This window comes from Sminthopsis crassicaudata, chromosome 2 (assembly GCF_048593235.1).
Source record: "Sminthopsis crassicaudata isolate SCR6 chromosome 2, ASM4859323v1, whole genome shotgun sequence".
Classification (NCBI taxonomy): Eukaryota; Metazoa; Chordata; class Mammalia; order Dasyuromorphia; family Dasyuridae; genus Sminthopsis; species Sminthopsis crassicaudata.
The window spans coordinates 305508717-305631056 of record NC_133618.1 but is presented as its reverse complement, the minus strand read 5'-3'; the positions used below and the strand labels follow the sequence as shown (position 1 = coordinate 305631056).

Genomic DNA, 122340 nt, shown 5'->3' with positions numbered 1-122340 from the left:
TTCTTTATCATCCATTAATAGCCTGATATTCTTAATGGGAAATTAAGCATTTATTATGTGCTAGGAATTGTGCCAAATGCTTTACAAATCTGATAGATAAGATTATCACCCCCATTTTACAGTAGAGGAAAACTGAAGGAAGCAAATTAAGTGATAGCCATTGGGAGTCAGGAAGTACTTTCTGCATATGGGGAACATCCAATACATAAGCATGGGACAAGAGTCACATTTGAGGAATTTAAAAGTCTCATCTGACTCGACTATAGTGTATTAGTAATGTATAATAAAACGTAGAAAATTTAAATTGGAGTCAGTTTGTGAAAAGCTTGAAATGATAAACCGAAGAATTTGGTTTAATTTAAAGAGAATAAATATAGGGGAGTTCATATAGGGATGCAGCAGTCAGACTAGCACTCAGAACAATAGATCACTTTCTAAGGTTTGCAGAATGGGAATGACTTGAGGCAGGGAAACTAATTATGCAACTGTATCACTACTCCAGATAAGAAATGATTAGAGGGCTGGATTTAGACTCAGAAGACTTGACTTCAAATTCTGCTTCTATTTTTGTGACACTGGGTGACTTGGGGCTAGTTTCTTTTTAATTTTTCTGGGGAATCAGTTTATCAATAAACGAAGGCATTGGACTAGGTGATCTTGGAGTTTCTTTCCAATTCTATAACCCTATAGTACTTTGTTGGGTCACAACTAATTATCATATTTGAAATGGATCTTACTTTCATAAAATCAAAATCCAAGTAATGGTGATTTTAATAAATGAATTGAATTGCATGAGAATTTAGGGTCACCCAGCAAGCAATGCCCACAAGAACTGGGGCTCCTGTTCTGGGTCCTGTTCGCAGTTAGGAAGGGTGTCATGATGGTTTATTATCACACTTGGATTGTAGGAGTTGCCCCTGTGAGAACCATGCTGCCTCTCCCCCACAGCTGTACCTTCCCCTGTAAGCAACAAATATAGTGGAGTGATGAGTAAAGAAGATAACCTTTCTCTTTCTCTTCTACCTTTGCTATTTTATCCTATTAGTGAGTGCATTTAGTTTAGATATAGTGAAGGATTTCTTTTTTATGATCCAGGTTGAGCAATGAACCAGAATGTAATCTAGGGATATGAATATACATGTTTATGTTTGTATGTATGCATGTATGCAGCATGTATACTGATCTAGGCCCTTAAGATAACTTATAAGATTTAGGAAGCTGAAGTCTGGTTGAGGTTAGTGAGGTCAGGAGCTAGAAGTGAATAAGAGTCAGATTGCCTGGAATTTGAATATGCTTTTTTCCCTAGGATCTTCTGAGATTCTAATGTTTCTTCATAAGATGTAAACAAAAAAACCAAAAAATTAAAAAAAAAAAAGTTACAGGCCTAAGGTACATTAGAGCATATAGGCTAACCAGAGGTGGAATCTTTATTTCACAAGATTCAAGATATAGTACAAAACGAATCTGTACATCTTTCTATTAACAGGATTTTTTTGTTTACACAATTATATTACACTTCACCAACCTTTATACTGCATTTTAAAAAATACAAAATAAATTTACAAAAAAGCTTACCATGTTGTTTGTTCACAATGCCAATTGATAATATTTTATGGTCTTTTATAACTTCTGCCTTCCCTATATATAGTTATATATATAGTGGTTATCTTGATCATACCAAACCTTGTAATTATTTTTGTATGAAATAGAACACAGAGTCAGTTCGTTTGTCTAAATAGGAAAATAATGGTACAAATAAGATTACTTATATACACCTTATCTCTCCTTTAAATATACTAAATCTGAATTGTAGCAGTGGAAACACTTTAGAATATGTTCAAAATTTTTTCTTTACCTTGTTTTTAATTTTCTTGAAGATAAAAGGAGAAATTTGTTGAACTTCATTAAATATTACATATTTAAAGACCAGAGAGGGCCTTGAACAATATTGCATTCAGAAAGCTTATACTTCCATTTTAATTGGAAAGTCAAGTGTGATGAAAAATTCACATGAAAAGAGAATCTTTTAAGTTCCATTTCTTTTGCTACTGTTATTTGCTCTATCCTTAAAGTCATAATAATGTGCAATATACATTAAACTTATTTTAAAAAATGAACAATACCAGCTGGTGTGTGTGTATGTTTGTGTGCGTGCGTGTTTGTGTATGTTGGAGGGGGAAAACATAATTCACAACGCTCTTTTTGGCAGCTAAAAGGCTGTTTTTTTTTAAGTACTTTGTTTTGAAATGTAAATCCAAACCTATATACAGGTGAGATTTTTTTTTTTTCTGAGAATGTAATTATACATGCTACACACACAAACTGCTGTGGTATTCATTTTAAGACTATATGCATGCATGTTTCTGAAGTGTTGGTTGGCAGAACAAAGATAGAAAGCAAGAAGGAAGAGGGATAAAGAAAAAATGGGGAGGAGAAAACCTATAATGAATTATTTTTAGCTTCCTAGAGGCATTAATAGTTTTTTAATATAGCATCAGAGTATCACTAGGTCTCTGGTGGAAGTTTCCAAAATTTCCCAGTGGTATGAAATCAAACAAAAAAGCCACATACTAACCTTTACATGTAGAAAGGTTACAGATCCTCAAAAATGTTAATGATTCACAATTTGATTTATATGCTAAATAATGAATTTTTAACAAAAGTCATTTGACCTCTCTTCTCTCTACCATTCTATGTTAACCAAAAATAAGACCTATTACAAAAATTGGGAGCAAAAAGAAAAACCCAATACCATCACAGTAAAATAAAACTGATGATATGGATATATTCAAGAATCTGAAACACAGTTGGCAAACTAAAAGCACAATAGTATAAATATGCTTAAAATACTACTGTTGTTCTCTTTTTCAGAAGAAGATACAATACAAAATGGACCAGGAGAGCATGGGATTATTATGGAAAAAAATGAAGCCATACTATATCAGTTACCTATAAATTCTATTATTAAAACTCCTGAATCCCTGAGTTAGTTTAATGTCACTGACATTAACTAGCTTCTGCTACTGTCATTTTATTCAAATGGATGCCATTTGATTAGGTTAGTGTTGACTATTGTTTTAGGGAAAAAACTAAAACCAAACTTCTTTATCCCAGAGAAAAAAATGGGGCAAAGTCCATTCTCTTCCATAGATTCTTTAAATACAGCAAATGAACTGAATTATCATAATAGATCTGCAGGTACTGACACCAGAGGAAATTTGGAAATGAAGAGACACAGAGAAAGGGACATGGGATATTTTTTATTTTAATCAAGGATATTGGGATATGGCAATTGGGGAACTGATATAAAATAATTTATTAAATGGTAAATAAGGCTGTGATTTGTCCATCTGGCCTTTATATAATTAATATTCTGCATAACAGAACTGATTCTTACAGAACTACTAGAGAGGAAATGAAGTAAATTCTAAGGGAAACAAATTTGAAATGTAAGAGAGATTTTTTTAAAAAGGCAAGTTACTAGAACTTATGTTAATTTTAAAGTTTGGGTTTTTAAATAAATTCAATACTGTTCCACTTAAATGAAGTATGGTCTTGACCTGGTCTCACCTTACCTTATACTGCAGCTACCTTTAGGGGGAACACAGAGAAGAAAGGTGTAGGGAGAACGAAGATGCACACAGTACCTACCACCAACCTCAAATTGATAAATTTAAGGGTGTGCATAAATTTTGCTAGCATTTAAAATCTGAATTTCACAGAGCAACCATTTTAACTTTTGAGGGAAAGAAATTCCTTGAATTTTCCATGTTAAATTTAGAAGCAAGTTACCTGGAAACTCGCTGATCAAGTTGGTAACAGAGAAGAAGTATAAAACTTCACCTGAAAGTCTTTATGTTCACTAGAGACTGATAAAAACTATTTCTAAAAAAAAATCTCAGCCCAAGAAACTAAAGCCATGCCACAATGGAAGCAATGAACTCTTTATATATTACCACAGATAATGGATTATGGGAAAAGTGTGTCAAGGTTAGTTTTAAGTAGGGCTGAGGTCTGCTGAGGAAGGAAAAAGGCTGCTCAGTAAGCTGAACTACTGAAATGCTCACACTTCCTAATAACAAAAATCTGGTGAAGTTTTAATTCATGTGTATTCTCTCATCCTAAGAAAACCAAGTTCTCAGTTTGACTTGAGATCTCTGCCACATTTGAGCTGGGGATAATAACAAGTGTCCCAATGTTCTCTATGGAAAAATAGTAAAAATGAGATAGCTAAGCAAGTGATTCATCTTTCAACACAACTGACAAACCAGCAGAGGAGAGAATATATACCTTTAAAAGTTTATAAGGCTTTGGCTTTCTTCAACTGCAAAGGTTAATTCTCTTGTCCATTTGAATTTAATATTGTAATGGTATTCACCATACACTGTTTCCTGGCAAAGATCTTTCACATTTAATGATTCAGAATGTTGATCCAACTACTTTTCTGTGTTTGTGCAAAATGAAATGCAAGTGAAAATAAATTCTGGAAGCAAATGTTTCAACTTTTGTATATCTTGCAGAGTGTCTGACATGGTATTCTGATTTCTCACATTTAATCCATCCTTTGGCTTCTGTATCACAGCTCTGTGTACCCAAAATAAACAAAATATATTTGGGTGGACAATGGATAACGTCATATAGTAGAGGAAGGAGATGGTTACTATGTTTTCAGATTTCCTTTTCTTAAGAAAGGAAATCCACATAAAACTTTTGAACATTAATTTTTCATTGATCTTTGGAGGAGAGAAATTATGCAGGACTCAAAGTAATTAATGAGATGCTTGTAAAGTATGACTAACACCAGGAATAAGGAAGCTCTTACCCTTCCTTTTAAAATAATGCAAATATGTAGATATGTACATTTGCAATATGGATCAGTAAAATAATTTATTTATCACAGTTCTAGAACACTTTGACGACGTAATTTTTTTTTACTTAAAAGGCAAGTTCTGTTTTCAGACTTTCAAACATGTTAAAAGTTGAACTTGCAATTGGGTTTTCCTTTTGTACGTTGATCAGTTTCTAGTGTTGATGCATAAGACCTTAATATAGTTACTAAAAGGACTTTTGCATACTAAGAGAATGACCAACAGAACTTAAAAAAGACAGCTGGATACAGTAGACATTACTTTGAGTATCTCACATATGTTTCCAGGAAAAACTAAATGAAAGCCAATGAAAAGTATTATTCCATATGGCACTGAAACAAACATTCAACTCAGTGTAGGTAAGAGTTACTTATCCCTGAAAATAAAGGCATCAGATTCTAAGCAGCTTTAAGAATTAAATGTTTCTTTGTGCCTCTTTTGGGAGGTGGCCACTGATCCAAAGTCCTAATCACGATGCAAGTGTTTTCAACAAATAGATCCCATTCCTTCATGGTTGACGATGGTCAAGGCTCCACCAGGAAGCTGTTATTGAGGGGGCTGCTGTTCTCGTCGAGGCTCCTGTTGAGGAGGTGGAGCTGGCCGTGGCCCTGGAGGCCTCCGGATTGCTTGATGTTGTCTCTGCCTATAAGCTATGACTGTTCCCAACAGTAACGCGATGATGATCATAAGATAAATGTCCCACTCTGGTCCCAAAAGCTGGTCCATATCAAAGTAGGAGAAGATTTCCCGTATCTTAATGAAAATACAAAATCATGTTATATTCATAGAATGATAGAAGGGAAAGTATTAAAAATGGTAAGATGTCAATAATCTGGAAGTCAATATTTTATTAAAATGTTTTGTTTTAGGGAATACTTTGCATTATCTTGGTAATAATGTTTTATTCCCCTTTAGTATGATGTCAGTTTTTGGTAATCCAAAATTGGTCAGCTATACTGTTTCTTTGGGGTAACAGAAGTTTTCAAGATTTTGAAAGCTATCATTGGTGATGTCTTTCTTAAGGGTTTAGCAAACAATACACTTTTAAAAATAACACTTCCACTTATACTCAAATTAACAAAGTGACAGCATAGTATCATGAATGGAGAATCAGATTTAAATTCAGGAATTCCTAGACTCAAGTCCTGTCTCTGACAAACATTGACACACAATTGCTTTAAACAATTCACTAAGATAGTTGCAGAGAAGATGCCATCTGGAATTGGTAGAGGGAATTTCCTCTTTGGAAGTTCCCTAAATCAATGAAATCATAGGTCTAGTCTCTATCCCTATAGATATTTATTAGACAGAGAGAACCTTTGAAGTCTGTGACACATAAGTATGAGTCACAAACTTATCCACTATTTATTCTTACATGTGATCAGAGAACTGAAAAGGAACTACGTTTGGAATTGGGATTGACAATTTTTTGAAGAAGAGTATTTAGAAGTAAAACTTGAAAGACTATACAAAGCCATGGTATTGGAAGACCTCTAGCTTAAACAGACAGGAGAAAAATCACTCACACTAGCATCACGTATATACTGCAAAGAGTAAACAACAGCAAGCTTGCAGAGGGCCAGGAATACTGGAACTTGAGCATCTGGGCTTGCTTCAGCAGCCATGTCATAAAAGCGCTTGGCAAGGTGAATATCCTACAATGTAGCACACAATATATTTAATACTAATTTTAGGAGACAAAGATAAATCAAAGCTGTTTAACTTGCAGTTACTGCATAGCCAAAATAGATGCTTCTATTAAAAACTTAAAAGAATTTATTAAATTTCCATTTGTTTGACACATTTACTTATGTGCTTTGTTTAATAAACATACACAAATATTCTCACAATCTTAACATCTTAACTAACCTAAAAATTCTTTTTTTAAATTTTTTTTTTTTTATTCATTTTTCCAAATTATCCCCTCCCTCCTTCCACTCCCTCCCCCTGATGGCAGGTAATCCCATACATTTTATATGTGTTACAATATAACCTAGATACAATATATGTGTGTAAATACCATTTTATTGTTGCACATTAATTATTAGCTTCCGAAGGTATAAGTAACCTGGGTAGATAAGACAGTAGTGCTAACAATTTACATTCGCTTCCCAGTGTTCCTTCTCTGGGTATAGTTATTTCTGTCCATCATTGATCAACTGGAAGTGAGTTTAACCTAAAAATTCTTAATCAAACCATTTAATGTTTCATTTCTATTAATCTTTCTATTGAAAGTTAGGATAAACTTTTGATTTTTTTTTCAAAACACACATATACACAGACACAAATGTACATATTTCCTTCAGATTAAATATAAAAATATAAATACCCTGTATATATTAATACTTACTCTAGATATCTGATTAATTACTTAACTATTTGCACACGATCCTGATAAAACCTTTTAGATACTTTTTGAATAAAAATCAAAGGATCATAGGATCACAGATTTAGAATTGGATAGATCATCTAGCTAAACTGAGGCCCAGAGAGGCAAAATGCCTTGCCACAAGTGAACCAAGTAACATGGATTTGAACCACAGTGAAGTAATGGAGATAACAACTGATTTAAAGTGAGGAAGATCTGGGTTCATATTCAGCCTCAAATACCTATTAGTGAGGTGATCTTGGGCAAGTCTCTTAACTTCTCTGTTACTCAGTTTCACTGGATTTTAGGTCCCTTCCAGTTCTAAACTGATAATCCTATGAATTCAGATCCTATGCTTCTACATCCTGCCCTCTTTCCATTAAAGTATTATACTATAGCATTACATCTACCATATTTCTTTCCATTGCTTTTTAAGTCAAAATCAGTGAAGCACTGATTTCCATTAAATATTTAAATACATATGTAAATGTACACGTACATTTGTATTATAATGTCTGACTCTTCGTGACCCTGTAGACCACAGTACACCAATACTGTTCATGGGGTTTTCTTGGCAAAGATACATACTGGAGAGATTTGCCATTTCTTCCTCCAGCGGATTAAGGCAGAGAAAGTTAAGAGCCTTACCCAGAATCACACAGCTAGTACTATTTGAAGTCACATTTGAACTCAGATCTCCCTGTTTCCTGGACCAGCATCCTATCTATTGAGCCTCTACCTAGTTGTTTGTCTCTCTTTTTCCCCCAATATCTAGCCATGAAAATATTTTTTAAAAAACAGAGGGACTCTAGCATATAGGGAAGATATTTGCTATTAGTTTAATTTTCATCAAGTTATCAGAATCAGGAAAATTCTTACTTGTTATCTTGAAGTATGTAGGTTTTAAGAAGTAAGGATCTTGGGTAAAAAGGCTGGTAAAAATGTGCATGAAACAGTGTTTGGAAGATAATATTATAGATAAAAATAAATTCAAGATATCACCAAAAGTTACTGATACATTTAACAGACAAAAATTGGGCTTTTATTTGTGCTCACCTGTTTAATGCCAAGCCCTTTTTCATGCATGTACCCCAGGTTAAACATAGCTTGTGCACTGTGTTGCTGTTCAGATGCTAGTCGGTAATGAATAAATGCTGTCTCATAATCAACATCAGTACCAAAGCCATAGAAATGGTAATCTCCAAGCTTAATTCTAGCAACAGTATAGCCTAAGAGAAAACCATACAAAAACATTCATGTAAAACTTTCAATTAAAAAGGTTTATACTAGTTATTTCTCCCTGTTAATATTAAGCATATTTCCCTTAAAATTGATTATAACTTTAATCCACTCCAATGTAAACTCTTTAAAGGTAGAAACTGTCTTATTTCCTTTTTCTATACTCAGCACCTAACATATAGTTGGTAAACATTAATAAATGTTTACAGACTTAATTTTCTATTTTCATCATGCTAATTTTATAAGCAAATGTTGTAGGATTGGGAGTGCATGAAGCATGTCTGATTGGGCTATGTCTGAAGTACTGAGACAAGTGGGATGGTTACCAATCAGACAGCAAGGTCTCAAGCATAAAAGTTCTAGAGATGAAAAGATTTTAAGGTGGGGTAGGAAGAGAGTGGGAATTAGATTGGAAAAAAATAGTATAAGGCTTCGTGGAAGAAGTGGCATTTGAGCTGGACTTCAAAAGATCAATCCATTAATAAGCATTTATTAAGGGCCTACAATGTGCCAGATATGGTGTGAGCCACTGGGAATGCCCTCTTCTCTCAAAGAATTTGGCAGATAAAGACTATATATTGTAGCTGTGGGGACCAGGAACTGCATTAATGAAGAAAGTGTGGGACTCTGTGAAGCAGAAGTGAGAAGTGAGTGCATTAGGAATGACTGATGGACAACTATGGAGACAGGAAGAGTGTCATGTAAAAGGAACATCGAGAAGGACAATTTGACAAGACTGTGAAGTTTAGGAGTCAGCCTGTCAAAAGACCAATTAGTAGGCCACTGCAATAATGGTGAAAGGTGAATAGGGCTGTATTAAGGCGATATGTTAGAGAGGTATAGAAGTGGCAAAATTTAGCCATTAAATGGATGTGTGCAGTGAGAGAGAGTGAGGAGTCAAGAAGAAGTCTGTGCAAACGTTTTAAATATAGAAGAGTGGGAAAATGATGATGCTTTTTCTAGAAAGAGGAACATTTGGAAAGAAAAGTGTTAAGTTCTGTTTTAAATATTTTGAATTTGAGATGTTTGAAATTTTAGTTTAAATGTTTGAATGTCTAGTTTGAAATGTCCAATAGATGACTACTGACATGGAAGTGAAACTCAGGAGAGATGGATATAAGTTCAACAACAGTGCAATATCATTCCTACTTTAGGTTCAAGATGAAAAATGGTATGACTTAAAACTTTATATGGGATACAGCAAATACAGCAGGTTATTCTGATGAAATTCTCTACAGAAATGACAACTTACCTTGGGAGGCTGCTCTATTCCAATGCAGCAAAGCTCTGGGATAGGTTTCATTCTCGCCTACAATACTGGCTTCTTCTAGAGGAAATAAAGTGAGATAGCAGTATGACAACTACATACCATATGGCATGGTATTTAACTGACGACGCTGGATTGAGATATTTTCAGCAGCAATTTCTTTTAAAATGTTTCTGCTACACTGTACTAAGACATTTCACTGCAGAGTACTAATATTGAACTGCACTATCCCCATACTAATATAACATCTTGCATAAAGATAGAACTTAATGAATGTATGTTGAATTGACATGAATGCTAGGTTCAGGAATAGCTACTTAAGCAGAGTCACTATATATAAAGTCTAGGTTTTTGTGTGTGTGTGTGTGTGTATGATTTCTGTATGAGCTTCTGTTTTATTTTAATAAATTTATGTAGTGTTAAAGACATCCAAAAGATTTTCTACCAATATTTATATTACTTGAGCAATTAAAGTGCTTAATTACTTTATGTCTAATTTCAAGTCTGTCTGATTTGTCAAGCACAATTACAAGAAATCATTACATCTTTAAAAAAGACTCTGGTCAAAGTGACATCATAATCAAAATTCCATTTTTAGATTGACTATTTAATCTAATTCAATGAGCATCTACTAAGCATCTACAATGTAGTAGAGATTGAGGGAATAAAGAAAAAAAAAAAAAAAGGAAACAAAAAGGCTCTTGACCTTAAGGAACTTATTCTGCTAGGAGAAAGAATTTAAAATATAGGCTTCTAAGTCTTAATTATAAGCTTAGCAACATCATCCTTCTGTGCATGATATCACTTGGTTACAGATATTCTAAATTTAACTAGTATGGTCAAAGTAATGCTTTGACCACTGAGATAACTCCCAATAATGTTTCAGGGAAAAAAATCTTCAGTGTGATGAAAATGATCAGAAATATATTTAGTCAGTTAAAAAGTACATGTGGAATTAGGATGCAAGACAGATCAGCATTTCAAACCTTCTCCAGATCCAGTGATGAAAGGATTCTGCTTCTTATCAAAACATTTTAACTTGTATGTCTGGTAAGTACATGGCTTGTACAATTACTATGGTTATTAAATTTGCTGGAGTCAATAAAATCACAATTTGTATAAATTTTATCTCCTATATGTAATGCCATAATGATGCTCTGGATTCATTCAGGAGTTTCTCATCTTTAAAAGAAGAGCTACTTTTTTGATTTCCCCAAAGATCTGAGCTTTCCCAGGACAAAGATATGGACCTATGATAAAAAGTTCAGTGACTATGGGGGTTAGAAGGAGGACTATGGGAGTAATGAAGGCTAAAGAGTGTCAAGAACAACTGGCCTGGAAAAACAATGAAGATTTCCTCAAAGAAAAAGTTCTTTCTGACTTCTAACTTTTTAACTATGTGTGAACTGCTATGTTCTAAACTCTTACTTTGATCCAGAATGAAAGCTGCATTGCTTTGGGCCACTTCATAGCCTTGTTCTGCCAATAGGAGATACTGGACCACGGCAGCATTGGAGTCACCATCTTTATAACTGTTGTAGGCAGACATGAGCCTCTCAGACCAACGGCCTCTTTCACAAACATTTTTAAATAACTGATGAAAGGGAAAATAAACAAATGGAAGGGGAGATAGCTTCTTTAGAAAAAAGTCTAGCAGTATTTTCTGGCACAATACAATATACATTTAAAGAAACTATTGAAATTAAACCTGAGGATATTCTTTGGATATTTTGTCAAATTCATTTAGTGTACACAAAGTTTCATATATAACATTTGATAGATGGGCAAATTACTTAAGCTTGTAATGGGCTAAGAAACCCTAAGTTATAGAGAAGATGCTGACTTACACTGGTTTCCTTACCTAGAAATTCTTGATATCAATGAAACCACAGGTATTATATCTCTCTTTATCAATTTACTTTGTAATTCCAGGCATTCTGGAAAACACTTTTAAATTACTTTGAAACCTGAATCTAAACATATACTACTTGCTTTGATGCCCAGTTTTATGTGTTATCTTTCCTTCAGGAAAGAATGTCATGAAATATTCTATAATTATGTAACTCTATTATAGAAAGTCTTCCTATAAAAATGCCAATAAAGCCTTTAAAAAAATCTATTGATTTGCTCAGAATTTATCAATTTCAGATACATCGCTATTATATCATAAAGGAAGTCATCTACATGAGCTAAAGATTAAGATGCCAACAAAGAGAGGTATATAACATATATGGATTGGAAATCAGGAGGAATTTATGTCAAGTTCTATTTGGATACACCACTGTATATGCAATGCTGAGGAAATCACTTTATTTCTCAATACTGTAGGCAACTCTTTTAGACTCTAAGTAGCAGAATAGGTACTGACCTACACTGGCAGAGGGAACTTTAGCAATTGGAGTTCCCTATAGTAATGAAATCACAGTTCTGATCCTAAAGAAAATTGGGAGAAGTGAGGACACATGAATTGAACTCATATAAAGACAGATTCTAGTCATGTAGAAATTTGAAGAATTTTCAACAATCAGAGTTGTCTAAATAATGAAAAAGTACTTTTCTGGAGCAGTAAGTTCCTTGTTATTACAAGTAACCAAAAAGTTGAAAAACTATTTGTCAGAAATGAGTGGAAGAAGTCTATTTGTCAGATAGAAGAAAGGACTAAGAGATCTTTAAGGTTCCTTATAAGGTTAAAAAAGAAAGTATGTATAATTCATAGCACTGTGCTTATAGTCCCTTCTTTGTACTAGTCTCATTCTTTTCTATATTATAATTATGTGTGTATATCTTTTCCCTCAAGGAATTATAAGCAGGATGCTTTTTTTAGCTTTATATCCTCAGTACCTAGCCCAATGTTTGGCACATTGTTGCTGATAAGAAATGGTTAGCATTTTTGGCAAATGTGTCACTCATATCTTAGCACAGGCATTTTAAAGTTACTAAGCCTTTAGAGATCCACATGCTTATCAAAGTTATATATGTTCATCCATGGTCCATCTGCACTCTAGTTATCACACCTGCAAAAAGAGGAGGTAAATTCCCTGCTTTACAAATCATCTTTACATATATAAAATGGTAGGAAAGAAAACTTACCTCTACTGCAGTATGGCATGATCTCATAACTCCAGTGCCTGTGGCATGCATCTGGGCCAGATTATAAAAAGCCAAGATATGCCCTCCTTGAGATGCTAAATTGAAATATTTCAAAGCTTGTTTATAATCTCTCTTGACTCCAATACCATCTGCAAGAAAATGGCATCCAATGTCATCAATATTGGACTAAAATTAGATCTATTTTAAGAGTGCAGAGAGCTTATATGAATTATTAATATAGGATAAAAATCTTATTGGAGAAGAGTACTTGTTTAGGTAAGAAGTCAGATTAACACTCATAGCTTATAAAGGCAAACACACATTCCAAAGATTGCATTATGTTACAGTAAATCACTAGAACTGATTTGATAGTATAATTCCTAGTGCATAATCATAGTGCCATCTAGTGGAAAAACCAACAAATTTATTACTATAGTATTACACTACTTACTGTAATACATAGAGCCCAGCTGAAGTTGTCCATCTACCCATCCTTGTTCAGCAGCTTTCTGAAAGTACTTCAATGCCAGATCATAATTCTGTAGAAAGATGAATTAAGTAATTTGACATTTTAAAGGCATAACAAATAATCAGGTCAGTTATTCATGAAGAAAGGAAAAAACAACAATAGCTATCTCACGTTCTATGAAAACAATAAGGACTATATATTTGTTACTTTTAATAAAAGGCAGAAAGATTAACATTATATCTTTTTTTCCCCTGTATTAGATAAGTATTAAAAAAATACCTACCCTTCAAGGGCTAAAAAGTTTTAGCCTAAAATCATATCTCTACATTAATGGAAACTTAAGTTTTAGATACTGTTCACAACAATTGTGTGAGATAAAAAAAGTTTTGCTAAATTTTACGGATGAAAAACAGAGCCACTGAGAGATTACATGATTTTTCCAGGATCACATTGATCAAAAAGAGGAATAAAATCCAGAAATCTTACTGCTAAACCCAAGCCCAGTTCTCTGTCCTCTACACTACTTTGTTTCTCTCTACATTAGATCTTTGAATAGAGGCATATAGATAGGCTACTGGGACTTATTTTAAGAAATACTTTAAACTTTTTTTTTTTTTTTTTATACACAATACTGGAACATATGGGTAACTCTGCTCTTTTATTTGTCCAATAAGTAAAAAAGGGACTAGTCCTTCCTACTATTTTCCCAAACCATGAAGCTGATAAAATGTTATAGAGAGTTACTGGAAGAATTAACTGTACATAAACACAATGCAACATTCAAATGAATACTACTAAATATTAATTTTGGTTTTCAGAAATAGTCAAGAAGGAATAAGAAATTATCTTAAGCTATTTTTTCAGTTTTAGTTTATGGAATATTTGAAAGATAATATGAAAAACCTAGATCTAGAGGCTTAAAATTCAAACAAAAATTAAGAATTTTTGCCATGGGTTTTCAGACTTCAAAAAATACTTCTAGTATTTTTATTAGTAGTACCACAAAAACCCATTTTAAAATCAAACTTAATAGGATATCTCATTTTTTTTTTTTGTTAGAGAACTGAATTTAAAATGTATAAAACTGCTAATTTTCATGGATTTTTGAAATGAAATGAAATTTTTGAGATGTGGTTAGTTTTATGAAAATCAGTGTTTTTAGTTTAGTAAGAGAAGCTAGAAGACATTCTGCAAATACCTTCCCATATTCTACTTTCTGTCAACTAGTAGCAAGAAGCAACATGTTATTGAACTGGAAAAAACAAGGTTTTGTTTTTTTTTTTAATTCTCTTGTGAAAGAGCTTGATACAGAATGAGCAAAATAAATGAGAATATATAAAGCTGAGCTACTTGAAGGTATAAAAAGTTGAGTCAATGTGGCTTAGTAACTAAGTAGTGAAGTTTAGAATTTTCAAAAGAAAAAGATAAAGTGGTAACAGAGAATTGATATAGCAAGTTACCCATGCTGTAGAAAGCAAGGTTTCCCATGGAAAAGCAAAGTCTTTCAGGGTACCAAAATCTCATATACTCACAAAGCAATGTAGGAAGATTCAAAGAAGGAAAGAATTAACAATTGAGGAAGATTAGGGAAAGCTTCATGGAGGAAGTGGTTTCTGAGCTATGTACTGAAAGGAGAACAAGATTAAGGCAGAGATAAAGAAATGACTTTATACAAACTGAAGTAGGAGATAGCATTTGGGGAATAGTAGTAGGTCATGTTAGCTGGAATGTGTGAAGTAATGAAACAAGTCTTAAAATGGAGCCACTTTGTTTAGGGTCTTAAAAGCTAATTTAAATTGATAGTATTTCATCTTAGACACAAGGGGAACCACTGAAAGTTTTTGTGCCAGATATGTGCCTAAGGAAGATTGTTTTCACAGCTATATGAAATATCAATGAGAAGGTATAGACTGAAAAAAAAAAAGAGATCAATTAAAGAGTTATTACAATATTCTGGTGAAGGTAATGAGGGGCCAAGTCAAGGAGGTAGTTGTCAGTACAGAGAAAAGAATGGATACAAGAGATGTGGAGAAGTAATAAAGCTTAACAACTGAAAGGATATGTGGAGTGAAGGAGGAGGAAAAGTCTAAGATGACTCTAAAGTTAGGAATATTCATATTATAACTATGCCAATTTCTTCAACATTTTGTAGATCTAACTACCAGTTATTAAAGATGAAGAATTCAGTTTTGGATATTCTAAGTTTAAGGTTCAGGCAGGACATCTAGGTGAAAAGGGCTAGCAGAAAGTTATGAATTGAAATTCAGGACTGAGATTAAAACTGGATGTGCATTTGGAATTCATATGAATAGGATCAGGTGAAATCACCAAGAGAGATGAGAGCATGTTGAAAAAGGTAGAAGAATCAGCAAAGAACAGTATCACAAAGACCAAGAAAAGAGAGATGATCAAGAAGAATAGGGGTTTTGATGTGGAAAGCTACAGAACATCAATGAGGAAAAGAACTAAAAAAAAAAAAGGTTATTAAATTTAGCAAGTATAGGCTTAAAGTTTTAAGTGAATATAGGATAATGAAGAATGCAAAGAGTTAAGAAATGAATGGCAAATATAGATATAAATCTTTCCTGGATTTTGACACTGAAAAAGCTTGAGAGAACAGTAGGGTGAAATTTAAGTTTTTTTTTTTTTTTTTTTAAAGATAGAAGAGACTTGGGAATATTTGAAGGTAACAAGGAATAAGTCAGTATACATGAGAAACTATTGGAAATGAGGGAGAGAGGAAATGATCAGAGGGTCAGCTTCAAGGAAGATGGAAAGGAAAATTTTAAAAATCACTGAGGCTAACCTTTTATTTTTACAGATAAAGAATGAAGGTCTGGAGAGGTTAAATGACTTGACCATGGTAACACAAATAAGAAAGTGATAGAATTGGAAGAAATTCTGGGTCAAAAATCACAATAAGAGAAATGTGACTTCCTGTCAAGGTGGCTGCATAAGTGCAGGTAAATAGTTGAACTCATACTGTCTTTCTCTAGGGGAAAAAAAAAAAATCTAAAAAAAAAAAAGAGAAAATTAACCACACCGAATAATGACGGAGGCCAATAAAAAACTATAAGTTATTCCTTCCCCCAAACTGACAAAAGTCACCCAGAAACTCATAGGCAAAAAGAAAGAGGACTGCCAACAAATATTCTACGAAGACTTTACTAGATTGCCAAAATGTTGCATGATACATAATAAAGGTTGCGAACTCCTGTTCTTGAATTAAGATTCAAGATTCAAGCATCTTAATATTTTTAAAGAATATGTTTTTACTAATAAAACAGGATTGGGGAAAGGATATGAATTTTTTTTTCCTGAGGGTGTTCAAGGGGAAAAGAAAAGAGGATAAAAAGGGAAATTAATAGATAAAGGAAGAGGAACTTGTTATTTCTCATAATTGGGGCATGTGAAAAGAGTACACAACTGTGGGGGTAGGAGTGAGGTAAATAAGATGACTCTTATTCTCATTTGAACACAAGCATGTGTTGAACACACAGAGAAATATATCAAACCTGGCAGGGAAACAAGTAAAGACAGAAAAGGAGGTGATTAAGAAGGAGAATAGCAGAAAGTCAATAGGTACTAGCAAAACAGAGAGTTAGTATAGGCAAATGAGATGGCACCCTCTCATGAGGACAAGAAATTCGGCAGAGAAACTTGTAAAATGTGAAACTTTGTATCTAAATACAGCAAAAGCAGAGGGATCTCCAAGAAATCCCCAAGGGATAAACAGAAGCCCACAGTGTGTGCTGGAAACAACTGAGAGTGATAGGAACTAAAGTAATTGTTGCAATGTTCACAGGAAGTCACTGAGGTTTTTTGCATTCTTTCTTGAAGATCCAATATTCTGAAAATCAAAGACCTAGAAGGGTCTAAATCTGAGAGGTAGAGGTAAGCACCAAAACTCAGCTTACCCAGATCAAAGAACCACCTCATCCAAAAGTGAAGTAAGGAGTACAAACTGGCACTATAATGAGTTGTAATTCAAGAACTAAGGCTGGAAGGAAGACGATATCAACAACTACCACAAATAATTGTGAATCCAGAAATACTTTAAATCAGAAGGAGACAGTAATCCCATAACAACTTTAAGTAGTGATTCAAAGAAAAAAAACAAAACAAAAAAGGACTACATGAATATCTTACAAAATGAAGCAAGAGGAAAAAAAATCAAACAAGAGCTCTGAAGTAAAGAGACAGAAGGTAATAAAATAGCTTTCAACAAAATATTGTAAACTTGACCTAAGAAATGAACTCTGTGAAAATCAGAATGGATTAAATAGACACCACCAACTGATTCCATCAGATGTAACATAATCAAACAACAGAAAACAAAAAATAAAATGTAAGGTATTTTGTATGAAAAATAATTAATTTGGAAAAAAAGATCAGAGAGAATTTTAAAAATCACTGTAGTTCCTGAAAACAAAGATTAAAAAAGCCTTTTAATTCAAGGAATCAAAACCAAATTAAAACAAACAACACACACCTACTACAGCAAAACTGCCCAGTTGATTAGAACCAGAAGGCAACGTGCAGATAAAAAGAATTCACTGTTGAACCCTTGAAAGCCAGTCCAAAAATGTCATCTGCATTCAGAGAGAGAACTATCAAGACTGAATGAGGATTGCAGTATACTACTTTGACTTTTTTTTTTTTTTTGGTTTGCTTTTTCTTTCTCTTGGTTTTTTTCCTTTTGTTTTGATTTTTCTATCACAATATGACAAATATGGAAATATGTTTAAAATGACTGTACATGTATAACCTATGCCAGAATCTTGGAGAGGGGAAAAGTAATTTTCTATTATGATTTAAGAGTATTCTGAAGAAGAGTTCACTAGACTATCAAAAGGATTCATGATACCAAAGAGATTAAGAATCCTTGAACAATAATGAAAAATCAAGGCCTTAATATCTTCAAAGAAAGAAGAGGATTGGAGCAGAGGAATGAAAGAATTGATTCTTTTTTGAGGGTGTGCAAGGGGAAAAGAAGAGAGGTAAAGGGAATACCTTAATGCAGAAAGGAGGAAAAAGGGGTAGAACTTGCTATTTCTCATAACTGGAGTATGTTAAGAGAATATACAAAAGTGGGGAAAGGACAAGGTACTAAGATGAATCTCACTCTTATCTAAGATGAGAGTTGAAAATACACAAACACACCCACCCACCCACCCACCCACACAGTTCAGGACAGAAACATAGAAAACAGCAAAGAAATAAGTAGAGCTACATGTTTGGACATTGCCACTGTGGATTTTATTTTTTTAACTGTTTCTTTCTGTTTCTAAATGAATGGATACCCCTAAAAAGAAGAGAACCATTTAAAAATGAATAGAAGAGAACAGAAGGAAATTCAGAAGGAAGCAAAAAGGACAGTTTTGAAAGTAACATATGGAATTTATTATATAATTTTAAAAATTAATTTTTTAAATTAGAGATTTAGTTTCATATAAAATCCTCTATTGGGGGGGGGTGATCTGTTGCGTACATGGAAATGCTTTTTTTTGGGCTTTAAGTTCTGGAAAAACATAAAAAAAGAGAAATGGAAATTAAAAGAACCCTAATGTTTTACCTCACATAATATAAATTAGCAAAAGATAATATAAGGCAGGGCTTTGATGTCAGGTACTCTCATGTAATGTCTGTGGATCTGTAAAGTGTTCCAATTGTTCAGGATTACAATTTGAGTTACGCAAGGAAAATAGCTAAATTGTCTACAATCTCTGACCCAGCAATTCTATTTCTGTGGACATACCATAAGGGAGTTAAAGACAGATTCAAGGACTCATTATATACAAAATTATTCATAGCAGCACTCTTTATAATAGCAAAAAACTGAAGACAAAGTGGTTACTAAGAGTTTGGGGAATGACTGAAAAAATTAGGGTATGTGAAATATATTATGCAGTAGGAAAAGACAAATATTAGGTATTTAGGGAACCATGGGAAGATTTACATAAACTAATGTAGAATGAAATAAGCAGAGCCAAACAACTAAAAAAAAGTAATGAAAGATCAATAAAAGGAAGTCAAACTCCCTCATAGTAGAAGAGTGCTAGGGCAGAATATTATATATAAATATACATTCAGATATGGTTGCTATATTGAATGCTTTAAATTATTTTATTTAAATTCATTTCTTTTTATTAGGTTAATGTTATTTGTAAAGATGAGTTTCAATTTGGGATATACGTATATGAAATGACTATGATATTAAAACAAAAACAACAAAATTTTAAAGAAAGTTTAAAAGGAAATAAATTCACAATCATTTTTAATTTTTTCTTTTTGAGAATCTTAGTCCAATAATGACATTTTCTTTCTTTCTTTTTTGACCTAGAATTGTGAAATAGTACTGCTGAAATGAGCCAACAATTTACTTTTGACCTTTTCAATTAACTTGGTTGGCCTGCTTTAGGATAACTGACCAGGCCTCCATTAACATGCCCTTTGGTTTGTCTGTACAGTATTTTAGAAAGGGCCTTACTATTTGGGGCCTTGAATACAGCGATTCTGGAGAGCCTCTTACCAGGGATGACTTGACACTAAGGAAAGAAAAAGACAATAAAGAAGAGGGGGAATATTGAAGTTATGAAGGAAGAGATGAAGACTTTCAATCTGTGTTCACAAAATTAATAATGAAGCTATTGATAGGGAATGCCACACTCCCATTTTACTTCTTTTTCATTTGAGCTGTCTATTGAAGTTATTCTTTTCAATACTATGTTCTAATACCCTCATTCACAAGCTTCTTTCATGACTGGGTGATTATATAAAACTAATATCTGCAGCCAGACACTATTCCCTCTAATATATCTTGCACTTATTATTTTAATACTACTCTTATTATGTCATTCTCCTGACTAAAAACTTTCAATGGCTCCTCACTGCCTACCAAATTAAGTAAAAAATCCATTGCATGGTTCTATCATGTTTTGCCACTGTGGATAAAAATGACTACTTGCCTTCTGTAACCTCACTATTGTTACACTCATAAGAAAGCCCAAATCTAGTTTCCCTTTCATGCCTCAAACTGGTATTACTTTTTGTCTCCTAAATTACAAAAGTTAAAAGAGCAAAGCCAGAACACCTAGTTCAATCTCTTAATTTTAGTGATGAGGAAATTGAAGTCTTTGGAGGTGATATCCTAGTTAAAAGCCCCACTTCTATTAATTACAACTCAATATTTTCTACCTTAAAATCTAGTGCTCCTTCCACTACACCACACTGTCCAGGATTAATTTAGGGAACATAGCAACTATTCATGGGCTAAGAAAGCCTATTCTATTTCTTTAAATTCATAGTGAGAAACAAATCTTCCTAATTTGTGAGTTATCACTATCTCTCCATTCCATCTATTTTCAGGCCATGATAACATTCTCACCTTTACCATGGCCATACAGAAGTTGCTTATTAATTAAGATGTTTCTTTTTGGATATCTTGTTCACTTTTTGAATTTAGGCTCTTTTTAGATCATTGCTGGAGCGTATGTGGGAAAAGGAGATCTCTCCACTCTTATAAAATATCATTAATTATATCTATTCCAGTCTTCTGCATTCTATAGTCATGGAGCAGTTTTAAAAATTGAAATGGAAGTGTTTCCTAATTTGTATATTCTAAAACATTTAGCATAGTGCTTTCATACACAGTAAGTGTCTGAAAGATTTGTTTGATATAACTACTCAGGGAACAACAAACAGAGAAGTTTGACTGGAACATAGTTCCCTGAGAGATATATGTTGGAAAAAAAATAGGATCTAGATTTTGGAGGGTTATAAATCATCCCAGACTAAGGAGTTAGTCTCTATATAAGGGAAAAGGGAGCCAGTGAAATTCTTGAGGCAGGATGTACTATATCAATTTGATTACTATTAAAACAAGAGGGGGAAAACAACTAAACAATTAATCCCTGAGTGATAATAAAAGGCTCAGCTCTGACTGATAATAATAAATACTTCCTTTCCTCAGGAAAACTAAGCAAGATCTAAGGAATAACTAATCAACTTTATAAGTTGATTTTTAAATTGACAGAAATGTTAGAATGATTACTTACCACTGGAACTCCCCTCCCATACAAATAAGCCATTCCAAGTCCACTCTGTCCAACTGGGTTGCCCTGAAAGACATCAAGATAAAGGATAGTTAAAAAATACAAAATAAAATCCATTTCAAACAGAATGCAAACCATAAATTAGATGTTAAGGGACCAAAAATGAGATGATATATGTATACAGATATATTTAATTAGAATAATTAATTAAATGAATTAAAAAATTAGACTACAAAATATATTTTCTTTGCAAGGATTAACACAATGTTTTTAATGTCTTTTTTTATTAAAGCTTTTTATTTACAATACATATGCATGGGTAATTTTCCAACATTGACCTTTGCAAAACTTTGTTCCAAATTTTTCCCTCTTTCTCCTAACCCCTCCCCTTGATGGCATGTAGGTCCAATACATGTTAAAAATATATATTAAATCCAATATATGTACATATATTTATAGTTATCTTGCTGCATAAGAAAAATTTAATCTAGAAAGAAAAAAAACCTGAGAAGGAAAACAAAATGCAAGCAAACATCAACAGAAAGCGTGACAATGCTATATTATAGTCCACCCTCAGTTTCCACAAACTCTCTCTGGGTGTTTATAGCTGTCTTCATCACTTCATCCAACAATTAGAACTCGTATGAATCATCTCATTGATTGTTGAAGAGAGTCATAAAGAACTAATATAATATTGAAAAGGAAACTTACAACAACTTTTCTGTAAAGAAACAGAATGGTAATTGTTTTTAGTTACTTTTTTTGTTCCATGTTCCCTCTATGACTAAACTGAAATTGTTACTGTTCTTTGGGTCTATTATATCCTATATAAATCCTGTAATTCTCAATTTTTTTCTGTTTGAGAGGATGCGAATGCTTTTTCCCTAGCACCCTTGAGTCATGGGTAAATTAGTAACAAGGTTTCAGTGATCTTTACAAGAGTAATGTTACTAACAGAAGTCAGGGGATAAACTAGAAAAAAAATAAGAAGAAAAGTTTATCATTATTTTGTGCCCCAAAGGACAATAAACAGCTATCAATCAACCAAAAAGCATTTATTAAATATTTGCTAGGTGCCAGGCACTCTGCTTAATGCTAGGAATATTAAGACAAAAATGAAACTATTCTTAAAGATTAAGTGATGTGTCTTTCTGTGTATATATATGTACATACATACATATATTTGGATATGACATACATATATAATATCCAGCACAAATGTGTATATATAAATGAATGCAAAATAAATATAAATTAATTGAGTTTGGAATAGAGTAAGGTAATAACAGTTGGATGGACTTCATGCAGAAGACTATACTTAAATTTAGGGATTATAATCAATCATTCAACAAATATTTATTAAACACATACTATATGATATAGTGTCTGTTAGATACTATAATTACAAATACAAAGAATAAAGTAATTCCTTTTCACAAGGAATCTATGTTATAGCAGGAAAAATAACATGTACATCTATACTACATACTAAATATAAGAAGAGGAAAAAGTACTAGTAATTAGGAAAGGATCAGGAAAGACTGAGTTCATAACATTTTTGGTGTCATGGAGCTCTTTGACAATCTGATGAAACCTATGGATTCTTTTCTCAGGACAATGTTTTTTGATGCATAAAATAAGATATAAAGGGTTACAAAGGAAGTCAACAGCAAATAAAAAGAATTTTTTTTTCATGAAGCTCCTTAAGTTTATCTATAGATCTTCCTATGAAGAGCTTTAAAGGTTAAATGCTGGTATTAAAGGTTATAAGATGTCAAAGTGATAGGAACTACATTCTAGATATAGAAATGAGTTTTGTGTTTGAGTAGGATGGCCAGTTTGGCAAGATCAAAGAATGCATGACAAGGGCTAACAAGACTAGAAAGGTAGGTTGGGAACAGATTATGAAGAGATTTAAATCCCAAACAAATGAGTTTATATTTATTCTCGAGGATAACAGGAAACCTGTAAAGTTTATTGACTGTGGAGGATATGTGACTTTTTATGTTGTTTTTTTTTTTTTGTTTTTTTTTTTAATTCTAGTAAAAAGAATGCTTAAGGTCAATTCCAATAGACTTGAGATGGAAAATACCATCCACATCCAGAGAGAGAACTTTGGAGACTTAATATGGATTGAAGTACAGTATTTTCATCTGTTTGTTTTGTTTCTTTCCTATTTTTTTTTCCCCTTTTGGTCCGAGTTTTCTTGCACAACATGACAAATATGGGAATAAAAAGATACACGTATTTAATCTATATCAGACTGCTTACTGTCTTGGGGAAAGGGAAAGTAAGGGATGGAGGGAAAAATTTTTGAGACACAGAAGTTTTACAAAAATGAATGAGAAAAATTATCTTTACATGGATTTGGAAAAGTAAACTACTACTGGGAAAAAAAGTCTAAGATAATATTAAAGTCAACATAATTTATAAATTTCAAACTCATGGGTTAAATATTTCAGTATTACATTAAATCTTACAAATAGAGTATATGATTATAACAAAGTCTCTTAAGGAAATAAAAAGAGGAACTCATTATACAAGTTCATGGTGTTAACCTGTTTTCTCAAAATATTTTCTTTTTAATTTTTTTTGGGGGAATGATTTTCCTTTGCCAATTCAAATAATTCACATAAAAGAAACTGGAAATAAATCCATGTAGTTAATAAATTTTGTTCACATACTTGGTGCTGGTTGTCTTACCATATCAGCAGCTTTCTTGAAGTAATGTAGAGCTGTCTCATTACTCTGTGGTACAATATCGCTTCCCTCTGAATACATCTAGGAAAGAAACACCAGTTCCAGATAAGAATAGTACATTCTACCAAAACACCTCTATATTTTCTTCTCATTTCTAATTCAATATTTCCATTTTCCTTATAAGAATTTTTTTTAAAAAGTTCCATATCAAAGATTTTCTCCATGTAAAGCAGAATTAAATGAATAAATTTTTTAAAAGTCAGAATATCCTAAAATTCAAATATATTTTATCTCCTTTAAATGAACCAGTCTAACAAAGTATATATAATTTTGTTCCTAGAAGTGTCCCAGACTAAGTCATTTTTCATCCATAAAACACAAGAAATCTTTTTCTTCTGATAACTTTAATCAACAGCAACTTAAATGTATATGTTAATTCAAAAAATCCTAAATGTTAGATTGTTAGGAGTGTCTATATAACATAAGCAATAAAGAAAAAGAATAGCTAGAATATCCAAATATTATTTTTATTTGGGTCAAGTGATACTATATAAACTAAGGAAAATGAAATTAATCTTTCAGAATAAAGAAATAACTAACAACCTAACAATGGAAAGATTCAAAGGGATAACAAAAAAATTTTCATTTATCTTACAAGACAGCAAAGAAATTTTACTGTAATAGTTGGAAATATACTTTATAATCACGAAGACCAAATTGCTTCTGGTCATCTTGTACATATTTTATTTTCCTAACTAAACCAAACAGGCTTTGAAATATCTCATGTAAACATTTTTTTTTTTTTTTTGGAGGCAATTGGGGTTAAGTAACTTACCTAGAGTCACATAGCTAGTAAGTGTTAAATGGCTGAGGCTGGATTTGAACTCAGGTCCTCCTGATTTCAGAACCAGTACTCTTATCTCCATCTACTTTCCCCTGTAAGCTTGTTTTAATTAGTTATACTAATAATCCATGGTTAGCACATTTTTGACACTGTATCAACAGTTAAAAGGCTCAAATATGATTACAAGATCATGCCAACATAAAGGGAAGTCATTAAAACCTACATTTTCCTGCTATAGTGTAAAACAACTGTGGATTAATAACTGAGTAATAGCTATCATACCAGAAAAATTGTGGCAAATACTAATTACTGGTTGTCACCATGGAAGAGTGGCTCCAATAAACACAAAAGTTTTAGCTTATTGATAAGAAATACAAAAAGCAAAAAGTTAAACTTCTCAAAACCAATGTAGCAAATTAGTTATACAACACACAGAAGTAAAGGTATCTAATAATCTACTATTTGATAAATACAAACACTCCAGCTGTTATAGGTACTCACTATCTAACAACAACTTCTGGGAAAACTGGACAGCATTATGGAAGAAATTAGATTTTTATTTAATCTGTCTCACATCTTATTAAAAAATAAGCTTCAAATTAGCATATGGGCTAGATATAGAAAGTCGTATCGTAAGCAAATTAGAAAAATCTGGAAACAATTATCTATTAAATCTATGGATAGGAAAAAAGTTTATGACCAAACAAGGCAGAGAGGATCATAAAAGATAAAATTTGACTATATAAAATTAAAAAGGTTTTGCACATCTGTTAAAACTAAGACTAAAAGAGAAATAACTGGGAAAAAATTCTTTACAACTGAATAAAAGGGGAAATAAAACTTCTGAAAAAAATTCTGTACATTTTAGTTTAAATACTTTAAGAAAAACGTCTGCATGGTTCTTTCTACTTAGAACACAACATGATGATCTTTACAGGAAGATTTAATTTTAATTTTATTTTTTGCAAAGCATGAAACAGCATAACATAGCTAATAAACACACAATCATATTTTATGCTTAAAATATTTTAAAGCTGTACAGTACCTTTCCCAAGAAGGCCATGGCATGTGAATTGCCAGCATTGGCTGCTAAATTGAAGTAGTCAAAAGCTCTCTACGAGGAAATAATTTAAGAAATGGTTAGTCCTTTTTATTCTAGATAGCTTTCCATCAAAATAATTTTCTTAGAAGCACTGAAATATGTTGAAGTGGTTTGAAAGAAGGATAAATTAATTTATCCAACAAGATTATAAAATGATAATCCATTTAATCTTGAAGCAGTTTGTTTTGTTAAAAAGTCAACAGGGTCACAATATCAATACAAGTTACTTGTGTTTACAAATGCAAAGAAATTTGAAATATGATTTAAGCTTAACAGATTTGAATACTTCTTTGGAAATATTATAGAATAAAAGCCCCCACAGATTAAGAAAGAAGACATCTAAAACTTGTTCAATTTACTTTGGCTGTAAATGAGATTAAGCAAACGTGTGTGTACATATGTACAGGCAGATACAAATTTCAGATTTGCTTAAAAATCTAAAGAAGAAAAAAATTCTTCTTCTTGAAAGATTCTTAAAATTACATTGAATTAATATGCTTTAAGAATTCCTTCTCTTCCTTCTTTCCTTAAGGACATCTTAAGAGATTTTTGCAAATATACCAAAACTGTTGTTGCAGCATGCAGAATCAGAAGTGCAAAATTACAAAATTGTACACCAAACTCTCTTAAGTGAAATTCTATCCTATGATTCCAAGGCATGTACTGTGGATTCTCTGAATCACAGAAAAACAAAATTATATATTATCATTCTTTATAAATCTTTGGATAGGACATTGAGCAATTGTGTATGACAAAAATATTTAATCAAAGCACATATTGCTTAATTAGATCAGATAAAAAGTATGGGTGACATGTACTTTTCTAATTAAAAGGTCTTCTTCCCATCTGACTTATTTCCTATTTACTCTTTCCTTATTCTAGAAACTATTTTCTTTTTTTTTTTCCCCCTGAAGCTGGGGTTAAAGTGACTTGCCCAGGGTCACACAGCTAGGAAGTGTGAAGTGTCTGAGACCAGATTTGAACCAGGTCCTCCTGAATTCAGGGCTGGTGCTCTATCCACTGCACCACCTAGCTGCCCCCTAGAAACTATTTTCTTTCTTTCTTTTTTATTTTTTTTAATTTTTTTTACACTCTGATCTTTTAATTTCTTCTATCACCAAATACCTATTTTAGCTATTATTATTATTATTAATTTTTTTTTTGAGGCTGGGGTTAAGTGACTTGCCCAGGGTCACACAGCAGGAAGTGTTAAGTGTCTGAGACCAAATTTGAACTCAGGTCCTCCTGAATTCAAGGCTAGTGTTCTATCTACTGTGCCACCTAGCTGCCCCTAAAACTATTTTCTAATAGGAATCCCAAATTATACATATTTCTTGCCACTTAACTAAAATGTCCATGCCTACAATATTTTGAACAACATTGGACTAAATACTAAGCATAAAGAATTGAATTTATTTTCTTATGTAGTGAATTTCTGACCAAAGGGATGCAGTAACTTTGTATTTTTATTCTCTGGCTTCCTCAGTGTCTGATTAGATCTTGACATTAATTTTAAATTATTGTTTTAAGTACTACAAGGTAATATTAATTTGAAAGAAAAGGTGAGTTGGTCATCATGAGGCATAAGAGATGGAAAGCTTGAGTGCTTCATTGGTTTTCTAAAGATATTTTTAAAAAGTCACATAAAGAAAGTCTGAATAAATAAAACTTTTATGGAGGATTTATGAGAAGACATGGACAAGAACCACACAGAATGAGAAATAGGGGAAGTGTGATATGTATTAGAAGAAGCAAAAAAAGCAGAAAAGAGAACCAAATGGTCAAGGAATAACTAGGAACTAACTGAAAATGAGCAGCAAGGAGATGCATGATCATATTTTATTCTTATGGATCAGTTTCTGGTTGCAGCTTTCATCTGCATTAGGACATAGCAACAATATTCTAATTGCTAATGGAAGGCATCTGAGAAGACTAAGTCAATACTACTTTAAAAGAAGGCAGAAGCCCACTTAAAAAAAATGTAATCTCTACTAGAAGCTCTCTTCAGCGAAGTCCTTGAAACAGTAAATAGTTAACAAGAAGAATTAGCCAAGAGAACTATTGAAAAGAGGACAAAAAAATCGATAAGGACCTTGCCTCAAGGAAACAAAGGATTTCTGAAGAATACACTCAAGTGTATTTCTACCATTACCAAAGAACATGGAAATGTACACAAAAAGTATAAGATGGTCTTATTCTTAGACCAGAGAAGGATAAAGGGCTGGAGAAACACATCTCTAGTATCCAAGTTGTCAGGGAGACTAAAATGTTCTTTGAAATAATATAAAAATTTCAGAGAAGAAATAACGAAGGCCAGAAAGATAGAAGGAAATGCTATCTTTATCAGAAATTTCAGTATGGAAGAAGGTGAAGTGCTAAGAAGAAAGAAGAATCACTGACATTTGCAAACAAGTAATGTTCTGTATATGAATCTTTTTCCTCTAGTGAGGGAAAATTTTATTCTTTTTGAAGGAAGTCTTTTTGGACCTCCAGGTAATGCTGACTAGAGAAGTTAGATTGATCACTGGCCTGATATGTTCTCCAATATTTCTTTTGTATGTAGACTGAACTAGCTGAGATCCCTTCCAAATCTCAAATTCTATGAGTCTGTGAATATATGGATCCAAAAAGTACCAAGAAGTGATGATTTATTCAGAAAAAACATGAAGTAAAAATGGGTAGCATTGGTTGCTGAGAGATTTTGAAATTACTCTCTGTTGCCCTTATGTAAACAAGAGAGCAATGTTGCAGAAACAGTAAACTTGATTTCAGCAAAGCATGTGACAGACTCTCAGGCTATATCATTGTGGACAATATAAAGAAATATAGGCTGGGTCTGGAAGATACTGCAATTGGATTGAAAAATCAGACTCCACAGGGGTAATAACATGGATCAATGTCAGCTTGAATGGTATCTAGCAGAAAGCTCCAGAGATTTTATCTGTCTCCTGTGCAATTTGACATTTTAAATGACATTTTTATGAATACCTTGGATGAATGCATGAAGGATGAAAATGTCTGTCAAATTTAAAAATGACATTAAAATAAAAGTGATAACTTTCACAACAGGCAATACAGTCAAAATAAAAAAAAATTACTTGGGTGGGCTAAAATGTTGAACCAATTTTTACTAAGTTTGATGTAAATTCTATGAAAAGTGTTAGCCAAAAAAAGTTAATGCTATTCTTAGCTGTATAATGAATGGTATAGTCTAGAACAAGGAAGATGATAGATAGTAGTCTTATTAAATTCAACTCTGGTCAGACCATTTCTAGAGTACTATTTTTAGTTGAGAAATGACTGATAACTTTGGGCATGTCCAGAGGAATTGGAAGTGTATAGCAAAGAGAAGATATAAAACCATATATTTTGAAACTACAAGGGACCTTAGAAGCCATTTAGTCTAGCTTTCATCTTATGGATGTGGAGTAGAGTCCTGGAGTGGAGAAATAACTTGTCCATGGTCAAATAGGTAATATCTGGCAGGACTAGATCCTCTGACTTCAGGTCTGGAATTCTTTCCACTGAGAGAAGCACAATAGCAATAATTAATGAGCTGTTACGTGAGAAAGTCTAAAAACTGGTATATGGGCTCAAGGAGACAGATCTAAGAGCAATGGGTAGAAGCTGCAAAGAGGCAGCTTTTTGTTCAATGTAATTTAAAAAAGCTCAAAATAAAAAAAAAGAAAAACTTCCTGTCCAAAAATAGAAGGAACTTTTGCAGAAAATGATGTCTTTCCCCTTATAAGAGGTCTTTAAGCTGATATTAGATGATTATTTGACAGCAATGCTATGAAGGGAATTTTAAGTTAGATAACAGCCTGGAAAGCTTTTAGGTAGTGAAGTGGATAGAACACTGGGCCTAAAGTCAGGAGGACCTGAGTTCAAATCTAATTTCAGATACTTACTAGCTATAAGCCACTTAACTCTGTTTATTTATTCTCCTCATCTGTAAAATGAGCTGGAGGAGGACATGGCAAATCACTCTAGTATTTTTGCCAAGAAAACCCAAAATGGAGACTTAGAGAATTTGACATGACAAACAACTCAGCAATTTCTTTTTTTTTTTACATTTTGTGATATCACAATTGCATCTAAATCTTTTTTTTATAAAATATTTTATTTTTATTTTCAGTTCCACAATCACTCCCTTCCTGAACTCCTTTCCTTTATCTATTGAAAGGGAAAGAAATATGATATATGCATACACACACACACACACACACACACACACACACACACACACACACACACACACACACAAACAATATTTTAAAATGCATTTCTAAAATAATTCTTTGGACTCTTATTTTTTACAGATTTACAGATTTTTATTCCATACTTTATTCTTTCCCAGATCTGGGAAAATATAAAGCACAAAAAAGGCCAAGTTACCTGGTGGTTTTGCTCTACTCCTCGTCCTCCATGCAAATGTAGCTGTCCTAGACCAACCTGAAATATAAGAAAAATCGATGTAAATTTGACTAATTGAGAAACTATGGGCATTAGTTCTGAAGTAAGGGGAGACCTGGATTCAAATCTATCTTCTGATACTTACTAGTTTTGTGACCACTGGACTCTCTAAAAATTCAGTTTCATTATTTGCAAAATGGGCACAATAATACTATAGTTTGTACAACTCAGTATAGTAGCAAAGATTTTTTAAAAAAGCCACATACATAAAATGTCATGCAAATCTCAAAATTTTTTTTTGACATTTAAAAATGTTGAATTCCAAATTATCTTCCTTCCTGACACCTCCCCTATCTATTGAGAAAATAGGCAATATGATGCCCACTATACATGTAAAATAAAGTCATGCAAAAAATATTTTCATATCAGTCATATTGCAAAAAAAGAAAAAAAAGGAGAAAAAGAAAGTGAAAAAATGTCAATTTACACTCAGTTCATTAGTTCTCTTTCTGGAGATGGACAATATTTTTCATCATGAGTTCTTTGGAATTGTCTTGGATCATTGATCATAGTAGCTAAGTCTTTCACAGTTGATTATCATTATAATAATGCTGTTACTGAATACAATGTTCTCCAGGGAAACCTTAAATTGGATGCTATAAAAACATTTTAACATTATTGTTATGGTGTTATTGGAACACACAATTAGACCAATAAAGAAATCATTCAAAAAAAGGTTCTTTTATACACAAATAAACAAAAACTTAGACTTTTATAATTCTTACAAGAAATGTTACTATTTTGTCTTAGCCTAGAATGTGATGAAATAATCAGATAAAATGAATGATGGATTATAGTTCTGTGTTCTGTGAACTAGAATTTAAATTTATAATTACTGACATTTTATAGGTAAAATTAACTTTTGTCAGTTTCAAAATTAGACAAATTTCTTCTAATTGATAGATAATAGTCATTTAACATTTGTAAAACAGAATAAACTAAAGAATTATTGGAAATTATGGTGGATAGAACACTAGCCCTGAAATTAGGAGGACCTGAGTTCAACTCTGGCCTCAGACACTTACTTAACATTTCCTGGCTGTGTGACCCTGGGCAAGTCACTTAATCCCAATTGCCAAAAAAAAAAAAAAAAAAGAAAAAAAGAAAAAGAAAACTTATGACTGCCACTGAAGCTTCCTTTTTTGTTTACTTCTGTTATAAATACATCAAAATAAGAATCTAAATAGGTCTGGTTTATATTCTATATAATCTAAATTAAAAACGAAGTTCATCACTTCAGGAGCTTAAAATCTAAGATCAATAATGGTTATAGACTGTCCCCTACTCATAAAAAATTATGTAATCATAAATGACATATTCTTCTAGTCAATGCTGGATACTATTTTTTCTATCATTACTAAATCCTGGTCTTTGACGCATTCTATTACCTATCATCTTTATGATCTCCCTTTTCAGAAGATAGCCAATGACAAATAAGTACTTTTTTCCAGAAGTTAATTTTCATACGACAAGTCAAATCAAACTGGTTAAAATATAATATCCCCATATTATACCCACGAGGGATAAATTTACCTGTGCTTGTACATCACCCTTTTCAGCTAGGAACTGGTAATACTGAATCAAATCTTCTTCTAGCATTCCACTGGCCATTCCTGGATTCTCTACTTCATCAGGCAAACGAATTCTTTGTACTACTGTGCCTCCTGTCAGTGAGATATCACTAGCAACTGAAAACAAGAGGGAACAACATTAACATACCACATAGAAACACAATGTCCCATGTAGAAATACTGGCAATGCAAATTACCAAATGTTTGTATGAGCTTATTCACAATTAAAGGACTTTTTCAAAATCATGGTTAATAAGCAAACAACGACTTATATTAAAAGATCAAGGCCTACATATTTAACCTATATCATATTGCTTGCTGTCTTGAGAAGGAGGAAGCAGAAAAACCTGAAACACAAAAGATCAAGGATTTCTTCTTTTTTTCCCCAAACTAAAGAATCTAGAAAGCAGAAGCCAAGAGAGGAAAAACTAAGTAATCTATAATATACTAGTTTCCCATGAAAAGATACAGTAAAAGTATGCCTTGATGACCTCAAGTTGGTTGGCATATATGAATTATTTAATGAAAGAAGTGATAAATGAAATTTCTGAACCACTGTCAGTGACCTATGAAGAAGGATGGAAAACAGAAGAAGTGCTATAAGACTTGAAGAGAACAGATACCTTAATTTTTTAAAATGGGGTGAGGAAAAGAGTGGTACCCTGACAAAATTCCAGAATACACAAAGAGGTTGTAAGCAATTGGAAGGGAAAGCAGTGGGCCAGGCATAGTGGTGCATGCCTATAGTGTCAATGTCTGGGATGGTTGAGGCTAGTGGATCCAAAGAGTTTGGGAATTGAGTTGTAGCAGGGCTAAAAGTTTACAAATTCTGACACCCCTATGATGAAAGCCCCTGAGCCTTAGAAAGCCACAATCTGCCTGAGGAGTGGACTGGCCTAAGTTGGAAAAATACAGCAAATTAAAGCTTCTATACCTTTCCTTATTGGGAACTTGGCACTGTATTTCCACCCTGGGGTAGTATAAGATGGGAGAAGTTTGACTAGAGTCTGTGCCATATCTTATTGTTTCAGTGGATTGTAGACGCAATGAATAAACACCATAAGACAATTTAAAAAGTACTGAATTCTAACTAGTAACTAGGAGGTAAATGGTACAATTGTAATATGTCCTGGTCAGACTACATCGGGAAAACTGTGTCCAATACTGATATCATGTTTTAGAAAGGACATGAATAAACTAGAGATATCTAGGTGACTAAAGAGAAAACTTGGGACTATGGGGAGGGAATATGAAAACAATTTTTAAATATGTGAAGGGGCTATCTTGTACATGAAGAACTGAATTACATTTTCTTTTTAGCACAAGGAACATTGGTTGAAAGTTGCAGAGCAGAAGATTCTGGCTTAATATGGGAGAACTTCCTGACAATGATTAGTGTTTTCCTCCAGTGGAATAGGCTGCTCTGGCAATTAGCTAGTCCTTGCTCATTAGAATTTTTGAAGAGGCCAGATGATCACTTGTCAAGGACTTTGTAGCAAGGATTCTTATTCAGAAAAGAGTTGGACTAGATTCAGTTCAATTCTAAGATTTTGTGATTGTCTAGAGATTATTCTAGTGAAGGTTACAATACAATCAAGTATAAAGATTTCAAAAAACAGAGATAAAATGCTTTGGGAATCTTAAAGCTCAATAGATATGTTTTAATGTATATAATAATTAATGTATTAATTATATATTAATATACTATATATGTTAGCTATTCTTAATTAATCATCCTTATACAAATCTTATTGATAAATTCTGAAATTAACAAAGGAAGAGAGAAAAACTATATACCATGATTGGCTACAAGACGATAGTGAGTGAGTGCAGATTCACAGCTCTGTAGGACTCCAATCCCAGCCCAATACCGGTAACCCTAAAATAGAAACAGAAAAGTACTGGTAGTCAATTACCATGTAAAACAAAGGCAGTATTTACAATTTACAGAATCAATAATTAAATCATCATGAAAAACTTTTTTGCTGTTATTTCACCCATGTGAAATACCTCACTAATTTTAAAACATTTTATCAAACAATTTCAATTATTTGAATGCTAAAATAGAACAGGGGTATGTTGGTAAATATTTTAACAGCCTTCTGGAAATATAAAAAATGTGCAGGACAAATAAGAATAATCTGCATGTATAATACTTGCTAATTTCTGAAGAGTAAATGTTCACCTAAAAACTTAACTGGCTTCAGAAACACCAATAGAAATGAAAGTCCATGTATTAATGATCATACATTTTGCTCCAGAAAAAAGTCACACTATGAATTTATTTGTTCATATTTTAGACACTTCTTAAAAAGAAAAAAAAAAGATTAACTGTCTTCTCGAACCACAGCAGATTTAAAATAATAAATAAAATGGCTGGAATATGCATATATCAGAGAGTATGATGACTACCAGAGGAAAACACACAAGTAGAAACATTAAAGACAATTAAATACAAAAAAATCATCAAGAAAAAATTATTAAAAGGACATAACTCAAAAATAAAGCAATTTGGGGACACTGAGTGTAGAGTCAAATTGCCTTATATTTGAAGAATTACTCATATTACAGTGTATTATATATCAGCACATTAATTTCTAAATAATTATAATGATCTTGAAACGTCACCAAAAAGTTGAACCATGTTTCATGTCCTCTGCTTGAACAGGTATGTTTACAATACATTAAAAAAAATTATAAAATGTGGTTTAAAAATAGCTGTTTAAAAGAATAAACTCTAAATATATGTAAAACATTTACAATGCTTTATTCTGTGAAAAAATTTCGGATAAATGAAGTATTATTGTAAATTAAATAGGGCTAGAAGAATGAACTAATTTTAGAATTATTCACTTTGGAGGGGAAAAATCAGAATTGTTTCAGCTCAGTTCAGTAAGCATTTATTAAGTACCTATTATGTGCTAGGCACTGTGCTAAACACTGACAATATAGAAACAAAAACCAAAACTACCTTTGTTCTCCATAAGTTTAGGTTTTTATAAGGGTATTCAATGTGTACATAGAAAGTTGAATACTAAATAACTATTTTATTTATTGGAGGAGGGCACAAGCAGTTAACTTGGTGGTAGGGCTATCCCCCTTACCTTCTAAGAAGTGGTACTTGACTCAAGTTTTAAAGGAAACTAGGAATTCTAAGAGAGAAACACTTGAATGGGGTCAGCCTATGCAAATGCATGGAGATGAGGGATGGAATTTCAGTTTAGAGATCAGTAAGTAAATCAGCTAGGCTGAAATATAAAGTACATGAAAGAATAATATACAGTAAGCTTGAAAAGACAGGTAGAAGACAGTTTGTTAATTGTTCAAATGCTAAATAGAGCTTTTAATTTATCCTAGAATCAAGAGGGAATCACTAGTTTCTTGTACTATAGAATGACAAGGTCAGCAGTGTATTAGTAATATCAATCTGGCTGCTATGTGGAAGATAGCTTGGATTGGGGTGGGGAAAGAAGAGGATGGACTTGGAGGAGGGCTAAGGAAGAGAAAAATTAGGAAACTATTGCAAAAGAACAGAAGAGAGGAGATGCAGTCCTTACATAGGGTAGTGGCCATGTGAATGGAGAGAAGGATGAACATGAGAGAACTAAAAATGGGAAAATGTATTGAATATGATGGGTCATTGAAATGGAAAAATTGAGAATGATGCCTAGGTGATGGATGAGAATAGTTGGAAAAATGGTGGTGCTCCCAACAACAAAGTCAGGAAGAGGAACGGGGTTTTATGAAAAGACTAAGTTCTGTTTTGGACACAATCAGTTTGAGATTCCTGGGACATCCAGTTATGATTTTGGTGATTCATGTTAGAAGTCCTGGAGAAAGACTTGGGCTAGATATGATGGGAATACTCACATTTAGGGCTAGGATACTGATCCTGAACACAAGACTGAGAAGGAGCAGGGAATTGGAAAAAGTAGTGTCATGAAAACCCAAGGAGAGGGGATCTAGGAGGAGAGATCATGGATCATAAATTTTGAGCTGGAAGAGACTTTAGAGATTGAGCTAGTTCAAATCCTTCATTTTATAAATCAAGATATACTAACCATAATGTCAAAAGCTGTACGGAGGTGAAGGACAATGACTAAGAAAAGGCCATCAGGTGAAATAGCTTGTCACATACTGCTTACTGCTTATGTGATTTTGGGTAAATTACTTTATTCCATCTGAATCTCAGTTTTTCTCATTTGTAAAGTCAGATTAAACGCAGATAATCTCTAAGTTTCCTTCCAGCTCTAAAGTATGTGCTATATGACTTGCTATTCTTAGTAAGAAGATTGATATTTAAATCCATTTTATGCTCATTTTGCAAAAGGAAACAAAAAGCAGAGGTAATATGATACCTGAAATGTACGCAAATACAATACAAGTCATCCTGACACCAAATAGAAGCAACTTTGGTAAAAAGAATCTATGCTATGTAGATCTTTCAGACAAGCCACAACAAAGACACAATCTTATAAACCAAAATGTAAAGTTTGTGATAACTTCACAAGATAATGATCTGTTTAGTACTCTGCTCAATTTTTGCCCAATTATAGATTTTCAGGGGGCATTAAAAATGTTACCCCTCCCCCCCATATTTAATGGATCCATATGACACAATGGAGAGATGCTGATCCTGAGAGTCAGGAAGATTGGAATTTGATATATACTTATATGACACTAAGCATAAGCAAATCATTTAACCTCTACCAGTTTCATCTTCTTCACTTGTAAAATAAGGATAATAAAGTGCCTATCTTCTAGGGTAGTTCTGAGAATCAAATGAGATAACATTTAAAGCACTATATAGATGTTAGCTCTTACCATTACAGCTATTAAGATTTGTGAACTATGTCAATCATCATCTACTTAAGGGAACAGTATGCCACAAAAACATAAAATAGTTTGATGGATTTTGATCTAAAATACGTAATGCAAGCAAATATAACACAGAATGTTACATATAACAGCCTTCCTCCACGGCTATGTAATCTTATTAAGTTCCATTTGAGTAACATGAATATTTTCCTCTAAAATATTACTTACCAAAATCATGTGAGCGATTAGATTACCCCCAAGAGCTCCAAAAGTATAATAAACCAGAGCCTACAAGAAAGCAGAAAATGCTTATATGAACACTGACACAACTTTTTATCAAATTCAAATGAAAGCAAAATGAAACTCTATGAATATTACCTTTGCCTGACTGGAGTTGACACTAAGTCCAGAAGCATAGAGAAAGCCAAGAGCCTGGAACCAAATACATGATACAAATAAGATTTGTTTCTTTGCAAAAGATGTTCAAAATTAAACTTAAATTAAGAAAAAATATCTTTACTCATTTTGGATTATATAAAAGACTTCTCTAGTTTTCAGTCCAAGATATGATAAGGCAAAAAAAAAAAAAAAAAAAAAAAAAAAAGAAGAAGAAGGAAAAAAGAAGGAAAAGAAAGGTTTCATTCCCTAGTGCCCTATCTAAGGATGGATATGCTGATATATAAATTGTATTTTATTTTTCATTTATGAGATCACATTGTAAAAACAAAGAAAGATCAAAATAAATTACCAATATCCAACCCCTGAAACTGGGTAAAGCATAAATCATTGCGCACACCCTATGATTAGAATTTATAAATGCACAAAAAATTGTTCATATTTAAAATGAGTACATATTAAAATCCAAAATACATAGGCTAGGCTATAGTTTGATTAAGTAAATTCTCAAAAGTACTAATACTGTTTTCATCTTCTTGATAAGACTTATTGAAAGATTGTTAGTATTTTACTTTTCAGTAAATTCAATAGTTTAATAACAACAAAGATTTTAATGTATAATCATAATTCTAGGTCCTTTGAAACTGAAGATGAGATGATGGACTTCCTGTTAAAAGATACCTTTGTTTCCTTCCTTTCTGCAGACTTAAATTCGGGCCTCAACAACATTAACAGAGTAAGTTGTGGCATAAAACTGTTTTAAATGACTAACACTACTGTCAACAAACAAAAACTTAACAATCAAACTTACATGATGGAAACTTTCTCTGAAGTTTCAAAAGAGCTATTTTACTTTTTGACCTTACTTTACAACATGCAGAGATGTAAGAAAGGATGAGAAAAGAGACTATTAAATAATTGGGGAATCCAGCAGAAAGTATTCTTACTGTTTGTCCCTTGGGAGAACCTTCTTCTGTTAGTTTCTCAAACAGATCCTTTGCTGCAAGGACATCCTGTTTTAAGTAATCTCCAAACAAAAAAGCATAAGATACTTTTTCCATGGCTTTAGTATGGTTCATATCTGCTGCCTTTTGAAGATAACGATATGCCCTTAAAAAAATCAATAAAAAGAGTTAGTATCTTTTATAAGCAGAAAATAAAAATTAAGATACACAGTATGGACTTTGTGGACATCACAAAATACCACTGTTCTCAATTCTGTTAAGGTCATATTGTTCAGAAAATTGAGGATGAATAAAATATTCTGTGGTAATGCCTCTTCGAAAAGAATTTAATTTTTCTTATTCTCTAGATATGTGTTGAATTTGGTTGTGGTTCGAAAACACTGTTTCAAAGTTCATAGTTAAATATAAGACTTTTACTACAGCCATAGATCTTAATGATGTTTTAATTCTTCTACTTAAAGCCAGTCATAAACTGTGTCAGAGTTAGATGGAATTAATATCACAAGACACATTGTGAACAAATCTTTGATTGTTTCAAGTAGAAATTATAGGTGCTAGCTCTAAGTCCTAGGTTTTAGTCCTTACTGGTAGGAAAACTGACTATTCTGTACTATCTGGGTAAAATAGCAGACACAACTAGGTGTATTTATATCATTAAAGAAACACTATAGCTGATTTTAAATAAAGTCACATGGTACAGCTCCTAAAATAAGAGCAGGTAGTAGAAATAGCAACAATATAAATATTGTTTGCTATAAACCTACCTATATTTTTAACTATAACCATTAATCAGAGAACTCATTGTGCAAAGAATGCACTACTTTTCTTCTTTAATCAAATTTATAGATAAGAAACACTGTGGGAAAGTCAACTCTGAACACAAAGATTAAGGGTAAACACTGTAAAGGAACTATATATGGATTTAGGGAGTGAAAGAATTTAGTGAAAATCTGGTCTACAAAGCTATTGTTAATTCTTTCTAATGATGACTTAAGTTGACGTTATATAGAAAATATTCATGGAAAACAGGATTGGATAGAGCTTCCTGTTCTACCTTCCTCTAACATTCTGCCAGAAAGTCCATACTACAGGTAATCTGTTTTGTTTTATTTTAACTGTGAATTGATATTATTTCTACTCATTAGAATCAGCAGAAGTTACTCAAATGTTATGAAATCAGCTTTCTTAATACTCCAAAGGACTTTTTGTTTTATAGAAAGGACAGTTTATCTCTGTAAGAAAATTAACAGATTTGGTTTACATTTCAATGCTTAGAGCCAAGACCTAGGACATAGAGTTGGCATTACAAGCATTCCTCCCCCGCCACTGAAAATACATAACAGCCTTTAAAAGCCAAGGGGTTCCAGGATTATTTAAGCTTATCTAACATATTAAACTTCTTTTGTGATATAATTAAGAAAAAGAATGATTCTTTGGCAGCTTAGGGCTTCTTGGATTAAATAAAAATCTGACCATTTATCTCAGAATTGATCTTTTTTATTATTAGAAATGTATTAGACAGCTCTGAATATAATGAGTAGTATTTATATTGGCTTTTTTAAAGGGAAAATTTATTGTTTTGTACTTTGATTCCTTTCTTATATTCTGCTATGCACATGGCAATGTTTTTTTTCCTTCTTTTTTTATTTAAGTTTCAAATTAATTAATAAAAAGGAAATGTATTAGAACAAGAGATGAGGGCAAAGCCACTTACTCCTTCTTTTGAGTCTTTTTACTGCTTTCATTGAGAATTTTCATCCCAGCCTGGTAAACAGCTTCTGCTTCCTGCATTTGTCGTCTCTTATGAGCCTGTTCTTCAGCTAAAATTAAGAGAGTAAGCCACATATGTTAAAAGTCATTTGTTTTAATCTGCAATATTTCATATCTTTTATAGCTAGAAATTCCAAGACATCCCTTTTATTATACCAAAAGGATCTTTATTAATGCCTGGATTAACAGAGAGAGAGTGAGAGAGAGAGACAGATTGAGAGAGAGAGATCGAGAGCGCCAGCCCTTAAATCTTGGTTAAGACAAGGAATTTCTTAGACATGTCAGAATATATACTTACTTTCACAAAAGCCCCACTTTTCATCTGTTTTGTAGTCATAGGTTGTGGCACACCACAGCCTACCATCTTCCCTCCCATCTGATGTACATTCAGCATATTCTTTCTCAAGGAAGAGAAAGGGAAAGTGACAGGGTTCCCCATCTGCTGTGCCTTCAATGGCCATCAAAACTGGAAAGAAAACATTACAAAATATACATAACAAGTATTAGCATTCTCACTGAAAAAATAAAACAAAACACTACACTCATTAAAAAAGTAATCCTTTCCCCCCTAATTAGAAATAAATCTTTAATACCTAGACAAAACCATTTAATATCAATAATATTGAGAAGGACTGGTTAGGGGATGGAGATAAAGCCTTGGATCTGGAGTTAGGAAGTCTCATCTTCATGAGTTCAAATTAGGTCTCAAAAGCTTACTAGCTGTGTTATGCTGGGCAACTTACTTAATCCCTATTTGACTCAATATCTTTATTTGCAAAATAACTAGGAGACAGCTGAGGTAGAAATGATAGAATCTTTGGGAGAGAGGATTCTTAAGCATTTGTAAGGGAGGAAAGCAAAAACAGGCATGACATAATTCCTGTATTTTGGGAAAAATGATTTCAGAGTGCAGAAGAAGGACAAGATTCTATGGACTAAAATTTTATAGGAGGAAATTAGTCCAGGAGGATGGAAAACTCTCAAGAATGAAATTCTGTAAAGAATGAGATTATAAATAAATTAGAGGAACATAGGATAGTTTACCTCTCAGATCTGTGGAAGAGTAATGAATTTATGTCCAAAGAAGAACTAGAGATCATTATTGATTACAAAGTAGAAAACTTTGATTATATCAAATTGAAAAGTTTTTGTACAAACAAAACTAATGCAGATAAGACCAGAAGGGAAACAATAAACTGGGAAAACATTTTTATAATCAAAGATTCAGATAAAGGCCTCATTTCCAAAATCTATAGAGAACTGCCTCTAATTTATAAGAAATCAAGCCAATCTCCAATCGATAAATGGTCAAAGGATATGAACAGACAATTCTTGGATGAAGAAATTGAAATTATTTCTAGTCATATGAAAAGATGCTTCAAGTCATTAATCAGAGAAATGCAAATTAAGACAACTCTGAGATACCACTACACACCTGTCAGATTGGCTAGAATGACAAGGAAAGATAATGCAGAATGTTGGAGGGAATGTGGGAAAATAGAAACACTGATACATTGTTGGTGGTATTGTGAATACATCCAGCCATTCTGGAGAGCAGTTTGGAACTATGCTCAAAAAGTTATCAAACTATGCATACCCTTTGACCTAGCTCTGTTGCTACTGGGTTTGTATCCCAAAGAGATCTTAAAGAAGAGAAAGGGACCTGTATGTGCAAGAATGTTTGTGACAACCCTCTTTGTGGTGGCCAGAAACTGGAAACTACGTGGATGCCCATCAATTGGAGATTGGCTGAATAAATTGTGGTATATGAATATTATGGAATATTATTGTTCTGTAAGAAATGACCAACAGGATGATTTCAGAAAGGCCTGGAGAGACTTACGTGAACTGATGCTGAGTGAAATGAGCAGGACCAGGAAATCGTTGTATACTTCAACAATACTATATGCTGATCAATTCTGATGGATGTGGCCATTTTCAACAATGAGATGAACCAAATCAGTTCCAATAGAGCAGTAATGAACTGAACCAGCTACACCCAGTGAAAGAACTCTATGAAATGAATATGAACCACTACATAGAATTCCCAATCCCTCTAATTTTGTCCGCCTGCATTTTAGATTTCCTTCACAGGCTAATTGTACACTATTTCAAAGTCCGATTCTTTTTGTACAGCAAAACAACTGTTTGGACATGTATACATATATTGTATTTAATTTATATTCTAACATATTTAACATGTATTGGTCAACCTGCCATCTGGGGGAGGGGAAAAATTAGAATAAAAGGTTTGACAATTGTCAGTGTTGTAAAATTACCCATGCGCATATATATATATATATATATAGATATATATATATATATATATATATATATCTATATATATATATATATATCTATATATATATCTGGTAAAATAAAAATTATTAAAAAAAATGAAATTCTGAAGACATAACAGTAAACAATTCAGATGAAAAGAAAAAAAAAGGTTGTTTGGAAAAGATCAATATTCAGAGAGTTCACCAATTATAAATTTTAAATGTACAGCTGATAGGTACAGAAGATGAAAGTAAGACAAGAAACAGGATAAACACAAAAACATGGCAATCTTGTAGAAATATTCTCAGAAATGCTAAAGCTCAAAATGCGCCAAGATTGCTAAAAACATTACATATTGGAAAGCAGGGGGAAGAAGAGGATGAAAAATATGGATAGGACCATTGCTCAAGGTGGCTAGAATGATGAAGACTGACAGTACTGAGAAAGAAGAATATCTTCTATCTCTCACTGTCCCTTAGCTCCCTCTCTGAACCCTTTGAGCTTTACTCTCAACAAATTTTTTCCCCAATCCAGATCCTGGCTGCTATTATCTATTGGCTTATTCTCTCTCCTTTATCAAGTAAAGGAACTGACTCAGTCTTTCTCTCTACCCCATCTCTTGAAAACAACTGAACATGAAACAACTGCAACATACATATTGATGACCCTTAAAATACTGTAACTTCTCAGTTTCTCAATCTTCCCTATTCTTACCTTCACTTTTGCAAAGAGATAGTTACACTTGACCTTACCTTTACCTGAAGAATTCTAATTTTATTACCAAGAACTCCAAAATGTTGTTATGAAATTATAGTCTATTTTTCCCTCTCTCCCGACTCCTTTTACTGTGAGGCACCTAGGTAATGGTGTGATTAAAGTGCTGGGCCTGAAATCAGGAAAATCTGATTTTCTATAAACTGTTTCTATAATCATTCCTTTCTTCTCTTTCTAATTTCTGCCATCTCACTGACTTTTTTAGCCCTTTCCTCCCTTCACTAACAAGCTTAAAAAAACCGAAAAAAAAAAAAAAAAAAAAAAAAAAAAAAAAAAAAAAAACCCTTGTCATACCCTTAGGCTGATTTCTCTCTTTTATCAATTGTCAATTTTTTTCAATTCTATCTCAATAATATCTCTTACATCTGATCCCCTCTTAGCATTCACACAATAAAAAACTTAGCTCAGACTATTATCACCTCTTGGAAAATCTCAATATTCTTGAGATTCCATTGCTCTTTTAGTCAAGAATTTTTTCCACTCCAATCTATGTTTCATCCTAAAACCCAGGCCTGATAATAGCACAAAATTATTCAAAATTTGACAGTCCTTTACAACTTGACTCTAATTTACCTTTCCAAATTTATTATTTATTACTTTCCTTCATCCAAACTACAGTCTGACCAAACTGCTTTTATTAGTTCTCATACACAATACTTAATTCACACCTGAAAAGGAACCTCCACTAGAATATAACCAATGGTCATCCAGCCTCTGCTTACATACCTACACTGAATTGGAACCCACTCTCCTTCTGGGCAGCTCTTTCTACTCTCAGATCACTTTACGTTTAAGAAAGTCTTCTTAAGGAAGTTTCCCATTAGAGGAGAACCACTTGTTGGGAATGTTGAGCTAGATGACTTCTAATATCCCTTCCAATTCTGAGTTTCTTACCATTCTATAATTTTCTCCATCTTAATAACATTTATATTGTATTATGCTACATGTAAAATATTTTAATATATTAATCTGATTCTCACAAAAATGCCATGAAAACATGGTTTGAGCATTATTTCCCCCATTTTGTAGATGAGGAAAATAAATCTTGGAGAGATCAAAGCTTAGAGAAAAAAGGGACATAAGAAGGCATGTAGTCTAAGTCTTTTATTGACAAATAAGAAAAAGAGCAGAGATGTATAAATTCATATACTCTGATTACAATTTTAGGGTATTATTATGCCTGATGCAATTTTAATTATTATTAGTGGGAAAAAAACACCCAAATAATAGCTGGATAGCACTTTAATGTTTTACAAAAACAATGTACACATATCATTTGAGTCTCAAAACAAAGCTGACCTGATTCAAAAGCCTTAAGAGTCATAAAGCCAGCTTTTTTCTTTCACAAAATAAAAAAGTAGGGCTCTTCTCTTTAAATCAACTATATATTTTTAAAATAATAGCTTTTCATTTTCAAATTATGTGCAAAGATAGTTTTTGACATTTATCCTTACAAAATCTAGTGTTCCAAATTTTTCTCCTGCCCTTTCTCCCATGATCTCCCTTAGATAGCAAGTGATCCAATATATATTAAAGATTTGTAATTCTTCTATACATATTTCCACATTCATCAAGCTGCACAAGAAAAATCAGATCAAAAAGGAAAAAAATTAGAAAGAGGACAAAAAGCGAGCAAAACACCCATAAAAAGGTGAGAATGCTATGTTGTGATCCACATTCAGTTCCCACCATCCTTGTTCTTTATGCAGATGGCTCTCTTCATTACAAGTCTATTGGAATTGGCCTGAATCACTTCATTGTTGAAAAAAGTCACATCCATCAGAGTTAAATCAATATTATATTCATTCATTTAGTTCTTTTCAATGCTTTAGCACCCTCTTAAAAAAAAATGTTCTTACAACAAAATGACTATTAGGTCATTTTATTTACAGAAACTGAGTTAAATACATAAAAAGAACATTAGTTTCAATTCATTTCACTTTATGTCATCCTTTATTTTTAATATAATTATTTATTAGATAGTCTAGTCATATATACATGATAGATTTTCCTCTTAATATTGCTTAATGTTGTCCTATCTTGGATCAATCAGGAAATTATTCTACTAAGACATAATGGAATTCAACCCTGAATTCAAACTTAGAAGACCTGAGTTGGACTTGATGCTTTGATGCTGACTGGATATTTCTCTTACACAAGTAATTTTCCCTAAAGTACCTTCCTCATAGAATGTGAAGAAGATATTGATGTATAACTTGTATTGGTAGTCTTTTTGCTTATGCTCATCATGAATAATATTACAAAGCATGATGAAAAACAACTTCATTAATTGATTTATTTGCCTCTAAGGAGAACCCATGTGCCATCAATCCACTGAGTTACACTTTTTTGGTTTCAATTATAGCAAGATTGTCAATATTAACACGGCACAATGCCTCAATCTACCAATGAATTTGTCATTATTTGGAGTCCCAACATTAAAGCAATATTTATAGATCCTATAAAGATCCATTGGTTTCAACAAGTGCCAAAGTGGCCCATAGCATGTTCTGCCCTCTTTTCTAGTATCTAACATTGCCAGTGAAGATGTAAAAAGAGGACATGCATGTTCCTTTATTTTGTGATTAAAGAATTCTTTTTAACTACTGATCAACTTACTAGTGATAAGCTTCTCCATATTTATTTGGGTTAGTCCTTAAGAGAAGAGTTTACGACAAGGACTCTACTTGAAAGCTCTTCAACTTGGCAGAACCTTCTCAGGCTTGTTCTCTATTGATAGGATTTTCTAAAGCCCAGAGTCACTTTTATGTCATGGTACAGCACTGGAATAGGATTTCCTTATTACATATAGGGTCTCTTTGATGAATTTCATGACCATTCAAGAGGGATCAATCTAAAAATCCACATGGGAAAAACTGAATGGATAAGAAAAGCTTTTTGTCCAAACTGTGATTTATACCTGGGTAGAAAATCCATTTAGTCCATAAGTATTTATATCTCAGGCTGGTAATGCAGATTGATAAACTAGGTCTAGAACTGAAAAGAAGGAAGAAAACAAACTAGCTTGCATTTGAGAAATCATGCAATACCTTATATGACTCTAAGCTGCTCTCTGACACAAAATCTCACTTTTACATAAAAATTCTCCAATGATGTTGTATGATATTTAAACAAAACTTAATCTTTACACTAAAGTTCTCCAATGATGTTTTATGGTTTTAAAACACAATCTCTGAAGAATCTAAATGACTAATAATCCAAAAGGCAATAGAAAAATAGGCCATGGGTGTAGCAGCATGATAGCATATATGCAGTATAATATATGTATATGAAGGATCTTAAATGTTATCATTGAAGAAAAATTCATGATGAGAAAAAGAAGTAGGACAATCATATAGTGAGACAAAAAGATAACAGTTAGATAATTGATGTGCTACACTATATTTAGAAATTGTTGAAAAAGCACCTAGAAGAAAGCCTCAAGCCATCAATGCCTCTACAGCATAGGTTAATAGGGGCACACAGAAAAGAATTACACAAGATCAGGGAGATCATAGATAACATTAAAATATGTAGTTACCACAAGGAATGACTTATAAGGTCTTTATTAGAAGGGGGAATTTGAATCAGAAGAACAACTTCCTAACAAATGCATTTATAAGTGGGCTGCCTCTGGAGATAAAGACTGAATGATGGGATTTTGGAAATGTTTTATATGAGATTCATGATCAGGGAGTTGGATTTAGTAAGTACTAAGGTCCCTTCCAATTTTTAACAATTTTATGAAAAGAGTAATCTATATACTCGTATTTGGTTTAGCAGAGTACCTGCAATCCTACTTACTATCAGAAACAACATAGAAATTTGGAATGAAGGTAAATTTGATAAACTAATATTGTAACTTTTTTTTGCTATTTAACCTCCAAAATAACAATTCAGTCACAATTAATTCAACTTTACTACATGGTCCAGTGAGTCATCATCATTATTCTAAGGTAGTAATTTACATAATTTTTAGAGTTACAATAGTATTTTTAGTTTTGTTGTTTTTAAATATGAAGTACATGATTTGAAGATAAGTATATTACAAGAATGAGATCTGAAAATACAGTGAATTAAAAAAAAACTTGTGATAATGTTGTCTTGGGGCAAGTAATATCAAATGGAATGGAAATTGCTATGCTAGAAACTATTATAAAATTTTTCAATCTTAGGTAGCCATTTTCCTTTTAAATATTTATATGGAATTATAGATCTTTAGAGGTAAATAAACTAGTCAGAAGTGATCTAGTCCAACCTTCACCTAAAAAAAGAAACCTTGCTACATCTCCCAAAAGTAGTCATATAGATTCTACTTGAAGAGCTCCAGGGACACAAAATTCACTCTCTCAAAGCAGTCTATTCCATTTTTGGATTATTCCTTGATCCTAGTTCTGTCCTCTGAGACTCTCACTTAATATCCCTTAATATGTTTGAAGGCAATTGCTAATTCTTCTAATGTAAAATATTTCTTTAGTCATTGATTTTAAAACAGTTTTGCATCTTTCTTCCTTAATGGTCACTTTTTTCTGGACTTCTCTAATATATCTAAGGAAGAAAACTGGCTTAAAACAAGTGCTTCTATTCTAGGAACTTGTCTAGTTATTCAGAGAAGAGTTACGAAAAGAAGTTCTTTTGAGGAGTTTTGTTTTAAATAATCTGACCAGGTGCAGCCTGGAGTTTTAGCCTCCTTACAAAGCCTTTTGATACTCTATGATCTGTAAAATTGCATCATTTGAAGCTACATATGATTAGAATATTACAGCATATGAAACTAGAACTATTTGATATGTTTGAAACAGTTCCTAATAATAGCAACTCCAGGTACAAACTGCTTTGCATGGTTTCAAAAATAACTATGATCTTGTTTCCCCCTTTCATACTAAAAGAGAAAAAATATTAAATCTTTCAAATCTATGCCATACATTTAAGTATATATATAAAGTATAAGTATATAGACCTCTGAAAGCATTATTTAAGCCATGGCTACACTGATAAAGGGGAATAAATTGTAAATTTATTATTTTGGAATAGTTGTGCTATAGTCCAGTCACTGCAGGAAGCAATTTAGAATTATTCTAAAGATGTGACTATACTGTTAATATCCTCTGATCTGGGTATTCTGCTGCTAGGCCTCTCTCATAGAGATCAATTAGAAAAAGAAAGGGTCCATGAACACCAAAAGACAGCACTTTTTTTAGCAACAAAGAATTGGAAATAAAGTAGATACTCAACAATAGGGAAATGGCTAAGCAAGCTGAGACAAAGATGGAATATTACTGTACCTAGAGAATTATGAGGATGAAGAATAAATATAGAGAAGCATATAAAAACTTATTTAAACCTGATATAAAGTGAAGTAAACAATCAGTTAATATTCACAACTATAGTAATATAAATTGGAAGGCCAGTAAAGTAATTGAAACTAGATACTCTCAAATTATAATGATCAAGTTTCTTAATCCCAAAGAAGAGATATAGAAGACATTTTGGCAGAGGTGCAGAACTCTTGGCATGAGATTTTTTTTTTTTTTTTTAATGATATCAGACAATATCAATATGTTAGCTAATTATTAACTTTTTTTATTCTTCTCTTTTTTATTCTTTGTTCTACTCTCCTTGGGAGAATAAAGAGAAATGTAAATCATACTAAAAAAGACATCAGTACAAATTTATTTTTTAAGTATAATGCAATTTATCCAGATCTTTAAACCAGAAGAAAAAATAATTCAATGCATACTCTGAGGAGATTCCTCCAACAATAGGTAGAATTCTTTAATAATTAACACAAGGAGGATTTTTTTTTTCTCCTACCATATTACAAGTAAACGTCTTTATTCTCAGTAAAGGCCTAATATTCTTAAGTATTAGTCAAAGCACCAGATCTTTCTGAATAACCAGTATTCCTTGCAAATACCATAGAAACTCTGGAAGTTGAATTAATTCCATTAGAGCAGTTAAGTACACTGGAATAGTTAATTCCAAAATGTCTTGGAGGTGCTAATGCAGAGTAAAATCCAATCTGCTTGCATCACAAATAACTAGAATCCTCAGATAATAAGTTTTTTTTTTTTTTTAAACTAGGTACAAGTTGCAAGCTGCAATGATTCTATAGAAGAAATCAAAATTTTCAGAAGCTCACTACTATTTGAAGTCTAATGACCAAAAAAAAAATTTTCTGACAACGGTTTCGTAACAAAAATGATTCTAACGTTTTGCCAAAACTACAATTTTAATGTTTACAAGAATTTGTTGGTTCTGTCATTTTTTTACTGACTTAAAAATAAAATGCTTCAGATTTTTAAATACATGTCAAATATGGTTAGAATCTATTATAGGAAGCAGGCTATATAGCTTGGGTTTGCAAACTCATACTTTCATGAAATCATCCTTTTTTCATTTTTATCTGAGGTAAAAAAATAAAACCTTAATTCACCTGCTTCCCTCTACCTCCCAATTAATTAAAACTACAACATCCATTTCCCAACTAAGCTTAATTAAATTCTCACTGCACTTCCACATGTACACTATTAGATATAAAACAAAAACATCCACCAATTTAATGAAGAAATCTTATAGTACTAAGCTTCACAAAAATTCTAAGAAAAAGTTACACTTGGAACAGTGGCTAAAATAAATAATATAGCTAATAAACAAAGGGAGACAATATTGCAGCTGTAAAAACATATGACAGAAATCTCTGGGGAAAAGATACAGGTGTAGTAGAAGTTTCTGGATGTCAAATTGTTTTTCTGCAGGAAGGCTATAGTTGAGAATAGGTCAAGATGGCTTTAAAGATCTATGTCAAATGAAACTTAAGAACTAAAGTAATGCATTTGTGTGGTTCAAATATATTTTTTCAGGAAAGTTTAAAAATACTCAATCCAGGGGCAGCTAAGCTAGATGGCACAGTGGATAGAGCACCAGCCTTGAATTCAGGAGGACTCGAGTTCAAATGTGGTCTTAGACACTTAACTCTTCCTAGCTGTGTGACCCTGGGCAAGTCACTTAAACCCAGCCTCAGGGGGAAAAAAAAAAATACTCAATCTAACCCAGAAAACCAGGATTCCCCTGAAGAGAACTCAGTTCTAACTTACAGTATTTAAGAACTGATTTTACTTTTTATTTAATCAAGGCATATGATTTCAGTGGTACAAGAAGCTCAACAAGGAAACTAACTCTATCAATGTTGTTCAACAACTTTTACAGGCTTAAGAAAGTTGCCTGGAGTCCTGAAAGGTTAAGGGATTTGCCCAGGTCATAAATCTTCCATGTGTCAAAATCAGTATTTAAACTAAGGTCATCCTGATTCTGAGGCTATCTCTTAAGACATCCATTTTATTACAGTCCCCAAAATGAAAACAATAGCTTATATACTCAGGACAAAAAAAAGGCTGGCAAACTTAGTGAGCAGAGCAGAGCAAACCTTGGAGAAATTTAATATTAGATCTTGCTGAAGAAGACCATAATAGGCTATTCACAAGAACTTTTTGATAGGTAGCATTTCCAAGTATTTGTTCATTGTATTTTAAAAATTCATGTTAAAAAAACAACAACCTAGAATTTTAGGTCAGTGCTATTTTAAAAGAAATGGTCTCCTAGACAGTCATTATACGTTCTTCTATTTTTCCTTTAACTTTTTGCACAATGATGTTGTTGGCAGATGTTTATATTCTTCTAGCCTCCTGGTTTTAGGCTAATTTTGTTTTCAGAGAAATATTAATTCTCTTTTTAACCATCACTTTAGTGGAAGAGTCACTCTTAGGTTCAAATCATATCATTCACCTGAGAGAACAGGAATTTTAAGCGTAATATAAGAAGAGGCTTAAACTCTGTGTAACTGAAAACAGAAAAGAACATCAGTCAAAGTATTCTAACAGCTATTATGTTGAAACCTTCTAACCAGAGTAATGCCATGGCTGAGTCTTTTTGTAGTTTTGTGACAAAGTAAGAGTGTCCAAAGAAAATTGAAAGAACTTCTCAAATTAATCTTCACCCTGACCATCAAGGTCTTCAGTTCCTATCACAGTCCAATACTCTCCTGAATTTGTGATCTCATTGATGTGGATATAGACTCTAACAATGCAGATTGCAGCCAGTCCAGTACCTATCTCCTAATCATACAGCAACAGGATGGAAATAAACCAATTTATATTTAAGAATCTACTTGCTACTTAAAGTTAATTACCTTTAATCATAGTGGCTGAGAAAAGTATAATAGTCCTTGATTTATGGTTACTTTACTTTGTCCTACCTATGATTTTATGAATGTTAAGTACACTAATCTGGGTACTATACTGGTCCTCCATGCCCGAATTGTTTTTCTTTCTCATCTCCATCTCCAAGCTTCCCTGGCTTCCTTCAAGTCCCAAGTAAAATCCTATTTTCTGACCTTTGCTGACTTTCTCCCCTCACCCTTAAAATTAGTCCCTTCCCTTTCATGATTGTCCCCAATTTAAGATATTTCTAAATGGAGATAATCATGTTATATAGATATATCTATATATACCTACCTATATCCATGTAGACATATATAAATATATACACATATATGAATGAAACTAGATTTAAATGTAGTTGTGTGTTGTTCTCTTAAGAAAAGGGACTAGCTTTTACCTTTTTTAGTATATCTAATGCTTAGCACGATGTCTGGATCAATGTAGGTGTCTAATAAATGCTTAATGATTGATAATACCTTGGTTCTTTCCTATAGTATTCTTATCCTGTTCAACATTAAAAGTATAGACTATAAATTTAGGGACTCAACATGTAAATGTGTATGGAATAACGAAGGCTAGAAGGAGGCTTTTGTGGGAGCTATTTGCAGCCCAAAGGATAAGTTATTGCCTCCTATAACCATCTTATAATTAAGTGCTGGAAAAAAAAATCCAATTTTATTATAGAAAGAAGAAAGTATTCTTGTTAATAGTAGTAATAATTTTCCATTAAATTTGCAGTCCAACCTCATCATGATGTGATTGTGGTCAAGAGCTTTTGAAAGCTATGCTAGCAGAACTCAAGCTATGGTGAATCCTACTAAGCTTTAAAGGATTTTTGGTTGTTTATTTTGGGTATAGTCTATAGACAAGATGAATATCCATCAGCTGAGGACAAACAGTGCAATATGGAAAAGTTTAAGACCAGGCTGGATGCAGAGTAACAAATGAAGTAATTATGAAGACTAGGTACTACATAGTAGAGAGATATGGATTTTGCATTGGTAGAGGAGTATCTATACCTTGAAATATCAGAGGGATAGTAATAATAATACTGAGGCAAAGAAAAATATGAGTACTGTTATTCTGATAAGTATTAGTGTCTTAAGAAATAATATTAATCTATTTTCTTAAGGTCAAAGTTCTAAGTCAAGTTCAATTAACTACTGAGTTGGTGAAACAACCATCACTTTAATAAAACTACTAATGCTAAAAGAACCAGAGCAGCAACAATTATTCACAGTTCTTGAAATATGACCCCTACTTTTTCTTGCTGCCCCATTTCTTTTTTCAACCCATTCTGTGAGTTTTGCTTCTTTAAACTTTTCATTAGTTGTGGGGGGGGGGGGGGAAGGAAGGGAAGGAGGGAGTGCACAGAAGAGAAAGAAGAGAATTTAGAACTTAGAAAAAAAGACAAGTGTCTGTGTTTAAAAAAACAAAACAAAACAAAACAAAATTCTGCTTATTCTTTAAGCTCTAGTACAAATGCTATTTCCTCCATGAAACTTTTCTTGAACTTCCTCTCCTCTCCCACTTTGTACATATATGTTTTATTCATTAATATCTTAAATTCTATAATTTATTTTCATATGTGGATGGTGTAGTGGAAAGAGCACAAAATTTGAATCAGGAAGATATCATCCTATCTTGATCACTTCCTCTATGACCACGGGCAACATTCTTCATCTTTCTAAGCTTCAGTTACTTCGTCTGCCAAATGATAATGATGGCTAACATTTATGTAGCACTTGGCAAACCTTTCAAGTTTCATGTATGTTATGACACAACCATAGGTAGCAGCTAATCTTCATTAAAATTTGTAAAATGAAAATAATACCTTTTCAATCAACCTCATAAGGTTATTTTGAGAGTCAAATGAGATAATGGCTGTTTGCCAGATATGGTGATAATGGTGAAGATGTGGTTTTCCCCCTTCACTAGACTACAAATTCCTTGACAAACCCATTGAGTTAATTTTTGTCTCTACTGTAGTGCACAGAACAGTGCTTTGTACAAAAAAGATTCTTAAAAAGTTTCAACAACAATATTTTGACAAACATTACTTTTCTTCCCATCTGAAGTCTGATTTAGGTACACTTGTGACCAATGAAGAACACAATGAATATTTCTTAGTGAAGGCACAAATCAAAACAAACAAATAATAAAATAGAAAGAAAAAAGACCAAAGGCTATATAATTACATATTAGCCTAATGATGATGATGATATTGAAAATAATAATAGTAACAGCAGTTGATATTTACAATATGGTTTAGGATTTTCAAAATGCTTTACCTATGCTACCTAAATTTATCAATCCAATTTTTACTGAGTATTTGCATGAACTGAGAAAGTACTCAGTTTTTATAATTTTCTTATTCAACTGGTAAAGATAGCATTGCCCTTTAAAAATAGTAACTTTGTTAGATTTATTTGTGACACTGATATATGACATATCTTAGATGGAGCCAACAGAAGAGTAAAGGTGTTATCTTTTTCTTCCGAAAACAAGAAGTAAACTCCTCTTTTCAAAAATATTGTTCATGCTAGTTCTACTTGACATTTTAAAAGCATCTACTGTGTAGAAGATATGAGATGTTTTTTGATTCAATGACCAGAAAGCCAACTTTGGAGTTAGTTTTTCCTACATCTCATACATGTAGAGATAAATATATCTCTATGAGATAAAATGCATACATATGTAATTATATTGTTTATATGTTGCATAAAATGATTAAGAAAGACTAGAAATTATATAAAGCTTTGGAGGAAGAAGAGGTTATTATTTCAGTATTTTCTACCTGATTTCAATATTGCTTTTAATGAACTGTCAACTGTATTCTTTCATATGTCTTCTTTGGGGTGGAGTTTTTTTTAGCATAGGGTCACTGTTACAAGGAAAACATCATGGAAGAGGTACTATGTAAACTGGGCTTTGAAAAATGGGAAGAAGCTGGGGGTAAAAGGGCATTCTCCACAACAAGCCTTTTAGGTAGATAGTGCAAGGTTTATTCTTCTCCTTCTGTAGATGAGGAAACAGTATATATATTTTTTAATTAAAGATTTTTATTATTAAAACATATGCATGGATAATTTTTCAACATTGACCCCTGCAAGACTTTGTGTTCGAAATTTTCCCCTACTTCCTCTCATCCCTTTCCCTAGATCAAGTAATCCAATATATGTTAAATATGTAACAGGGCATTCTCCACAAAGGTAGTGGTATGAGCTAGTGTGTGGAGGAGGAAAAGCATAGATTATGTTTGGGAAACAATGAATAAATTAATTCACTAGGAGTATATAGTTGGGTGAAAGTTTTCTTACCAAAAGGTCGGAAACTAAAAACTGGAATCTAAATATAGGTTTCTTGGGCTCAAGTCTGTGCTTTCCAACTACACATTTACCAAAAACAGTAAACATTCTTCTAAATTTCCTCTACAATATAAGCAAATCAATTATGCTTTTCAAATCAGGAAAACCTGAAAGCTATAACACAGTACCTGATTTCAATACTTGTTCACTTTCTTCCAACTCTTTGTTTTCTAGATTTGGCATCTCTAGGGAGCTAGAGTCTTCTATAATACTTTCAACATCTCTGTCTTGATTCTTGAAGGTGTTCTCTTTTGCCTGGGATTCCAATTCTGTTTCTTCTGATTCAAGGAAGATTTGACCAGCTACCACTCGGGCCTTAACTGATTCTTCTGATGGCAAGGAAGTCTGAGAAATGTTTAAAAAAAAAAATTCACAATGAATATATATTTTAGTACATTAATTTAATGAAGTTATTTTCTAGTGAATACTGATATGTCTTCCCCTAGGAGTGTGACCTATATTTGGCAAGTGTGACAGTTAGACTGACTAATCTGACAGGTTCTGTTAACTTTGATTTAGAAATGATTGTTATCCTTTGAGCCATCTTTTTGGGCAGCCTCCTTTAAGATTCCTTGTTTATATCTATGGCACCTTTTAATTGACCTTAGCAAAATTATTTCATTTTCTACTATTTTAAAGTAACTTTCCTCCAAAACTAGTCATTTTCTCAAATAAATTCTGCTCCTTCATTTCAAAATTATTTTTAATGACCTGTCAACCACAGGACTTTTACATACCTACCCTGGGATGGCTTTCTTTTTTTAAACATAGGACTAATACTACAAGTATCCAAAAAGTGACATATGAAAAACATTTTTGAATAAAAAATCATTAAATCATTAATAATGATTTTTGTGGTTGTCAAAAAAATCGAAACTGAGATATGTACTACTTAGTCAACAGGAAATAATTAAATATCTTATGACATGTTAATATAATAAATATTGTTGTATTTTAAGAAAATCATAAAATGGACAATTTCTGAGGAACCTGGGAAGACCTTTATGAACTGAATCAGAGTTAAATGAGCAAAAATGGAACAATATATGGAATGATAACATTTTAGAGAAAAATATCTTTCAAATTTGAAAGATTTCAGCTCTGATAAACATGATGATAAGCCATGAGTCTGAAAGAATGAAGATGAAACACAACTCTTGCCTCATAATGGAAAAGTGATTAAATTAAAATGCAAAAAGAGATACACATTTTTCAGGCAATACTAAAATGTAAATTTATTTTGCTATATAGCTATGTACTGAGGACTAAGTTTTTCTCTTTTTGTTCTTTTAAAATTGAACAATGAGGGTACTGGGAAAGACAGATTAATTTTAAAAATACTTGTTACTTGAAATATAAAACAATAGCTTGTTTTTTTAAAAATGCATTAATACATGTAAAGGATAAATATAAAGAAAAATAGAACTTAAACTGGCTCTAGTTAAAATTATACAGTTATTTGACTTCAGATGCTTCAAAACCAATAGAGAAAAAAAACCAGATGCTTTTAAAAAATTTATTCAAATGTGTCAGATGTAGAAAAAGCCAACTCCAAAGTTGACAAGCAACATCTCATACCTTCTACCACAGTAGGTGCTTTAAAAATGTCAAGTAGAACTAACATGAACAATACTTTTGAAAAGAGGAAAGTTTACTTCTTGTTTTCAGAAGAAAAAGATAACACCTTTATTGTTCTGTTGGCTCCATCTAAGATATGTCATACATCAGTGTCACAAATAAATCTAACAAAGTGACTATTTTCAAAGGGCAATAATGCTATCTTTATCAGCTGAATAAGAAAATTATAATTCTGTTTATCATATAAATGAAGATTTTTATATGTTTAGTTATACTGTCCAAACCCTTAACACAGGTAACCTCAGATTTACCCTGCACATATAGTTGTTTGCAATTTGTCTCCTTTATTAGACTGTGAATTCCTGAAGAATAGGGACTGTTTTCCATCTTTCTTTGTATCTTCAGGACCACACAATCACTTAAGAAATGCTTGTTGACTTGTGGTTGGTCAACTTAGCTAAACAGCATCAAATATAACAAAGATTTTTATTTCTTACCTTGTCCAAGGATTCATCCTGACCTCCTTCATCATCTGTAAAGAAAGTTCAAACAAGTTATTATTAGCTTCATTTTTGGAAAATTAAGGATATTAATTGTCAAATATTTAGCAAAATATACCAAAATAAGGAATCATAAACTGGACAGTCAGTCCTTGAAATAATCATGAATTTCAAGTGGAAGTCTGGAACAAACTAAAAACTGAAGTGTCCCTCAATTCTGCTGCACTATATATCTGTTATTCCTTCATTTCCTTTTTATCATCAAATTTTATAAAGGAGCTATCTATATCAATTGCTTCTATTTCTTGACTACCTACTCATAGTGAAGTCATTCTAATGAAACTGCCCTCTTAATTGTCAAAGCCAATGATTTTTCCTAGCAATTCCCCCTTTTAAAGCTTTCTACAGCAAACTATAATAGTCCCTCTCTCCTCTCTTGGCTTCCTTAAATACTATATCTTCTTCTTCCTCAGTTTCTTTGGTTTTTCTCTGCTTCCATTCCCCTTAATATAAGCATTTTCTAAGTATTTCTTCCCTCGTATACCTTACCCTTGATGATCTCAATCACCTCCTTTAACACTCACCTCTATGAAAATGACTTAAAAACCTCTTTTTTAAACTTTTAAGTCCCAGAAATATGTTTTCAACTACTTACCACTAGGTTGTCCTGTCTACAACTCTATCTAAATGTCTAAATCAGAATTTATCTTCTTTCTTTATAATATACTCCTTTCCCTACTTGCTCTAATTCTGTCAATAGTACCACAGTTCTGCCATTCTCCCCTCATACAATTCAGTACACAGGTACTGTCAATTTATCTCAACAATACCTCCTATATCTTCATTTCTATTTCCACCAAAGTTCAGGTTCTTATTACTTCCCACCTGATTTTTAAAAAATCTTAGTCGGTCTCTTTCAACCTCCGGTTTCTTGCTTATGCTAATCATACATGTTATTTCCATATGCCCAAGTCTGACTGCATTGTTGAACTGATTAAAAACTTTCAATGGCTTCCTGTGGGATCAAATAAAATTTAAAGCCCTTATCCTAGAATTAAAGACAGTCCAAAATCTTGCCTTTCATCCTTATTTTATACTACACTTGCTACACACTAGCTAAACTTAGTTACTCATCAACTATGGTACTTATCATCTCTGTATCTCTACTCACATTGTTCCCTATACTTGGAATATCCTTCTCACTAATCTTTTTTTAAGTCTTACTCATCTTTCAACCTTACAATGTCACTTTCTTCATGAAACCCTCGCTGAGAATCCTGTTACTCAGCATCTCCTCTCATTGAAGCTTAAAATGGGAAAGGAACCCTGGAATCAACTCATTCAACCTGTACCTGGCAAAGGAATCCTCCCTATAATAGTTCTGAGAAGTGACTCCAGTTTTTACCTTGAAACCTCCAGGGAAGCATAACCAAGACAGCCAAATCCTGGAGATAACTATTTGTCAAAAACTTTCCCTATCCCTCTTGTGAATCTATTTGCAAATTTCACCTTTTACTCCTACTATAGTTCTAACCTCTGGGTTCTAATTTCTCTCCCATGACATGAGTCTCTTCAATTATTTGAAGCTAGCTAATAAATTTTCTCCAACTTCCCTATCTCTTCATTCCCAATGTCAGAGCCTTCTCTGCAGAAAGCTGAGCAGCAGTGGGTAAAGTACTGAAATAGGAGTCAGGAAATGTCAAAAGTAGAATTTCATGCCTTTAACATTTACTTATGTGACTATCTTAGTCATTTAATTTAGCTGAGCCTCAGTTTCCTCATCTTTAAAAAATACTTGTTATACCTACTTCATATGAGGTTCAAATAAAATATGCAAAGCAACTTGGAAACCTTCAACTTTCAAGCAATATATATATTTAACTATTATACATAATAACAAATTTCTTCAACCAATTCTTATATAACATGGTCACCACAAGCTGAAGCCTACCCATATCCTTAAAATGTGATACCCAGAAAAAAATACTAAACATAAGACTATGGATATGCTGTGACTGGGCATAGTACATACAAATAATTACACCACTCAATCCAGATACTGAATGTCTATTAATGAGTTTTGTTAAATTCTTTTTAATGCCAGGCTATATTGAACTTACAATCCACTAAAATTTTTATAGGTTTAATCTTTGTTGAGCAGTGCCCGTCTAATATATATCTATATCTATCTATATGCAGATAGACATAGGCACATATCTGTATATTTATATTTATACATAAAATATATATATGTGGATGGTGAGAGGGATAAGAGGAAGAGATGGTACAATTTCATTGGCTTAGGGAACTCCCAGTAAGGAAACTCCCTTTACTGATGCAGATAGGCAATTGCTTTGTCTTTTATAGTTTTAGAGTGCTGACCATGGCATTGTAAGTTTAAATAACTTGCCCAAAGTTACAAAGTTAATATGTAGGCAAACCAGTTTAGCTGATACAGAGAGATACCTTGAGGAAGAAAAGGAAAGCACCATATGCCAGGTAAATCAAACTACCACTACCACCACCTTGACCACTATCTTTCCTTTAGACCCTGATGAAGACAGCCTAGGATATCAAATCTATGAACCTTGGGAATAGTAATGCTTCTAGTCATTGTCAAAAACACTGTAGTCATTACTTAGTAAAGTCCCTGTGGAGATGTGACCTGGCAACTACTTCTTCAGATACTACAAAAGAAAGTTCTTGCCAACCAGTCCTTACTGTCAAACGGTTCAACATTAAAAACTGATATGATTATATTAGTAGAAGTGACATTAAAGGAAAGCAATTAAGATCTGATTTGCCAGTTTACCTTAAGGATTTGGGGATTTTTCTTTCTGACTTACAGATAAAATCTTCTACGTATGTGTTTTCTATTAGAGCATAAGCACCTTGACAGCAGGTACTTTATTTTCTAGGCAGCTACGTAACATAGTGGTTAGAAATCTGGACTTGCCCCAAGTTCAAATCTTGCTTCAGGCAATTACTATGTTACACTGGGCAAGTCATTAGCCAATGTCTGCCTCAGTTTCCTCATCTGCAAAATGGGGATAATAGCACCTACTTCCTAGGGTTGTTGTGAGGACAAAATGAGATATATGCAAATTTTAAAATGAAATATAAATGCTAGCTACAATGATTATTTGTAACCCCAGCATTTAGTATATACCAAGCACCTAATAAATACTTATTTAAAAAAATTCATTCATTCATGTTTTTCAGAGATAGGAACTGGATCAAATTGTCCTCACTCTGAGGGTAGCTTTCTAATGTCAGGTTGAACCTCATGGCTTCCACATAGTAGCTTTTTGTTGCTGTGTTGGATTTTATCCCATTACATTTAATCTTATTATATTCACACCATCATTCTAGCCTGTTGAAATATTTTTGGATCCTGCTGTTTAACAGATATCAAGATTAGTGCATCCCATCTATATGTCTTGTATTTTATTTTATTTTATTTTTTATTTCTAGGGGAGGCAGGCAGCTTATCTCCTTTACTAGAGTATAATTCCTTGAGGACAGGATCCAGCTTTCATTTTACTTTATGCCTCTAATAAATACCCTTCCTTTCTCCCCCATACTTCTAGCTCTTCATTGTTATTTTTCTCCACTGGAATGTAAACTAGCATTAAAGAAAGCAGCTGTCTAGCATGAATTTTCATCCCTACCACTTGACATAGTGCTAGGCACATAGTAAATGCTTAATAAATGATTTATTGCTAATTCATTCGCTACCTAGAACAGCACCAGAGTTTGTTAAAAAAATTTAATTTATTCAGTGAATGTTTATTGTCCCAGAAGAAGTGTTCCATCATCACAAAGGTGTTTTAAAAAGTCATATGAATTCTTCTGGTTTAATTTCATTATTTCTTACTACCCTGTCTGACAAATGATCAATTATTTGTTTATTCTAATATCTATCAAGTGCCAACTAAGTGCAATGCAAGTACTGGGTCTTGTGGGCAAACGGATCCTATCTTACAAATAAGATAAGGTCCCAGTCTTCAAAACTCTTACAATCTATCTTTAAAGGTGATAGATACAAAAGTGATATGTACAAAATCAATACAAAATAAATGAAAATACAAATGTACAAGACTACAAAAATTAAAGTGTTTATAGAATTAACTTGACTTTCTCTTTTCCCAGTTTCCGTTACTGTTTATCAGCATCTTACAACTTATTAAATTTAACCAGCAACTGTTCCTCAGAAAGGAAAGATGTATCTTTTTTTCTCCTCCTACAAACTTACAAAGTAAATTTCATATAGTAGACACTTCAATAATTGAACAATTAGTTGTTAAATACCTCCTATTTTTAAGCACTGGGCTAGATACTAGGGATACAAAGATGAAACAAAATTAAAATGGTCTATGTTATCAAGGAGAGCATATTCTACCAAGTAATATCACATACACAAAGAAATATAAAGTCATTTCCAGAGGAAGAAAATTAACAAACTGGGGCACATTAGGAAAGCTCTGGGTGGAATGAAGAAGAGTAACATGGTCATTCCCGACATGGGGAACTACTAGAGCTGTGCTGGGACTGAAAAAATGCTGAGTTTGGGTAACAATTAATAGGCTTATTTGGCTTTAAGTAGAATGAAGGGGAACAATATGAAGTAAGTCAAATAGGGAACATGAAAACCAGACAAGAGAAAAACTTTTTTTTTTTTTTAACAATTTGGCTGATAGGTATTTTATAATAGGGAGTCACAGAAGTTTTGTGAACATAGGAATGTCATGGTCAGATTTGACTATGAATTGAAGAAGGGAGAGGCAGCAACTGAGAAGCTATATTAAAACTGTAGAATGAGTTATGGAGCCTGAATTAGAGTAGTGGCCATAAGTGGGGGTAAAGGGACAGATACTAAGGGATAAGGGATTTGTGGATGTAGAGCTGACAAAATCTGGCAATTTATTGCTTATAGGACTCAAGGAAAGAGGAGGAAGAAACCAAGAATGATTCAGATGTGGCACACTTGAGTGACTCAAAGAATGGTGGTATTTTAATAGATTTAAGGAAATTTTAAGAAGAAATGTTTTCAATAGGAAAGATAATAAGCCACTTTGGATAAGATGAATTGATATATTTTTAGACATGCAGATAGAGATATCCAGAAAGTAGTGGGCAACATAGGACTAAAATTCAAAGAAATTATGATCATAGAGAAATATCTATATGCATTTTGGAATTATACATATTAAATATCTGGTGACTAACTAGAAGGAAATATACGTATCCACATAGGAGAATAAAAAAAAAAAAGATGATGCAAAAATATTTTAAAATACAGATAATTCCATTTGCATGCATTATTTCATTTTTCTATTTGTCTAGATATGGGATTCACTAAAAGTGAATTTTTATTAATTGTGCAGTGTATTTCAGGAACAGAACCAAAATCTCATAATAAACATTAACATACCACCCTATAGCAACTTACTATTGGTCTCTTTATTAAGAAATTAACAGTCTGTTCTAAACAAGTGATAATTCCAGTCAAGGAAAAATAGCACTTGCTCCTTGACTCTGCTTTTTGTTTTTTTCTCATCCCATTTCCTCTTTCTCCTATTCTTCCCAAATTTTCCTGCTACTTCTTGTTTCCTTCAGCTATTACATCCCCCTTCTATCCGGCCACTCACTCTTACATAACCAGTAAGCAAAGGCTTACTTGTCTAAATGAAATGTCTGTTTTCCCAGCCTAGTAAAACTGTCAAAACAAACAGAGGAGTTTTCTACATGGGGTTCCTCCCTAATGGTCTTAAACTAAACTTAAACTAAAGTGCCACTTTATTACACTGTGTTAATATTACCCTCAAATAAACTAGCTGGAAAAGTCTGAATAATTGAGAATTATGGTATATAAAACAAATTACAGAAGTAGTATTATTAAATGATAGTTCCTGTTCTCATTTTATGACAAGAATTAAACTACATTGTTGTCCAATTGATTATGTAATTATAATGCATGGATAAGATTGTCATTGATTTGCCAAAATCAAATGCTTTCTTCCTACCAATTTCAATCTGACCTCTTCTCAAATATCCCAAAAGTTAAAAGTATGAGTGTTGGGGAACCCAAATGTTTTGTGTTCATTTCAGCTTTTGGATATTTAAAGAAAGATTCTTTAATCAAAATAAATTTCTTTTTGGCCAAAGCTTTTTTGGCACTTCATGAATGTTCACTTTTTCACCCACCAAGGGAAAGAAAATGAAAAGTTTCAGTATGTACACCTAAATAAGTGTAGCATTTGATCAAAATACAGTGTTAATTTTAATAAGCTATAGACATCAAAGCAAATTACAATTATTATATTTCTTTATGTTTAAAGATGAAAAGTTAATTACTGTAACTTGTTGCATTTATTTCCTAATAACACGTATTCCAAACAATCCACAGTTTACTAATTCCAAACAATCCACAGTTTACTAATTTTTTAAAATTATGTTTCTTGTTTAGTCATGCAGTGAATCTTGTATCCATGCAAACATAAATGGTTCTATGAACAAAAAGTTTCATATTTTAAATCAACTTTTTGTATTATTCCTTCCAAATATGCATTTCTTCTATTTATTTGTCAATAAATTATGCATATTTTATCATGGTAATTTTGTTTAAAAATAAGTAATCACACTTACATATAAAAGGAGGAAAAAGTTAGTGAGAACTGAAAACAAGGAGTAACAACGAGAAAATCTGTTTATGAACACAAGAATACATGGTGATTTCTGTTACCAGATTTCATCCTGATTGCATCATTTACTCAGCACCTCTTTTGAGAAACAATTAAGTAGCAATAGGTTTCAGGTAATGAAAATATCGACAGATCCTAACCCATTTACTAAAAGCTGAAAGAAATACACTCTACATGATAATATTAAGACTGACCACAAAGCATAAGGTATTTTCTCTTTGAAACAAATAGATATTCTATTATGGTGATGAATGACTCACTTGAAAACTACTGATATATGTTCGAAAGGGAATGAAGCTATTGGCGTTCTTAAAGGAGGGACTGTTTAAAAATGACAATGCTTTTGGTAAATAGTTAAAAGAGACTTCAGATTATTAATTTTTTTTTTAAAAGAATCTCAGTTAATCAGAGCTTAGAAAAATTAAGCAAAAAGAAAAAAAAGAGGTTAGGACATAAAACAAATTAGTAGGTTTTCAATTAATACTTACTTATTTTCTACTCAATGTTATCACATCATGATAGCATACTTCATTCATCATAGGTAGAAATTTAGATTCTTTTTCAAATGTAAATTTGCCTTTGGTATAATTGAAATTTACATTTTCTATATCATTTTTAGCAAAGCAACATAATGCTGTTGATATGATTTAAAAAAAAAGTGATCACAGTTCAATCTATTTGTCACATAAACTAGATTGATATAGAGTTTAAAAAGAAAGAAGCATGGTCAAGAAAACCCGATGGACAGCTCTGGTTCATGGGGTCAGAGAAAGTCAGATACAAGTGAACAATAACAATAAAAAAGACAGCACATAAGCAGTTGTCAGTTTTTAGGCAGGTTTGGGAAAATAAACAAGCAAACAAATAAACAGCAAAAAACTGAAGTCTATGTTTTATTATTATGGTCCAAAGGAAACCAACTTTGTTAAAATATTGTTATTAAAAAAAAAAAAAAAAAAAGCTAAGAACCTAATTCTGTGGTTCGATAAGCAATAGTCTATTTCATTAGGTCACAGTTTTAGAGTTAAAAGATCCCTCACAGAATACTGAACCCAATTCCATTTTCTCCCTTTCTCCCTTTCCCCAAAGCCTTAACATTAAGTTCCTGGAATATAGTAGAAGTTAAATAAATGCTTACTGACATTCAGTAATTTATCCAAGGTCTTACTGACAGATAGGATAAGATGAGCTGCAGGATTTGGGTCCAGCTCCTTTTACTCCACAGCTCCTGTTCTGTACTATGCTGCCTCCTAAATTTCTACTATAGAAATTGGCTAAACATTATTTTAAACTACTTGCTCAATGGCTTCTAGTGGAAAGCTTTGGTCTTTAAATACAACTAAAAAAACCCCCAAAACCTCAAAACATTTAATAACAACAAACAAAAAAATCACAAGTAACTTCCATTTTTAACATGAAAAATCTGTATCTCTGTAAATTATCAGTGCCTGTGGCACTGCAAAGGAAAAAAACCCAAACCTTCTGCTCTAAAATTTTTTCACATTATTTTAAGAAACTAATTAGGATTAAAACACTTCTGTCTCTGAAAAGACATTCTAGCTAATATTTATAAATGACAAATGACCCTTTGAATACTGACCATGTTCTAAGTTGCCAAAAATGTGTTTTGTACCAGATAACAGTATCACTTTAATTCTCCAGTACAAAATTAGAAATATAAAATTGGTCAAATATAGAACACCTGCAATTAGACTATAAGAGGTAGGCAATTTTTTTAAAGCATCCAAGTAATTAAAGTTTTAAAAAGGGGTGAAATGCCAAAATAAACAAGCAGTTTAAACAAAACAATGGCAAAAGTCACTTAAATTTGTACTATGAAGATAGTCTGCAAAACTTAATCTTATTCCAAGAGCATTTACTTATCTTGTACACAAATGAATCCTTTGTGAGTACAATATCTATATTGTCTTAATGCCTGTCATATACCCTTTCATTTTACGAGAATTATGTAACCTTCATGCAAATCCTGTGGGGTTTAGTAGGAAGAACAGGGGATTTAGACTCAAAGAACCTTAATTTGGCTCCTGGCTAGAAAACATAACACTTGTGTGACTCTGGACAAGTAAGTCATTTAACTTCTTAAAGGGTTGAACTACTCTCTAAGATTTTTTTCCTTCTTATGATCCAAATGCCATAATTTTAAGTGCTGATTAACCTGTGGTAGAAGTTGGGAGAAAACATTAACTGAAAATCATCTTGTTCACATGGATGCAATGTTTAGGACTGTGGCATTTCAAGGTTATTATCAGTTGAATCCGAGTTCACCATTACAGTCAGATTCCTACTCAGTTATCTGTTATATACCTGGTGATTGACATGTTCTCCATAACCATGTTTGTTCCCTGAAGGTAGAATCTATTCTCCCCTCCCCTTTGCTTCCCTCCAGTTTAGCATATACTAAGTACTAAATAAATGCATCTTAATTGACTACAATATTCCACTGGACAAGGATATTGAAGGCAAGACCTGGTCTAACATATCATTTAAAAAACAACTCATTATTACCAATGGCAATGTCAATATAATCTTTATATAAGAAGATCTAACGTCTTGTCAGTTTTTAGAACAAGTGATATCAGACTACATAAGACACCAATAATAGAATTTTAAAATAGGAACTTTCATTTTAGAAGCAGAATTAAGGGAATGCAACAATTTAGAATTAGGCCAGATATCTGAGGTACCAGATAATTACTTGTGAATTCTCTTGCAGAAAACAAAAGAGAAAATCCTTTCGGTAGTTCAAAATGATAGAATATATGAAGCACTGTATAAATTTGTTATTGTCTATTTATGAAAACTGATGAAAATTCTAGCATTACATTGTATTGGTTTGAGCGAGAAACACTTTCAGATTCAAATAAAGGTCCTAATAGAGATGGCAATGAAGCTCTAGAAAGGCAAACCAATCATTCCCCAAAGTAGATACACCAAACAGATAAGAACAACTCTAAGTGCAGGGACCAAAACAGATCACAAGACATTCCTTTCAGGATACTTTTTTTTTTTTTTTTTATCAAAATATCAAAAGCAATTCTGAACTAATTTCTTCCTTCTCGAAAACGAATCCGAAGCCGTTTGATATGCAATTCCTAATGCAATTCTCCTGCCTCATTTTCAGGCAACAACAAAAAATCCTACAATGGTAACCACCCCACACCATGAAAAGGGCTCACAAGAGCCAGAGCATATGGTTAACTCCACACTGTTAACTACTAGAACTAGGTGTCCCCTTTCTCCAAAGTGACAGCTCACAGGGTGCAAGCTCCACAGATCTGGAAATCCATATAGTGGGGTGCCCTGATGTCTGGAGTGTCTTCATTAGGACAGGGCCCGGAAGGGGCCTCCTCCTCAGTCCCAGAGCACTACTGCCAGTGGGGTGAGGGCTTCAGGGGTCCTGCTCCTCCTAGGTGGGTGTCCTTGCCAGATGCTGAAGCAGGATGGATAAGGTGTTTATGTGGGTTACGCGTGTATGTGTGTGGGGTGCGTCGGGAAGGCCTCCATTTCCAGACTCTTCCAGGACCCTCCTCCCCCCGCCTCCGACTGACCTTATAACCACCGGCCTCCCTACGCCCCTACACGTCCCAAGCGCTCACAACCCGGGTCAACCGAAGCCAGCGAAGGAGTGACAGGTTTGGGGGTGCGCGTGGGGACGGAACCCTCTAGGCGGGGGTTGGGGTGGGTCGGGACAGATAGAGAGGGTCCTTATCCCGCCCCCCAGCCCGGCCTTCTTAGTGGGTCCCTCTCCCAGCCCAGACCGGGCCTCAGAGAAGGGGGAGGCGGCGGCCCCGAGTGCCTCAGTCGGGAGCAGAGCAGGGGGGCGGGTACTGACCCGAAGCCGCCCACACCGAGGCGCAGCCCATCAGCGCCCCATAGAACAGCAGGGCCAGCCTGACCCGGACGCGCATCCTGCCACCGCCGCCGCCGCCTCCGCCGCCGGGGCCGAGGTGCCGATGCCACCCTCCCGTCAACAGTGGTGTCTTCGTTGTTGCCGCTGCTGCCTCCCCAGCCACAGGATCAGCCGCTGTCTCCCGGCTTCCTGCTCCGGCCACTCGGAGAACCCTCCCTCCCGTCCCGCCCCTCAACCTTAACGCGTAGCCAATCCGCTTCCCGTCCCTTCGGGTGCCGGGGCCAATCTCCGCAGCCGCTCCGCCCGCGCCGTCGTCCCGCCCCGCAGGGTCATCTAGCCACCAATCGCGGCGCGCCGTCCTGCACCCCGGCCTCCTTAGTTGGGTCACGGACGCGCCGACATGGCCCCAGCTAATTGGCGGCTCGGGTCTCAACAAAGCTAGGGCGAGGCATCGGGAAAAAAAGAGAAAGGCAGAAGCACAGATACGGGCTCGAACCACAGTACCCATAATGCCTTTTCGTGAACCTTCTCGCGCAGGGCTCTTGGGAAATGTAGTACAAGTCCAACCACGATTTAAAGGTGTTGGGCAAGGTGCTATTTTAAATGTTGCTGGGAAGGAGAGGTTTACCCCTAACCACTAGACAGAACACTTTATAGTGGAGAATAACTCTATTTAGCCCTAAAACATGTAGTGTCAAAAAATTATATATATATAGCAGAGCACGCCTGTTCTTATTTAGGAGCATATGCACACATGCCTTTTACTTTACCTACCTGAACAGACACTGCGGCACCAGGTAGTCACCCATCACTCCTATTCTGGGGCGCGGATCCACAAGAAAACAAATTAGGGACAGTTTAAAAGCTTTTGTCTTTGCATTCCTGTTTTATTTCTAAAAGCCTAATTAAACACACTAGCGGTGAATTAAAGGAGGAAACTGGCAACTGCTAGGAACGAATTGGGAGGAATAATTTTTTGCTTACTTAAAGGATCATGCCTTTAGATCTGAAAGGATCGTGGTGGACATCCCAATTTTCTGGAGGAAGTTAGGCCCCAAAGGAGTGAATCCAGTTCCCCAAGATTGACTCCATTGGAGAGCTCTTTTCATCATACTTGGCTCTTCACTCCGAGATGCAAAAAAAAAAAAAAAAACAAAACCGAAAACAAAAACCCAAACCAGAGGCCTCATTTCTTCATCTGTAAAAGAAAGGAGAGGGTTTGGACTTGGGTAACCTCCAATATGCAACAGAAAATAATATACTAGAATCACCTCATCTCATATTTTGGTACTTAGCCCCAAGATTGCTTCCTGTCATCTAAGGTTAGGCCATCTGCATAGTCCCACAACTAAACCATTCTATATAACGGGGCCTTTCTCCCCCCAAATTGCTTACTCTTGTTAGAGACTCTGTGACCTTCATTTTATTTTTCTTTGAAGTGATTATAATTATTATTGGAGTAAAATAGCTTGGCCTCCTAGGTAGACTTTTAGCTTATGGAAAAATAAATTATCTAATAGAATTTTGATGATAAGAATCCTTCTACTCAGTTAATAGGACTATGATTCTTGACCATTTTGCAAGACTCTTAAAACCACTGCTTTCCAGTCTCAACCTCACCCTACTTTTTTATGTGCCCACACATGCACTTAAGTAACAACTAGCCGTACAGAGAATATAGCTTGGGAAATTAGTAGTCTTTGTTCTCTATTTTCCAAAAAGAGTCCAATGGCCTCTTCTTGGTCAAAATAGGCATGTGTCTCTTTAAACTTGAAAATCTTTAATCTGATCCTTTGCCAGTGGTCCTCAAACTTTTTAAATAGGGGGGCCAGTTCTCCCTCAGACTGTTGGAGGGCCGGACTACAGTAAAAACAAAACCTCACACTCTGTCTCCGCCCCTCAGCCCATTTGCCCGATCTGGCCGGCGCATAAACGTCCTGTGCGGAGGCATCTGGCCCTCAGGCTGTGGTTTGAGAACCCCTGAACTAGGGACTGCCAAACTTTACGAATGAATGCATGTCTTTACTTACCCTCTAACAATCCATCCTTGTCTCATCACTGCTGAAACTATAATCGAAAAAGTTATCAGTGATTTCTTTGAAGCCAGACATACTTCAAAATGGACTGTGTCTTTTCTTTGTTTTCATTCTTTTTGATTCTTCCCTTGTAATTTTTTTCTTTTGAGCGCTCTTGCCTTCTTGAAACAAGCCTTTCTTTGCTTGACTGATGCTATATTGTTCCACTTCTCCTCCTACCTTTTTCCTTCTTTGGTTCTTCTTCCCTCTAAATATGCTTTTTCTGAGGTCCTCTGCTTTTTTCTCTTTGTAGTAGTCTTAGAATTATACATTCTCACAGTTTCAACTTTAATTCCTATGCTGAAGACCCCCAAGTTTCAATTTCATATCCTTTGCTGTCTGATAGATATTTCTATTTGAATTTTTTTTTTTTTACCATTGCTTCAATTCAACATGTCTAAAATAAAATTCATTATTTCATCCTTACCCTCAAAGTGTCATTCATTCCAGTTTCCCTTGCTCTATCAGTTTTGTATCAGGATTGAGCCCATGACACTGTTCTATCATGTAAAATAACCAAATCCTGTAATTTTTTTCTTCTCATGAAAAGTCTTTTATCTCTTCCTTTCTTTTCCATCATTATTTAGATCTTTATTACACTGTACCTAAATTATTAACTCTCACACCTAGACACTATACATAAATCTAGTTTGTCTTCCTTTAACCAAACCTTTGAGATTGTTTTTCCTTAAATATTACTTTCATCCTTCTACCCTATCCATTCTAACCCTGGTTAGAATATTTCAATGTATTATTTTTTAAAATATATTTAAGGATCTTGGATTTTATCACCTCAAAGAACCTATCTTAGATAAAAACCAGAACAAATAGTCTGACCCCTTTATGTTACAGTTGAAGAAATGGAAGCATAATGAGATTAATTGATTTGCTCAAAGCAATGCTATTAAATTAGCAGCAGAACTGAGTCTAGAACTTAGATCTTGGATTCTTGATGTAAAATTTTTGCCACTATACTACACAGTCTTTTCTGCCATGTCAGATCTAAATTTCTCATCCTGGTTTTTAAAATCATCTATGATCAAGTCTTCAAACATTATTCTTCATGAATATGCTCTAGTTAAGAAGTTAGGATGATTCATTAAGAAATATTTATGGAGCATTTAATGTTAGTGCCTACAAGCCTTCCTTCTTTCCTTTTTACCCCTCTCCTTCTTCTTGCTCTTGTTCTTCTCCCTTCTTCTTGTTCTTGTTCTTTTTTCTTCTTCTTTTTTGTTCTTGTTCTTTCTTCTTGTTCTTTTTTTCTTCTTCCTTCTTCTTGTTCTTTCTTCTTTTTCCTTCTTCTTGTTCTTTCTTCTTCTTCCTTCTTCTTGTTCTTTCTTCTTCCTTCTTCTTGTTCTTGTTTTTCTTTCTTGTTCTTTTTTTCCCTTCTTCCTTCTTGTTCTTTCTTCTTCTTCCTTCTTGTTTTTCTTTTTTCTTCCTTCTTGTTCTTTTCTTCTTGTTCTTTTTTCTTCTTCTTCTTGTTCTTGTTATTCCTTCTTGTTCTTCTTTTTTTCTTCTTGTTCTTTCTTCTTCTTCCTTCTTGTTGTTCTTTTCTTCTTGTTGTTCTTTTTTCTTCTTCTTCTTGTTCTTCTTTCTTGTTCTTTTCTTTTTCTTCTTTCTTCTTATTGTTCTTCCTTCTTGTTCTTCTTTCTTCTTTTTCTTCTTCCTTCTTGTTCTTTTTTCTTCCTTCTTCTTGTTCTTGTTATTTCTTCTTCTTCCTTCTTCTTGTTCTTGTTCTTTCTTCTTCCTTCTTCTTGTTCTTGTTATTTCTTCTTCTTCCTTCTTCTTGTTCTTGTTCTTTCTTCTTCCTTCTTCTTGTTTTTTTTCTTCTTCTTCCTTCTTCTTGTTCTTGTTTTTCCTTCTTGTTCTTCTTTTTTCCTTCTTCTTGTTCTTTCTTTTTCTTCCTTCTTCTTGTTCTTGTTCTTTCTTCTTCTTCCTTCTTCTTGTTCTTTCTTATTTTTCCTTCTTCTTGTTCTTCTTTTTTTCCTTCTTCCTTCTTCCTGTTCTTTCTTCTTCCTTCTTCTTGTTCTTGTTCTTTCTTCTTCCTTCTTGTTCTTTTTTTCTTCTTCCTTCTTCTTGCTCTTGTTCTTCTCTCTCTCTCTCTCTCTCTCTCTCTCTCTCTCTCTCTCTCTCTCTCTCTCTCAATTGTTTGCATGCTCTCCTCCATCATTAGAATGTGAGCAATTTGAGAGTAGGGACTATCTTTTTAAAATTTTTTTTGCATCCCCAGTATTTAACATAGTACCTGGAACATAATGGTTGCTTAATAAATGCTTATAGATTGACTGACACAAGGTTCTGTAGAAAAAAAGGTAAAAAAGAAACAGCCCCTGCTCTCATGTACTTTGTTTTTAATATTTAAATAGCACTAGATAATATATATTTATATAGCAATAGTCAAGATGTGCAACACAGACACATACACATACATATACATCTCATGTAAGGCACTTTTGCAGGAGAAGCACTACCATGTGTGGAGATCAGTAAGGCTACAAATTGGAACTGGCATTTGAATTGAGCTTGAAAGAAAACCAGGGCTTCTAAAAGGCAAAGGTGAAGAGGAAATTTATTCCAAACATAGTATCAAGGCTGGGCAAAGGTATGGAAGATGCAGTGCCACATGTGAAAAACAGTTTGTCAGGAACAAAGAGTAATAAAGTGGTGATATATAACAAGCCTGGAAAGGTAGGTTGAAAGTAGGTTGTGAAGAGTTTTAAATATACCTAATAGTTTGTGTCTGATCCTAGAGGTAAAAGGAAGCTGCTAGAATTTAACTGAGCAAAGGAAAAAATTGATCAGACCTGCACTTTAGGAATATTATTTTGTCAGCTGTAAGAAGAATAGAGAGAGAAAGGATTGAGGAAAGAATATCAATTAGGAGGATATTAGAATAGATTAGATAAGAAACAGCAAAATCTTAAACTAGAATGGTGACTATGGAGGAATAAGAACAGATATAAAAAAATTGTTGAGTAAGAATAAACAAGATTTTGCAAATGGCTGATTTAAGGTATGTGGTAAAGGGCAAAGTCTAGGATGATCTCTTTCTTCTCCCACATATAGCAATAATGCTCATTCTGACTTTCATAGCACTCATGTCCTCTATGATGGAATGCCCTCTTCTCCCCACCCACTCTATCAAAATCTTACCTATAATTTAAAATTCAACTCAAATTTTACCTCTTCCATAAAGCCTCCCAAGATGATTTTAGCCTTCATTGATTTCTATACTTTCAGAATTTCTGTGGGCGACAGAGAAGCAGTTAAGGCAATGTAGCAGCGTCACAAAAGAGATTTACCCTCCCAGGAGCAGTTATAAAGTATTAAAACTTTGGATGAATGAATTAATGGAAGAATGAATGAATGAAAAAAGTATTAATTAATTTTTATGTACAAAGCACCATGCTAAATATTGGGGAAATAAATAGAAAAGTGAGCCAATCTTTGCTTTCAGTGAACTTACATTCTAATGGGCGAGACAATACATACATTATTAGGTTTCAGATGGAAGTAAGATGGAAAATAAGTAAGCCATAAGTCAGATGGAAAGATCTCATTGTATTTAAGGTGAAGTTTCAAAGAAGATGGTAATACTGCTTCTTTAATATTTCTACCAGTTTCTGATAGCGAATCTTTTTAACAGTGACATGGACTTTCGTGACAAGAACTTTCTTTTCTGGGTCTTCAGTAGCTGTGATTGTACTACCTACTAATGCTTTATGCCACAGTGATTATAAGTACCAGCTCAAGATATGTTTGGGTATCGGTCTTTAAAATCTGACTTTTTTCTACTTGGGGAAAGTATTATAGACCCTTAGAGAGACAAACACTCAGAAAATTTGAATTTGGAATGCCATTTTTCAATGTCTGGTGTCTAGCCTTCTGCCCCTTTGCTATGAATTTGTGATCTCCCTTATGGATCAGTGCTGTGGAGTCTTTTTTTTCCAGAGGAGATAGTTTGATTTTTCGTGTACTGGTACAACAGAACTTCTTTGCTGGTCTATATTTATCTTCTTTCACAATATCTCTACATTTATTCCCTTCTTTCCACTTATACCACCCTTACTCTAGTTTGGGGCCTTAATATTAACTGTTTACCTAACTATTGCAACATCCTACTAACTGATTTCCCTGATCTCTCCCTACTCCAACCCATCCTTCGTTTAACAACCCTCTCAACTTCTCTAAAGTGTAGTTTTCACCATGAAACTGTTCCTTTTTCAGTGAATTCCAGTGGATTCCTTATTACCTCAGAATCAAATATAAATTCCTTAATTTAGCAGTAAACGCTCTTCATTACTTATGTCTTTCTTACTTTGCTAACTATCTTACACTTTACTCTTCTCCATCTAATCTACACTCTAGCTAAACTGGCCTACATTCATTTCTTCAAACATGATGAACTTCCTTGATAATGGCTGTCCCCAATGTCTAGAATACCTAATTTCTAACCTAATAAATTCAAATTTTATATTCTGGTCTTTTCTAACACTTTCTTTCATATTACTTTTATCTACTATGAAAATATCTTCTATGTAATTAATTATTCATATGCTGTTCTCCCAATTAGAATATAAGCTTCTTGAAGGCAGTCAATGTTTTATCCCTCTTTCTTTGTATCCCCAGAACTTAGCAAAGTGTCCGGAACATAGTAAACTTAATAAAGATTCCTGTAATACTGTACATTGATAAACCATGAATGACTTAGCTATTCTCAGCAATACAATTATCCAAGACAATTTTGAGGGACTTATGTTGAAAAACTGTTATCTTCCTTCAGAGAAAGAATTGATAGAGTCTTAATGCAGATCAAAGCATTCTATTTTTTCATTCTTTATATTTTGTCATGCTTTTTTTTAATCCTTTGGAACTATGTCTTCTTTCACAACATGATTGATGTGGTAATATATTTTGCATGATTACGCATGTATCACCTATATCAAGTTGCAAGGTAAGCAATTTACCAACTTAGGGAAGGAAGAGGTAAAGCAAGGTGAGAGAAAATTTGGAACTCAAAATTAAAAAAAAAACAATGTTAAAATTTTCTTTACATGTAACTCAAGCCAAAATAAAATATTCTTCAATGAAAAAAGAAAGAAAAGAGAAAAAAAAAGATTGCCAATTGGCTAGCTGATTTCCATGTCTTTCTGTGATATCAGAGATTTACTGAGGTGAATCTTTTTTTTTTTTTAATTTTTTTTTTATTCATTTTTCCAAATTATCCCCTCCCTCCCTCCACTCCCTCCCCCCGATGGCAGGTAATCCCATACATTTTACATGTGTTACAATATAACCTAGATACAATATATGTGTGTAAATACCTTTTTCTTATTGCACATTAATTATTAGCTTCCGAAGGTATAAGTAACCTGGGTAGATAGACAGTAGTGCTAACAATTTACATTCACTTCCCAGTGTTCCTTCTCTGGGTGTAGTTGTTTCTGTCCATCATTGATCAACTGGAAGTGAGTTGGATCTTCTTTATGTTGAAGATATCCACTTCCATCAGAATACATCCTCATACAGTATTGTTGTTGAAGTGTATAGTGATCTTCTGGTTCTGCTCATTTCACTACTGAGGTGAATCTTAAGACTGTCAATACTTGGTATTTATTGACAGTAATTGACCTCAGCTTAATCTGTACGTTCATATTTCACAGAGTGTTCAGAGATCCTCCTATGAGACTAACAACAGAAGGAATAATTGAAGAAGATACTAGTATTCTTGCTTGTACCATATGCTTTAGCTCTCTAGAAACCAATCTGCTCATTCATTTGGATTATTCTATTTCTCAAACTGGAAGGAGGGCTCCTTGGAAGCATGTCTCATGGATTTTTTATATTTACCTCAGTGTCTAGTTTATATTTATTCAGTCTTTCAGTTGTGTTCAACTCTACATGACCATATATGGGATTTTCTTGTGGAAGATACTGGAGTGATTTGCCATTTCCTTCTCCAATAGACTAAAGCCAAACTGAGATATAACTAGTGAATATCTGAGGCTAGATTTAAACTTAGATCTTCCTGACTCCAGGTCTAATGGTCTATTCACTGAACCACCTATTTGCCAATGTTTATAGTACTTATAGTATATACTATAGTATAGTATTAAAAGAGGCGATTGGTCCATATACTTTGTCCAAAAGGTATTGTAAAAATGACAATAAAACATTAAATTTGTATTCTGATTTTAACTTTGGAAAGTACTTTTAAATTTATTACTGTACCTTAATCTAATGATAAACCTCTGAGATGAAGTAAAACATATTGTATATCTATTTTATACATAAGAAAGTTGAAGATCATGTCTTATATCTATGTATGTTATATACCTGTAAATATCCCTCCTTACAAGAAGACCTGGGTATAATTTTCAATGCTCCTTTCACAAGCTCTCTCTGGATCAAGCCTCGATTCAAGGAACCCTGGAAATCAATTTCTGGCTCATTTTGCTTCCAACAAAAGTCCTCAGCTCTCATGAAAGCACTCAGCTTAATTAGACATTAAATATAAAAAGGTTTCAGTTTCACAGCAAAAATATGACAATGTCTTGTTCCTAAGCTGAAAGATAAGTTAAGAAATACTTCAACTTCCAACAGTAAAGACAGAAAGGATTTGTACATGAGCCCATAAACAATCAGTAAAGTTTTCCTAGTTTCTATGGGGACTAATACAATCTTTCTGTCGAGTATGTGTATAGTGATAAAATATGTTGAATTTGGAGTTAATAGGGCCTAGATTAGATTCTTAGTTCTGTCCTTTACTACCACATCAGGGCAGGTGACTCACTTCTGTGAGTTTTCACAGTAAGTTTTCATTTTCGTATGTAAATTGACAGGGTACAATGCAATGATCTCTAAATCCATGTTTCTATTAATTCTCTGATCCTATGAAGTACTCAGTGTTATTTGATGGTGGTAGTGGTAATGGTATTGCTAGAGATTGACTTGTGTGTGACTCATGATACAAGCAAAGAGCAACATATTATTTACTGCTCCTTCTCAAGGCTATGCTCCTTGCTGTTCTTGGATTCTTGCATCACTTAGGCTCCTTGGTTCTGGGGATCTGTGGATCCTTTGGGATTCTCTTTGGGGCCCCATGGCTCCAAAGCTACTTCAATACCCAGTCTTTGTACATGCAATGACCTTTGTCCCAGGTCTTTCTCCTAGTTTGTATGCAGTTCTGTGATTCTACCTGGTGCTAGTTATTTTTCTTCAAGGGTTCTGTCTCTGTTTCTGTCTCTGTCATCCCTGTCTCTGTCTTTCTCTTTCTCTTTCTCTCTGTCTCTCTGTCTGTCTGTCTCTGTCTCTGTCTTTCTTTCCCTCTCTCCCTCTCTCCCTCCCTCTCTCCCTCTCTCCCTCTCTCCCTCTCCCTCTCTTTCTTTCCCTTTCCTTCTCTCTCTCCCCATATGCAGCTGAATTTTTATCTCCATCTACTTTTGGCTCTTTGCCTCCAGGGATCATATAGATATAGTACAGACCTTTCTCCATATTCATCTGTAGGACAGCACTATCTGCTACACCTTTGAAATCCTTCTTATATAACAGCAGCTCCCCTTTTGTATATATGGAATAAGAATTTTTCATGCATGAGAGTAGAAAGGTTTGCCTGAGTCTTCTTGGTACACATCCTATATGTGTATATCCCATAATGCCAAGGACTGAATTAGGTATGTGATCAAATATATATTGATTAAAAAGAATGACTGAAATAACTAACATGGGCTTTGTTACTGTAGTGAGAAGTTCTTAAAGCCAACACAGCTTTTGCCTTAAGAGGCAGGCACTCTGTAACTGAAATTTCTTAAAACTATTTGTTAGATCTGCCCTTTTTTGGTATGATTCTATACCTTTCAATCAGGTCAAGACAGGTCACAATCATATCAGCCTGCTTCTTTGCACCACAATGATTCAGTGAAAGAGAAGTAGAGACATAGTGAATTTTTCCAGACTTCATCTTTTCTGTATGTGCTTTCCCTAAGATTGTATCCCCTTTGCTTGCAACTAAGCATACATGCACTTCATTTGAGGATAATATAAATATGTTATTTATTCAATTCAAGTACTTGTTCAATATTTGTTCAGCTGTCTGTATGCCCATTATACCTATCCTCCTCAGGATTCTGGGTCATTATCGTAGATTAAAAAACTCGGAGAGCAGGGTTCATGTTTATTCACTCTCTTTATTACAACATCAAGCATAAACAATCCCAGGTGGGTTCTTAATAAGTGCTTTTTTATGCTGATGACATTCTAATGTGATGTTACTCTTTGGCAAGACTAGGGATTAGTAAAATGAAGAAAAGAATCAAACAATATATTAGTTACCAAGTTAAGTATTTCTAAAGTGCTTACTATGTGCCTCGGCACTATGTTAGCACTTTGGGTTCAATGACAAAAATGAATCGGTCCCTCCCACCCTCCCTCTCTCCCTCCTTTTTTTCCTTCCTTACTTCCTCTCCCTCCCTCCCTCTTTCTCTTTCCTTCTTATATAAAAAGTATATATGTCTCTATGTATGTATGTGTGTGTATATATATATATATATATATATATATATATATATATATATATATATATATATATATATATATATACACATACATACATATATGCTGTTTATGCAAAAAGGAAATTACTATTTTATAAGAAGCACTTCAAAGCTGTACCAGATAAATCAGCCTAATAGGAGAGAAGACTAATACATTTTCATGATCCCTGGAAGCAAATTTTATGCACACATGTAACATATCTATATCTATATACACATATATACACACATGTATAGTTGTAGTTATAGTTATAGTATGTAGTCTCTATTTCTTATTTCTTTTTAAAATTTTTTTATTAAAGCTTTTTATTTTCAAAATTTTCATATGCATAGATAATTTTCAACTTTCACCCTTGTAAAAACTTTGTGTTCCAAGATGTTTTTACCATGCCTTCCCCCACCCCCTCCCCTACATGGCCAGTAATCCAATATATGTTAAACATTTTTCTATACATATTTCCACAATTACCATGTTGCACAAGAAAAATAAGATCAAAACAGGAAAAAATGAGAAAGAAAACAAAATGCAAACAAACAAAAATAAAAAAATGAAAATACTATGTTGTAATCCATATTCAGTCCTCACAGTCCTCTGGGTATATATGGCTCTCTTTATCACAAGATCAGTGAAATTGGTCTGAATGAAAAGAACCACCAAGATAGTCAATTCTGATTATCGTATAATCTTGTTGCTATGTATAATGATATTCTGGTTCTGCTCATTTCACTTAGAATCAGTTCATGTAAGTCTCTCCAGGTCTCTCTGGAATCATCCTGCTGGTCATTTCTTATAGAGCAATGATATTCCATAACATTCATATACCACAACTTATTCAGCCATTCTCCAGCTGATACTCATCAGTATTGTTATTTGTCATGTAATTACTCTCTCTCTGTATATATATGTGTATGTATGTATATATATATATATACATACATACACATATATATACACACATACATATACACATACACATATATAGAGACTACACACACATATATTGTAAACACATATATGCTTATATACACACATTAATATATAAGTATACAATTAACATGTATTTGTAATATTTACCTCATGGAGTTGTTAGGGAGAAAATGTTTGGTGTCAAACAACAATAAATTATTAATTTTTTTTCAAAGACAAAAATGAAACTATTTTGCCCAACAGAGATTACATTCTAATAGGGAGGAAGGGGATGTGTACAAACAGGTAAATATACTTATAATAAGTATGAAAATGAATATGGTTTAGCACTCAGGGGTTAGCACTCAGGGACAGTTATCAGGGACCCACTTTATATATTTATATTCTTTATATCACTATATAAATAGTATTATGGAATACTAATCTCCCCCAAAACAGTATGGGAAAAGGGATATAAATAGGGCTTTTGTCTAGCTCAGCTCAGTGGTCCTAAAGCAGCTCAGTGGTCCTAAAGAGAACCAGATCATTATTTGGGAAGAACATTTACTCATTCAGGCATAGCTAATTGATAATTAGGAAGACATTGATCAGCATGTTTGCATGGGAGATGGAAATTTCTACTCTTACAGATTTTAAAGAAGGGAAGGGATGCTAGGAAGGAAAGAGATAATATGAGACAGCTTGTTGAAGAATGACTAGGCATGAAAAATCAGTTCCCCCTCCCCCCCACCGAAATTATGTCAACCTAACATGTATAACATTATTTCGAAGTTTTAAAAATGATTTTCTATATTAAATTCTTTGATCCTAACAATAATTCTGCAAGGTAAACTATTGGTCTTATTATCCCCATTTTACAGGTGAAAAAACTGAAGCTCAACCAATTGGGGAACTTGCCCAGGGGGGATGAATAGCTCAAAAGTTTTGCAGGTGGGATTTGAATTCAGATCTTTTTGACTCCAACTTTATTCTTTCCATATTGTGTAATAACATACTGCCTCTGATATGGTACCCTTCATACTGTGATGTTATTCTTTCATTATTGTTGTTCAGTCATTTCAATCGTGTCTAACTGGCCTCATTTGGAGTTTTCTTGGTAAAGATACTGGAGTGGTTTGTCATTTCCTTCTCCAACTCATTTTATAGACCAGGAAACTGAAGTAAACAAGGTTAAAGGACTTATTTAGGATCACACAGCTATTAAGTATCTGAGGTCAAATATGTTTTCCTGAAATGGCCTAGCATTCAATTCTTTTTGCCATCTATTCTTTTCCCCTATTCTTTCATTAATCAATAATTAGTTGTATGTACCCAGATGCCAAACATAAATAATTTCCACATAATCTGTTGTTTAGAAGTATTCATATATCCTCTTCAGGACAAACAGAAACATGTTGAGTGTTTTTATAATAAACCTCTTATCCCCTTATTATGCGTTTTAGAATGGGAGAGTGATAGAGTGGAATAGAATATTCATTTGAAAACCAGAGAATCTACATTCAAATTCCACCTATTCTACTTAATTTTTTTATGAGCCCACACAAGTCACTTCTATTCTCTTTGCCTCAGTTTCCCTACTAATAAAATAGAGAAGTTAGACTAGAGATTTTCTAAATTCCAGCTCTAGATCTATGATACTGTGAGTGAAAGTTAGACCTGGATATAAGTTCTAGCTACATCACTGACTTATTATGTAATCTTAGGCAAATTACTTTCATTTTCTGAGTTACCCTTTTCTAATTAATAAAAGGAGAGTGTGTGTATGTGTGTGTGTGTGTGTGTGTGTGTGTGTATAAGGGGAGAAGGGTCATATTAGTTTTTCTCTCAGGTCTTTTTCAACTTTTATGAGACTATGTCCAATATCATAAACTATCTTCTACTTCTGCTGAGTGTTTAAGTCATAATTAGAGACATGTTGATATATAGCTGATATGTTGATAAAAAGCTGATATATAGCAAGGATAATCAAAAGAATTCTTGAACTACTTGTCTTTCACAGTACCACCACCATTACCGCCAGCACCATTCTTGTAATTCTTCAAACCCATTTTATGGGATTTATTGACTGGTTAAAGAATGTGCCAGTTTTTTGTATGTGATTTTTGGACTTTAGAGATTACTACAGAAGAAGAAGTGGATGAAGCTAATGATATTAGGATTTTATTTGATAACTTACCAGGTGTCTGGCCAAAAGGTTAAGTCCTAAGAGCATGCACTATTTTGTGAGCCTGCTTCTGGGAGTGTTTGATAAATGGAATCACAAATGACCCTGACTTTCCAGAACATTGGAAGATATTCTATGTATTTTATAGTACAATAACCACAGAAGAAAGGATTTTCTTGTTGACTAATGAGCCAGAACTGGTTATGCATACAAAAGTTACCAACTGTCTAAATAAGCCACTTAGTTCTTTTTGCCTGCCTATACTCAAACAGAGAAGCTAGGATTGATGGATGAAAGTCTTTGGGTAGAGAGAAAGCTACTGCCAGCAACTATTTTTCTCTACCTGGATCAACATGAAGCTATGAGCATTTGACCCTGATGTTTCTGTCCTTATGACTATTCTTTCTTTCTGGTGAAAGAATATTGAAAATGGAGTAAAATAGATTGTACTGCTAAACTGTGAGCTTCAAAAGGTAAAAAGCATCCAGTGATAGGAATCCATGTCAGGATTTGTAGATGGCCAGGCTGGTGAATATTAAAAAATCTGTAATAATTTGTTTAAATCAAACCAGAAGTGGATAGAAGATGGTCAGGAGAAAGTGACTAATTCCATTGGCTATACAATTCAGAAATGAATTTGGTTGGAGTGAATGCTTTATAGTAATTGCTTTAAGTTTGAGCCCACTTTTCCCAGAAACTAAGGTGTTAAGACATGCCCTCTGGGTGTTGGGGGAAATGTTTGTACATATGTTTTTATTATATCTTCTCTGTAATATCCATTTGTAAAACTAATTGATAGTAATTGGTCAAAGATAGAGACATTAATTATTAACAATTAATACTGGGGAAAATTACTAAAATAGGAATTTGAATTCTTGGCAAGTAGAAAGATACCCCTAAACTCCTGAAGGATTTCCCTAAAGCCTGTAGGGAGAGATGTTGCCAATCCTATTGTGGGGTCTCTCATTGTGAATCTCAGTATTTTAAATATGGATTAGAAAATGCCCTCAGAACTCATAGGGGCTATCGTACATTTTTTATTCACCCAAGAGAAGGCAATTAGCTTTAGAGACACATGGTGAGGGTGACAGGGGGAAAAGAAAGTTCAAACATATATTGAACCATAGTTATCCAAGAGACAATGGCATAAGTGGATTGCCAGTATGATAGTATACATCTATTATGTAGCTAATGGGAGATTCTGGGTCTTGAATGAGATATTTATGTAGAAGAAGAAAAGAAATAATGAATCTATGAGAAAGAGGATTGTTTCACACCCAAAGATGGCTCAGGGTTGTGGAATATTGTCATGTATGTTTTATAGAGAAAGTGGGTTCTCATTCATATGAGACTGATCAGTTTTCTGCTTCTACTGGCAAGGTGCCAATTAGCTAGAAAGTTGGAATTTTCTAATAAGAAAGATTCTAGATATAAAAGAAAGTTAGAATCTTTCTAGAAAAGAATATTCCAGATTGGAGATACACTTTCCAAGAACAAGATAATCAAGAATAAGGATAAGGAGAAAGGCTTGTCTAATGGAGAGACAGCCTTGTCCTAGGAAAAAATAGATGACTTTAAGTTAGAATTTTTGTGTTAGACGTTGATTTAAATCTTCAATAAAAGCTCATATAATTTTGAAGGACTTGAATTTTGGGCTAGTTCATGAACCCTCATAGATTGTAATTCGTCACTTACAGATGTAGAGAACTCAAAGGATAAAAGATTGTGTTTGGCAATCACTCCTGTCTCTTTGCATCATGTCCAATTTTGGTACAAGCTATGTTAAACAAGGAAGAACAAAGAGATTTAATAATAGTGGGCTATCCATAGATATGTTCTAGATCCAATTTCTGGTGTTCAAGTATAAAGTAATGGTGATGAAAATGCCTAATATTTGCATAGTGTTTTATGGTCTTCAAGATGCATTACACTGATGGGGGCACTAACCCAACAAAGTGATAGCTCTAAAGCCTAATTCATCTAGATTTCAGACTTCTATCTAGGCCTTCATCATTTTTGCATCAGTTTCAAGGCACTCAAAGTCCATGAAAAAATATAAATATCACTCTGACTTGATTTCTCTGCTTTGCTATTGAATTCTCTTCTCTGAGTGTCAAAAGTATATTGGCCTTCTGGGGGTTTTTTTGTGCTACTATTATTATTATTATCATCACCTAAATTGCTATTATTGTAGTGTATATAATATTCAGATGTTCTATGCTGTTTTTTGCTCTTTAGTTGCTCTAACTCTTCTGGAAAGAAATATAGATCTATCTTCCATTTGAATGTGGATCATCTTGCTGAGAAGAAAACACATATTTTTTCCAAATTGGACAGTAATTTCCTTGAGATCAGGACGAGTGGCTTATTTGACTTCATTTCTCCTATTGTGCTTGACATAGTAAAGCAGACATTCAATAAAGATTTTTAAAATAAATTTTGTATCTGACAATACTTTGGATAATAATTTACACTTATATCAGAGTACCTTTCAGGGGCATACAGAAGCCAGTTCATGCTTACTTTTAAGAGTCCATGTTAAATTTTCAGTGTGTGCTTTTATACTTTGGAAATTGGCAAATATCACAAATCAGGGTTTGACATTGTTTTGTTGATTATATAGACTTAAGGAAATAGTGGAGGAAATGTTAATAATGTCGCTCACACTTAAAAGAAGGATATTATGTGTACCTTTTTTTTTTTTTTTTTTTGAGAGCTGATTGTTAAACATTTACCAGCATATTCCAGGTCATAGTATATGCTTCCTTGTAATGAAGTTTTGAAGCAGATAGGATGATTTTGTTTTGGTCAGTTTTTGTTTAATAAGTTAAACCTGGAGTGAAATTTATTTTGAAATTCTATATTCCTTCAAAACAGTGTTGAAAAAATATGAAAAGTATAATACTTCCTTTATCCTTAAGTAATAGATCAGTCATCATGGGGTATTTGTTTTCATTTCTCTAATTGATTTGTTAGTTACACATATTGGGAAGAAATTAGATTTCTAATATTTTCCAAGCTTGATCTCAAATTTAGTATTAGCATGTTTAGTAGAACTTAAGTGAAATATAGATGGTTGAAAAAAAAAACCCGGGAAATTCAGTTTCCCAATTACTACCCCAAATCTAGGTCTGACAGGTAACTTCTAACTCAACTACCAAAATATTAGTAGTTTATTGGTGGTATTATGTCAACAGACAGATTTTTGCTAGCAGATGTTCACAGAATCAAGGAACAAGATTTGGAATGGGTTTTAGAAGCCATCTTATCTTTACTAGATATGAATAAGAATATCCAATAAATGATATTCTAGTCTTTGAATGAAGACATTTAATATGAGAAAATCCACAAGGCAGTCCATTCATTCTGTTTTTAGTTAGTTCTAATTATAAAGAAGTTTTTTGTTATACCAAATCTAAATCTTTCCTTTTTGCAACATCCACCAAGTATTCTTGATACTACCCATGAGGGCCAAGCAGAATATATTTAATTCTTCTTTCACTGGACAGCTCTTTAAATTCTTGAAAAAGGCTATTATGCACCTTCCTAGGATACTTTTTGTCTTGGAATCTCTCAATCTTTTAGACAATCCTTATATAGCACTATTTTTTGAGGCCCTTCACTATGTTGGTTGCCTTCCTCTGGATGCTCTAGAGTTTATTATTATCTTTCCTGAAATGTGATATATAGAATTTAACACAATACTCTAGATGTGGTCACTTCCTTAATAATGGAAATTGCTTCTGTTTATATAGTTTAAAATCATAATAGCATTTTGAGTTTCTTATTACACTATTGATTAATATTGAAATTGTAGCTCACTAACATTTTCAGAATATCAAATAAATTTCTGTTTAGCCCTACTGTTTCCCCTACTCTTACTTATAAAGTAGACTTTTTTGAACAAATACATTTATTCCTAATGTATTTCATCTTGGAGGGCAGATATAGAGTATTCAGGGAGAACTAGCACTTCAGCTATGAGGGTTTGTCAAACCTTTTTCAGGGTAGCTTATTCACTTTTGATGTTCACCTTCACTCAACTCTTACTTGTGACTCCAAAAAACTATACCCCAGCATAGCTGCCACACCCCAGTAAATAGTCTCAGCAGATAGGCTAGTTTAGACTGAAAATAATTTCAAACTCATTGGTGAATTAGGGAGATGAGTACCCCAAGCATATGAATACTTCATTAGTGAATGGGCAGATGAGAACATATTGTTCCAATAGCCATGAAAGTGGCTGAAATAGGCATTGTGGAACACTTAGAGCTTGGTTAGACATCAAAGATGTCAAGGTCATTCACTGCATCCTGGATCATTACCAGTTTTCCTGATTTTTTGTCTTGACACTAGATTTAGATGACTCTCATAGAGTGAGGTTCACAACTTAATACAACTCTAGCTCACTTAAATCCAATTGATGAGCATATCAACATGTCACCCTATAATGTAATTGGTCCTGTTTAAAAATGAAGGATGAATAACAATAACGATTTCATCTTGGGTTTGACTCAATATTTTAGACTATACAAATGTTTTGGGATCCTGACTTTGTCATTCAGCATGATAGCTATCCCTTCCTGCTTTGTATCTTCTACATATTTGATAAATATGCCAGCAATGCCTTTATCAAATCTTGATGAATCCTTCCAGTATTGAGTGTATTGTGTGATTGATGAGTACTGCAACTCATCCATACTTGTACATGCTATCAGGCAAGAAGTCAACAAATATTTATGAAGCACTTAATATGTGCCAGACATGGTTCTAAGTACTGGAGATGCAAAGAAAAGCAAAAACCTCCCCAAAACACAAAACACAAAAAACACCCACAAACAACATCTTAGATATTAAGCAGTATAATCTGAAAGAAGAAGGCATTAACAGCTAGTAAAACCTGGAAAGTGGAATTTGAGTCACATCTTGAAAAAAGTTAGAAGCAGAGTAAGGAAGCAGAATATTTCAGTTATTGGAAACAGCTAGTGTAATGGCACAAAGTTGGTCAATAGTGTCCTCTTGGAGGAATTGCTAGTGTAGCTGGATCTCAAAATTTATGGAGGAAAATGAGGGATAAGAAGAGTCCAGGTAATGAAAAATTTTGGATACCAAATGAAAGATTTTATATTTGATCCTGGAGGTAATAGGGACCCACTGGGACTCACTGTGTGTGTGGAAAAAGAAGGATGGAGGATAAATTGGGCAAACCTATGCTATGCCAAATGATAAATAGTCAAAGAATATGAACAGACAAGTTTCAGATGAAGACAATACTAAGGGCCTCATGATGATAAATGCTATCTACCTCCAAAGAAAGAACTGATAGAATCTGAATGAAGATTGATGCATTTTTAAAAAAACTTTACTTTTCTTATTTTTTTTAATGTTGAAATACATTTTGCATCACTGTACATGTATAAACTACATCAAATGGTTTATCTTCTCAGTAAGGGAGAAGCAGGGAAAACGAAAGAGAGATTTGGAACTCAAAATTTTAAAAAACAAAGTTTAAAATGTTTTTGCATGTAATTGGAAAAAATAGCTAAAAAGAAAAAAAATCTTACCTAATCCAATCCTGTGGTATCTCTTCTATTTTCCATAATTTTTCAGAGATCACTGATACTGTTGATAATCTGTTTTATGTTTTTTTTCAATAACCAAGTATATAATTAATTTGATATTGATGACTTGAACTCACTAAACAGCAAAAAAGGTGCTTTCTTTCTACTATTAACTTCCTTGGGCAAAAATTCCATATTAAGCATTTTTGCTTTATATTTTCAAGTACATGGCTATTCCCCACTCCCGCCCCCACCCCATGTTCATTATCATCATCCCAGCAAATTCTATTAGTCAACTAGATTTGATTAGCTTTTAGAAATGACATAACAACAATCCTTTGAACTCTGGATGATCTTACCCTCTGGCAAAGCATCAGATGTTCACTGAGGGATTTATGATTTTCATATTAATCAGTAACTATTTAGATTTATTGGAGTTCCTCTTATATCCCAGAGACCTGAGAGCCAATCTTTATACCTCTAGACATGATTATATTCCCTATTTCTTGAAACTGATAAATGAACCAAATCAGGTACTACACTCCTATTCCTGACACATTAACTATGTTTCTATACTTTACTGTGAGACAATCAACTTGAATACTGTTTCTACAGATCCCAGGAAGGCCTATTATGTCCACATATGAGCCTGTCATGAAAACTGCTACTGAAAATATAAGAATGACTATGGGCTAACCTACTTTATGTATACAAAGAAATGCCTTTTCCTCAGCATTAAGCTCTCATACTCAGAAGAACTTTTGCTTGCAAGCATTTTCCTTACTTTTAATTATTTGTGTCCTATACTTGTCTCAGGCTTGTTCTCTTTGGCTCTAGCCATCCACAGGTTAACGGCTGGTTCTGATTTTGTTGACATTAGCTGATGTCAGAAGTGGTATTGGACATGGAATCATATCATTAAACTTTCTGGTACGTATGGGAGTGGACAAGCTAACTGGAAATTTCTCTGAAGTCAAACACTTCCCTCTTCTGGTGAGTCCTCTGCCTTGTGTTCCTCCTCCAGTCTTCCAGCCTCATCCTTTAATTGAGTTCCCCTTTCTTTTGTCGAAAATTTCAGGGTCCCTCTCTTGAAACAGTTTTAGTAAGGATATCCTATGCCCACCTCAATTTCTTTCTGTGTGCCTCTGTAAATTTTCTGGGATGTTCTGTTTTCTCCTCATCAATTTTCTATTTTTGTAATCTGTAGTGGATGAAAAACATTACTTCTGTTTCTGTTCTTATTTTTTTTTTTACCCAAATGCTTTTCACAAAGTTTTTCTACCTTGCTTCTTTGATTTACTTCAATGAGTTTATCTTAATACACAACCTTCCTCTCACTTTCATTTGGGAGAAAAATATATCAATAGAGAAAAGAGGAAACAGTGCTTATTATTATGAAGACCATAGAGGCACATATGGTTATTTTCATCACTACCATTATTTGAAGGCAGGAGATGAAAAGAATAAAGACAGATTGGGGAAATAATGCTAATGATATAGTACCTGAAAATAGAATTTATTGTCTCTATCATAATGAAATATGGTTATTGGTTAAGAACAGAGTGCATTTAATTAAGTCTGGTAAAACATATTTCTTTGGGTAGCATTGGTCATATGATTAAAAGGGTTTTAAGTTGAAAATGGAGAAGGAGAGAGAAAACTGCCACATTTATCTATCAGATAATATAGAACAACATAGATATAGCATGGGAAGATCATAAGTGAAGAGGATGTTAAATTTCCAAAAGATACTATACAAGAAGAAAGCCAACAATAATCGTATCTAGCTAGACATACCATTGTCAGTGAGGAAGCATGGTGAAGAACATTTGAGAAAAGACTAACAAAGGGAGAAACAGTATCAATATATTGTGAAACTATCCTCCAGTTTAGATGAATGGAGAGAAAAAAATATTATGCCTGAAAATTTCAGAAAAAATTATAAGCCCACTCTTGAAAAATGATACAAAGAATCAGAGACCTTCATTTATCTGGATTCTCTCTCTAGAATTCCTTCTTTGCAAAACTTAAAACTGTTGATAAAATTTTGACAATTATAATTTAATGCTTCAGAAGGTAGAAGATAGAAGAATTAACAAGAATCAATTATTGCAAAAATAGGGATAAAAGGAAATTTTAGGAGAAATGACAGTTCCATCTTATAATTTGAGAAGAGAGAAAAAACCAGGTACATTCAATTTTGGGAGAGCAAATTTCAAAAAGGTTAGCAAAACATTAAAAAGGTTATCTTAGATTAAAATTGTATGACAGAAGTTAACAGAAGAAGGATGGAAGTTCAGAAATTATTAAGGCATAATTAGAAATTATTTTATTGAGGAAAAAAGGTGGAGTTATATGGAGAGTATGGTTATAAGAGGAAATCTTGAACTCAGATTTCAAAAGATGAAAGTAAGGATAGGCAAAAAGTTATAGAACTGTGCATTCCCTTTGATCCAGCAGTGCTACTACTGGGCTTATATCCCAAAGAAATACTAAAGAAGGGAAAGGGACCTGTATGTGTCAAAATATTTGTGGCAGCTATTTTTATAGTGGCTAGAAACTGGAAAATGAATGGATGCCCATCAATTGGAGAATGGCTGGGTAAATTGTGGTATATGAATGCTATGGAATATTATTGTTCTGTAAGAAATGAACAGAATGAATATAGAGAGGCTTGGAGAGACTTACATGAACTGATGCTGAGTGAAATGAGCAGAACCAAGAGATCACTATACACTTCAACACCAATACTGTATGAGGATGTATTCTGATGGAAGTGGATATCTTCAACAAAGAGAAGATCTAATTCAGTTCCAATTCATCAATGATGGACAGAAGCAGCTGTTACACCCAGAGAAGGAACACTGGGAAATGAATATAAACTGTTTGCATTTTTGTTTTTCTTCTCAGGTTATTTTTACCTTCTGAATCCAATTCTTCCTGTGCAACAAGAAATTCGGTTCTGCACACATATATTGTATCTAGGATATACTATAACATATTTAACATGTATGGGACTGCCTGCCATCTAGGGAAGGGATGGAGGGAAGGAAGGGAAAAATCGGAACAGAAGTGAGTGCAAGGGATAATGTTGTAAAAAAATTACCCATGCATATATACTGTCAAAAAAAGTTATAATTATAAAATAAAATTTAAAAAAATAACTAAAAAAAAAAGTAAGGGCAGGTATCAGAGTACAGCCTTAGTGTCCATGATGTTTAGAGCTTTGTTTGGTTGATGGTTAATATGACCTCTAATCTTATGATCCTCTAGTCCTCACTTTTAGAATATGAATATTAATAGCCTGGTTTTGATGGCATTTTATTTCTGCCCAAGAATAAAAATTCCAGATTCAACTTCACTTTTAGGAAATAATTAAAATGTATAAATAATATCATTCTGTTTCATATACCTCCTAACTTCTCAGTCAGTATAAAAATTTACTTCTGCCTGTATATCAAGGAATAATCATTGTTCCTCTCTTTTGTACTTACTTCATTGTTCACAGATAGTGAAGCACATCCACATAAAACATAACTATGATTGCTCACACTTTAGCCAGAGTAAGCTAAAAGATAAAATATTAAAGCTCATAATTAAATTAGGAATTATATATAAACATAGACCCAGATAGCTAGAGCAAATTAGATCATGCTAGATCAATCTCATTTTTTTTCATTAACAGGGTTATTTTATTAATATTTCAAGTAAATGCTATAGGATTATACCAAATTTTCATCAAAGTTTCTTAGGCTATGTTTATGAATAATTGAGGTCTAGATGATATTAAAAATAAAAGTGCATTTGCAACTGATTGAACTTAGAACTTGACCCAAAGAGAAAATATTAGTGTGCTTTGATTAAGGTGGAAAGATGTTTTTAATTGGAGTGCTATGGGAAATATGACCTTGGACTAGGAGTTGTTAAGTGTTTATTATTTATTTATTTTTTTAATTTTTAATTTTCAAATCATATGCAAAGAGGCAGCTAAATGACACAGTGGATAGAGTGCCAACTGAAGTCAGGAGAACCTGAGTTCAAATCTTGTCTCAGAAACTCAACACTTCCTAGCTATGTGAACCTGGGCAAGTCACTTAACCCCAATTGCCTCAGCAAAAAAAATTCAGATTAGTGGTTCTACCAGGCTTATATCCCAAAGGAGGGAAAGGGACCCACATATGCAAAAATGTTTGTGGCAGCCCCCCTTATAGTGTCAAGAAACTGGAAACTGAATGGATGCCCATCAGTTGGAGAATGGCTGAACATATGAATGTTATGGAATATTATTGTTCTGTAAAAAACAACCAGCAGGATGACTTCAGAGAGGCCTGGAGAGACCCACATGAACTGGTCCTGGGTGAAATGAGCAGAACTAGGAGATCATTGTATAGGGTAACAAGAAGATTATATGATGATCGAGTCTGATGGACATGGCTCTCCTCAACAATGAGATGACCCAAACCAGTTCCAATTGATCAGTGAAGAAAGACATAAGCACCTGGAGAGAGGCCTGTGGGAACTGAGTGTGGATCACAACATAGCATTTTCATGCTTTCTGTTGATGTTTGCTTTCATTTTGTTTTCTTCAAGTGTTTATTTTTTATTATCAATGTCTTGAATAAAGACATATATAAAGTGAAGAGGGAAGGACACTAAATTGGATTTTAGAGTCATGATGAAAAAAGATCTCAAAAAGTTAAATTGAACTAAGTCAAATTAGGTGAAGTTTATGAATAATAAGTATAAAATCCTAGACTTGATAGAGAGGAACATAGCCAAAACACTAATATGAATGAAAAAGATCTGGGTGCATTAATGGACTGCATGCTTTATACGAATTGGTGGTATGGTGTGATGGTCAAAAAAGCTAAAATGATTCTAGATTGCATTGAGTCTTGTTTGTAATGAAAAAGGTGATTTTTTTCATGTATTTTGCCAGGTCAAACAATTTCTGGAATATTATGTTCAGTACAAGGTATATTAGAAAGGATATTAACAAACTGGAACTGTACATCAAGGATGCTGTGCATGATGGAGATTGTCATGTCAGGACCTATTGAAAACTAGAGATGGCTGGAAGACAAATATGATAAGACAAAGAGAACCTCACATACCCTGAAACGTTATCACAGACTTTAGAGATGCATCACTCTATTGGCCAAAGAAAGAATCATCTCTATATTTTCCCAGCCAATTTAAGAATCCACAGAGGTCCTTAGAGGCTTTCTAATGTGACAAGTGAAATCTGAAAGAACAGGAAAGGTTTGAGCTTTAGAGCATATTGATTTACTGAGCCAATGCATGCCAATTGCAAAATCAGTTCCAGATCTTCTCAGCTTGGAACTGAGGATACTTGAATACAGGAGGAAAGATTAGGCATTTTTCATGTTGGGAGAGAGAGAGAGCCAACAGATACAATTCTCTGAAATCAAAAAAAGAAGTGTTGCACTTTTCCCTAAGGGTCTGTATTCAGTCAAGGGAACACGGAAAGAAACTAATTAACCAGTGTAGCATCAGTTTTCAGATAAGACATATGAACTGACTTGAGATGTATAATTGTGAGAAAATGCCTTGCATCAGTCTTTTCTTTTCATTGGGTTTCAGGTCAGCATAACATCTAGGTCCTTTGTAAATGGACTCTAATGAACAGGTAGAGGTAGTCCAGTTTTCCAGGCTCACAGGGCTGGTTTAAACAATGCAAAAAAGTTATTTTCCCCATTCCCATAACTAAATAAAATTTGTTCACAAGACAGAAATTGCCCTAGATCCATAAATGAATAGAAGGGAATTGAGCTAGATCCAGAACTGAGTCACAAGAACAGAGTCAGAGTGGTTCATTAATTCCCACAATGCCCAAAATCAGTCCCAGCTGGTCCATAACACCCTAACCCATTCAAGCTGAAGCCTTCCCTATTGTCCATGGCTAAAGGAAGCAACTTTGGGTGATTTTGAATAGTGTATTCCCTGAAGCATTTCCTGCCCTAGTCTAATAGCCCTTTTCTACTGTTCACAGTACTCACCTGATATTCTTAAGTTCCTGGTAAGTATAGTACAATACACCCAAAAACAGATCTGAGTATGGCTGAGTAGCTATAGGATCTGAACCCAGCTCTATCCTATCAGAACAGCTACAGGGTCAGAAATATAATGGTAAGTGTTTAACAACTGGCTCTCTAGACATAAAAATTATGTACAAATATTTTAAAATTTAATCTGCATCAAGACAATATATCAAGGCCTTATTTGTTGCATTTGCCAATGTCTGAGAGTAAATGCTGTCACTGAAAATTTGGTAATTGTCTCTGGAGTGTGTTGGTTCCAACTGTACACCCCTGAATCATTGGTTCAGGTGGGTGAAGTGAGTGAAAATGGGTATTCAAGGTAGCACCAGTGGACCCAGTAAAACTTCAGGAAAAAAGATCCATCTAAGACATAATTGAACTTGACCAGTCCCTGAAACTGTGGCAACCCAAGACCTGTGGATAAGGAATAATGTCTAAGTCCAATAGCAGTGGAAAATGACCTCCTACGGAACCTACAGGATGAAGACACCATAGAATAAATTTGGTAGGACTCCTTTATTTCCTGTTCCCCCCTCCCCAACCTCAACCAGTTTTGTAATATTTGGAGTAATTATACTTTAAACAGTTGAGAGAATTTTTATCCACCTTGTTGTTACAAATCCAGTCTCAGGCACTGGTTATGTGATCTGAGCAAGTCACTTAATCCAATTACCTCCCCCAAAATACAAAACTCAAGAAAAAAATCCCAAATCTAAATGGTTCCATTCTCCAAACCCTCCTCCATCTTTGGCAATTGATTTATGGCTTTTTCAATTTCTTTTTCTGAGATTGGATTATTTAAATTCTCTATTTCTTGTTCCCTTGTAATGATAGAGATTAGAGAGTATTCAATACAGAATTTATAAAATGGAGAGATTTACTGGGACCAATGGATCCATGGTTGGGCCCAGGGCTGAACAAGACTATTGGCTCAAAGAATCCAGCAGTGAATATCAGATACAAGATTTTTTTATAGATTAACAAGAACAAGACATAATGGGGGAAGTATCTGGATGGGGATGACCTAATAGGGGGAGGTACCCAGGATGAAGATGATATTATGGAGGCAGACATAATGGAGGGAGGTACTGGAGAGGCTCCTGATATTCTAATGATGTCTAAAATGGATAAAGACTTTTATCCCATCAAACATTAAGAGGGAATAAGTATAACTTAAGGTCTAAGATATAAGACCTTTATCATAACATTAAGAGGGAATGGTTATAACTGGGTCAGGACATTAAAAGAGAACTGGCACAACATTCTTAATCTAGAAATTTTATATTTGCATAAATACTCATTGATTTCATTTGGATTCCTGGTTTTACTAGTATTTAATAATAATAATAATCTAATTATTACCTTTACTTCTTCATTTATTAGGATTTCATTTTTGATGATTGTGATCTTTTCCTTCTTTCTTTTTCTAAAAATCAAATCAGTCTGTGGTGGTTATAGATTTTATTTGTTTTTTTTACCCAACTCCTAGTTTCACATATTAATTTTTTTTTGCTGTCAATTTTGTTAATCTCAAATTTGATTTATTTTGATGCTTAATTAGGTTTTTAAAAATCTGTTGGTTTTTCTAGTTGTTTTTTTCAATTGTACTTTCAGTTTATTGAGCTTTTTTTTAATGTATGAAATATTTGATGAAAATGTTTAGAAGTATGAGTCTTCCCCTAAGGATTACATAGGCTGTATTCCAAAAATTTTTGTATGTAGTTACATTGCTATCATTATCTTAATTAAATCATTGATTATTTCTAAAATTGGCTCTTTGACCTTCCCATTATTCAGGATTTAGTTTTTAATTAATTTTTTTATTAGTCCTACATTAAATATTATTTTTATTGTATTGTGGTCTATAAAAGATACATTTAATATTTTTCCTTTTCTGCAATTGCTTGTGAGGTTTTTGTGCCCTTGAGCTATAAAGACACTCCTTTGAAACTTTACTGTGACAAGTAAGAGATATTCCTGGCTTCTGGATTACCAAAATACATTTGTCTCATCCTGAAACTTCCTTCAGTGTTTGGGTCTCCTCAATCTAGCACATCTAAGAAGGTCACTCCTGTGACCTTCTTAACATGGAATCTCTTTCTATCTATAGTCCACTCTGGTGGATTCCTCATTTTATATAGGGACTGAGCTCAACCTTTATTTCCTCCTGGATCAGATTCCTGGCTTCAAAGCAGCTGCTCTCTCCTTCCTGCCTCTCTCTGCCCTTTTCATCTCCTTTTTGTGTATCTTACTTGGTTTGCATGTAAAATCCTTCAGGGCAGTGACATGTTGTTGTTGTTTGTACTGTATTTCTATCCCAGCTTTTAGCAGAACTCAGACACATAGTAAATGCTATGTTCCCCCCTTCCTTCAATTTTTGTAAGGAAAACATACACAAATGATTCCTTTCTATTTCATTCAATAGAGACCAAAAAAAGACCATTTAACTTTCAAAAATTTCATTCAAGCCCTGAACATCTTTCTCGTTTATTTTTGGGTTAGATTTATATAGGACTGAAGAGCACAATCAAAGGTCTCTGATTATTTATTTATTAATATGTCACTATTTCTTCCTGTAACTTTACCTTCAAATATTTAGATATTATGTCATTCAGCAATATGTATTTAGCATTAATATTAATCATTACATATTGTCTTTCCCTATTTATCTTTTAAAATTAAGCCTATTTTTGCTGCTGCCTTATCTGGGTGGCTAGATGGTACAGTGGATATGATGGGGGTTGGGGTCCCTTTAAGATTCCTTTCTAATTGCCCAACCCATGGCTGACCTTGATTCACAAATCCTGGTCAAAGGCACCCTTTGAATATCCGGGCCCAGCTCCCACCCTCAGCTCAGCTTCCCCCAGCCCTCACCTGATCTGAGCTAACTAAAAAGCCCACCAAGAACTCAGGGGTACCTCCCATCATCTTCTAGGTATAAAAATGGCCAAGCCAGAGCCCTCTTTTCAAGAGCCCTCCCAGCCAACACATGGTATCCTTCCAGCCATGTAAGGGTTCCTGCCCTCCCAGCAGCCACCTCTGGCCCTGGCGTCTTTCTAACTGAGCTTTACTTCCAAATTCCTACAATAAACCTTTTATTTATCAATCTAGGTTTTCGGGCCTGTAAATTCATTTACAGGGGACACTGCACCTCCTGGGATTATCTAACTACCTATGTGCCGAGAAATGGGGTTCCCCCTTTCCTTTATCTTATTAGATAGAGTACTGGGCCTGGAGTAAGGAAAACTCATTTTTCTTAATTCATGGACTTAAACATTTAACTAGCTGCATGACACTGGGCAAATCACTTAACCTTGAAAAAATGGCAAATCACTCCAGGGAATTTGCCCAGAAAACCCCAGCTGGGGTCAGACATGCTGAAACATGTAGCAACGACAATTAGTCTGAAATTATGATTCTTTTTGTAGCTTTCTAAGAACATTTCTTAGAATATAGCAAATACTTAATAAATGCTATCTCATCTGCACTCTGCTTTTCATAATGATGATGGGAAGAGTAGAGAGAGAAACAAAAGAAGAAAGGGAAGGAAGAAGCGAGGGATAGAACTAGAGAAGAAAGGACCAGAATAAAAGGTAGAGAAAGGAAGTTGTTCTCATTAGTATCAGCACATCTCTGCAATTAGGTCCTCCTATATAAACTTTCTAAACCTTAAACTTGGACTCCACAGACTCCTTGCAGATAAATTGCACAGGTCCATGAACTTAGATGGAAAAAAAATATTTTTTTATTTTTACAATCCTCTACCTGAATTTCAGCATTTCTTCCAATTAAATAATTCTTCTGGGAAGGGGTATGTAGGCTTTACCATGCTACCAAAGATGACAAAATCTTTGAATAGTTCTTAATTGTGCTTGTATTCACTTGTGCTTGTGCTTAATTCACTTGTCAAACTCCATGTGCCCGCGCATAATGCTTACATTGCATCAGCCAGCTACTCCATATTTCTGTTTGTAAGGCTATTAACACAGGAAATCAAATTCAATAATCTGAAGGAATTAAAAAAAATTTAATCTACAGCATGACTCAAATAGTTACTTGAAAATTGGCATTTGTTGAGATTTTAAAATAGGTTTGTGTACGATTTTGGTAATAAATTGAATTCAATATGCATTAGTAATTAAAGCTTATTGACTTAAATTTAAAACCTTTTTTTTTTTTTTTAAATTTCTTTTGAACTAGAATTATGTGCTGTTATCCTGATTTTACTCACTATATAACAAATTATTTGCATTTAGGGAGGGGAAACTATCTGCCTAAGGCTACTGATTTCGTGATAATTCAGGAAATAGTACTCAAACTGATCTGTTATTGAATCTTCCAAAGAACTACAAGTTGAAATTAAAAACAAAACAAAACAAAACAAAAAAACTTCCAAAAGAACAATTTATTTTAAGTTAACAATAAATATCTTATTAAATAACTAATTAGCAATAGCCCTATTCAGATTGTATCTTCCAACTTGAAGAAATAGAAGAAACTTTTAGTTTAGATTACATTTGAAAATCTCTTAATTCAACTGTTAAATTTACCAAACATTTAATTAAACACTTATTATGCACAAAAAGAGAGACAGACTGATATAGCTGATGGTGGGTTCACTTTATAGTTAGGAAGCATTGGGTCTAAGTTCTGTAATTGGTACATAATGTCTGTGTGATCATATGCAGATCACTTAACCTCTCAGTTCTTCAGAAAACCCTCAAGACTGCAATTTACCCCTGAATTGCTAACCTGAACCAGTGAATTGAGTTTTCATTTCAGGAGTGCTCTTTACTGATGAAATCATGGAAATTCTTTTTTAAATAGTATTTTATTTTTTCAAATACATGCAAAGATAGTTTTCAACATTAACTTTTGCAAATCCTTGTGTTCCAAATGTTTTCTCCCTCTCTCCTTTCCTCTCCCTTCCCAAAGATAGCAACCAATCCAATATAGGTTAAACACGTGCAATTCTTCTAAACATATTTCCATATTTGCCAAATCATAGAAATTCTTAACAAGCTTCCAATGGATATAAGATAAATATGTAAATATTTACAATATTAATTAGGCTAAAAGTACACAAGACAGAGGTCCCTACAAAGGATTGGGATAAATTTAAAGGAAAAGAATGCTATTAGATTCAATTTGGATGAGAGATAGAGAATAAGCAATTATATAGTCCCTACTATATGACAGGCACTGTGCTAAGCATTTTACAAATATTATCTCATCTGATCCTTACAACAAACCTAGGAGATAGGTATTATTTCTATCCTCATTTTATAGTTGAGAAAACAAGCAAATAGAAGCACATAGCTAGTAAGTAAGTGTTTGAGGCCAGATTTGAACCAGGGAGCTAATTCCAGGACCCCTAGTGGGCAGCCAGCGGGAGTCAAAAAGCAGTTTTTATGGTTGGGATGCTCCCTATTATTCTTTTAATGAAAAAAAGAATTCTAGCAACAATTAGTCACACTTTTAATTGACCAAGTTCTAGTTTTCTCCATAATAAGCCTTTTAGGTAGACAGTACAAGATTTATTCTCCTCCTTCTGTAGATGAGGAAATATTTTTTTTATTAAAGGTTTTTATTTTCAAAGCATATGCATGGATAATTTTTCCAAATTTTCCCCTTTTCCCTCCCACTCCCTTCCCTAGATGGCAAGTAATCTGATATATGTTATACATGTTAAAATATATATTAAATCCAATATATGTAAACATATTTATACAATTATCTTGCTGCATAAGAAAAATCAGGTCCAAAAGGAAAGAAAATGAGTAAGAAAACAAAATGTAAGCAAACAAGAACAAAAAGAGTGAAAATGCTATGTTGTGATCCACTCAGTTCCCACAGTCCTCTCTCTGATCTACATGGCTCTCTTCATCACAAGGTCATTGGAATTGGCCTCCATCATCTCATTGTTGGAAAGAATCGCATTCATCAGAATTGATCATACAATATTTCTGTTGCCGTGTACAATGATCTGGTTCTGCTCATCTCACTTAGCATCAGTTGTTCATGTAAGTCTCTCCAGGCCTTCTAAAATCATCCTGCTGATCAAGAAAACAGTATTTCAAAGGTGTAAAGTGACCTGTTTAAGGTGACACAACTCATAAATGGTAGATTGGGTCATTGACACAAGATTTCTGGATCCAGTTACAATACTGTTTTCACTGTTACACATTGCATGTATGAAGGGTGATAGTCTATTTCAGGTTTTGGGGACAAAGATATAGAAGAAAGGATGGAATGAAACTGTCTTATTTAAAGCCAGGGATTATTTCAATTTTATATTTGCATTTTTGGTGACTGGAACACAGAAGCTACTTAATAAATGCTTCTTAATTTATGGATTGATTTATTCAATAGGTAAGAATAATCATATTATTGGAGTCATTAACAGCTATTAAGAAGTTGGAGTTATTAAGAAACTAAGTGGCCAAAGTTGAAATGTATCAGAGAGAGTTGAAGCAAAAGTTAGGATAATTAGGATCTGGAAGTTAGAAGGATAATTAGGATCTGGAAGTTAGAAGGATAATTAGGATCTATTACAGCAGCTGTAGTAGAAAAGAGGGATTTGAGAGAGATTTTGTGGAGGAAAAATGGAAAGGATTTGAAAACTGATTGGATATAGGAGATGAGGAATCATAAAAAACAAAAGATGACTCCATAGTTTTGAGTCTGATTGACTAACTCATATGATAATGTTAGCATCACAAGCAGAAATAGAGAAAGTAGGAGGAGGGCCAGTAGTTGGAGAGGAGAAAATAGGTTCAATTTTGGGTTTGTTGAGTTTGAAATGCTGCTTGGACATCATTTCTGAAGAGAGGTTGGGGTCTGGGGATATGGATTTGGGATTATGTTGGGAACAGTGTCCTATTCCCCTTTCTCTCTGAAGTTTTATTTAGAGACAATTTAGGGACAGGGGAGTTTTGTTCAGCTGAATTAATTCACAGAGATCCTCAATACATATCGTTGTTGAATAATGTTTCTTATATTTATTTATGATTAAGTAAATTCTTCTTATTAACTATTGGATGACATATAAGTGTCTGATTTCATTCTAGTTTCACACAAATTATCAGGGTACTGGTTTGAGTAAGACCCAGCCCAGAACACTGAGGTAAAAACTCAAGCCATAATCGCGATAACTTACATTTACATAGAGTTTTAAGGATTGACTAGTGCTTTAAAAATATGGTCTCATATGATCCTCACAACAATCTTGGGAAATAGATAATTCTATGATTACCCCTATTTTACAGATGAGGAAATAGAGGCAGAACTTGAATGACTTGGCCCAGGTTCACACAACTAATAAATGTATGAGGCTGGATTTGAATTTAAATCTTCCTAACTACAGATCCAGAGCTCTAATTAGTGCATTGTCTAGTTTCTATGGGAATAGAAGAGGTTATTAAAGTGATCCTGGGCAAGTCATTTAGCCGCAATTGCCTCAGAAAAAAAAGAAGAGGTTATTTAGGGAAAAAGTATAAAGAGAAAAAAAAGAGTAAGACCAAGCACAGATCATTGAAAATGTCCACATATAGGGAATGATTCTCTTCTGCATGGCATTGTGAATTCTAGGCAGGGATATTTGGGAACCAACTGAATCATCCTTTCTACAGGTCATATACAGATATGGTATACATAAGTAATATCTAGACTTCAAAAATAATTTCAAGTAAATTTATTTTCAAAATAATATTCTCCAATATGCAGTTTTAGATACAATCTAAATCCTTAATATACAAAGAAATATGATATACTGCTAATATACGAGTAAATTGAACAAATGGTTTTGGAAAGTTCCTATTATCTACGAGGTACAACAAGACAAAGTGCAAGTCTTTAATCTCAAGGAGTGTATACACTACAGGGAGCATCTCCTTAATTAACAAATACCCCATTTGGAGAAAAACAAACAGAAATAATTGTTAACAAACAATAATTATTAGTACTTTAGGTATGTTCACTAAATCTATTTTTGTGAACAGACTGATTCTGTTTATTTTTTTTTCCAAAATTGAACATTAGCCAGGTAATACTAGCTAAAATTGCTTTGTTTTCTTGGCCCATATTAAAGTCTGTGACTGAACAGGATCCATCATGATACTTGGACCCTCTTCCATTTTGGAGGCAAAGGGATACAGCCAAGGAATTCTTGAACAAATAAGGAGATTTAGGGAAGTCTTAAGATCATGGTGTAAAGATCAAGTACTGAATAGATTTGTCTTAGAAATGAAAGGGGGCAGTGAACAGAGAATTAGAATTGGAGTCAGAAATTGTGAGTTCAAATCCAATCTCATACATTTACTAGCTGTGTGATCCTGAGTGAATCACTTAACCCCTGTTGCCTCAGTTTCTTCATCTGTAAAATGAGGTAGAGAAAGAAATGACAAACCACTTCAATATCTTTGTCAAGAAAATCTCAAATGCAGTCATGAAGAGTAGGACACAACTGAAATGACTGAACGATAGAGATGAAAGGGCCAGAGGCTGGGAATGAAGCAATAGTGAAACAGGATTGATTTAGACAGGTTTTTATCCATTTGTTGTCCATAGTCTATGAAAGCATTGGTATTATCCTATGTAGTCATAAGCAGTCAGCTTCAACCTCTAGCTTTTTTTCTACAGCCTCATTAACTGAGGAGTTTTGTGGTCCCAGCTGACACTCTTCATCACACTCCACGATAGCTTCCAAGTCCATTCAGTGCTGACAAAAACTGAGATTAGCAGGAGTTTGACTTTAAATTGTTTATGATATAAAAAAGAAGTTAGTACTGCAGACTGCATTTTAGGCATAAGTCTGGGAGAAACAATTTTTATTTAATTTAATATTATTTCAAATTAAGTTTATTTCTAGCTTAGAGAGAAATATGCTCAAGCTGCCATAGTCCATCATGCTCTTGGATATTTTTTTTTCTCAAAACAATTGTAGATAACATTTATGGGAGTCCTGAACAAGATAAAGGTCATATTATGTTAAAAAATACTTTTGGGTTAACATTCCATCATTTTCCTCAAGGATTGCTTGGGTATTTTCCCAGTGGTCAATATTTTAATCTTTTTTTCAGTGAAGAAGGGTGGATAATATTTTCAGTCACTGCAGGCAGTGGGAAAAAGGAGACTTTTCTTAGATGAGTCATTAGCCCAATCACTAGGACAACATTAATTAGAGGGAAGGGAAAGAAAAGGGAATAAGCATTTATATAGTTCCTACTATGTGTTAGACACTATGCTAAATTTTTTTACAAATATTGTCTCATTTGATATTCACAACATCTCTGAGAGGTAGTCAATATATCATTCCCATTTTGCAATTGAGAAACCTGAAGCAAACATATCAAGTGATTTATGCAGGATCACATAGCTAATAAGCATCAAAGGCCAAATTTGAACACATCTGTCTTCCTGATTCTCCATTGCCCTACCTACTCTATGTTTGGTTTGTCATTCAATTCATTTCCCTAAAGAAAAGCTTTTGTTCTCTACCAATTACCCACCTTTCTTAGAGGACAAGTCTGGAAAAGATTTTAATTTTTAAATTTTTTTTTTTGCATTTAATAGTATTTTAGTTTTTCCCAATTACATGTAAAGATTGTTTTCAACATTCATTTTTATAAGGTTTTGAGTTCTAAAATTTTCTCCTTTCCTCCCTTCATTCCTCTCCCCTAAAACAACAAGAAATCTGATGGAGGTTATGCATATATAATTATTTTAAACATTTCCACATTAGTCATGTTGTAAAAGAAGAATCAGAATAAATGGAAAAATCATGAGAAAGAAAAAAAAGCAAAAAACATAAAAAAACCTGGAAATGGTATGCTTTGATCAGCATTCAGATTCCATAGCTCTTTCTCTGGATGTAGATTGCATTTTCCATCATGAGTCTTTGGGTCTTGTCTTGAATTATTGTATTGTTGAGAAGAGCTAAGTCTATCATTGTTGAGAAGAGCTAAGTCCATCATTGTTGATCATCATACTATGTTACTGTTACTGTGTACAATATTTTCCTGGTCCTGATAACTTTATTCAGCATCAATTCATGTAAGTCTTTTCAGGTTGGATAAAGTTTTTAGACTAGAGAAAATTTTCCCCCAATATTTATAATTGAAATAAAAGTGAGGTTTTAAAATATGCTTCCCTACTAAATACTCTAATCTCTGATTGGATTGTATTACTGTATTCATGCTGCTCATCTTGTCACTTTTATAATAATTCTTAGGCCCGTAGGGGAATTAACGACAATAATAATGATGACAAAAACTCATATTTAATGAGTACTTTATTGTAAGAGTGCAAACTATTAACTTTTTTGGAAATGGATGGAGTAAAAACTTTTGACTTTATAAATATGGAAAAGTACTGCATGTGGAAAATCACTCCAGCAACTGAATAACAACCCATCTGTAACTTTTAGCCTTACAGAGTTTCTTGGAGGTACTGAGAAGCTAAGGGACTTACCAATAATCATCTGGCTAATATTTGTCATGTATGGGATAAGTAGGTTGCACAGTGGATAGAGCATTGGACCTGGAGTCAGGAAGAGCTGAGTTTAAATCCAGCCTCAGATATATTTTCAATGTTCACCTATGGACAAGTCACTTAATCTCTGGCTGCCTCAGTTTTCTTATTTGTAAAATGGAGAAATGATTGCATCTATTTCCCAGGTTTATTGTGAGACTCAAATGAGATAATAATTTTAAAGTGCTTAGCACAACGCTTGGCACATAGATAATGTTATGTAAATGTTATCTATTGTTATTAATGATGTCAAAGGCAGGACTAAACTGTAGGCACTTATAGTGCCAAAATTCCAAGCTCTTCAAGTTGCTTCTCTATTTCTCTTTGCCTCTCTATGTCTCTTTGTTTGTCTCTGTCTGTCTGTCTCTACATCTCTCACTCTTTCACTGTAATGTATTATACATGATAGCAACATTTAATAACTCAGATTAAAAGGCTTGGGATGGAAGAAATGAGAGTTTTTTTAGTCCACCATTCCCCTCACTTCCCATTTTACATTAAGGAAACTGAGATCCAGTGAATTTGAATGACTTGTCATTTCACCAGATTTTGCTACTACTACTTGATCTAACATCAAGCCTTGCTAGCTCTCTTTCTGTAATATTACTCAGTTCTGCCTCTTTTATTCCATTTTCAACATTGTACTTAATGGTCTTATTACCTCATGCCTGAACTCTTGAACAGCTTTCTAGCTGGGCTTTCTGCCTTTCTATCTTTTTGGCTCCAGTTTGTCTTACATATAGCTGCTGAAATGATCTATCTCAAACACTATTTCACCAAAATTTTCAACATTACTCCTTACTCCCTATTATAACAAATCCATACTCCCCATCCTGACTTTTAAGATTCTCTTATTCCTCAGCTCTCCCACATCACCAATCTTACAAATTCTCATCACTCCCTAACACAGACTTTTAGATCCATCTGAATAAATCTGTTTCCTCTCCTCAACCCACAACTTACTCATTCTTATTGCCATTCTTCTATCTATATACCCTTCCTGCTGATTCTTTTTTCTTTAAAAATCAAGGGCAAAATTTGCCTCTTTCTAGAAGCTTTCTTAACCTCAAACTTTGAAAACCCCATTAACTTCTATTTTAAATTGTATTTTGTGAACTCCTTTGCAATATTTTAATTTGTGTTTATTTTTAGTTTGTTCCTTAAGTGTTCTTAAGTGATCTCCTATATGACTTTTCTTTTTAAAAAAAATTTCAATTGAGTGAGTAGTAAGTACTGAAAAGTCCTTAAGATCAAGGAATATAGTTTCCTGTTGCTTAGATACTGCTGCAACAAACACCATTATAATACAGATTACTGTTTCACAAAATGATTTTCCAAGGTGCAGCAAATGGCCCACTTATTTCATGCAACTTTAAATATTACAAAATTCCACTACTACCACTTACTGGGGATATTGTAAAGGTGATTCATATATCAAGCTGAGGGTTGGATTAGTTGGTTTCCAAGTCCTGGCTAACTTCAAGATTATATGATTCTATAAATGTAGTCAATGACTAGACATTTACTGTAATAGGGTTTTTCTTTTTTGGTTATGACCTGTGATTTCATTAGCTGGCAGCCAAGCTGCCATTCTTCCCAGTCAGAAAACTCTTTCTTCTAATGGAGATAAGTAACTACTCTACAATTTATGGTCTTATTGAGCTATTTGGGGCCACTAAAGGGGTAAGTGAATGATTGATCGAGGTTCACAAAGTCAGGATGCCTAGAGTGGAACCTGAACCCAGAATCCCATCTTCCTGACTACCAGTCCACTAATAGATGTAGATTGTCTTGAATTATTGTATTGCTGAGAAGAGCTAAATCTATCATTGTTGATCATCACACTATGTTGTTGTTACTTTACTTAGCATCAGTTCATATAAGTCTTTTCAAGTTGGAAAGAGTTTTTAGACTAGAGAAAATTTATTTCCCAATATTTCTATTAGAAATAAAAGTGCTTCTTCATAAAGGCTTTGATTGTTGAGCAACATATGTTTTTGTTGTTGTTCAGGTATTTTAGTTGTATCTAATTCTTCATGAACTTATTTTGGGTTTTAAAAATTGTCATTTGTCATTTCTTTCTCCAGGTCACTTTACAGATGAGGAAACTAAGGCTAATAGCAGCAAATGACTGCCCCAGGGTTACATAGTAAAGTCAGATTTGAATTCAGGAAGGTAAATCTCCCTGATTTCACGTCCAATATTCTATCCATTGTATCATAGCTTAACTGAGTCCCAATAAAACTTAGGCATCTTTGTATTGAGGACCAGATTTTTCTAAGATTTATTACTGCATTAGGCTACAGTTTCAAAGAAGCTATATTCCCCTTAATTTTTTTTTTAAAAAGTTTGAATCTAGTTCTTTTAAATGCATGCAATCAATAAATGAACAAATACTTTATTTTTAAGAAAAAAATAGAAATAAGAGATAAAATTTTAGAGTTAGAGATCATCTAATCCAGTAGCTTGTTAAAATAGACAAGAACAAAGATCCACACTTAAATGTAGTTTCTTCATTGAATAGAATTGAAGTTAGCCAATTTTGTATCATAGGCAAGAATAGAAAATCATATCTCACTCCTCATTCTAATGAGGATTTTTGTGTTTCTTGGCTTTGTGAATTCAAAGATGAACTCTTTGGATTCTGCCTTGGAGATAGAATCTTATATATACATATATATACATATACATGTATATGTGTATATATATAAATTTATAAAAGATTCTATCATCCAAGAACTGTCCCATACTGCTAATTTCCTGCAGTTAATCTCTGGGATTTTCTAGACCCTTGCCTCTCTCTCAAATAATGGTTTGATTTGCATTAAAAGTAAAACTGTGAGATAGTCTGAATGTAGAGTAATTTAATATCAAAACAGCAGCATAAGGACGGTTACAGAGTCTGATACAATGTAAAAAGAATGGGATCTGGAACCAGAAGACTAATAGAAAACCAGAGGGTCCAGAAGGCAGAGATGAGAAGAGAGAATGGAATGGGTCTGGAGATGGAATGCCTTGGAAGAGGAACAATGAAGAGGTCAGTATTATTGAATCATATTGTACATGGAAAAGGAGTAAAGTGTGAAAAGACTGGAGAGATAGGAAGTGTATGGCTATGAAAGGCCAAAGAGATTTTATATTTGATCTCAGAGTTAATAGGGAACCAGTGTAGTTTATTGAGAAGGGATATGACAAGGTTAGATTGTTAAGTCTGTTACTTGGGACTTATATGATTCTGATTATTAATAATAACCCTAATAGTTTATTTATACTTTAAAGAATTTTATATTATATTATCAGATTTTATCCTTACAATAACCTTGGGAGGTATGTGTTATTATAATTCCATTTTTCAGATAAAAATAATGAGGCAAATAAATTGAATGAGTTGCCCCAAGTCACATAGCTAGTAACTGGAAGCAGATTTTGACTCAATTTTAAGTCTAATTAAAATTAATTAGATTAATTATCCATTAGGTCATCCAGCCACCTCAGTTTCTTCATCTGTAGAATAAAAGAGGGGCTAAATGACTTAGAAAGCTCCTTTTAGCTCTGTATGTGTTATTATCTGGTGCATAATTTATGGCCTGCAGAATAAAATAGGCAGATTTTAGATATCCAGTGTAAGTACCATATGACCTGATACCATATTGTCTATGCTTTTTCTCCATGTCCATTGCCCTAATTCCCTTTTATCTAACAGATCTCTTGTCTCTTAGAAGAAAGTCTCATTTGTTTGAACCTTAAGAAATTTTGTTTCTGAATTAAGGTGAGAATGGATTTTGAGAGAAAGATTTAATTATTATTACTTAAAAAATCTATAGCTTCTTCCCACCCTAAATGAGGCTAATTTGAGATGATTCTGTGTTTACCAAACTTGAAAATAATCAAAGAAGGTTTAGATAAAAATTAAGCAGTGAACTAAACAAAAAATTCAATATTATTCCTGCCTATTAATTATTTAAAAATTTTTCCCCTTGTAAATGAAGTGCACTTGCTACAGGATGATTTTGGGTCCACTTATCATTTTTGCTGTACAGAATAATGAGAGATGAGATGAGATGTGGGGGAAGGAAAGGGTGAATATGAGAATACATGAGAATGTATGGGCAAATGACAAAGGACAGAGAATTTTACTAAATGAAATTGGTACTGTGGTACAAAGACAATTTTAGCCAACTTGGAGAATTTCAAAAAGGTACTTTGGGTAAGCATTAGTTTGTAGAAGATATGACACTAGGTGGCAGTCCAAGTACATAACTTTGTCTAGTCTATCATTTCAGTGCTGCATTTACAATTACAAAACATTAGAATTGGAAAAGACCTCAGAGATCTCTTGATTCAGTACTAGGAAAGTGAGGCTCAGAGAGGAAAAGAAAGGGGTCAGTAGGTTTCCTAGTGAGTTATGGTTAATGTGAGAACTGACTCCCAAATGCTTAAATTAGCTGTTACCAGTTTTGCTTTACATAAAGCCCATTTCCAGCAGACAAGGGGATGTCAGTGAATCATGGTAATCGTGAAACCTTTGTTCAAATACTGAATATGTCAATTACAATTCTTGTGATCTTGGGCAAGTTGTTTTACTTCTCCTATCCTGTCACACCATTTATAAATTGAGGGTTTTGCAATTGATAATCTCTAAGGTTTTTTCTAGCTTTAGATATATGACCCCATGAAGACAGAGTGGCTTTTGTGAGGAATTATTAATCTTTCACAGTTAAGCTTCCCAAAGAAGTGTCTGCCTTTATTTTAATTTTTTTTTCTTACAGCAAATGGATGCAATAAAATTTCAATCTGGAATCTAAAAGAGAAAAATAAAAAGTCTTGACATACATATTTCTTTTTTTTTTAAATAATATTTTATTTTTCCTAATCACGTATGAAAACAGTTTTTAACATTAGTTTATTAAAATTTTGAGTTCCAGATTCTTTTTCTCTGTCTTTTGTCTCTGTCTTTCTGTCTGTCTTTCCTTCCTCCCTGAGACAGCAAGCAATTTGATATAGGTAGTACATGTGCAATCATGCAAAACGTATTTCCACATTAGTCATTTTATAAATGAAAACACAGGCAAAAAAATCCCTACAGTTCTAAGCAAAAGTAGGGAAACTTCAGGGTTAATTTTTAGTGCCATGGAAATCCTGTCCTTCTAGTGTTTCACTGTGGCAAGGAAGTGATGCTGGATTATTAAACACTCTGCCAGACCACTGCATGTTCTGATAGATTTTACAAAGACAGAAAGACTTTTGGGTTCTAGCTGCTATTTGAGGACCAGGAGAATTAATATGGAAACGTTTATCATTAGTTGGTTGACAATTGATGATGAATTCTTTTGTGTGGTGACTCCTACTCTTTTTAAATACCTTTGATCCTCTCTTTTTAGTGTCTTCATTTTCTCTTTGGGTAGATTCATGTATTCTCCAGACCACATTATAGCCTTTTTTTGCCCCTCAGCAAATCCTGTTCTTACTTTTTATAATTATTGTATGAAAATTTTATTTTTTGGTCCAGGCATCTAATGTCCTCTGAGTGCTGTGAAAACTCCACTGTTGTATAACGTCTGTTTGTCAGGATATAAAGTCTCAGGGAATTGTTTGGAGTTACAGAAAGATTAAGTGACTTAGGGTTACATCAATAGTATGTGTCAGAGGTGCCACTGGGATCCACTTTGTCCTTATTCTATCACTAATGCTCTATCTACTATGTCAAATTGTATACTCTTGACTTCCACATAAGAATTTTGATAAATGCTTGTTGCATTGGATGGTAATTTATGCTTATTCCTGTTGAATGACTTACTTGGGATCACACAACTAAGTATATGTCAAAGGCAGCAGGATTTTAACCCAGGTATTTCTGATTCCTGACTAGCCACTAGGCCAGATTTGTACCCCTCCCTCTCCCTATCTAGATAATTCATGTTATGATGCAAATGATAGATCAATGGCTTAATATGTTTCTTAACTCTTGGCAGAGATTTGTGCATTTTAACAGAAATTACAATCTTTTAATACAAGAATTATTGTATATTGGCAAAATTTTAGAAATTATTGCCATATGGATATAGGAGATAGATTGAAAGTAAGGGTTTCTTACTGGAAAATGAATGGATGTCCATCAATTGGAGAATGGTTAGGTAAATTATGGTATATGAAGGTTATGGAATATTATTGCTCTGTAAGAAATGACCAGCAGGAGGAATACAGAGAGGCTTGGAGAGACTTACATCAACTGATGCTGAGTGAAATGAATAGAACCAGAAGATCACTATACACTTCAATGTTGTATGAGGATGTATTCTGATGGAAGTGGATATCTTCAACATAAAGAAGATCCAACTCACTTCCAGTTGATCAATGATGGACAGAAATAACCACACCCAGAGAAGGAACACTGGGAAGTGAATGTAAATTGTTAGCACTACTGTCTATCTACCCAGGTTACTTATACCTTCGGAATCTAATACTTAATGTGCAACAAGAAAATGGTATTTACACACATATATTGTATCTGGGTTATATTGTAACATATGTAAAATGTATGGGATTGCCTATCATCAGGGGGAAGGTGTGGAGGGAGGGGGGATAATTTTTAAAAATGAATACAAGGGATAATATTATAAAAAAATAATTACTCATGCATATATACTGTGGAAAAAAATTCTAAATAAAAAAAAAGAAAGTAAGGGTTTCTTGACCCATCCAAATCATAATGCAAAGGTAGTTGGATACTGTAGTTAGGTAAGTATAATAATAACAGTAATTAATCTTAAAACACATTAAAAATCTTAGATGGGACTATTTGACTTACCTCAAGAAAGTAAATAAAAATGTCTATTGTCCCTCTCTTCAATTAGTTATATGAATGCACTTCGAGTCTGTTATTGCTCCCTTCCTTCAGGTTTTGACTATCTTTGGGTCCTATCATATTTTAGATCTTGCAAGTTTTTGTGTGTGTGTGTGTGTGTGTGTGTGTGTGTGTGTGTGTGTGTGTGTATGTTGAAACTATTGAAGAAGAGCTATTATGCTCAGTAACCAATAAGCCACTGGCACCAATGGAAGCTGAAAGAGTCTAACTCTGAGGACTTTAAAGTCAGGGACTTAGAAGAGGGATGATCAGTGCATTCTGCCACTGATCAGCTGAACTTTCTAGATTGATTCCCCAGCAGGTGGTCTCCTTACTCAGCCAGTTTTCAGGCCAGCAAAGAACCCTTTACTGATTAGTTCAGCCTGAAGCAGCCTCAGCTTTTCTGCTTTCTGTCTCTGACTTATTTTGGAGACCTTTCCACTTTCATAATAATGGCACACCTACTGTGACTTCTCTCAAATGCAAGTGATGAACTACATACCCAGAAACCACATTAAGGGGCAGAATGACAGCTAGTAAATGGGTATTACTGAAAGCAATATATTGAACTATGATGCAGAGTTTCTCTATTTCTTAAACCAAAATCATAAGTTCTAAGAATTACAGAGCAAATGTACAATAAACTAGTCCTTTTTCACTATAGAAAATGTAAGCAGCATTATGTAGTAAATTCTTAGATATTCTTTATATCTCATGTTATTGCAGTTGAATATGGAAATTTTTAGCGTTCTAAAATGAACTTAAAGACTATGTATTTTAACTCCCTTAATTTTCATGGAATCACTGGAACATTAATAATTATACCTAGAGGAAACATAAAAGTCTAACCTCTGGCTGATTGATGAAGAAACTGAACCCCAGAAAGACAAAGTATTTTTCTTTTTATATGAATACAATAGGACTATATTGGGGTGAAATTAAATCCTCCTACTCCCTGATTTACAGATGAGAAAATTGAGGTCCAAGTAGGTTAAGTGATATATTCAAAGTATTCCAAGGTAGATCAGGCAGGCAGCTAGGTGACGCCATAGTGCCCAGAGTTGGACCTTTAGTCAGGGAGACTCATCCTCCTTAATTAAATCTAGCCTCAGTACCTATGTGATCCTGGGTAATTCCCGTCACTCTGCTTACTCAGTTTCCCCATCTGTAAAGTGAGCTGGAGAAGGAAATAGCAAACTGCTCCAGTTTCTCTGTTAAGAAAACCTCAAAATGGAGTTATGGAGAGTTGGATGTGACTGAACAACAATATTACTCAGGTCAAAAGTAAAATTGTTGGGATTTAAACTCAAGTCCTCTGACTTTTATTTTGTTATTTTTTTATTTTAAAAAATCCAAACAATAAACCAATGCAACAAACAACTTTATGAGTAATATTTTAACTTATTTTAGAGTATGGATAAGCATAATGATTTTTCAATTGCTCCCTGAAAGTCCCTATGGAGATCCATTGTTCATTCAGTGTAATTCACTTTGCTTCTTTTATGGTCATAGTTAGAGTATCCTCCTTTCTTTTGGTTCTGTTTTTCTGCCTTGCTTTGTAGAGTTTCCCATAAATCTTTCTAGATTGTTTAAATACCTCACTTCTGTCAACCTTAATTACATTTCATGAATGTGTTGGAATCAGTTCAAATTGCCTCCCAAGAGCCAATTGTTAAAATTTCATTGTGAACATTTATACCTTCGGAATTGGCAAAGACTATGAATTAGTGCTTAATTTATTATTTTGTTTATTGTCTAGACTTAAAAAAAGTGATCAAGAAAATATTAATAATGTAGATTTAATTTAAGAGTGAATCATGTGCTCATTTCCCCCCAACCTCCCCAAGAGCTGGTTGTTAAACATTTACTAGCTTATCTCTGATTATAATATTCCATTACATTATTACTTTAAATTATTTTCAGCCATATCTCTATTGTTGGATATTTAAGAAGTTTCAAGGTTGTTTTTTCCTCTGTGATTTTGATTAAATGTAAAAGTCATTTTTTAATAGCCCTCCCCACTTTTAAAATATAAAATGCTCAGGATATATTCCTAACAATGGAAATAGTGCATCAAAGAAAGAGTATAATTTTGGGGGTTACTTTTTCTGTACAATTTCTCTTTCTATTATGTCTCAGTGATTTCATTAGTACCCATGGGTTTAATGATCATTTCTATTCAGATGATTCTCAGATATAAGCATCTAGCCCTTGTCTCTTTCCTGAGCCTCAGTTCCACATTAGCAGCTGTTTATTAACCACTGGATATCTATAGGTCTCTCAAATTCATCAAACAGAATCTAAAATAGAACTCATTATCTTTTCCCTCTACCCACCTTTTCCAATCTACCTTTCTCTATGAATTTGATTGTTTCTATGGAGCATCCTTATAGTCATTCAAATCTACAACATAAGTTATTTTTGACTTTTGCTTTTCTCTCCCTCTCCACCAATATTCAGTTAGTCACCACATCTCATATATGTCTCATTCTCTCTACTCACATAACCATCAATCCTTTCTTTAGGAATACTATAAGGGGGTTATACAATCTCTCTCTCTCTCTCTCTCTCTCTCTCTCTCTCTTCTCTTTTCAATCTATATTATATATCTATATGGAATTATACATCTTATAATTGGGAAAGGACATTTTCACAGGGCTTTTTCCTCTAATGCCAGATGCAGGATAACAACTGCTGAGTATAGAAAGATAACAATACTCTTTAGACAAAGCAATAGACAATAATAAAATCTTTAGAGAAATCACATTTGAACCTTGGCTTTTGTCTCAGGCTCATACTTCAGAAGTGGGGTACATGCCAGTTACAAATACTGTAAGTAGTCTTTTTTTATAAATACCAACAAACCTCCCATGCAGACAATGAACAAACTCTCTGTCTCTGTTTCTCTGTCTTTTTCTGTCTGTCTTACTTTCTGTCTCTGTTTCTATATCTTGCTGTCTCTTTCTGTTTCTTTCTCTCTCTTTTTTTTCTTGTGTCTCTGTCTCTCCAAAGGGCTAGCTATTTTTAATACTTTAAAATTAAGACTAAATATTAAATAAATCAATCTTATTGATAAAGTAATTTAGAAAACATTTTCTTTATGATTTTGAGGTAGCTATTATATAAGCATTTTATCCATATTTTAACATAAGGAAACTCAAAGAAAGGCTAGATAAATTACTTGCTCATGATTAAATATACATCCATGGCTATACATAATATTTTCACTTGGTTCATATAGTGTTTTTAAGTTTGCAAAATACTTTATAAGCATTATCTCATTTGAGCCTCACAATATGCCAAGACATAAAAGCCACAGGTATTATTATCTTTGTTTTTACAGGTAAATAAACTGACACTCAGGAAGATTAAAATTATTTTCTCTTGATCATAGATCTTGCAGGTTAGATTTTCTGATTCTAAATCTAGCACTCTATCCACCAAGCTTGTTTCTAAATGCAAGATTGAAAATCTAAGTTTTTTGGATCTGGATTCAAACTATTTCCCCTATGATACACGCTTTCATTTTGAAAATTGAATATATAAACTAATGTGGGATTGAATTCCATTTCTAGTCTTTTTATACTTTCTTGTTATATTGAAAAGGGTCAGGGAAAAATAAAATTAGGGGAACAATGAAAAAAATAACATCATAAGTCTTTCTTGAGTTAGTACTGCTTATTGCAAATTTACACAGTGCATACAATATTTTTTTACTTAAACTAGGCTAATTAGAGGTTTCTATATGGCCTCCTTCCATGATCAGGGTCTAGAATTTCAACCACCAGAGGGCAGAATAACCACAACATATTGGAATTGTAGATGCTTTCTGAACACATAACTCTTTGTATTATGCATAGCATCTTTCCCAGGATGTAAGTTTTAACATAATATTCAGAGACCTAAATTGATTAGTACTGAATGTAGATGAAAAAGATTTTATCCTCTAGCTTTTCCTTCAGCCATAGTTTGATAAGAGTAAATAGTTAAATTTTGTTTTGAATGTTCTGGGAACATTGTTGAAATTAGTTAATTACTAAGATCTCAAAACTTAATATGATGTAGCCTTTGGCTCTAAACTAGCCAAGACTGTTGAGTCTGAAAATTATGTTGGGAATCTCATGGAATTAGTCTACATTTTCAGATTTCCAGTATTCATGATAGCACTCACCCTTCCCTGCAGTAATTTGCAATTTTTGGTTCCTGAACTGACAACTTAAAAAAGATGCAAAAGTAACTTAGAAAAGAGAGAAGCAAGATGTTTTCAAATATGATGGCAAATAAGACCCATTCCTGCTTTTATTATTTTTGCATAATCTCATGTATGTTAAACCCCTTCATTCCTGTTTAAGCTCTCTAGACTCTAAACCTTCTCATGCTAGAATGCTGCTATGACCAGGCAAGTTGTGAGAAATATTTATTCCAATTGACTGCTATTCTTCTGATCTCATGTAATAATGATGTCAGAACCTTTAAAATATAAAGATAGCATGATCAAATGATTTGTAGACCCTTTGTGGTTGGCTAACCTTATCTTGCAGAAAACCTCTTTGTTGATTAAAGGGGAAGTATTATTATACTGTTAGAATTAGTTATTTACTTTACTTTTTTAAGTAATGAGAATGCTACATCCAGAGTATGGATCATACTATTTTTATCTTTCTTTTTCTTTTGCATGTTTTTTCTCTTTTGTTCTGATTTTTTCCCCAACATGAATAATATGGAAATATATTTAAAATGATTGTCCCTAGGGGACAGCTAGGTGGCGCAGTGGATGGAGCACCAGCCTTGAATTCAGGCGGATCCGAGTTCAAATCTGCTCTCAGACACTTAACACTTCCTAGCTGTGTGACCCTGGGCAAGTCACTTAACCCCAGCCTCAGGGGGGAAAAAAAAAGTGATTGTCCCATAGCCTATTTGAGAATGCTTGATGTCTTGGGGAAGGGGGAGGGGAGAGATAAGGAAAGGACAGAGAAAAATTTGGAGCTCAAAATCTTATAAAGATGAATGTTGAAAACTATCTTTATATGTAACTGGAAAAACAAAACATTATTGAGGGAAAAATCAATGAGAATAAAGACTATAATATTAGTGGTTTAATGTGTTATTAGGGCTCTTGATTAAAAATAAAAATAAAATAATATAGAGATCTCTTAGTTTTCTAATCTTAGTCTCAACACTTCACCTCTAGTACTGATATTTTATAATTCTAAGCCTCTGATCTAAATGAGGGATGACAGGGAAATGTAGGAAGGAAGAATTTTCTATTAGGAAACAAGGAAAACTAAGAAAAGATGCAATTATTAGGTATAACCACAGGATGTCACACTACTCCATCCAATTGTTACTTATTAACTTTTATGTGGAGAAGTTTGTTAAGATTATAGTTATAAAATTGAGGTTCTTAATGTTTTTGTGTCATGGACATCCTTGGCAGTCTGGTGAAACCTAAGGACCTCTCCTTAGAATAATGTTTAAAATGTATAAAATACATAGGATTATCAAAGAAACTAGTTATGGTGAAATATAACTATCAAAATATTTTAAAACTATCAAGCTCATAATCCCCAGGTTAAGAACCTCAAGAGGATCCTGAGCGAGAAAAGATCTCATAGTTACAAACGAGGAAACTGAGGTCCAGGAAGGTTAAGTCCAAAGTCATAACATAGTAAATGTCAAAGATAATTTTTGTACTCAAGTCCTTTGACTCTAGATTCTGAGATCTTACCATTGTACCCATACTACCCAGTCCTGTTAAAAACTGGGGATTTCTTTGAGATAGTAGAAAATCCTAGAAAATTCAAGAAAATAAAAAAAATCCAAATTCATGATGATATTATTTAACATAGACTATAGTTCAATCTGCTCCACTGAACAGCTAATCAAGGAACATTTATGAAGAGGCAGCTAAGTTATGAAGTGGATAAAGTACAAAACCTAGAATCAAAAAGACCTAAGTTCAAATCCTGTCTCAGATATTAATTATCCATAAGTCGGTTAACCTCTCTTTGCCTCATTTTCCCAAATTATAAAGTACTTACCTTACTGTGTTGATGAGGATCAACAATGCTTAATAAATAAAATATTGTATCCTTTTCCTTAATATGTGCCAGGCACCATATTAGGGACTGGGAATATGAAGGCAAAAATGAGACAGTTGCTCCTGTAAGAAGTGTATATTATATCAGAGAAGAGAAAATATACATATATACATACACACATATTATTATATATATAAATGCATATATACAAACATACATACACTAAATCTAATGTAATTTTTGGGGGGTAGGCTAGTAGCTACCCCCCAGTAGCTAAGGAGATTGAGAAAGTCTTCATATGGAAAATGCTACTTGAATTTTGATACATGTTAAGGATTTTAAGAGGTACAAGTGAGAAGGGAATACATCAGAGGCATGGGGGCAAAGACACAGAAACATTTAATTTACAGCACATGCTCTAGTTTTGTATCCAAACACCAAGGCTATAAGGAATTTCTCAGTATTTACTGAACATCTAACAGAGACCCGATGAAAGCTAATGAAACAATACAGGATTTATATTAGGGATTAGAGCAGGCTTTACCTGATTAGCAAGAGAAATAGATTAATTCAAGTAGTAAGAGAGGCCCTTTTTTAGAGGGCCAGCAGAGAAAAAACAGGGCAAAAAAAATATAGATAAGAGCTTTTGGAGATACTTAAACCTATTAATGATACGTGGTAACCTCCTCTTTGTTACTGTTATTTGCTCATTTGTAACTGTGAAGGTATTTATTCATTTACTTCTTTAAAATAATTATATTAACTTGATATTTTCATATTTAGCTTTTTCTGGGCCAAGAGTGTTTGATACAAGGTTATGTCAAATATTCTTATGACCCAAAGTGTCCTGATTTACCATGGGGTATAATTTTAGTTCTCACTACCAGACAACATTAAATATATTGATACCAATCCCCTGTATAAGCACTTGAACCACAATATTAAATAAGTTGACTTGAGTGCTTAACACAATTCCTAGTACATAGTGGTATTAACAAATACTCTAGGATTTGACATATACTAAAAGAATGTGGAAAATTATTGGATAGAAAAGTAAAAATCTCCCTGTGAGAATCCCTTTTACAGGAATTGCAGTTTTTTTTAAATTTAGTTTTTTAATTAATTTTTTTTTTTTTTTTTTTGCCTCTAGAGCTTAACATAGTGCCTGGAACATAGGCACTTAAATGCTTTTTTGTTTTGACTTGCTAATTTTTTCTGCAAATAGCTTTAGGTGCTGTCCTTGGCTGTCTGGATGGCTTCAGTGGTCCCTCTGAAGGTTCTCTTGCTTATAAAGTTATTGTGAAAATCAAATGAGATAACATATGCAAACTGCTCTGCCAACCTAAAAAACATTATGTAAATGCTAGTTATAATTATTAGGCAAGTAGATGGCACAGTGGATATAACTTTGGGAAGACCCAAATTTTAATCCATCCTCATATGTGTGTGTAACTGTCAAATCACTTAATTTCTTTCTGCTTCAGTTTCTTCAACCATAAAATGGTGATAATAATATTTCAGATGAAGAAATTGAAACCATTTGTAGTCATATGAAAAGGTTATTGATCAGAGAAATGCAAATTAAGATAACTCAGGTACCACTACATATCTCTTAGATTAGTTAAGATGACAGGAAAAGATAATGAAGAATTTTGGAGGGGATGTAGGAAAATTGGGACACTAAGAGACATTGTTGATGGAGTTGTGAACTGATCCAACGATTCTGGAGAGCAATTTGGAACTATGCCCAAAGGGCTATCAATTTGCATACCCTGTGCTTCAGCAGTGTCTCTACTAGGTCTATATTCCAAAGAGATATTAAAAAAGGGGAAAGTTGTACAAAAATGTTGTAGCAGCCCTTTTTGTAGTGGCAAGAAATTGGAAGCTGAGTGGATGCTTATCAGTTGGAGGATAGCTGAATAAGTTAGAGTATATGAATGTTATGGAATATTATTGTTCTGTAAGAAGTGATCAGCAGGATGATTTCAGAGAGCCCTGGAGACACTTACATGAACTGATGCTAAGTGAAATGAGCAGAACCAGGAGATCATTGTACATAACAACAACATTATGTGAAGATCAATTCTGGTGGATGTGGCTCTTTTTAACAATGAGATGATTGAGGCCAGTTCAATGATCTTGGGAAGAAGAGAGCCATTTACATCCAGAGAGAGCACTGTGGAATTGAGTGTCCATAACAACGTAGCATTTTCACTCTTTTTGTTGTTGTTTGCTTGCATTTTGTTTTCTTTCTCATTTTTATTCCTTTTTGACCTGATTTTTCTTTTGTAGCCCAGTAATTGTATAATTCTGTATACATATATTGGATTTAATACTTAAAAAAAAACAACAACACGTTTAACATATATTGGATTACTTGCCATCTAAGGAAAGGGGTGAAGAGAAGAGGGAGGAAATTGGGACAAAAGTTTTTTCAAGGGTCAATGTTGAAAAATTATCCATGCATATGTTTTGAAAATAAAAAGCTTTAATAAAAATCATCATATAAAATAATAATAGCACTTAATTCACAAGAATGTTATGAAGAACAATTGAGATAATAATTATAAAACAGCTAGCACTGTATCTGGAATATTGTAGATGTTAAAAAATGTTTGTTCCCTTCCTTCCTTTCTTCCTCCCAGAAGCAATTTAACTTGACTGTCTCTTACTTAACTACTTTTTTTTGGGGGGGTGGGATTAGTGGGGGAGAGGGGTCTCATCTAGATTCTCTACTATTCCTATTCCTATTCCTTCTCTGGGTAAAAATTATTTTCTGTTGTTGTAAATAATCTCCACTGGAGGAAAAACAAATAAACAAAACCAACCTTTTGTTTTCTTGTTTACTAGAGGACACAGTTTTCCCTACAATACCATCTATGCAGTGTCTTGCTTACTACAACTGCTTCTGTCAACTTCAGGCATAAAATAGTTTTTCCAAGATTCTAGTCTGTCATTTGTTCTTCATTTTAGCAGAGTACTCTTCATAAATCTCAGCATCAGATATAACATTGATTATGCCAACATATGGCATTCTTTCTCCCACTGATCCCTGGGAGAGTAATATTCCTCCCAGAGCAAAGAAATGCCCAAACTACTCCCCAATTAACTCTTTTAAGCATCTGGGTTGCATTATTCAGCTTATGTGATAATAGTTTTAGAACTGGGAGGGACGTTAATTTTTTTTTAAATGGAACAGGAAATGGATGCCCAAAGGGGTTAAATAAATTGCCTAAGGTAGTGATAGAGGCACGATCTGAACTCAGATTTTCCGATTTCAAAGCTTGTGTTCTTTCCAATGTAGCACCGCCTCTCCAATGTCTGTTAGCTACTAATCCTCTTGAAGTGGGGGCTGTGTTCTTAGTAGTCTTTAGCCATCTGGAGGATTGACAATAATACATTCTCTCCTAAGTCATTCAGTGGGAGAGAGAAAAGGGAGAAACATCCAGCACCTGCTATAATACAGAACATAGGAGCCAGTTGGAAATGACTGATGAACTGCCGTCCAATTTCTCTTTTAACTGAATGAACATTCCTCCTATTATGGAATGTATGGAACGTCTTGAGTTTTGGGCCTAAACCCATATGCTGTAAAACTTAACTCTCCATCTGCCATCAGGACAATTCTAAACCAGAAAGCACTTTTGAGATAAAGTTTTTGGTTTTCTTGATTTGTTAATTAAAGAAGAAATATTTCTATATATTAATGGACATGTTGGCTTGTCAGTTTCCTGGATCCAGTAAATCACCAAAGAGCTAAGCATAGTTCTTATAGTGCCACATTTCATATATAATGTGAAGTTCTCATCTAAAGCAGCCAAGAATCCTGGGAGGTATAGATACTATCAAGTATTTCCTTCTTGAATGAGAGGCAGAGAATGCTCTTGAGGCAAAGACCTTATCACCTTCCTTCTTTCTCCCTCAGGAGCATGCTGGGTTGCATAAATGATCTGTAAGGAGGAAATCCATGTTTGAATTCTGCATCAGATAATATAACTATGTGATTATATGCAAAGTATTTGTACCTCAGTCTCCTCAACTGTAAAACAAAGAGAATACTACTTGTACTACTTACCTCACAGGACTTTTGTGATTAAAGGACTCATGTGTAAATACACACATATACAATTATTAGACTTTCTCTGGAGGTTTCATGAAAAGATATAGATAAGAATAAGACAGGATAGTACCGTGATTAGGAAGGATGAATGATTATTAATCTTGCTCTATTACATAACATTGAATATGTTATGCATCAGTCAAAGTTGTAAATAAATGTCCAGGAAGGAGATTGGATTGTACTTAAAATTGTAAAATTTTTGGAACTGAAAGACCATCTAATTTAACCTCATTTTGGGGAGGAGACTAAAACTATTATTTCATTAGTAAAGCACAATCCCATTGAGAAAATCTCTTCTACCCACAAAATGGCATGTTCTCTGCAATTTATATTCTTATAAATTACATAGGTTTGCCTGGCCATTATGGTTTAGTGACTTGTCAAAGAACACACAACCAGTACTGGTCAGAGACTAGACTTCAACCTAAAGTTAGACTTGAACCCAGTTTTTCCTCCATCTTCCTACCGATAGTTTAGTGATGGCTAAAAGTGCTTTTCTATAAGAAAAAAAGTTATGTCAATAGGTAAAAAATATATTACCTCTTTCATCTTTGAAAATTTTGATGCTTAACAGTTTGCTGCTTAAAAATAATGGGGGAAAATTTTGTTTTAATAAAAACTGCTGAACTATGCATAGTTTTTGGATGCTATTTGAGCAGTTTAGGATCATAGAATATGGTATATATGTGTATGTACCTATATACATATAAAATGCTTAAATCATTATATAAGATATAGGATACTGTCTCACATATAAACAATTTAATAATTGAAAGGGACAGAAAAAAGACTGAAAAATTGTGATTATAAAGAGACAAGGAACCACCTTCTACCAGTATAGACTGGCAACACCTCTTAGATTAGAATTGCTTAGAACACTGAGAGGTTGAATGCCCTTTCCATAGTCAAACAATTCATACATGTTAGAGGCAGGACTTGAACCCCTATCTTCCTGGCTTCTTGTTATATGTTATATTGGTGGTTTCAAATGCATATAGAAATGGGAGTCATTCTCTACACCCAGAGAGAGGACTGTGGGAACTGAGTGTGATTCACAACATAGCATTTTTACTTTTTTTGTTGTTGTTTGCTTGCATTTTATTTTGCTTCTCTTCCCCTTTTTTGGTTTTATTTGATTTTTCTTGTGCAGCAAAATAATTGTATAAGTATGTATGTATATATTGGATTTGACATATATTTCTACCATGTTTAACATATATCAGACTACTTGCCATCTAGAGGAAGGATTGGGGGAAGGGGAGGGAAATTGGAACACAAGGTTTTGCAAGGGTTAATGTTGAAGAATTATCCATATATGTATTTTGAAAGATAAAAAGCTAATAAAAATTAAAAAAAAGAAACAGGAGCCATTAAATTATATATCTTTGGGGGTGACATATGGATTTAGAAAACCACTCATATATATATATATATATACACATATTTATGCAATTTTTATTTTTACTACTCTATCAACAAATTAAAATCACAAAGGAGCTTCATTTTAATCTGGGTTGGTTTGGACCCAGGCACATATTCTGAAAGTTAAAATCTTTGACATCTCTGCCTCACATCACGTTCCATATTTCTTCTTTAGATGGCATAAGTAGATAATTATACATAAATGTATTCTTATTTTCTAATGAAATGTAGATGCTATTATTAATAAAGTATAAACTATTTAAAAGTTTTTTTTTAACTTTTTACATTTGTTTTCTTATTTAGTGGATACTAAATACATAAATGGATGCAGTGGATAGAGGTCTAGGCCTGAAGGCAGGAATAATCATCTAGAGTTAAAATTTGTCTCAGTCACTTATTAGCTATGTGACCCTGTATGAATCATTTAATCCTGTTTTCCTCAGTTTCCTCATCTGTAAAATGAGCTGAAGAAAGAAATGGCAAATTACCTCAATGCTAAGAAGCACCCAAATGAGGTCACAAAGAATCAAATTTGATTGAAAAATGACTAAACAATAAAAAGTACATAAACACATTGTAGCCTAGTGGATAAAGCATTGGACTTAAAGTCAAAAAAATTGGGTTAAAGTTCTGTCTTGCATACTTGCAGTCTGTATGAGTTTGTTAAATTGATTAATGTCTCTCTCTCTCTCTCTCTCTCTCTCTCTCTCTCTCTCTCTCTCTCTCTCTTTCTCTTTCTCTCTCTCTCTTTCT

General features: G+C 33.6%; 1 protein-coding gene across 2 annotated transcripts; it reads right to left on the bottom strand.

Annotated features, from left to right (window-relative positions):
* Window positions 1-3247: 3247 nt before the first annotated feature.
* Window positions 3248-67504, bottom strand: SEL1L (SEL1L adaptor subunit of SYVN1 ubiquitin ligase). Of its 2 annotated transcripts, none has more exons than XM_074284890.1 (21): window positions 67271-67504; window positions 56711-56745; window positions 54764-54980; window positions 40293-40460; window positions 39939-40044; window positions 38207-38369; window positions 37242-37295; window positions 37092-37151; window positions 33843-33924; window positions 32008-32162; window positions 30397-30453; window positions 25945-26013; window positions 24059-24136; window positions 21359-21421; window positions 13284-13371; window positions 12833-12981; window positions 11171-11336; window positions 9728-9802; window positions 8293-8465; window positions 6395-6523; window positions 3248-5621 (listed from the first exon to the last, which is right to left on the bottom strand). In XM_074284890.1, the coding sequence occupies exons 1-21, from the start codon at window positions 67344-67346 to the stop codon at window positions 5415-5417; spliced, it is 2370 nt and encodes a 789-aa protein (XP_074140991.1). In that variant the 5' UTR covers window positions 67347-67504; the 3' UTR covers window positions 3248-5414. The 2 variants fall into 2 exon arrangements, with proteins under 2 accessions (XP_074140991.1, XP_074140992.1); XM_074284891.1 differs by lacking the exon at window positions 67271-67504 and adding an exon at window positions 66987-67005.
* Between the last annotated feature and the right edge of the window lie 54836 nt (window positions 67505-122340).

Bases quoted from the DNA above. Each gene is read 5' to 3' on its own strand.
- SEL1L (XM_074284890.1), bottom strand. From the start codon at position 67,346: ATGCGCGTCCGGGTCAGGCTGGCCCTGCTGTTCTATGGGGCGCTGATG. The intron at 33,925-37,091 runs GTAAGTAATATT...TTTCTATTTTAG, and splicing joins TAATCGCTCACATGATTTTG to GGTTACCGGTATTGGGCTGG. The intron at 21,422-24,058 runs GTAAGACAACCA...GATGTCTTTCAG, and splicing joins TCAAGAAAGCTGCTGATATG to GGCAACCCAGTTGGACAGAG.